At 47.2% G+C, this 135,804-nt stretch overlaps 39 protein-coding genes and 1 non-coding gene across 40 annotated transcripts; 16 read left to right on the forward strand and 24 right to left on the reverse strand.

Annotated features, from left to right (window-relative positions):
* Positions 1-1,635: 1,635 nt before the first annotated feature.
* RhiXN_09428 (endoribonuclease L-PSP protein) lies at positions 1,636-2,043 on the forward strand (the record flags this gene model as incomplete). Its single annotated transcript, XM_043329244.1, has 1 exon — positions 1,636-2,043. One exon carries the CDS (start codon positions 1,636-1,638, stop codon positions 2,041-2,043), a length of 408 nt encoding a protein of 135 aa, XP_043180690.1.
* Positions 2,044-2,340: 297 nt separating this feature from the next.
* On the reverse strand, positions 2,341-4,565 carry RhiXN_09429 (rhamnogalacturonate lyase; the record flags this gene model as incomplete). The annotated part of the gene is made up of 13 exons (XM_043329245.1): positions 2,341-2,468; positions 2,527-2,543; positions 2,595-2,795; positions 2,844-2,924; positions 2,979-2,997; positions 3,057-3,067; positions 3,129-3,579; positions 3,635-3,661; positions 3,709-3,775; positions 3,842-3,972; positions 4,050-4,173; positions 4,226-4,386; positions 4,439-4,565. 13 exons carry the CDS (start codon positions 4,563-4,565, stop codon positions 2,341-2,343), a joined length of 1,545 nt encoding a protein of 514 aa, XP_043180691.1.
* A 911-nt stretch (positions 4,566-5,476) lies between these two features.
* Positions 5,477-6,860, reverse strand: RhiXN_09430 (peptidyl-Lys metalloendopeptidase; the record flags this gene model as incomplete). Its single annotated transcript, XM_043329246.1, has 7 exons — positions 5,477-5,504; positions 5,565-5,726; positions 5,785-6,063; positions 6,114-6,313; positions 6,367-6,603; positions 6,654-6,730; positions 6,782-6,860. The coding sequence occupies 7 exons, from the start codon at positions 6,858-6,860 to the stop codon at positions 5,477-5,479; spliced, it is 1,062 nt and encodes a 353-aa protein (XP_043180692.1).
* A 926-nt stretch (positions 6,861-7,786) lies between these two features.
* On the forward strand, positions 7,787-9,893 carry RhiXN_09431 (RNA recognition motif protein; the record flags this gene model as incomplete). Its single annotated transcript, XM_043329247.1, has 4 exons — positions 7,787-7,831; positions 7,884-8,426; positions 8,477-9,334; positions 9,384-9,893. The coding sequence occupies 4 exons, from the start codon at positions 7,787-7,789 to the stop codon at positions 9,891-9,893; spliced, it is 1,956 nt and encodes a 651-aa protein (XP_043180693.1).
* An 85-nt stretch (positions 9,894-9,978) lies between these two features.
* On the forward strand, positions 9,979-11,133 carry RhiXN_09432 (Ser/Thr-rich protein T10 in DGCR region; the record flags this gene model as incomplete). Its single annotated transcript, XM_043329248.1, has 4 exons — positions 9,979-10,022; positions 10,071-10,241; positions 10,298-10,732; positions 10,782-11,133. The coding sequence occupies 4 exons, from the start codon at positions 9,979-9,981 to the stop codon at positions 11,131-11,133; spliced, it is 1,002 nt and encodes a 333-aa protein (XP_043180694.1).
* Positions 11,134-11,747: 614 nt separating this feature from the next.
* On the reverse strand, positions 11,748-18,954 carry RhiXN_09433 (glycoside hydrolase family 3 protein; the record flags this gene model as incomplete). Its single annotated transcript, XM_043329249.1, has 24 exons — positions 11,748-11,981; positions 12,040-12,158; positions 12,210-12,271; positions 12,327-12,377; positions 12,430-12,545; positions 12,591-12,711; positions 12,765-12,779; positions 12,832-13,130; positions 13,186-13,827; positions 13,881-14,255; positions 14,305-14,414; positions 14,465-14,548; positions 16,164-16,335; positions 16,381-16,491; positions 16,538-16,618; positions 16,670-16,870; positions 17,014-17,360; positions 17,408-17,528; positions 17,585-17,701; positions 17,749-17,996; positions 18,044-18,511; positions 18,567-18,589; positions 18,654-18,741; positions 18,843-18,954. The coding sequence occupies 24 exons, from the start codon at positions 18,952-18,954 to the stop codon at positions 11,748-11,750; spliced, it is 4,317 nt and encodes a 1,438-aa protein (XP_043180695.1).
* A 329-nt stretch (positions 18,955-19,283) lies between these two features.
* Positions 19,284-21,276, forward strand: RhiXN_09434 (Transposase family tnp2; the record flags this gene model as incomplete). The annotated part of the gene is made up of 5 exons (XM_043329250.1): positions 19,284-19,548; positions 19,602-19,850; positions 19,913-20,009; positions 20,065-20,167; positions 20,245-21,276. The coding sequence occupies 5 exons, from the start codon at positions 19,284-19,286 to the stop codon at positions 21,274-21,276; spliced, it is 1,746 nt and encodes a 581-aa protein (XP_043180696.1).
* Positions 21,277-21,757: 481 nt separating this feature from the next.
* RhiXN_09435 (uncharacterized protein) lies at positions 21,758-22,631 on the forward strand (the record flags this gene model as incomplete). The annotated part of the gene is made up of 3 exons (XM_043329251.1): positions 21,758-21,872; positions 21,918-22,186; positions 22,233-22,631. 3 exons carry the CDS (start codon positions 21,758-21,760, stop codon positions 22,629-22,631), a joined length of 783 nt encoding a protein of 260 aa, XP_043180697.1.
* A 2,949-nt stretch (positions 22,632-25,580) lies between these two features.
* Positions 25,581-26,381, reverse strand: RhiXN_09436 (copper transport protein CTR2; the record flags this gene model as incomplete). The annotated part of the gene is made up of 3 exons (XM_043329252.1): positions 25,581-25,704; positions 25,772-25,981; positions 26,071-26,381. 3 exons carry the CDS (start codon positions 26,379-26,381, stop codon positions 25,581-25,583), a joined length of 645 nt encoding a protein of 214 aa, XP_043180698.1.
* Positions 26,382-27,647: 1,266 nt separating this feature from the next.
* On the reverse strand, positions 27,648-29,974 carry RhiXN_09437 (histone deacetylase family protein; the record flags this gene model as incomplete). The annotated part of the gene is made up of 7 exons (XM_043329253.1): positions 27,648-28,256; positions 28,309-28,570; positions 28,624-28,862; positions 28,917-29,077; positions 29,129-29,185; positions 29,245-29,430; positions 29,479-29,974. 7 exons carry the CDS (start codon positions 29,972-29,974, stop codon positions 27,648-27,650), a joined length of 2,010 nt encoding a protein of 669 aa, XP_043180699.1.
* An 870-nt stretch (positions 29,975-30,844) lies between these two features.
* On the reverse strand, positions 30,845-31,761 carry RhiXN_09438 (NAD(P)-binding protein; the record flags this gene model as incomplete). The annotated part of the gene is made up of 6 exons (XM_043329254.1): positions 30,845-30,848; positions 30,902-31,021; positions 31,078-31,145; positions 31,218-31,281; positions 31,352-31,654; positions 31,709-31,761. The coding sequence occupies 6 exons, from the start codon at positions 31,759-31,761 to the stop codon at positions 30,845-30,847; spliced, it is 612 nt and encodes a 203-aa protein (XP_043180700.1).
* Positions 31,762-33,775: 2,014 nt separating this feature from the next.
* RhiXN_09439 (alpha-1,3-glucanase) lies at positions 33,776-35,611 on the reverse strand (the record flags this gene model as incomplete). The annotated part of the gene is made up of 10 exons (XM_043329255.1): positions 33,776-33,808; positions 33,859-33,936; positions 33,993-34,117; positions 34,176-34,376; positions 34,429-34,612; positions 34,668-34,761; positions 34,820-34,865; positions 34,916-35,119; positions 35,265-35,451; positions 35,516-35,611. 10 exons carry the CDS (start codon positions 35,609-35,611, stop codon positions 33,776-33,778), a joined length of 1,248 nt encoding a protein of 415 aa, XP_043180701.1.
* Positions 35,612-36,536: 925 nt separating this feature from the next.
* RhiXN_09440 (uncharacterized protein) lies at positions 36,537-38,447 on the reverse strand (the record flags this gene model as incomplete). Its single annotated transcript, XM_043329256.1, has 8 exons — positions 36,537-37,053; positions 37,127-37,219; positions 37,274-37,383; positions 37,413-37,487; positions 37,557-37,681; positions 37,816-38,183; positions 38,237-38,292; positions 38,352-38,447. The coding sequence occupies 8 exons, from the start codon at positions 38,445-38,447 to the stop codon at positions 36,537-36,539; spliced, it is 1,440 nt and encodes a 479-aa protein (XP_043180702.1).
* A 703-nt stretch (positions 38,448-39,150) lies between these two features.
* RhiXN_09441 (uncharacterized protein) lies at positions 39,151-41,224 on the forward strand (the record flags this gene model as incomplete). Its single annotated transcript, XM_043329257.1, has 13 exons — positions 39,151-39,318; positions 39,468-39,671; positions 39,738-39,779; positions 39,840-39,908; positions 39,946-40,023; positions 40,086-40,103; positions 40,165-40,203; positions 40,258-40,334; positions 40,390-40,492; positions 40,531-40,547; positions 40,604-40,777; positions 40,835-41,018; positions 41,072-41,224. The coding sequence occupies 13 exons, from the start codon at positions 39,151-39,153 to the stop codon at positions 41,222-41,224; spliced, it is 1,326 nt and encodes a 441-aa protein (XP_043180703.1).
* Positions 41,225-41,473: 249 nt separating this feature from the next.
* Positions 41,474-42,248, reverse strand: RhiXN_09442 (uncharacterized protein; the record flags this gene model as incomplete). Its single annotated transcript, XM_043329258.1, has 4 exons — positions 41,474-41,491; positions 41,543-41,887; positions 41,984-42,074; positions 42,112-42,248. 4 exons carry the CDS (start codon positions 42,246-42,248, stop codon positions 41,474-41,476), a joined length of 591 nt encoding a protein of 196 aa, XP_043180704.1.
* Positions 42,249-43,015: 767 nt separating this feature from the next.
* Positions 43,016-44,242, forward strand: RhiXN_09443 (uncharacterized protein; the record flags this gene model as incomplete). The annotated part of the gene is made up of 3 exons (XM_043329259.1): positions 43,016-43,069; positions 43,700-43,783; positions 43,820-44,242. The coding sequence occupies 3 exons, from the start codon at positions 43,016-43,018 to the stop codon at positions 44,240-44,242; spliced, it is 561 nt and encodes a 186-aa protein (XP_043180705.1).
* Positions 44,243-44,343: 101 nt separating this feature from the next.
* RhiXN_09444 (uncharacterized protein) lies at positions 44,344-45,397 on the forward strand (the record flags this gene model as incomplete). The annotated part of the gene is made up of 2 exons (XM_043329260.1): positions 44,344-44,999; positions 45,067-45,397. 2 exons carry the CDS (start codon positions 44,344-44,346, stop codon positions 45,395-45,397), a joined length of 987 nt encoding a protein of 328 aa, XP_043180706.1.
* A 5,057-nt stretch (positions 45,398-50,454) lies between these two features.
* Positions 50,455-51,856, forward strand: RhiXN_09445 (Retrovirus-related Pol polyprotein from transposon opus; the record flags this gene model as incomplete). The annotated part of the gene is made up of 2 exons (XM_043329261.1): positions 50,455-50,471; positions 50,524-51,856. 2 exons carry the CDS (start codon positions 50,455-50,457, stop codon positions 51,854-51,856), a joined length of 1,350 nt encoding a protein of 449 aa, XP_043180707.1.
* A 420-nt stretch (positions 51,857-52,276) lies between these two features.
* Positions 52,277-54,963, reverse strand: RhiXN_09446 (Retrotransposable element Tf2 protein; the record flags this gene model as incomplete). Its single annotated transcript, XM_043329262.1, has 3 exons — positions 52,277-52,986; positions 53,056-53,728; positions 53,806-54,963. 3 exons carry the CDS (start codon positions 54,961-54,963, stop codon positions 52,277-52,279), a joined length of 2,541 nt encoding a protein of 846 aa, XP_043180708.1.
* A 752-nt stretch (positions 54,964-55,715) lies between these two features.
* RhiXN_09447 (Retrotransposon gag protein) lies at positions 55,716-57,083 on the reverse strand (the record flags this gene model as incomplete). Its single annotated transcript, XM_043329263.1, has 1 exon — positions 55,716-57,083. The coding sequence occupies one exon, from the start codon at positions 57,081-57,083 to the stop codon at positions 55,716-55,718; it is 1,368 nt and encodes a 455-aa protein (XP_043180709.1).
* Positions 57,084-58,565: 1,482 nt separating this feature from the next.
* Positions 58,566-61,334, forward strand: RhiXN_09448 (Retrovirus-related Pol polyprotein from transposon opus; the record flags this gene model as incomplete). The annotated part of the gene is made up of 1 exon (XM_043329264.1): positions 58,566-61,334. The coding sequence occupies one exon, from the start codon at positions 58,566-58,568 to the stop codon at positions 61,332-61,334; it is 2,769 nt and encodes a 922-aa protein (XP_043180710.1).
* A 980-nt stretch (positions 61,335-62,314) lies between these two features.
* RhiXN_09449 (uncharacterized protein) lies at positions 62,315-64,305 on the reverse strand (the record flags this gene model as incomplete). The annotated part of the gene is made up of 7 exons (XM_043329265.1): positions 62,315-62,347; positions 62,405-63,201; positions 63,252-63,663; positions 63,717-63,812; positions 63,864-64,102; positions 64,155-64,190; positions 64,245-64,305. 7 exons carry the CDS (start codon positions 64,303-64,305, stop codon positions 62,315-62,317), a joined length of 1,674 nt encoding a protein of 557 aa, XP_043180711.1.
* A 477-nt stretch (positions 64,306-64,782) lies between these two features.
* Positions 64,783-65,624, reverse strand: RhiXN_09450 (Core histone H2A/H2B/H3/H4; the record flags this gene model as incomplete). Its single annotated transcript, XM_043329266.1, has 4 exons — positions 64,783-64,874; positions 64,933-65,006; positions 65,087-65,174; positions 65,360-65,624. The coding sequence occupies 4 exons, from the start codon at positions 65,622-65,624 to the stop codon at positions 64,783-64,785; spliced, it is 519 nt and encodes a 172-aa protein (XP_043180712.1).
* Positions 65,625-65,767: 143 nt separating this feature from the next.
* RhiXN_09451 (Transposase family Tnp2 protein) lies at positions 65,768-66,747 on the forward strand (the record flags this gene model as incomplete). The annotated part of the gene is made up of 5 exons (XM_043329267.1): positions 65,768-65,996; positions 66,046-66,165; positions 66,216-66,485; positions 66,538-66,641; positions 66,679-66,747. The coding sequence occupies 5 exons, from the start codon at positions 65,768-65,770 to the stop codon at positions 66,745-66,747; spliced, it is 792 nt and encodes a 263-aa protein (XP_043180713.1).
* Positions 66,748-67,302: 555 nt separating this feature from the next.
* On the reverse strand, positions 67,303-70,593 carry RhiXN_09452 (Retrotransposable element Tf2 protein; the record flags this gene model as incomplete). The annotated part of the gene is made up of 2 exons (XM_043329268.1): positions 67,303-69,543; positions 69,592-70,593. The coding sequence occupies 2 exons, from the start codon at positions 70,591-70,593 to the stop codon at positions 67,303-67,305; spliced, it is 3,243 nt and encodes a 1,080-aa protein (XP_043180714.1).
* A 122-nt stretch (positions 70,594-70,715) lies between these two features.
* RhiXN_09453 (Retrotransposon-derived protein PEG10) lies at positions 70,716-71,915 on the reverse strand (the record flags this gene model as incomplete). The annotated part of the gene is made up of 1 exon (XM_043329269.1): positions 70,716-71,915. The coding sequence occupies one exon, from the start codon at positions 71,913-71,915 to the stop codon at positions 70,716-70,718; it is 1,200 nt and encodes a 399-aa protein (XP_043180715.1).
* A 1,091-nt stretch (positions 71,916-73,006) lies between these two features.
* RhiXN_09454 (Retrotransposable element Tf2 protein) lies at positions 73,007-76,296 on the reverse strand (the record flags this gene model as incomplete). The annotated part of the gene is made up of 4 exons (XM_043329270.1): positions 73,007-75,058; positions 75,115-75,246; positions 75,295-76,119; positions 76,171-76,296. 4 exons carry the CDS (start codon positions 76,294-76,296, stop codon positions 73,007-73,009), a joined length of 3,135 nt encoding a protein of 1,044 aa, XP_043180716.1.
* Positions 76,297-76,418: 122 nt separating this feature from the next.
* RhiXN_09455 (Retrotransposon-derived protein PEG10) lies at positions 76,419-77,618 on the reverse strand (the record flags this gene model as incomplete). The annotated part of the gene is made up of 1 exon (XM_043329271.1): positions 76,419-77,618. The coding sequence occupies one exon, from the start codon at positions 77,616-77,618 to the stop codon at positions 76,419-76,421; it is 1,200 nt and encodes a 399-aa protein (XP_043180717.1).
* Positions 77,619-78,864: 1,246 nt separating this feature from the next.
* On the forward strand, positions 78,865-81,286 carry RhiXN_09456 (Transposase family Tnp2 protein; the record flags this gene model as incomplete). Its single annotated transcript, XM_043329272.1, has 6 exons — positions 78,865-79,943; positions 79,999-80,112; positions 80,169-80,494; positions 80,547-80,788; positions 80,853-80,965; positions 81,022-81,286. The coding sequence occupies 6 exons, from the start codon at positions 78,865-78,867 to the stop codon at positions 81,284-81,286; spliced, it is 2,139 nt and encodes a 712-aa protein (XP_043180718.1).
* Positions 81,287-82,499: 1,213 nt separating this feature from the next.
* On the reverse strand, positions 82,500-85,144 carry RhiXN_09457 (Fungal specific transcription factor domain; the record flags this gene model as incomplete). Its single annotated transcript, XM_043329273.1, has 5 exons — positions 82,500-83,718; positions 83,770-83,922; positions 83,974-84,213; positions 84,258-84,390; positions 84,445-85,144. The coding sequence occupies 5 exons, from the start codon at positions 85,142-85,144 to the stop codon at positions 82,500-82,502; spliced, it is 2,445 nt and encodes an 814-aa protein (XP_043180719.1).
* Positions 85,145-90,519: 5,375 nt separating this feature from the next.
* Positions 90,520-92,238, forward strand: RhiXN_09458 (G protein coupled glucose receptor regulating Gpa2 protein; the record flags this gene model as incomplete). The annotated part of the gene is made up of 9 exons (XM_043329274.1): positions 90,520-90,594; positions 90,644-90,711; positions 90,776-90,951; positions 91,000-91,069; positions 91,126-91,327; positions 91,375-91,417; positions 91,472-91,717; positions 91,768-91,859; positions 91,909-92,238. 9 exons carry the CDS (start codon positions 90,520-90,522, stop codon positions 92,236-92,238), a joined length of 1,302 nt encoding a protein of 433 aa, XP_043180720.1.
* A 2,358-nt stretch (positions 92,239-94,596) lies between these two features.
* RhiXN_09459 (Fungal Zn(2)-Cys(6) binuclear cluster domain) lies at positions 94,597-96,981 on the reverse strand (the record flags this gene model as incomplete). Its single annotated transcript, XM_043329275.1, has 11 exons — positions 94,597-94,794; positions 94,845-95,127; positions 95,179-95,211; positions 95,264-95,469; positions 95,526-95,536; positions 95,601-95,660; positions 95,718-95,744; positions 95,800-96,409; positions 96,467-96,739; positions 96,788-96,796; positions 96,853-96,981. 11 exons carry the CDS (start codon positions 96,979-96,981, stop codon positions 94,597-94,599), a joined length of 1,839 nt encoding a protein of 612 aa, XP_043180721.1.
* Positions 96,982-103,630: 6,649 nt separating this feature from the next.
* RhiXN_09460 (Fungal Zn(2)-Cys(6) binuclear cluster domain) lies at positions 103,631-105,940 on the reverse strand (the record flags this gene model as incomplete). The annotated part of the gene is made up of 11 exons (XM_043329276.1): positions 103,631-103,771; positions 103,825-104,074; positions 104,127-104,159; positions 104,215-104,417; positions 104,482-104,523; positions 104,582-104,611; positions 104,655-104,716; positions 104,766-105,381; positions 105,443-105,706; positions 105,755-105,763; positions 105,812-105,940. 11 exons carry the CDS (start codon positions 105,938-105,940, stop codon positions 103,631-103,633), a joined length of 1,779 nt encoding a protein of 592 aa, XP_043180722.1.
* A 5,803-nt stretch (positions 105,941-111,743) lies between these two features.
* On the reverse strand, positions 111,744-113,950 carry RhiXN_09461 (Fungal Zn(2)-Cys(6) binuclear cluster domain; the record flags this gene model as incomplete). Its single annotated transcript, XM_043329277.1, has 9 exons — positions 111,744-112,056; positions 112,111-112,143; positions 112,197-112,399; positions 112,461-112,471; positions 112,648-112,674; positions 112,724-113,336; positions 113,431-113,703; positions 113,757-113,765; positions 113,822-113,950. 9 exons carry the CDS (start codon positions 113,948-113,950, stop codon positions 111,744-111,746), a joined length of 1,611 nt encoding a protein of 536 aa, XP_043180723.1.
* A 3,247-nt stretch (positions 113,951-117,197) lies between these two features.
* On the reverse strand, positions 117,198-117,738 carry RhiXN_09462 (uncharacterized protein; the record flags this gene model as incomplete). Its single annotated transcript, XM_043329278.1, has 2 exons — positions 117,198-117,615; positions 117,671-117,738. The coding sequence occupies 2 exons, from the start codon at positions 117,736-117,738 to the stop codon at positions 117,198-117,200; spliced, it is 486 nt and encodes a 161-aa protein (XP_043180724.1).
* Positions 117,739-119,866: 2,128 nt separating this feature from the next.
* RhiXN_09463 (mitochondrial carrier protein) lies at positions 119,867-120,999 on the forward strand (the record flags this gene model as incomplete). The annotated part of the gene is made up of 6 exons (XM_043329279.1): positions 119,867-119,871; positions 119,926-119,998; positions 120,051-120,207; positions 120,263-120,525; positions 120,577-120,759; positions 120,817-120,999. The coding sequence occupies 6 exons, from the start codon at positions 119,867-119,869 to the stop codon at positions 120,997-120,999; spliced, it is 864 nt and encodes a 287-aa protein (XP_043180725.1).
* Positions 121,000-124,580: 3,581 nt separating this feature from the next.
* RhiXN_09464 (importin beta N-terminal domain) lies at positions 124,581-128,833 on the reverse strand (the record flags this gene model as incomplete). Its single annotated transcript, XM_043329280.1, has 23 exons — positions 124,581-124,714; positions 124,766-124,778; positions 124,841-124,918; positions 124,981-125,033; positions 125,093-125,173; positions 125,232-125,376; positions 125,424-125,573; positions 125,624-125,706; positions 125,850-125,999; positions 126,062-126,158; positions 126,209-126,328; positions 126,382-126,500; positions 126,557-126,707; positions 126,763-126,819; positions 126,871-127,033; positions 127,168-127,291; positions 127,356-127,501; positions 127,559-127,747; positions 127,799-127,995; positions 128,047-128,194; positions 128,248-128,583; positions 128,633-128,697; positions 128,744-128,833. 23 exons carry the CDS (start codon positions 128,831-128,833, stop codon positions 124,581-124,583), a joined length of 2,889 nt encoding a protein of 962 aa, XP_043180726.1.
* A 1,242-nt stretch (positions 128,834-130,075) lies between these two features.
* RhiXN_09465 (Fungal specific transcription factor domain) lies at positions 130,076-132,943 on the forward strand (the record flags this gene model as incomplete). The annotated part of the gene is made up of 7 exons (XM_043329281.1): positions 130,076-130,146; positions 130,202-130,689; positions 130,800-130,967; positions 131,018-131,150; positions 131,200-131,442; positions 131,495-131,650; positions 131,701-132,943. 7 exons carry the CDS (start codon positions 130,076-130,078, stop codon positions 132,941-132,943), a joined length of 2,502 nt encoding a protein of 833 aa, XP_043180727.1.
* Positions 132,944-133,622: 679 nt separating this feature from the next.
* On the reverse strand, positions 133,623-133,709 carry RhiXN_12380. The gene has a single exon. It is a non-coding gene; the product is annotated as a tRNA-Gln (tRNA).
* Positions 133,710-134,298: 589 nt separating this feature from the next.
* On the forward strand, positions 134,299-135,402 carry RhiXN_09466 (Fungal Zn(2)-Cys(6) binuclear cluster domain; the record flags this gene model as incomplete). The annotated part of the gene is made up of 4 exons (XM_043329282.1): positions 134,299-134,499; positions 134,551-134,878; positions 134,934-135,211; positions 135,262-135,402. 4 exons carry the CDS (start codon positions 134,299-134,301, stop codon positions 135,400-135,402), a joined length of 948 nt encoding a protein of 315 aa, XP_043180728.1.
* Positions 135,403-135,804: the final 402 nt, after the last annotated feature.

Raw genomic sequence — 135,804 nt, forward strand, 5'->3', positions numbered from 1 at the left:
CTGGTCGAACACTTCTCTCTCGGGGTCATGAGTCGTTGAAACTAGTGTAAGCGGCTTTGATATCTGTTCAGCCGCGGTGAGCACCTCGTACGCGGCGGTTAATCCAAGATCAATCACTCAGGGAAAGCACTTACCGATACAAATATAAAATATAAAATATACCGATTCTACAACAAAGTTCCAATCGAACATTCGTGTCTGAACAAAGCCGGAACTCCAAACGACAAACTATGATCTACCTCTATTCCCGGCCAAGTTGACCTCGTAGAAAATAACCTGCGTTATTGCCGGAGAGGTATCTTTAGTAACTGGAACTATTTAGGCTGCAACATATCTTATGAAACTGTACTAAAGAAACTCAAACTATCAAGGCGGCAATGTACAAGTTACAGTCTAGCCCGGTATCCCCATGAACCTGGACCTGAGCTTTTCTCGAAGTCCAGGAGGTAGCAACGGACCCTGGGATGTGGCACCTTGCTCGTCCGATCGCTCGTTGCCCAGTCCACCGAGCATGCTACTATTATTATTGAACCAGCTCTTACCCATGCTTCATCCTTGTAGAAAGCCAACTTATTGATCAATGCAATATTATGCGTCGCAGTTCGCAAATGATTAATGACAACTAATGAGGTTTGGGTTGTTCTTTAACACCGGCTCAAGAGCAACCGATATTTCTATAATCTCAGAACCATTCGTTTTCGCATTTTCGGTCGGCCGGTGTTATTCCTCGTCGCTTATTGTAGTGCAGTCCCACGAAAGATTGGATTATGTTATTCGCCGTTGGTTGTGCCTCGGCTTTGGCTATCGACTTCATTCGGCTCGGTGCCTGGACTTGGCTTGCATTGCCTCACCTTCCTTTCACCTATTACTCCCGTGTTTGTAGTGGGCCATTGCCAAAATTACATATGCATATATCGATTCAAGTATCGCAATCAATGTTGTCCATATCCGAATTTATACAGTACACACGCTTTTGGGCATTTTCGACTTGGAAATGGGCTGATTTGAGCACAGAGGGGATGCATACCTACCGATAGGGGATTATGAAAGACACTGATGATACACACGAATTCCTATATTCAAGGCTCGTGTATCTGAAATTTCTGAAATATCTCTTGCCCTGGCCAACACTCCGTAGATCGAGAATGCTACGTAATCATATGAACCCGGAAACACCTGATTCTTATACGGCTGAGCAAATGGATCGGTGTAAATAGATTGTCATTTTTCACGGACAAGCTTTGTTATACACCCTCCAAGAGATATTATCATACCAGCAGCGCCTCAAGCTTGGCGTTCGTAAGTCATCTACAATCGATGGGGCAGTGACTATGATCCAAAGCTCCAATAATATGAAGCATTAGTGATGCTTGCTAGCGGAGATTCATAGCCGCCCGCTGATTATTACAAAGCTAAGCATAGAGCCAAGCATATACCGGATATCTCGGGAAAGGTGGCCTTCCTTTCGTTGGAATAAAAGCCGATAACTGGAGAGTTGACCCCTCCATAACTCAAGGCCGAGAGGTATCGATTTTAGTAAGCCTTTTAATTGCATACACCACGTCGAACCTTATCATAATAATCGAGATATCTAGCCGAGGCTATCTATAAACCATACAGACTGTCCTTGGAGCTATGTCAAACCTTCAGTATTACAGCTACGAAGGCGCGGGCCGCACTCTTAGCGACATGAACCACTACTCCCAAAACGTCATCATAGGAGACATTGTCAAGATCTCCGGTCAAGGCGGTTGGGATACTAGCTCGAAGATTGATCCCAATGACCCGAAGGGACAGGTTGACCTCGCGTTTGATAATGTCGACAAGGCTTTGCGCGATGCAGGCTTGCGTGGATGGGAGGACGTGTATGCTATTCGTACATATCACTGTCCGATGCACGAGACAATGGATTATGCGGTGCAGAAGTTGAAGGAGCGTATTCCAAACCACAGACCTATTTTGACAGGCATTGGTGTTGCCGAGCTAGCCTTTCCGGAGATGAAGATCGAGATTGAAGTGGAAGCGTATCGAGGAGGTCTCTGAACTGTTATTTCATGGGGTTATCAGTTTACGCTGTGATCTGTGCTTTGTATACCTGCAGATCTGAGATATTCAAAAGATATTAGGATGCTTTTTCAGAGCTAAAGTTGATATACGTGAGCCAAGAAGCGCCCCAAATGGCGCATATATTCCAATTGTTTCCAGTATTTAGCATTCAATTTTAACGTCAAGGGGCCACAGAGTAACGGTTCATTCAATGAGAAGAACGAACTAACTTCTCGCGGGTACCCGACCAGGCAGCATTGATTTCCATGGTAAAATAAGTACAATTTCAATCGCCTAATAAAGCTCCACCGAGTCATAGACGACATTCGGGGAAAGGAATGCATCTCCACTGCTCCCGCTGATAACGGAGATCGTAATAGTATTTGAGCCAGCAACGAGAGTACCAGAGGGAATAGCGTATTCTGAGTTTAGGCATGCGTCAATTCGCTTAACTAGGCATTATGTTACAGAACTACGTACCGTAAAGTTGGTTGTATCTATCACAAAACGGTTAATTTAAGTAATCATAAAAAGCAGAATGCTCTTACCCTCTCCACGTGCCTCGTGTCACACCCCGGGAATCAATCTTAGTAGGCGCCGCGGGATTCGCAGAAGACCAGTTGTTAACCTTGATTGCGGGACGTCCACCGGCAAAGGACGAAGTTGTTCGAATTCGCAAGGTACGGGCGCCAATTTGAGACGAAGTGGCGGTCCATTTGATGGTCGTAGGATTATTAACTGCAACAAATCTACTCACAGAATTAGCTTGATCTAAGTAATTGGAGCGTTAGGCCTACTGTGCCATGGGGAATGAGGATGGGGAAGAGCTTCCGATGGTATACGTCACAGGACCCCAGCCGCTCATACGTGAATCGGTCCTGATATAACACGTGAGATTAGGAGATCCTGGACGTCATGCAGTTCCAACTTACGGGTGCATTGATTCAATCTCTGGATTATTCGTATACGTTAGCATAATGCTCACTGTTTGTTAAAAAATTTAGGCTTACTATCAGCATTCCTAAAAGTGATCAGTTAGTATGCGTAATACCTCATTGATTTTCGGACGGTAAAGTACTCACAAAAATCCAGAGGGGGTGCCGTCCGGCAGTCCAATCTGCCAGATATTCGATTTGATGCTCTCCGTCGAAGCTAGGTTTAGCGTTGCAGTTCCACCGGCGCTTACAGTCACCGATCCAGTTCCAACTTCCAACTCTTTCTTGTACAAAGTTGCCTTATAAGTTCCGGGCTTGACACCATTGATCGTGTAAGAGGTTCCTGAGACGGTTCCCCAGTATTGAGCGGCGGAATTATCTAGACCAACAACTGCGGTAAAACCAGATGGGACACCAGAGACAGTGCCCTTAACAGTGCCACGACCCGAGGCAGCAACGTATCCCTTGATACCAAGGTTCGCGAAGAAAGAGGTATCGAGAGAGGCAGAAGGTGCGTTGCCCGAGGTGAAGACCATAGCATATGGTCCAAAGAACCCAGTTCGGAAGCTCTGGGTGACCATGTGTCCAGAGTTCATATCTAAGTGTAGGTTTTGTTAGAATACTAGCATTCATAGAGAAGCTATAAAACCTACACCAGTAAAGTTCCTGCTGGGAAGATCCTGCTATTTGTCAGCGTTGTTATAGCTTCGAGAAGATCCCTAATTACCTTGGTTATTGATATCGCGGAAGAAAGGTCCTCCACCCGAAGTTTCATAAGCATTACCCGGCATGACCTTCATTGACAAGATTTAGAGACTGGGCCCACGATTACTAATTAACTGAAGTGAAAGAAAACATACCATGTAGACACCGACACCATTTCCGGTAACACCGTGAACTTGATCCTTGATAAATTGAACCGAGGAAAAGAATTTGGAGCGTGTTTGGCCATTGAGCGAGTATACATCGCTTCCTTCGATAGCCGTACCGCCTATAATCTCAAATCAGTGTCATAGATGGTGTATTTCACAGATTCATACTCGCCATTGATTTCAGACTGGGTATAACCTTTGGGAAGTGCGGACTTGGAGAGCCGGGCAATAAAGCGCAGCTCTCCTACACTTGGTTCAGCCGTCGTATAGGTACCAATGTAAATTGCGCTTTGTCCGCTTACAGCGACATAATATTGTGTCTTTCAAGGAGTTCAGTTTATTTGAACTACATGATCGCATTCATACACTTACCAAAGTGCTAGTCGCAATCGTGATGGTCGCATAATTTCCAGAAATCTTGTAAGAGACTGTGGCGGAACCCAGACCAGAGCCGATATGAGTGTATTTTGAAGAGTCTTGGCACTCGATATTATTGTATTTTAACGAGGTAATATCTCCACTCGATGTTGACACTGTCACGATCGCTCAGACCTCGATAATATCCGAGTCTATGTATTAACTCACCCCGAAAGACGAGTCCTCCTCCGGTGTCGACACTAAGGTATCCAGACCCGGTGGTCACGCCAAAGGCGGCCAAGACACCGGGAGTACAAGCCGCAAAGGCGAGCGCAATAGCCGATTTCCAGTTCATCTTTCGTTCGAGTTGGTTGCAGATAACATCCCGTTTACCAAGCCTTTATAAGTGCCAGCGGCCCGCGCTTTGGCCCACTGGCAGGTTCGGACCGGCGCAGTCCCCCAGTCAACGCGGGCGCATTCGACCAGTGATCACAAGGGGGTCGACCTCGACTCAAGTTTAATTTTCCGATGTTACGTCGCTCGAACCCGTGGAGAAGCGTAAAGGTAGCTACCGCTAAACCAAACTTAGCAGGCCACTCCGGGCTTCGTTGACAAAACCAAATCATTTGACCAAGTTCCTATGCTCCTTGGGCGTACTGAGCCCAGAAGTCCGGAGATGTTGTCTGTCAACGGTAACCAGAGCTCCAGCAAGGGAACGAAGACTATCGGAATACACATAGACCAGTATTTTTCGGGCGGACTAATTGGATGACAGATACTACGCGATCATAGTTTCCTTCTGCTGATCAATTCTCCCGTGATTTATTGATAAACTGATGCTCCAACCAGTAACGTAAGCCTACGGTTTATATGCAAACTAGCATGATGGATCTCGAGCGTTTACCACATAACTGTCTTGGAGCCGGGCCGTATGAAAAGAGAAGCGAAGTAGTAGGTACAACCAGATGGTGGTAGGGATGAGTACGTGAGAGACACGTGATGATCCATCTGATGGTCACCAAAAATGCCACACATAAACTCGCTGTAAAGAATGTATCATATTCCAATTGCGAAGGCTGTATGCGTGAGAACTGGGCACTCTTATACGATCAACTAGTTGCATTCACGCCGGATTACCGTTTTTCGCACTATACTGTCCACACCTCTTATGCTTCTCATAGTCGTTTTCGTCACTCCTGATCAGAAGGTATAAAACAAAACTTTCATTCAGACCATTGGCACGGATATACACATTAATCATAACATTTACGAAAGAGCAGGGGTATTCTCGGCGCTAAAAAAAGAGGGAAGAATAAGTAACGCGTCGGATAGCTATGAATAAACCAAGACATACAAGTACTCGTGGTTATCCGCATTATCGATCGCCTGAGCCGGGTTCGACTTGGCTAAAGATTTGGCGGAACTCTGGCCGTAAACATGGTCGTCGGTTCCGCCGTTGACAGTAAAGTGAGAGTTCTCGTGGACAATGGTTCCAGCGCGAGAATCAGTACCAGTGCTAGTCGAAAGTGTGGTCAGAATGGAGTTGAGATTTCAGGGAAAGGGATATAGCTCACTTGGGTGCGGACCAGAAAGCACCGCAGAGATAGATCTTGCCGGGCGAAGGCGGGTTGACATAGGCGAATGTGCTAGAGTAGTCGATGCCGGGCTCAGACTTGCAGGCAGTGCAGTCGTAGTTGGTACTTGTCGCATCAGTTCCGATGTTCTTGTAGTGGGATACGACAGTGTTGTAGCGAGAGGTAGAGAAGGTACCGAACCAGGTCGTGTAGCGCGTGGTTCCAGAGGAGATGCGAGCGAGGTAAGAGTTGGCGTTGGCCACATAGGTGTTGGACGAGCTAGGAAATTATTAAGTATGACGAACGAAAAGGTTTAGCAAGTTATTCACCTTGCAGCAGTAGCAATCTGGGATTGCTGAGTGGAAGTGCAGCCGGTGTAGGTCACAGCACGCTTGGAGATGCTGTTGGTATAACCGTGGGGGACTGCGAGCTTCCCAGCGAGCTTGAACTGGTGAGAGTTGGACGAAGCCTCGATGGCCTTGAGCTCCCCAGCTTCGTCAACGTAGTTGAAGACGTTGGTAGCGCCGAACTGTAGCCTGTCAATGAGTTGCATCATCACCATTAGTCGAAATGCAAACGTACGCTGTATGCACCCTCGCCAGATTGGGTGAAGTTGTAAACGCCAGCCAAGCTGTGTTCAACCTCGATGCTTTGGCCAGGAGCCAAAACCGTGAAGGCGGTCTCCGAGTTCAGGGCGGCGGCCTTGGACGGAACGTACTTGACTTTGAGGCCAGTGAATTTGGGGCTTCCAGATGCAGAGGAGATGCTGAAAGTATTGGTCCTGGCCTTGGAGAGAATGGTACGAGGATCATTCAGCAACTATAGCAGAGGTTAGCAAAATAGACAATTAAAAATAGGAATAAACTGACCTTAAGACTAACGTCGCCAGTGTTCTTCAGGGTCGCCTTGACGGTAAGACCATTAACATCAACAACCGAGGAAGGGCCTAAATAAAATGGATTAAACCCAGAAATGGCCCGATTTTGAGTTTACTAACCAGCAACGTCAAGGACGAGGCCAGGGGCGGCAGAGACTGCCATAGCAGAAAGAAGAACGGTGGAAACGGCAGACTTCATGGTGTGAATGGCGATGGGACAGAAAAGTGAACTGAAGTAAATTTGGATAATGACCCCTCGTACCAATCAAGTGCATTTATATGGGTCAAACAGCTTATCGACCACACGCACAATATTGAAGCATTGGAAATCCTCAATGTGTGCACATGTCGAGGAAGGTGAGTACAGACGCATTGTGCCGTGGAAACGATAGAGTGAAGCACACAGTCCGCGCTTGATTCCTAGCAGTCATAGTGACTTGTTAGAAAACGGTGTTTCGGCCGAAGCGCAACGGCTTGACCTACTTACTATGATGCAGGTGAGTGCGTGATGAGAGCCAAGACTTCTGGGATAAATATGGGACGAAGCGTGTGGAAATCATGTGCGCCCGCTTGGAAGATGTTGCACATGCTTCTTCGGAAGCGGCTGGTTAACGATAAGAAGCGTTATACCACTTTTATACCCCAATTTCGTCGACGGTTGGAAATATGGCGTTACATGGAATGTGAGAACGATAAGAGCGCGTAATTCCTGAGACCATTTAGAAGATGTCGAACTCGATGTAGGCCTACATCTCGAGTATTCCTCCGTAAACGGTCGCCATGATAAGATCAATTGCAGGGATTTGACAGCCGGTGAGTGGCAATTCGGTCTCAAGCGCCGGTCTCATACTGCACAGTACTGTGGACGCACATGGTGCACTCCGGAAGCGGAATTTGGTTCCTTGTCACGAGTTCAAGCACAAATGGCGCACACGAGTTGTCATAACAAATGCTCTGGATGCAATGCTTCACCGACTGCAGATACATTGCGAGGTACGATTCCCATGATCATCAGTGGTCGTTGAAAGAAGACACAAATGTTATATAAACTAATTTAGAAAACACTGGTGGCAGTGTCGTGGATCTTGTGCACGTGATATAATTTTAAACCATTTTCTGTCGACCATGGCTGGCTTTGATTCCGAGCTCGATGCACTCTTCAAGTCAAGTGTAAATTCAAGAATATTGAACCCAGAGTACATATGCTTACGATACGATACAGGCCGGAGCTTCTGTTCCCTTGAAGCCTATTCCTCAGCCTACTGTCATACCGGTCCCAACTCTTCCCCCAAGTCTTCGAGCCTCAACTAGTGCGCCGACGAAACGTAAACACGAGAAGAAAGTCGGATTCTCAGACCAGTCTGGTGCCAAAAGGCGGAAACCAAATTCATCGGAGCGTCAAGCGGAAAAGAAGAAATCAAAAGATAAAGACGATTCGACTGAAGAAGATGACGCTGTTGTCGAGGATGCATACCATCAAGGCAAAGCGACTGTGCCGAACCCAACAAAATCCAAGACTTCAAAGCTTACGTCTCCCAAAGCCAAGCCAAGTACTTTGAAAGAGCAAGCCGGAGCTGAGTCTCAGTCGGAATCCGACTCGGATTCAGATCCTGATGCTCCTCCCCCACTGCACGAATCCTTGACTCAAAAACCCGAAGCTGAGCGGCCTCGAAAGAAGAAATATGTTCCCGAGGGCGAGACACCAGACCAAAGAGACGCTCGTACAATTTTTATTGGAAATCTTCCGGCTAGCGTTGCGAAAAGTGTGAGTTGCTCGACAAGTGCTTGTTCACCGACCCTAATCCCATTGGACAGTCGGCCAAGAAATCCCTTCATAAACATATCCTTAACTGTCTGACCACCTCATACCCTGATCTTGCTCGACCTGCTATCGAATCGTCTCGCTTTAGGAGCGTGGCATTCAAAACACCCACCGCTAAACTTCCCTCCGACACCCTCTCGTCCAATTCCAAGTCGAAACCCAATACTTCCTCATCCGAGCATAACAGGAATCGCGCTGCCGAATGGAGAGCTACCCAAGACCCCGAGGACCCAACGCACAAAATATTCCAAACTCCGGCACAGAAAAAGAAAACGGCCTATATCACGGGGGCCCTGCATGATTCTGCCAAGTCTTCTTCGAGTGCATATGTAGTGTTTGCGCACCCCAATCCGGTGGAGGGGAGTGAACCTGCTTGGGATCCGACAGAGGTGGCCGCAAGAGCTGTGATAGCATGTAACGGGTCGAAGTTTATGGAGCGGGTATTGAGGGTCGACCGTGTAGGGAAAAGGGAGGAGGACAAACAGGACCCGAGAACGATGATTTTTGTCGGGAATTTGGATTTCGAGACGGACGAAGATGCATTGAGGGAGATGTTTGAAAATTTGGTGGAGAAAGAAAGGGGAAAGTCGGATGCGCAGGGAGATGATTCAGATTCAGAGAGCGAGGGGGGCCAGGAAGACGGGAGCGGAGATGAGAGCGAAAAGGAGAGTGGGAGTGAGGAAAGCGGAGACGAAGGGGAAGCGGGCGAGAAGGATGGGGACCAAGGTATCGTCAAGCCTACCGCTGCCACGGATCGCCCTGTGACTTCCAAGCGATGGGTCAAGAGTGTGCGAATCATCAGGGACAAGGATACCCAGTTGGGTAAAGGATTCGGTTACGTCCAATTTATCGTGAGCACATTCTCAAATTAATTTCGTTCAGCAACTCATAATTAGATAGGACCGTGCATCGGTGGACGAGATCCTTGCTCTGGAGCCTGGAACAATTAAATTGGCTAAACGCAAGCTGCGTGTTCAGCGATGCAAGACTATTCCCGGTGTTTCCCTCCCGAAAACCAAACCATCTTCTGCTGGCGACAAACCCAAGGAGCCCAAAATAGCATCCAAAGGGGAGTCGAATCAGAAATCAGATCGTCAAAAAGCACGGCCAACTCCATCCAAACCAATTCTTCCTCGCGCTGATCCTAACCTTGGCGAGCGCATCCGCTCTTTATCAAAAGAAGAACGTAAATCTGTCAAGGCCAGCGACGCAGACCGAGTTGCACGCCGCTTGGCGAAGAAAAAGGCCAAGATCGTGTCCGAAAGGGGGGCCCGAAAGGCATCCAGCAGCAAAGCGAATATACTTGGGGGTCGACCGGGGGCACCCAAATCCAAGAAGCCAAAAGTTGGAAAGTCAGGAAAGAGGGAACGCAGCGACAAGGCTCTCTTGAAGAAAAATGTCAAAAAATAGAATATTCTGAATAGCTATGTTTGGTTCTTATCACAGCCACCCCTTGCGCGTGATCTACAGATCGAGAGAACCCCTTTTGATTACGATGTGCCTTGCCTTTTGGACTCTTGCCCATCCGCGATACGCATTGTACGTCCTGACGTTTAGTAGCAACCGATAACCTAAAATAGCGGACAGAATTATTGCTGCCAATCGAGATGAATTTTTATCCAGACCCACTATACCGGCCAATTGGCACAATTTTGACGACTCCGACACTGGCCATGAGAAATATGTACTTTCGGGGCGGGATGCTATAGCGGGAGGGACTTGGCTGGGCATCAACAGAAAAGGGGACGTAGCCCTTCTGTAAGTTATCGATCCCAGCTATACATCAGTAGATTTACACACCCGTAATTGTGCAGCACGAACATCACCGAACCAGTTGGAAAATACAGTTCGTCTCGAGGGGAGCTCACCTCTAACTTCTTAACCCTGTCCCCGACCAACGAAACCGCGGACCGCATATCATCCTATGTCAAGACGCTCGTATCTCAACAACGATCATACGCAGGATTCAATTTACTCCTCGCCAGCCCCACGATCTCCACCGACCGAGTCGATTATCGTGGGGTCATGGTCACTAACTCGCAAGCGGGTGGAGAAATCACAAGTCGATCTCTCTCAAATAGGGAGTGTTTGTCCTGTGGATTGTCCAATTCCAACGATAGTGCATGTGAAACCTCCGATGAGAACGAGTGGCCAAAAGTATCGGAAGGAAGAAAACTGTTCGATGAGACTGTAAATCTGGAGGATCTGGATGATGATGGACTTATCGAAGCGTTATGTCAAATCATGAGGTGTGTTGTCTTGCAGATGTTCACACTTGTCACTTGATGATCCTTGGAGCGTGGAGAACCCAAAAAGGCCGACGACACGCTATGGTCTTCGAATGACCATCAGTGTCCCTCCTATCCCAGTAGAACCAGGCGCGTGGTCAAAGACGATTAATCCTTCGAGCAGCGAACTACCAGCATCGGCTGATGCTGCTCCAGCACTAAGCTCGGAGAATCGAAAAGATTACTACGGTACTCGTCTTACGAGTGTTATCCTTGTGAGAAGGGATGGGCGCGCGACGTTTGTTGAGAGGGATGTATGGGTACAGCAGAGCGATATTGGAGAGCTAGTGAAATGTTCCGGATCTGGATCGCAAAGGCGGTTTGACTTTGACCTCAAACCTGGAAGAGAAGGGGTGGAGTAAGGACCTCCTCGTTTGACAGGGTGTTATCATTAATGTAAAAGTAGCCATAACTATAACGAGTTTGAATTTAGACTGATTTACGCAGGAAGTCCTATCGTATGGAGCAGCGGCCCATACCTCAACTCTTGCAGGCTAGAAAATGCCAGAGAACCACCTTCTCCTTAATGTGGCCTTACGGCCTCACGTAATATCGGCTAACATGTAATCATAAGCCCATATCTCAGATTATTAATACGAGAGCTAGTTTAGTTTGAACAGGGTCGTGGATCCAATACGATTATTGATAGACGGGTGCTGAACCGGCGAGAACAGCCCTTAAGTCCATTCATCTACCTGCTGCAATGAAAGAAAGTGGTGTTCCCGGTGAGGATGTCGTTCAGCACTACAGGACGATTTGACAGTACGTATCATAGGGAGAGATGCCACGAAGTTCACAGCTGTATAAACTTACTAGAAAGAGTCAAGGGCGGTTGCCATGAGTAATCCGGATTTGCATGGGGATAAAAGATGATGATGGTTTAATCACACAAAAGTGATGGCGGTAAATAGGTTTATTTCATAATGCCCCTATTTGATGCGTTACATGCATGCATGACTGGGTTCGGATTGGGTCCTCAGCTGGTAAAGCTTGCTCGCAATGGTAAGGCTCGACTACTTGACCCCACATGTACAGTAAACTCTCCCTTCGGAATCGTCCAGGTTTGTCGAACCACATCCCATACTGCATGGTCCTTCTGTCGCAACTTGAACGTGGCAGTCTTCTCTTTCCCCCCGTCTATACACAACTTGTCGAAACCACGTAGGGAACGCACCGGCTGGCTAGTCTGAGTGGCAGGGTAAGAGAGATACTGTTGACAACTTGTCAAAATCTGTACAGGTGTGAGATTATAGCATTTCCAAACTCACTAGTTGGGCAACCTCGCACCCAGCTGGCGAACCAGTATTTTTCACAGTTGCCGTCACAGTGTATGCTACATCGTATAGGGTAGCATTGCCATCAAAAGGCTCGTTTGTAAGCTGGATGCCTACGATCAATAAATTAGTAACTCTTCCTACACCGAGTCAATTAGTTTTACCATCCGTTGGCTTTTCAGGTGTTAAATTGATCTTAATACCACTATATTCAAAGGTTGTATAGCTGTCCGAAACACATGAGTATATGGGCTAGCCAACCGTAGATAAATATCACTAACCTCAGCCCAAACCCAAACTCGAAGCGAGGAGTGATATTTTTTGCGTCAAACCTGTTATACTTTAGAATCCAAGACCACTGTTATCACCAGGTGAGTTAAATACCAACGATAGTCGATCAAATTGCGCTCCTCGAACACAACGTGAGGATCGTCGCTATTTCCACTGGCAATACCATTGGGAGAGTAGTCAGATAATGCTTTCCCGATGGTGAATGGAAGCTGAATACTGTTAGTAGAGGGACTATATGAGTGCGTTTGGCCTACCTTTCCGGATGGATTGACCTCGCCATACAGTACACTCGCAATTGCATTTCCAGTTTCCTGCCCAGGATAATACGCAAAAACTACTGCCGTAACGTTTGGGTTGCTGATCCAGTTCTCCATCCTTGAAACAAGGTCACCACAAGCACATGTGTATGTTGAACGGTGTGGACTCACAAGACTGCTTCTCCACTGAAGCCTCGCTTGAGTATGAAGCCCAAAAACGATAGGTGGGAGCACTTACGAGTGAATAACCACGATCGTATTGTTACACTGGGCTGCAACAATATTAATAAGTTCGTCTCCGTTGCTCCATAAGGTGAGATTGTCGCGGTCGAGGCCTTCCAGCTGGTAGGCATAGGTAAAAACAATTGATGTGTCGGCAATAGCCGCATTTAAGGCAGCTTTTTCCAGATCCAGGTCGTTGAACATCCAATTGACCTGTGTGGTATTTGCTTTTGCCCGTGCCTGTATACCTTCGAGTGGAGTTACAATATATGGCGCGTATGCGCTCCCCGATCCGCCACCAATGCTGTATGTGCCCTGTAATACGATATTAAAGCAATTACGTACGAAAAATTCAAAGAAAATCACGAACATTGAAGTGACCCGTTGGACATTGATTGAAGACACCACAGGACAAGAGCCCATCCGGGTTGGGACCGGCATCCTGTCCAAAAACTGATAGGAATTTGGGTGTCTTGAGCGGGAGGCCGCCTCCATTATTTTGTAAATTCTTCAAAAGGGTCGCGCTATCTTGGCCGATCTTCCGAATGACCTTATAATGGTCGGCCTGGACATCGATGTTAGTGTTCCCAGGGTTGAGGGTCAAATACTGGCCCGCATTAATGCCACTAGTATTGTACTGGACGGAAGGATAACCCTCATCTTGACCAAGTGCGTAGTATGGGGTCAGAATACGGTGCACCATATCATCGAGTCGAGCAGTGGGGACAGTCCCGTTGTTGATCAACGAGACAAGGGCAGAACCCCAAAAACCGGTACCAGGCATGGACATATCCATACCACCGAGAGCAGAATCGGCATTGTTCCACTGAGCAAACCAGTCAGACATCACATATCCTTGAAAGTTGAGTTTCCCCTTCAGAATCTTGTTAAGGGTATAATCATCTTCACAGGAATGAGACCCGTTGACGCGATTGTATGCGCACATGATAGATCCGGAGCCGGCACGAACCGCTTCAGCAAACGAAAGCAGGTAAGTCTCGTGGAACGTAGCCTGTATGACTCCTAGTGAGAATCAGGGAACGCAAAATCAAAGATAGAGCATACATCATCAACATCCGAAGAGATGGGAATAGGGTTTTTTGCTCCAGGGATTGGAACATTCAGGTTACGGTTCGTTTCCTGCTCATATACCGAATAATGTTTGCTTGTTGCAACAACCCCCTGATCTTGAGTACCCTTGACGGAAAGATAGGAACCAACACTAGATAGATATGGGTCTGCACTGAATCCTTCCCAATTACGACCACCTAAAGGAGATCGGCCAAGTGGTCCGCCAGTTACAGGACCCAACATAACGTGGACGCCTTTTCCTTTAAATTCGGCAGCGAGAGCTACTGCCCGATCATAGATTAGATCGCGGTCCCATGTAGCAGCAACGGTGACCTGAGCAGGAAATTGGGATGCAAAATCTGCGGGACGCTAACAAGGAGGTTAAAAATAATAAAAGAAATAAACCCAAAACACTCACCACCCCGGCAGGCCCGTCCTGCATGCAAAGTGCTGGGATACCGAGGCGTGGAACAGCGCCAGTATTTCCTGCGCACCGACTTAAATGCCCAATGCCCGTCACAATGTTAACTATACGAGCTTGTTAGGGGATGACTATATTTTCTGATAGCACGACGTACCCTTTTCTTCCAATGTCATCTGAGAAACTATATCTTTTGCTTTTGCGAATGCGCTTTCCCAAGCGCTACCGCCATTAGCAAGAGCTGCAATAGTATAACACTTCAATGGAGTCCCTGTGTTTGATTGAATTCTACTCACGACCCGACCATGTTCCATTTGTTGACTGCCTTCGTTCCAGTTGGTGTGCCAACGAACAGTTGAAATAGAGAGTCAGAGATGCCGCTAATATGGCCCCGCGCATTGTGGACGAGCTTTTATTTTAAGAAAAACTTGGCTAACTGTGGGAGAGAGTAATCTTCAGAGGCGTTGATACTTTGAGGGCAAGTTGCCTCGCCAATTTATACGCCTACTGCACCATACGTATTCTGCCCACGGTCCACATTTTACGACACAATGGCGGCCATATGGAATAAAGGCATGCGACTAGCATTCCAGACGCAGCATCTGATACATCACACGGCCTGGAACTCTTCGCCTAGGCGGAAGATTTAGAGTGTCCCCTTGCCTGAGAATGAGATTGGTTACCAATCGCTGAAATGCTGGGATATTGTGAGACCCCTCCGCATTCTAAACGGTACCTTAATTAGATCTAGCCAAATTCTAAAATTGCCGGCTGTCTCTACACTGGAGTTGGGAAGTATACCCGATTGTCCAAGCAGGCCTAATAGAGAAAACAAATTCTATTAAAAGAGAGCCGGAGTATTAATGAGTTTCAAGGTACAAGGATCACCTGGCTCGGTCTCATGTTGGAGTGATGCGATCTCTGGGTCAAGCTTATTGAATATAATGAAAATCAGGGATATGTGATCATGGATAATCAGATCAAGTTAATTGTAATAGTTGCACACACGCACACGAGGCGAGATCAAGGTTTCTAAGACTCATATGGTTCGATAAATTATTAGAGTTGATAGCCGGAACAAAAACTTATGACGCCAAGTTATCCGATGGTGCTCCTCTACAGAATCCGGCGGAACTCGCGAGACAATAGTTCTCGCGAAGTATAAACAAAGTCATCATGGGCATCTTGCTTACACTTCTCTAACATTTCGGGCTCATGAGATCCGATGGATTTGGCGGAGGAAATTCTCTTTCATTATTCTACCGTGTAACCATAGAAAATATACCCCCACTAGCCACTGTGAAAAGAAACCGGCTTAAAATACAAGGTGGTAACTGCTTTAAAATTTTACTAGATTAAGTACTTAAGTTTACGTATGGGGCGTACTTTATCGGAGTGTCACCCTTTTAGTACTCCACCTTCTTATAATTCCATATTGGATTACACCTCCTTACCACTTAAATGTCACACGATCGTGTGCACGTAGCTAGTAGCTTAGACGGGGTACTTAAAATTAATCACGTTAATTGGTTCAATGGTCATACATTCACGGGTCAGCCACACACGAAAAAAGTCGTACAATTGCATATAATATCATGAGTCCGTTGAGCTCATCGCCTTGTCGCCAGCACCGCGAAGTTGGCTTAGCGATAATCCACTCATTCGCGGGTGCGAAGTCCATCACGGCGAGTGCGTATCGTCATTTTCGTCACTTTGACGACTCGGCTCTCCTCCTGGTGGACGAATTAGCTAATTTACAAGATAAATAGAGGCGCCTACATCGGGTATATTCCTGGATCGCCCTCTCTTGGTCTGCTTGGGAGTGGGCGGTGAATCGGAAGCAGGCGTCGACTCACGTGGCTTGGGGGCCGAGGGCTTGGTGGATGAGGCACCGTCTCCACCATCGGGATGTTCCTTACCTCCCTCGGGCTGGGGCTGGGGCTGGGGCTGCTGGGGCGGATTCGGAGGCGGGGGTGGGGGGAGCTGGGACTTGGGTTCGGGTTCGGGGGTGGGATCGCGTTTCGGGCGCTTGAAACAATGTTAATACTCGAATAACTGAGACTATATGCTTACCATTCTTGGACGAATCTTTCGCTTCGATGGCCCCTGCTCCCCGGCCTTCTTGTCCACGGCCGGCTCCACGACGCGGCTTGGCTGCTGCCTCTTTGTGGCAGGTTCATCTCGCTACAAGGAAACGTAAGTGATTGTTTTGGTAGCATGATGAACTTACATCGTTTTCGGCCTTGCGCTTCAGTCGCCGCGTTTCTTTGGGGTCGGCAGCAGGCTTTGACGGCTCCTTTCGGCAGGGCTCCTTGGGATGGTGGCACGATCAGCTCGATTTCGACCAAGAACTAAGACATACCATGGGTTTGACCGGGGCTGGCGACCGAAGAACCACCTCAACGATTGAGCGAGGCGTCTTTGTTGGGGACCTTGCCGGGGGTGGGGGCGGAGACGGGGACGGGGGGCTATCCTGGGGCGGAGACGGGGATGGGCGGTCTCTGGGGGAGTCGAGGGACGGGGGGCTTGCCGGGGGCGGGGAATTTGCGTTTGCAGCGGGCTCCTTGAAGTGTAAATTATTAGTTACACTCGTATACGTTTACATTCAATTAACTTGCCTGCTCCGATTCACTGTCCGATGACTCTACAACTCGCTTTCTCTTGCGAAGGACCTAGATGTCAAGTTAGAATTTATTAAAAGTATACTCCAACACTTGCCTTTTGCTTATTTCCCTGCTGTGCTGCAGGCTTCGTTGTTGATGCGCTGGACTTGGACGCCGTAGCGCGAGCTTCTTCCTCCGAAACGACCTTGTCTGCCCGACGAGCGTGGCGATTCGAGGACGAAGTCGAGGGAGGCAGTTGGGTGGACAAGGATCGCCCGCAAGAGGGTGAATCAGAGCGCTTGAATTTCGCCAACCGCTTGGGCCCATTGCCGTAGCCCCCTTCTGGCACATTGATATAGTACGGGTCCTCGTCCTTGGGTGGGATTACGTCCTTATGCGCAAGTTTGGATGCATTCCGACGAAGATTGTCGTCCTGTTCCCTGGGTTTTGCTATAGCGTACGTCAGCAATGATTAGATAAGATGCACGGCCACTTACTTCGCTTTGGGTCGTATCCCTTGGCCTGAACTAAATATTGCTGGATGACCAATCGAGCCACCCAGCAGTCGTTGTTCGCCTCGCCCCGGAAATGGAAGAGCCATGGACAAGCTTTATAACACTAAAAAATATAATAGTCAGAGTGTCAAGAATGAAGCAAATAAATATATAATTTACTCCATCATAGAACTCCTTGCAATTGCTTGAACCAAAGTCACCCCAAGTTATTGTTTCTAGCTGCCTGCGCTCCACAATCCTACATGCAAATGCCTTTGCCACAGCCCGGATCTTTCCCTATAACAAGTGGGTCAGTCAATACATTTGACCAATGTGTGACTTACCCGCGTGCTGTTATACAAGTCATAGTCTCCACGGCAACCCATTGCATAGAGTAGCTGCCAGTCAACACCACACTCACCAGGGGGCTGATGTATGCGCGCAACTGCCTTTGGATCCTTGGGCACATATCCGTATGGATTAAAGTACATGTTGTATTTGTGTCCAAAAGGGTGACCATGCTTGACTATAAATTTGTGTGCCTCCTGGCGGGACATGCGCTTGAGGAAAGTGGCTTTGATGACCTTGGCACCTTTGACAAATTCATAGACGCGTCCACCACGTCTGCCGCCCTCTGACCCGCCTCCTTTCTGATAAGATGTTGGCATTTGATTGTAATAATCTGCTTTGCCCCAGCCCCTTGGCTTCTTGGTCTCAGTGGTAGGCTGGTTGCTGGAGTGATGATAAGGGCCCTCTCAAGAGCGGGAGCAGGCGGGGGCGCAATTGTGAGTATAAGACCGGACACAAGAGCAAGAGCAAGAATGGGTCCAAGAGCAAGAGCAAGAACGGGTCCAAGAGCAAGAGCAAGAACGGGAGCGGGAGTGGGGGCAGGCGCAACCACAATCACAACAGCAAGACCGGGCACAATCAAAAGCCGGAGACCAAGTACAATTACAAGTGGGAGAACAAGCCGGATAATGAGCTGGAGAACAAGCTGGAGAACAAGCATGATTGTGAGTGAGAGAGCAAGAGTTGGAGTGGTAAGAATGCCAAATGGAAGTATTGACGGAAGGGGAAGGATATGGATTTTGCGTGTTTTTGTGATCCCTGTTAAGTTAATTAATTGACAAGTTAGCATGCCAGAATATATGCTAGTACTTACTTGATAGAGCGCCGGGGAGGTGACTTTTGACTACCAGATTGTGTGATTAGCTGTCCAGCTCAATAGATACGGTATTTAGATACTTACCAAGGTGTCAAGCACTGATTACGTGTGGTTGGTTGGCCTTGTGTCTCTTCCGCATTGGGGATTGATGGGCCCGCGGGTGGGCCAGACTCTGGGGTTGGGGGTTAAAAATGCGTAATAAATCTAGATAAAATATATCCACCTTCTACAACGTTGAATAGCTGTTTTCAATGTACTAAACAATGTACTTACCAGGGACTGATGACTTTGCGGCGCCCTGTGCCTCAAGGAACGCCTGGAACTGTGGGAGGAGATCAGGGTTAGCTGCAAACTTTGATAACAATGCTAGGATGTCTTGAGACATTGTAGATACTAGAATAAAGAGATCATATTAGTAGAAATTACGAAATTGGTGAAATGTCACTTACCCAGTCTTTGCAACTGGACAATATGGGATGCGTTGGAAATGTAGGGGGGCTATTGGATGATAATGGAGAACAATTCAAGCCACTTTATCTATTGGTATAAGCCAATTTTGAGCAATTTTGGCTGGGGGAGTAGAACGGGGGGCGGCTAGTGGTGGCTAAGAGCAAGAGGGTGCAAGGAGGGTGGCGGTCGAATGAGCGCAAGGAATTGGCAATTTCCATCAGCATGTGACCACAACCAACAAATTTCACTAAGTCCAACCGCAACATGCCCAACCGTAGAGCAGTCACTGGAGAGCGTGTTTGGTGTTACTGTGGAATAAATAAGTATGGTACTACCCCCCATGAGTGCCACATACGCACCCGCTATCAACATCTAGCCAAAGCCCAGCGGCTAGACCAACTTTTGCGTGCAGGCAACATTGAAGACAATGAGGACAACGCTGAAAATAGTGAGAATGGAATGGATATTGACCATACGATGCATAATGCGCATCAGTACAAAGACCATGGAGGGGATTTAGGGCTCGGAGGTTAGTATTTTGCAAATGTATGCAGCTAAATTTGCATTATATTTTGAATTCAGACAACAGCTTTAATGATATTGATGCATACATGGGTGCACACCTTGACAGCAAGCTGTCTGAGTTGGAGGACTTGCATGCCAATTGGCACAATATCAACAACCCTGTTTGCATTCCCTTGCAAACGCCAACTCCCCCGCCCAACAACAAGGAACCCCCTGACAAGGATGGATTTGCACACATCACAGAGGAGGATTATTGCAAGTACAATTGTTGGTTTGACAAAGACACTCTTGAAATGGACAACATTAGTAAGTTTTCTTTTTCCTTTTTTTAGTTCTTGCACGCAATATCTTACAATTACAATTACCAGTTGCCAAAACTCTTACCAAGGAAGAAATGGATAGCATCAAGATGATGGCTATACAACTGTTTGGACACATCTTGCAGCGCAACTACAAACATATTTGGTATTCATTTTGGGAAAAAATCTATTTGCTCTCAGCCTATTGCTTACACCAAAAGCTTGCTATTCTTTCTGGGATATCCCCTCAACCAATTGACTGCTGCATCAATGTCTGTCACGCATTCACTGGACCCTACGCCAACAAGGATATATGCTCTACATGTAAGGAGCCGCGCTATGACTCAAAGGGAAGACCATGCCAGGTTTTTGAGTATCTCCCAACAACCCCTTGATTCCAGGGGTATTTCAACAACCTGGAGATGATTAAGAGAATGTATTATCAAGCCAACTATACACAGGAAGAAGGCCGGATGGATGATTACATTGACTTGCAACGCTATAAAGATCTGTGTGAAAGTAACATTATTGTCAAAGGTGAGGACTTGGGAGTCCGGTATTTTCATGGATCTTGTGACATTGCCTATGCGGTCATGACAGATGGCGTCAACCTATTCAAGCAGGCGCATTCTGAGAAAAGTACTTGTTGGCCAATTATGGCCATCAATTTAAATCTCCCTGCAAGCAAACGTGTTAAGCTTTGCAATTTGATTCCCCTGGGCGTTATCCCTGGACCAAACCAGCTGAAGGATTTTGACTCGTACCTGGAGCCGTTTGTGGGGGAGGCGATCAAACAGGCTTGTGGGGTTGAGACTTACAACGTCACTAGGCAGGAACAGTTCAAGTTACGGGCCCATGCTTTTCTCATTTTGGGCAACATGCAGGCAATCAAGCACGTGACCCAAATGAAAGGACCAAACGGCAAGGTTCCTTGTTGCGCGTGCGAGGCCATTGGTGTTTATCATACCTGCCGCAAGGGTTATTACATCCCTCTTGCTAACCCAGCCAACTACCCCAACGCAATCCCAGACGGCAGACCTGACCCACAGGATTTCCCGCCCAATACAATTCCTTTGTACAACCCACTCAATCTCCCTCTCCGCACCAAAGCTAGGATTGCTGACCAACTTGGAGAAATGGATGCTGCCAACACAAAGCGCCAACGTGATGCCTTGTCTAAGAACTACGGACTCATCAACCATTCAATCCTTGACCGCATTCCCTCAATTTGTTGGCCTGACTTGTACCCGCACAAATACCTTCACTTGTTTCTTCTCAATCATGGCCGTGAACTTATCTCACTTTGGACTGGATCTTGTCACGGCATTGATGATTCTGGCAACAAGGATTATTTGATATCTGCTGACGACTGGGCCGCTATTGGACTTGAGACCAAAGAGGCTTCAAAAACACTACCTGCCGCATTCATTTGACCCTTGCCTAACATTCAGACTAGCCAAGCAGTTTTTTGCGGCAAGACTTGGGCTTTCTGGCTAGTTTTTATTGGACCAGTAGTTCTACGTGGACGGCTTGCCAAGAAATACTACAAACATTACCTGGAGCTTGTGGAGATCATGAAGTGTCTTACCTCAGTTACTAACACTACAGCTTGAATAGAGCAACTCAGAGACGAGATTGCTCATTACGTCAAGGGTTTCGAAGAGTAAGTCTTGAATTTTGCTCACTTGCAAGACTAATGTTCTTAATAGATATTATTATCAATATAAATACGACAGGCTGTGTGTCTGTAAACTAACTCTACATGCGCTTCTTCATGTCGCCGACGATGTTCTCCGCTGCGGGCCTGTCTGGGTCGCATGGTCATTTTGTATGGAGCGATACTGCCGTGAAGTCACTTTTTGCGCCAAGTCCAAAGTAGTACCATATGTGACAATCAGCAAACATGTCCTTCATATGGGCCAAATCGCCGCAATAGCGAATCGATTCCCAAGCATTCGAAAGGCACTGCTCTTTGGCAAGAACGATGCGCCGGCTCCGATCAGTCGAATGGAATTTATGTACCCCGAATGTGAGTAAATTTATGGATTAATTTCGGGTACTCATACCTTGATAGATGAACAGCACGATATCATCCTTCGATTCCCCCGCCTCCGCGAGTTTCGTCTCAAAGGCACCATCCGCCAACATGTTGCCAGGTACTTTCGCACCAACAACTTTCGGCAGCTACCTCGTCTTACATACCACGGGTGGCTTGCGTACTTACCGGAGCGATGCGAACGCTGGGGAAAGCTCCGAATAGGTGACGGGGGTGATTGTATCCGTTCGGCCGTTGCATGCAATCCCTCGTCTATTTATGGCAAACGCGACTCGTCTTTTGTTCGTGTAAGTCACCCATGACCGTTATTATTTTGTATTAATTTTGTGTTAGTTTACATTTCAGAGAGATGAGAACGAGAACGACCCTGATGCAACCGTTAACATGATTGGTGTGACCGGTTACGGCCGCCTTGACTTTATTCTCGCGGTCACATTCCCCACCGACCAAGAAAACGAAATTGACGCCCCCACAACACACGTCCTTGCACATATCACCGAGGCAAAGGATGTAGAGGGAGATGCCGCCGAGGAAAGGATCTCCTTCACAAAATTTGGGCGATCGTTCGTTCTTGACATCACGTCTGTCAAGAACGTCGCTGGGCGCGTATTCACACGGGCAACACGGGAGGCAGGAGAATGGGTAATCATTGATCGTAGTGGAGGAATTTGCCGCACGGACTTCCGGGTGGACGAGCATGACTCGGACAATGAAGATGGATGGGCAAATTAACTGCTGTATGTACTTAAATTTATCATGTAATTTATCAACGAGTCCCGAGTAGAATACCCTCTTAAACCAAGCACCCCCTCCCCCTGGAGTTTTAAGTACCCCTTGGTACCAGCTCAGAATTTTAAGTGCTGATTTTAAGTAAGTAAATTGCAATCTGACGGGTTTTAAGGGGCACCCCCCCCCTATGTTTAAATAGGTTACTTTTCACAGTGAGCTGGGGAACGGCTTGCCGGTGCCAATCGCTTTCTGTGACATTTGATCCATTTGGGACTTATGAAGTTCTCAACAGCTATAGATTAACCGTGGTACATTGAAATGCTCTATGCAAAAACAGCTTGTACATATATATGGGTTACTATAGGGCTCATTTGAATGACACATCCGTGCCTAGTCAGAAGTTTCGCTACTTGGTCTTAGGCCGAGGAACGATAGGGTGTAAGATAGAGGTAGGACCCAGTGATAAGACGACTAGGACCGCAGGACGGTAGAATGGGGGACGGGAGATGGTACGCCGACCCGGGGTGCCACCAAGGCTGCCCACCCAGCAAGCCCTACGGCCAATCCTGGCCGTGCATGCGATACACGTCTGTCAGCGGGCATTGACATGTATATGACTATGATTCGATAATGAGCTATTTGCGTTGAAGCGTGACCGGGTGGAGCTCGCAGAAAGAAAGGGAAACAAGACAGTAACTAGAGAACCCCCGGCTTGTACATATACTACGTTGCATGGAGGAAGAAACGCAAGGCGCCAAGCACCATGCCGGCTTGCTATCAATAGTGCGGTATTATGCATATGATACGTAGGCCGTGACGTAGGCAAACAGCGCATAAATGCTCCGGCATTTCCGGTCAAGTGTAAGCTTCGCCCGCTCCGCGCGCCGCGCGCGCTTCGCAGCCAGGCTGTACTTTTGATAGCTCAGCTCTGCAAAATCATCAGGGGCTCACGAGCACTCGTAATGCATTTGATCCGAGCTAATCCTCCCCCCTGCTTCTCGAACATATCCCGACATGCATTTCACACGATAAAGATCTCCCAAGCACGCTGTGTACAAGACGCGCGCTCACAAGGTCCGTCTGTTGAGACATGTGGTCACAAAACACTGTGATTACGAGCGGCTCAAGAGCTACATACTTTGGCCCATCACTCACTGTGAGGGAAGGCGCATATAGTAATATCAAATAAGATACATCATAAGTAAAATCAATTTGGTGCCACACATAACCCAGTACATGCAAGGAGGGGAGGGATATCAGCGGGCATGTACTATATGGTACAATTTGCGTAATAAATATAGCTAATTGAATTATGGGACGCCATTATATATCATTTCCATCCTACTGGATTGGATGGGTGCTTGAGACTTTTCAAAGAGCATGGACTTACGAATAGCTGGGAAGCAATAAGAAACAGAAGCAAGTTGGGCCATTTGGAGAGCAAGCCGATTGATCGTTGGATATGGAACAACTTTCAACCTTGCGCATGCAACAATTTCCCAACAATATCGCTCAATAAAGAATCAAGCGACCCATACAGGGCCGCAGAGGAGAGCATCATCTGCAACCTGAAGGATTGCATGGATGGTCACTCGGTAAACGCTTAAGCGGTCATAATCGTACTGATAGTAGTATCTTGTGCGATTACTCAGTTTAGAGCTACAGATTAGTACTTGATTTTACTTACTCTTCGAATTTCTCTACATATTCAACAATTTCCTGTTTGAGCTCTTCGATTCGCTGTATGGGTTCTCAAGGTTGAGCAAGCATTTGAGAATACAAACGAGTTGCAATTAATGGCCGTATTGTTTCCGGGGGATCGATGCCAAGTGCATATGGTACAGGACGGGGTACTTTGTGAGTCCGTGCTAACTATTGATTATGATTACCAGGCTTATTCTAGTTTACTTATAGGCTCATTCCTGTGCTTCAAGCTCAGCCTCCTGGACTTCGTCAAGTTGAATGGTATAACCAGGAAAAAATAGCATTTCTCTCCGCCAGTGAATTATGCGTTTTCCATCTACATCAACCCCAGCTGGTGTTTCGGGGCCTGTTTGTGCTATGGGAGGATTTCATCCCATTAGCTCAGCGATATTTGACTTCTTTGGTAAGCAAGATTTTGAACTAAACTGTGAATATGACTGGTAGTTTCCCCTCAATATCTGGACCCAGAGGATTTATGAAGAAAACAGTGTTATTTCCAAACAGCTTTACATGTAGACCGGTTTTGGACCCTAAGTAGCCATCATTACAGACATAGTGGATGTTTACAAGTGTATATTGGCGCTCTTGTGCTGGCCTAACTTGGCAAAGTTAACTTGCCAGAGAAGTAATAAGAGTTTAGAATTTCTTAACAAATAACCAATGTATGATCAGCCTGGATGGCTGCGAAGGAAATCTGAAATTTGCACGATGATCAACTTCCATGACAAAATCAAATGTTTCTATGCGCATATAAGAATCCTTGAGCTTACCATACGCTGGTACTCTTATATTCTTTTGACTGGCTTTACACATACCTATTTTTGGGAAACTTTTGGGTTTGAAGTATAATTAGGGCCTCAGGGTTATATGGACTGGGGAAGGGGCATTGGTGGCCATGTACGTATACTTCCATGAAAGACACATTAGCCAGTACCCATCTATGAATCTATACCATTACAAGTAAGCGCATATCGCTTAGTGACGATCGAACACAGAGGTCCCAACCCAATTATTCTCGAGACTTTCAAACTTCATCCGAACCTGCCGCATCATCAATGTTCACCCAAATTGTTTGAATTATACTTGTACATATTATAGTTTAATCTCAAAAATCGGTTTCGGGACCCTAGATACTTGATCACTTTCACAGACAACAGGGGTTACAGATGTTAAAGCTACAAATTTGGCTGCATGGCACATGTCCTTTATTAACATGAATTACCCGTAAGCACATTTGACGGCCGATTGTCACCCGTGGGTGCGTGCGGCCACGCAGCCTGGGTGAGCACCGCTTCGAGCAAGTCGTGCAAAGACAACTTCACCAATACCCAAACCCAGGATAACACTGACCAAAAACGCAGCGTTGTATGTCCTACACGAGATTTAATAGGAATTTAATACAGCTCAAGTGAGATAAGCTGATTCAGCCAGATACTCACATTACAGAAAGCATCAGGAAAAAGCCGATCAGACTTTGAACAGCTTGCATTGCGCCACGCACCAGGTCTTGCATCGGCTCGAAGGGTGCAATGAGAGGGGCAGGGTTGGAGCCCATAAGGTAATCTCGGCCGCTCTCAACTGATTTCGAGTGAGAGTGAGTCGAAGCATTATCAGGTGTAACCAACGCCCGTGTCGCGCTAGAAGCTTGCCTAAACAACGACGTAGGTGTTGTGATCCAGGAAGGAGATAAATTACGGTCAATACATGAAAGGATTCGACAAAGGATTCGGCAACTTACTGTCGTCTCCACCAAGCCTCTATCAAGCCTTTGGCCCCGCCAAGGAATCTTTCGAATATGGCGAGGAAGAAAAGTCCAATGCATGCTCCAGCCAGGGCGCCAGGAGTACGAGGCACCCAGGACTTGAAATAAAGTGCATCGGCATTGGCCATCCAATGGAAGTAAGGTGTCATCATCATCATTTCTGAGTCCATATCCATCCCCGGAATAGTGGCACCTTCACTTTTCTTGGGTTCTTCTTCGCCTTCGTGCGCGAGAGTAGCAACGACCAATAGGAACAGCGTCAATGTGGTAAACCGGCGGTTGTTCATGATGGGCAAGCAAAGATCCAAAATCAACTGGGGTTGTGCGTATACAATGAGCGTGAGTATGCGTCAAAAAAAAAAGGCCACCAGGGCGGAAGAAGACGAAGATAGTGTTAGCGAAGGAGCTAGCAAGAAGCTGGGGTGTGTAGGACCAGCACACACGGCAGCAAGGCAAGTTGAGTCGGGACGAAGTTTAGTTTAAAATACTGCCAAGCTGTCTGAAACTGTCGCAACAGAAAAGGGTTTCCGACTACTCCCGCCGGATACAGGGCAAGTGTGTAGATATCAGTTGCGAGATGCCAGCTCCCACCGTGACCAGGGTCGTCGTTAGAGACAGCGATCGTCAACCACGTGACTCAGTCGAGTCGAGGCACAAGCGCCAATAGTGTTAACAAGTTGCGGATATGAGAAGGCGCATGGAACTTGGAGATATATACACATTTACGGTACGGGCTACGTAGACTGTGTGCCTGCTGCTGGCACACCAAGGAAAGCACGTTGTGATCGCTCCCTTGTTCCACTGCCAGCCACCTCTCAGTCAATTGCCTCAATGGGCAGAGCTGGGCAGGAGGCACTTCCCCCGATCCGAATACCCATGTTACCGGACGAAATTGACTTGTCATGTGCTGTGCAATCGATGTGGCTCCCTGTGGGTTCTTCTTCGTGATCGACAATCCAGAGCCGGTGAAATGAAAGGAACGGAAGCAGCTTTCATTCAAGATAACCTCGTGTCGAAATGGGTGTCAACACAAAAAAATAGAATAAAAGGGAAGCTAGTACTGAATACTGCTCGAACGAGTAGCTAATATGAAGTGCAAAGGCTTCTTCATGTTCCACCTAAGCCGTACATCCATTACAGTCAAGAACGAGACAAATATCACAGGACCACCAAATGCGGAATGAGACGACAAAGCAAAGTGCACAGGTACGTGCTACAAAGTGCCAGAGATTTGACGTCAACGGTCGCACCGTCGTAACCTCAGCGCATTTTCATTATTCACTACCACGCATCGTGTTGGCCGTACGCTCAAGGGATGATACAACTACAGCCACAAAATCTAGGCCCAAGCTTAGATATGGATGTTATCTTCCACACCCATGCTTTCGAACTAAAAAAAAAAAAAAGAAAAAGAGAGAGAGATTATTCAGGGCTTGAAGACCCAAAAAATGGACCCTCGATCATAGACAATCTAAAATAACTTCATTAATATTCATAAATGGTAGTGAGTCATCGCTTAATTATATACAAATAAAGCAGACTAAAAGAAAACCTTAAACATCCGTAGATGGGGGAGGGCGCTTTAATTTGATTACCAAAGAGGCCTTGGATGGGTCAGAAATTGATTCCGGACCTTGATTTACAGTTTCAGATGAGTTCAACGAAATGCCTTCGAAAGCCCTTACGGTGCCACCCATCTCGGTCCCAGTAGTGCTCGTCTCCCGGGCTACTGGGGGCACCGTGGCAGTGTTCGAATCAGGTGATAATTTCGTTGAATCAGAAAGAGGCCCTAGAACCGGAGGAACCGGTGGCACGAATTCATCTCCTGGTGATTCAGGCCTTGGAGCTATCCCCGTCGCCTCTGCCCGCAAACTCTTGGCAGAAGACACTGGGGCGTACTTAGCCTTGGTTGATGCAGGCTTCTCCTCCTTGAGCTCGGGCTGTGCTTTTGGTGCTCTGTCACGAAGGGTACGAGTGCTGGGTAGGGGGTCCACCTTTTTCTTGGTTCGGGGAGCGGATAAATGGCTGGCTCCAAAAGTGCCATCGAGCGTTGGTAGCAAATCAAGTACACGAGATATCCATGGTTCGTGAGACGGGGCGGGAGTTTTAGATGTGGATGAGCGTGGCTTCCGTGTTTTCTTGAGTCCCGTAGCAAGTTCGATCTATATGAAGGTCAGTCAGGAAAAATGATAGCACGCTTCCAATAGATCATACCTTCTCGAGATTAGGAATTTTCCATAAATCCCTAGCATTTTGAGTACGTAGACCTATCATCCCGTTGATCCAAGCCATGCCGCCACTGACGAGTGCACGGTCGCTATATCCGCCCTCCAAAACCCCAACCACGCGTCCTTTAGCATACACTTCCGCAAATTCCCTAGCATCACAAGCGAAGCGGTGGTAAAAGGTAGTAGGGACCCTTCGATTGTGCCTTGACATTGATTCGTATTCGTTTTCCCCCGCATCAAATCCACAGCTAAATTCAAGAGGAGTGAGATGCGGAACACCTAACCAATTTGTCGCTCATACCTGACAAATACCATCGTTTTCTCCGGAATTGCTCCGGTGCCTTTCAAGAAATCCTTTGCGCGACCAAATAATCTCGTTGCGTATCCTTCGCCCTCGCTTTCTGAAGAGTTTCCATAGAGCCGATTGAAAAAGTCATCTTCGTCTTTCCATTCTTGCAAATGGACATTCTCGATGTGCTGGCCGTGAGCGTTCCCGTGTAGGCTTACCGATGCGGCGGCTGTGAGCGTAGGGTCACCATCCTACCATAATTACTGAGCCACGATCCAAAAGTAGCAGCGGAAAATAATGCTTACTTCACAAGGATATGATAAAATGTCGTGTAGACTACCATAATAGATTTGTAGCCCTTCCGGCTGGGCTTCAGAAATTCCTGCTGCGAACCTCGCCTCCGCCTCGAGTCGCTTACGATGGGTCTCCGCATTGAGCTTCCAAGTGATCGATTGAGTGCCATTTCCTAATCAAGTCATTGAATTAACTGAGAATTGGAAACCCCAACGTTTCATACCATGGTGAAGGTCAATATCAAAGATCACCGCTCGTGTGATGCCATGGAGTCGGTATGCTGTTCATGCAACTGTTGATATAAGGGTGACTCCAAATCCCATTAAATGTTCAACGTACCATGTGCTATCCCAACGAGTATATTATTGACCCAGCAAAACCCGGCGGGCTCATCGGAGCCGCAATGGTGGCCAGGAGGGCGTATGGCAGCAAAAGATCGAGGAGAGGTTGAACCAATGACCGAATCAACTGCCTTGCATGTCGTCTCAAGTGCACCGGCAATAGCATGAAGCGTTCTTGGACATACTTATTTGGATTAAGGCAGGAAAAAATATAATTATTAGGATTACTCACGATATAAATCTCCTTGACTAAGACCCTCCCCTTTCGGAATCTCGCTGCCTTCAGTCTTGATGCGACTCTCACTTTCGAGAGCCCAGCGTGACAGCTGAGATAGGTACTCTTCCCCCGAGCTAGATTCTATGTCTTCTTCTAATGCGTGAACCATTCGAACAGCAGGGTTATTTAAAAATGACGCGTCCGCCGGACGGGCATAACGGATAATCTTTGCAACGGTTGTAGGCAAGGCGATATCTTCACTCGATTGAAGGGACATCTTTTCCATGGCTATAGCAAGTTCATCTTGGCTGGTAACGCTATTGCTAGATGTCGATACACCAGGTAGTATAGCAGTTTCATTAAGAGCAACGCCCGCAGCAATGCCAACAGCCAACGCTCTCAGTCGCTCGGGCTTCTCTACAATAGTCGATAGATCTTTGTCACGTATATACCGATGTTCGGAACAGGATGGCTGGATGTGAATCGAGAGCTTGGGCTCGGGAAGATCCATGATGTAGTGGCCAATTCAAGGTTCCAGAACCATTACACATCGGTGCTTAGCTACTCATGATCAAGCGCCGAACCCAAGGCTAATTGCCCACCCCGCCCAGGAATTGAGCATCCCCTACGACCACCAATTATTGGCAAAGCCAATTCTGTTGACCCATTGTCTAACTTAAAAATAACCTTCACAAATTCAAAGGGCCATCTAACAACTTTTAGAGTTACTACTCTAGATCTCTCAAGGAAACTTAAGCTTCTCCCACGACCACTAAATTCTATGAGCTAATTTATTCTATCTCTAAATTAGTCCTTTAATACATATTGACTATCGGGCAGATCAGAATTTGGTTTAAGTTTGCTTTGTATCGTCTCCAATGATGCATCAACATCCTCTTCTAGGGTATCTATAATTCCCTTCTCTTGTGGCACCCAACCCAGAGCCTTGAGCCGGGTGGACTGCACTCGACAATTTGTCCCAGTAGCCCAACTTAATTTTTGGTCACTTTCGATAGGGACATTCTTGGCGATTGGCGTGTCCAGCAAGCCTGAATAAAGTCAAACCTACTGATATACGTGACGAGACAATAAAAAGCTGACCTCTTTGGAACATCACGCGGCCCATTTCAGCAATGACGGAGCCCCACATATGCTCCCCCGATGATGTAAAGTAAAAGTTATCGAATCCATCCCTCTCATTGCCATGGCTTTCTTCCGATTTCTGTCTCCGTATCTGGAGCGCATGGTTGATAATGAAAAGTATTGCTCGGACTAAGTCACCAACGTGGATATTGCTCAAACATTGGTCCCCTTTCCAACATACCCTGCATATCTCCACTTAAGCGCGGCCCTACATAGTTATATGTGAAAGCGCTTTAGTTCAGCTACCGAATATCGGATGATAACAAGCCTATAGAGCCCAGATGTTGGCACGTACCTCATCGCATAAGGGATGAAAGTGGAAGTACGCCGAACCGGTCCAGTTCCAACGCCATAGACCGTAGGCGGACAGATCAAATGTACGTCCGCTATGTTTTCCTCATGAACTTTGATTGCTCTATGTGGCCGTAAGAAAATTTCTTTTCCGATTATGTGGCCCGACTTTTTTCTTACTCAAGGTCCACTATCCTATGAGGAGCATCGATGTCAACCATATCTCTAAGTCTTGGTTTTTCGGTGTCCTATGTACGTGGTAGTGAAGATGAGAAAAAATCTGTCAATTGCTCACAAAGAAATAACGCAATATGACGCACGTCCCATGGAACGTACTCTCTCTGCAGCTCGCCAGTTATTTTGTCGGCATATGTGAATGTCCCCCTGTAAACACACTGTCAGAGATATGTCTGTATGCTAGGATATATGTGGGATAATTGATGGTGGCTCCTACGTTGCATGAAAATAAAGGGGTCGATTCCCAGTCCTCTCTTTGTGTAGTTTGAGACCCGCTACAATGGATTGAATGAATAATAGGTCGTCCGGATTAGAGAGTTGGATAACGAGTTCCGCTTTTGAGACTTCTTCAATAATTAATTCCTTATCCACATGAGAGCCTAAAATAGCATGAACGCTATGCCCAACCCCAGATACCGCGCTCAAGTCTTCAGGATTTCTCACTAGTGCAGTGATTTTCGCAAGAGAATATGTGCGAACTAGGGAGACTAGCAGAGAGCCGCCAACATAGCCGGTGGCACTAGAAGCAGATGAACGATAGCTAAAACGGAGCAGATGCTAAATTTCTAATTACCCAGTAAGAAATATTGTGTTTGGGTATGGTAGCATGGTCAAAGGTTCTGGCATTTTATGGAGAGGCCAGGGGCACTTATAAATAGTGGGATATCCATAAGAAATCGACTGATTGGTTATGTGACTATCGCCATCTTGGTAAATCAGTTAACACATAGGAAGGCCCTCGTGAAATTTGCCAAGAGCATATGACCTTCACGAACCCAAAATAATCCAACTCGCAATGTCATACGGTTGTAGATATCAGTAGAATCCTCCAATCATATTAGACTAACTCATCGGAATATCACGGATTGTTCCATACTTGGAAGTTACTAGAAACTGGTGTCAAATAAAGATATGTGTGTAGTGGTTGGAATTCCGCAAGCAGTTGCAATGTTCAGCCCTTCGGGACGCGACGGATTCGGTCTGAGGATGGGAGGCTGTGCTGGCTCGGATCAGCACCGGACCGTTCTAAACTGGCTTTCCATAGGCCATGGTCATGTTGCTTTGTCTGCAAAACTGTAGGATGCTAATAAGCAATTACAAGCGCTTTGGAGCAAATTAGGAGGGATATACTCCCCTCTTAGAGAGCTGACATTGTCCTTATTAAATGCTTTGCCGCTGATGAGTCCTTATTATAAGACAATAGCCACTTATTAAATAGGTTATCAGCTGGCTAAAATGAGGCGGTCAGTACGCACATGACCGTGTCCATTTTAGGACTAGTCCGATCACAAAGAGCCCTGTGTTTGGCTCCCGCATCAGCTTCTGCCAACTCAGGGCCCACAGACCGCCGGTGCTACTCGGCACTTATTTAAGACCCATACCCGACTAACAGCCCGAAGAGCCTTCAAGTTCAGCTAAGTCAAACTACGTCGTACAATCAAAATACGCACATTTTACTCTAATGTATCCGCACTGCTGAAATTTAACTACTGCTGATACGTGTATGTAATCTAATCCTTTAGAACCAATGTAATAAGTGACATAAATTATAAGAAGATAGAATATATACAATATTATTAGTGAATACTACGTGAGTCTTTTCGGTACTGTTTCCTTTCGGGAAGGGCTGGGATAGGTGTTGTGGCTGTGTTGTACTGATTTAGCAACTGTGGTTGAACTCCTTGTGCTTCCGTCGATGGCGCTGAAGGCCCTGCACGACGCAGAAGTCCCCGTGTCCTTGTCGTTAGAAGCTCAGAATCTTCCGTATACCTCTCGTACTCTTCTCGATGTACCGATTCTTGCAAATCACGGTGGCGTATCCGATCGAGTGCAGCGTGTATCTCGGAGATTAACTTCAAAATCCTAGCCTCAGTGATCCCCTAGAGTTAGATTACGCTAGCCTCACTTTCCTGGGCTCTGATATGTTTACCATCTGTCCTGCCCCGCCCTCCTGGCGACCCCCATCTCTCCCCTAGCCTTAGTCACGCGCCTCGTATGTACCATAGCCACTTAGTAGTTATGTCGCACCGTGGGGCCTAGCCCCAGAACCTCGTGGAATCTAATGAATTAAAAAAAAAAATAAAAAACCTTGAAATATTTTCAATAGAATAGAATATGTCGTCCGTGCGATAAGTTGTTTGGAAAGCTCTTGTGAGCTTTTTGCGACGTCAATATACTGAATTTAAGTAAGTAGGCTCATCAGCTTTAGTGAGGTGCTCTGAAATTTATTATATGTACCTCATCAACCTCGTCCCCCAAAGACGACAACGCATCGTCGGAATCTCTCGCGTCCCCGTCATTGGAGTGGTGGAAGCCGCAGACAGTTATTCAGAATACCCCGGATCGTTACCAATTCATTTGGTATGCTCACAAGTCTCCTGATATGCTCCAGTATGCCGTGGGCACGAAACCATTTTATTTTGGTACTAATTGGCGAAGTTCCCATTTACTCAAGCCGTCTCGTGGGTTAGGTGCCCTATGTACAGTCCATTTAACTCAAGACTATTCAGCGCATATATGAAGTGGTAAATCTATAGCAAGTTCTATTATGATACACAGGTGATACATTTGTTCAGATTTTGTCGAGCAATTTCAGCCTTTAATTCTTCATTTCGCACCGACTAAACTACCAGCCTCACGATTATCCGCGAAGCAATCCAGTCCAAGCGTTCATCTTGATGCATGTCAGACCTCGACATGCAGAGTATACTGGTAGTCACTTACATTGCAAACAGATGGAGATGTGCTGTATGTAAAGTCTGTCGGCTTATAGTTGATGATCGTGACACCGTTACGAGTCACCTGCCAATAGTTGGACTATGAAATTTGTACCGAAGGATAACACATAAAAGGCTTACCGTGCACCCAACTCCACCTGCAGAGAGTGGTACAGTAAACTCATTAACACCTGTACTCAGACTCTTCGTTCCAGAGTTTTTTCCACCAGAATAGCAGTATGCTTGGGCAGGTGATTTCAAGAACACTATGAATTATAGATATCAGTACTTGCTTTCAAGTGGGGCAGTGGCTCAGGCACTCACGAGAGATGTAAAGAAGGTCGTCAGCCCAGTTTGCGTTTAATACAGCTCCAACCCCATCGCTGGAGCATACCGTCGCGTTCTTCGGGTGAGGTCGAGCCCACATATACACACGATCGGTACCAATTGTAGGAGCCGCACCCGACTTCCACCACGTAGCGTAGTACCAAGTGTAGTCCGCCCATGCTTGGTGGTCATTGTTTGCTGAAAACAGTATGTCAGAACAGAACCACTCATAGCCACTGTATATGCTTACGAGTAATGTATTTGACGTCAGACGGCCAGGCGCCAGACATGGGTCCAATGTAGTGCGACTCGCCATAGTCGTTCCATGTTGCGACTTCGACGAATGGCAGCGAGCCGCGGTTCGAGATCAGTTGCTGCCAGCGTTGACGATACTCGAAATTATCTCCACGCAGATAGCGGTTGTTGATTTCAGGCTAGATTCAAATAGGAGTCAGAGGGTTACACGGTCGGGCCAAGTTCCAAACTCACGTTTCCACCAGGACGGTGGATGAAGAACCAGGGCGATACGAGTGTCAAGTAACCTTTTCCTTTCACATTAGACATCCACCATGCGTCATCATCCCTAGTTGGGCCATCTTTCAGCTTCATATTTGAGACGAGTGGATCTCATATTAGCTTACCACTGGTTTCCATCCGTGGCGGACCTTGGCCAGGCATTCCAGAGCTCTGATTCGATAGTCAAACGTCAATTCACTATAGAGAAACACATAACTCACTGTATCCATCGATGAAGCTCCAGGTCGTAGATAGCTGGGTCGCATCATCAATCTGTACGTTGGGAATAAAGTACAACGGCGTCCCGGCATTATTGACTAGCCATTTCCATCCCGCAGACGCACTGCCTTGACCGAATGTGCACGATTGACCGGCGAACGTCGACAGGAACATCTTCCATTGTATGTATACCGGTTTGGGTGCGACTTGAACGGGGTGATAAAGTTATTGATAATATTTCGACCATCTGCCACTGTTGCGCAGGCAAGGGAGGTCATATCGAGTGACACAGACACTGGAAGGAGCTCGTTGAGTCGACTTGGCGCTAAATAGGGGCAAATCGGAACTCACGCTTAAAGTTAGGGGCTACCTGTTGCGTGGCATTGTACGCATCCTTTACTCGAGCGGGCTGCCAATCGTCGCGACCAACATTCATAGTGAATGCATCTATAGCCTTGGACGATGCCAGTAAGACGTCCGACTTCCATTTATCGATATTGTAGTTGTATGTGTTCCCAACAATAACATGTGCAAACACCTGTCCCAGAATGTCAATATACACTTCAGGGCCGACGAAGAGAGCACATCAGTGCTCAGCTTACAGCTTTGGGATCAGCACGCTTGGATAGCGACTCTGTGGGGAGGGCTACAACCGAGAGCGCACCGGCGAGCAAGAGAGCTGAAAGCTGAGGAATCATGGTGTGAGGTGAAGCGCTAGAAATGTGTCGCTGTTTGACGATAGAGGATAGCATAAAGAGGAGTGTCTTATATACGGTGGTGGTAGCGGGTACTCACGGGCATCGAGCATGGCGACCCAACATGACGAGAACGGTACCAAATTTTGGTACCGTCCAGGCGTTAGGTCCATAGACCATCTGCCGAGAACACTTCAGCTCGGCAATGCCAGAGACGGTCAGAGCCGTACAGCAAGAAGTATCAGTAGCATACAGTCAGGAACACTGTTGCACGAGGTTGTGCGGTCGGGAGTCAGAATGTGAGAGTGGGTCAGCGGTACGGATATTTCGGTCAGAGCGGCAAGTTATCTCCCGAACTGATTGGCGAATGAGATTATAGCACAAGATGCATAATTGCTCTATGTGGATGAATTTGGGAATTATCGGAAAGACACACGGGGATTATGGACATAGAAGGTCGGTTCAAGGAGCTCGATCAGACATCGCGATAGGTACCACGAAGTCTGCCGGGGTTATTTCTCAGCATGCAAAATGAATAGAACCAATTCGCCTATGAAAATGCATGTGCTTAAGCGATTGAAATGTCAACTGATCGATCTCCTCGATTAGAGCCGTGGCGGAAAGATAGAGTAACTTAAGTCACGTGCTGTTCACTTGCCACTGAGGCATGACTAATCAGGTGTGACCCAAATATGGTCTGTATAGCTTAAATTCACCACCCTGGAGGGCGACACATCCGTACGAGGACACTTTCAAAACTTCTCATTCAACCAAAAGGCAGTTAACCCAAATTACCATAAGTCCAAGACCCAAAAATCGAATCATACACGTTCAAAACAAACTATCCAAACACATACACACGCTATTTTACAAGTCCGAGCATCCCGTCTGTATATCTATCAAGTACCAATCATCTCATCTACCCCACCTACCACCTCCTTCCAAATTCCTCCACCACTGCCCGATCAAACCCGTTCTCGTCGTACCCGAAACACAACCAGAGTTTGCCGACAAAAGTGTAACTGAACAATAACATCGCACCAGCGCGCTGACGGCTCCCAGTCGTGAGAGTGTCCAGTTTGATCGGACCATAGGCCGCATGGGTGTACATTCCATCTAAATTTCCGAGTAGCGATAGGCCCATCAGCGCCGTTGACGGAGGAGTGGGGTTCGACCTGGATGCCCGAGGTTCGACGTTGGGTAGAGCGGGTGGTTGTTCTTTAATAGGAGTCGTTGCAGGCGTTAGTAAGCCCGTGCGCGTCCTTGCAGCTTCCTCGTCGTCTATCTTTGCCCATTTGATGGCTTGTTCTTTTCTCTTGCTGGCAGTAAGCTGGGTACGTGAGATGATAAACTGCGATTTGACCGCGGCAGCACTTTGCGCTTTTGCGAGCCGAGCGCGATGCCAAAATGTCCGATGTATGCTGGCCGACTCTGATGGGATGAAGCTGGGAGAATTCTACCCGGACTCGGAGCATGAGCTCGGGTCCGTCGGGGTCGGGATAACGAAACGACACTTACATGTTGAAATAACCTATGTTTAGTCTGAAGAAAGACTCGTTTGCCGATATTTGGTCCAGCCAAGGGCGAGTATTAAGTGCCGAATACATCAACCTGGTGGGCATTAGTGCCTCTTTCTTCCAGCGCTGGATAGTTTTGGGAACTCACGTTGGCAGTTTGGCCCCCATCTCTGCGGTCACGACTCCTCTAGCCAGCAGCTTTGCCCAAGCAATATTACACAGCGCAAATACCGCGCTCGATACGCTAACACCGTTAGCCTTGCAATGCGTGAGGATTTTTTTCGTACGCTCTTTATCGAACGAGACCGTCGGAACACCGTTTTTCGAGTTGCCCCTTTGACCTTGGGGAAAGACTGTCCTCCCTGATATCGACCATGACGATATGTCGCTAGGTTAGTACACAAAATTGACTTCAAATTCATTGATCTCACAATTTGCTTTGTGCTCAACAGCTGATCATCCACCATCCCGATAGCACGCCTCAATCCATTTGGGAGAGCGGGAAGCGCCGCTTCCATCGACCGCGGAAGACCATTTTGCTTATCCAACTCCAGACCTACGACCCGTTTCAATTCGTCGACATTCCCACCGGCTCCAAGCAACAGCATTATTTCGTTTGCGCAGGTATGAAGTGCCATACCGTCCCGATACAATGCATGGCGCAGAGCACCAAATGCCACTCGTCCTTACGCTCAGGGTCACGGGAGATAATCAGGAACGATGTGCGCCAAGCCGAGAGTAGCCTAGGCCCGTTCAAGTAATTCGACAATAGATCTATGAATTTAATTGTTGGAAAGTTATTTTTAGAATAACCCCTTTTTGTGGTTACCAGGCGTACCGTCTTCGAACTTGATGTCAAGGACGACTCCTCGGCGGCCAGTCGAAGCGCCTCGTCTACCGTAGCTGGAATATCGTATTCAAACCGGGCGCAGCTGGCGTCGGGGGCATTAACCCTAGAGGCGAGGAGTGGGTGTCTAAGCCGCTGAACAGCCCAGATCGCATGTACACGCTGAGGTGATATCAGTTCCGGAGGGGCTTGGAAACCCAGATGCAAGTACCTAGGTAACCAAACTATCAGCATGTACTTTCTTGCCGTAACTTTCCGACTTACATGTCATTGACACCGTCGGCACGCGAGGGAAGAAAGTAAGACAATTCGTTACATCCCTGTGAGCTGTTGTTAGCATTTCCTAAAAAAATTACGGAACTGGTATGAGTCTACGTACCAGGTCTCGGCTAAACCTCGGTCTATCCGACTGACAATCCAAAACCGAAGCATGAATTGGGGACGAACTTGGAGAGAGAGGTCGAGTGAAGGTCATCGTAAAGGTGGAGCTGGTGGAGGGGTTTGTGTGGCGTTGGGCTGACTCCAAGCCCAGCTATATGTGGGCAACAACCGAACAACATACGCCTAGACCCTAGACGGCGAGATCATTCGGCCATACCAACAACGAGGGCGGTATTGACAGCATGGATTAGGGGATTCTGCATGGAAAAGTGTTGGTAAGTAGAATGCAAGGCTATAAATGGAAAATAAAAGACGAAAGACGATTATATAAGACGTGGGCATTGTTCGAGTGCCCTACGAACCGAAGCAAAGAGCTAATTATACCCATAGTGCGGTACCTTTTGGGGAAAACCAAGAGCGACAGATGTCATGTTATATTTGTTACTGAATTGTTGTTACCTAGTTTCGGAGCCGGTGGTACCTAATATTATCGTTAATCAAACCTAGCATACGATGAAATGACAGAAGCAGACCAATATGATGATGCCATTCACGCGTTTCACTGTAGATAATCAACAGGAACCTTTGTTAACATCCTTTCAAGGAACCCCCAAATGATTGTCCTTCTGGGTCGCACCGAGGTGATTTAACAGCACAAGATAACAAGCTGAACAATTCGCCTCGCGTTGGAAAAAAGATCCAGTGGTGTCTGAAATACATGTAGGGTTCGATTATCCACGAAGACTCGCCGGCAGAGGTCGCAATCAGTCATGGGTAGATCACGTGGCCCAGGATCTATGCCCAACCACGTGGTCCTTCCCTTGCCAGGAACCCATAGGCCTTCACTTGGCATAACCGACTTCGAAACTCCTCCAGTCATGAAGCAGATGGACACGACTGGCGTAATGATAGGCCCACCAATATCGCAAATCTCCTTCTGGATAACGTATTTCCTCGTTCTAGTTGTATTCCCGCTTGCTTCTCGGTCACGCACGTTTCGAGAAATATCCGACGCTGGCCAGTCTATAAGAGCAGCCCATCCCCATTGACGAGTACTGCAGATTCGACAGGGGTCTGTTCTGCTCTTATCCATTTGGACACGTGCTTGCATTAGTATCCCCACGATGCTGCGTCGTTCTGTTTCCTTGCTTGCCGCGAGCTCTTTGTGCCTGGCCGCTCCCGCCAGCCTAAAGAACGGGCCGCCGCCTCTTCCGGGAGCTTCAATGTCTTGTCCATGAACGTCGCCGGTCTCCCCGCCATTCTCAATCCCAACGGCGAAGCCGGTGACAAGACCACAAACACGATGTACATCGGCCAGGTAAGGAACCAGTCATCCCCCCTATCTATTTCCCAAGTTTAACTCGCGTAACCCGCGCTCGCACAGAAAATGTCGCAAATCAACTATGGGATCATCAACGTCCAAGAGGTGAGCCAGTTTCCATCAACAGCCCTTGTTCGGATATTGACGTTTTCTTTCTTCGGTTAGGACTTCAACTATCATGCGACGTTGTACCAGTACGACACCCACCCGTTCCGGACCGCAACTTCGGGTGGCGTTCCGTTCGGTTCTGGGACTCAACACGCTGTCCAAGTACGATTGGGTCGACTTTGAGCGTATCAAATGGGACCAGTGCAGTAACGCATCCGAGAGCGACTGTCTGACACCCAAGGTAGGTATCATTTCATTTCATCTCTAATTTATGACAATTCATATGTATATGAAATTATCCAGGGATTTACCTTTATGCGGGTCCGCATCGATGAGGGCGTTTATATCGATATGATTAATTCATACCGATGCTGGGACTGAGCCTGGCGACGAAGTTGCAAGGCGCTCGAATATCCAGCAGGTACGAATATGAACATTTGTTGATAGGCCGATTTCTGAGCTTTATAATGTCCAGGTTGCCGACTTTATAAACACCCACTCGGCTGGTAATGCAGTAATCGTCTTTGGAGACACCAACTCGCGCTACACTCGGTAATCATTTATCTTGATCATGGGAGACACACCGTTCTAACCGATATCATCCCAGTTCGGATGACAACATCCGCCTGTTCACCACTCAGAACGGCCTCACAGACGCATGGGTACAAGCAATCGGAGGCAAAGCCCCCGCAGCTGGCGCAGATGCAATCGTCTGCCCGAGGGAATTCCGTCTAATATCAACTGCGAGGTCGTCGACAAGGTCTTGTACGTTCCTATTTCACTCGTGACAAATTCAGGAGATGCTCATGAAGACAACTCAGCTACCGTGGATCGCCGATAATTAACCTCAAGTCCTCCGGGTTCTTCTACGACACGTCGCGGTTCCTGTCCCCAGACGGACACACGCTAACCGACCACAACCCTATTCGAGTGGACTTTGGATACACGCTCTCGTCCGGGTTGCGCCAGAGTGACCTGTACGGAGGTCCTCACGGGTACGTTTCCAGCCATTCTAATCGTCGTGTTCTGAGTTGCCGCCCTCTTACCTCTAGCAACTGGTTCAACGACCTTTCCTCGCTTCCCTCGTCTCCCAAACTCGCCTCCATCACTCTGCGCGGCGCCAACCGGCTCGACGGATTTTCCCTCGCCCTCACCTCGGGCCGCACATTTACGCACGGCGGGTCGGGCGGGGACGCTTATTCGCTCGCACTGGGCTCGGGAGAGTACATCACGTCGGTCAAGTTGTGCTGGGCCAAAAGGATGGGCGTACTCGTAACTTTTATGCGCAGGCGACGACGAACAAGGGAAAGAGTGTTCAGGCTGGGAAAACTACGGGCGATTGTGCGACTGCGACTGCGCCGAGTGGGTACGGTGTGGTTGGAACGTATGGGCAGGACGGAGACGAGGTGGACCAGCTTGGGTTTATTTATGCCCAGCAGTAGTAGTTTCGTTTGTCTTGGATATTTTCGGCACAATTCAATCTGTTTTACTTACTCGTAATATCTCGCCGACACTACCAGCCACGAGCCACCCAATCAATACTCTGCGCAAGAATCTAAAGCAGGAGCACTTGCGGAAAATACCATCGGATGTTTGCACTTGAAGTCGGAGAACGGTGTCAGGAGATCACGACGGCATAGGTATGGAGCACTGTGGTTTCATTTCATTGTAGATGTAAACACCAAAACTGTCTATATCTCTATCAGCCTCTAGATTCTAAATGAGAATTCTGCCTCGATTCCGCATCATACATAACCCACCCACCCTCGGGCAAGGCCTCTACCACAGTCCAGGCCATCCGACTTCATCATTTCATGGTAATACCTCCAACTCGGTCGTCCCTTTGCCTTGGGAATCACCGGCTGACCGGGATTCATAATCCACTTTTCGCCCTTTTGCGACAGATGGAACCAACTGGGTGGGGGGACCCCCGAGTCGCACCAAAACTCGAGCGTATGACGGGCCTCGGCTTCCGCAAACAGGTGTTGCTCAAATGCGGATCCGACGTTGCCGGATCTGGCGTGGGCAGGAAGCGAATTCAGCCAGGATAAGAAATGAGCGAATAGGTCGCTGATGATGGTTCCAAACGCATTGGTGCGAGTGGCCTGTGGTGGGAAACGGTGTCAGCACGGGTGTATGCGAGCAAAAGACATGTATATATATGATATAGGGGTAGGCAAGTTGAAGAAAAGGCGACTCACTGCCCATTCTGGCCAGTCGGAATCCAGGTGTTGTGCGAGTTCCTTGACGCCCTTGCGGATATCTGAGAGTAGTCCAGAGCGCATGGATGTTCTCGTGGCGGGTGAGGAAGCTCTGGGTGTTTGGGAACTGCCATGGCTTGGGGATATCGGTAAAGGCAGGATGGTTAGGGACAGATGCAAACTCCTTGTACTCGATGAAGATGTGTGCTTGCGGAGTCGAGTGGAAGACTTGACTATGTTGAGAGGGAGCACGATTGAATGTCATATTGAGGTGAAGTGTGAGTGGGAGGTGCAAGCTGAGGATGGTGGTTGGCAGAGTCTGAGCCGAGTCCGTATATTTATACCAAGCCAAACTACGAGGAGTAAACAAAAACATGGATTATACAATAAATAAATAAATATGACCAGCTCCAAGGGCCTTGTGATAGCCCGAGAGCGTCTGGAACGGACGGAGGCAAGGAAGAGAGTGGGAGTAGCTCACGTGAGGTAAACAAGGCCAAGCTATTAGCACAGCCACCCAAACTTCAAAGGCCACCCACCACCGCACCACGATAGCCAGCTGTTTCAACCACTTTTCAATAACTCCAATGATTAGTTCAATAATTGACACAAATAAAGAGTCTGGGGCACCACCCTTATCTTTTTCGAGTAATCATCAGCTGGTGGGTTTTCGAATTGCCATGTGAATTCCCAATGCATTACCCTTGGCCGTCCCCTCTGACCTTTTACCGGATCATATTTCTTTATGTCTTATCTGCGTAGCTCGAAACCTGCAAAAATCCCTCGAATATATTGCCATCAGCTGATCAGGGTGAGCAAGAAGTACTGTATTCAAATGCGTCGAACCACGGGCTGATCCGCTTCAATACACTTGAACTGCCCCAAATCCACGCTGAGGTAGAGTCAGGATACATCTGTATTAATAACACGGGCGAGCTCTAGGTATCGCAAACACAAACTCACAACGCAATCGAATCCCATTTGACAGGACAGGAGGGGCTGCATGGTGGTCCCATGTAACGGCTTCACACCATGAACGCTCCAGCACTCGGTCGGTTTGTGGCCGTGACATGCGGGCTGGAAGTGGTGCGTAGTTCAGTTGTTATGTGTCACATCCTTCGCTTCCCGGGCCGTATGAGCCACACCAGTCTGAATGGACAAGTCATCAGGGGCACAATTGTATATTACGCCAAACTCAGTTATAATAACACAGCGACTAAAGAAATAGACGTTTGCCACGGGTAAGCCTTGATTTCGATACATACCGGGGAGAATAGGTCTTTTTTCGATCCAAAAGCTCGTGAGTAATTCGGTGGTGCTATTAAACCGCGATAAATCGGCTCATTGGACTAGGCCTACAGTTAGCTATTCAGTAGGCCCCAGTGCTCCGGAGTTGCAGGCTCAAATTTTATGTGGATAGATTTTGAAAGCAAGCGCCAAGATGAGTGTGGCTTGTTGACAATGACTATAGGCACGTATTGTAGCCACACAGTAAGCGTTGTAGTAGGGGAGGCGGGGGTATGCCCCTGACCGCGTGTACCACAGTATATAGCACATGCCCGCATACGCGGATATTCATCTCTTTCCACCACCTCGTACACCCGTCTCCACCGTGGTGACGAGGGAGGATTCACACCTCTACGCGCCTACCGCTTGCGCGCTACCTAACTATATCCACTACCTATCTACAAAATTCCGAGGACACGCGCTCAACAGGAGGCAGCCCGTCGGGCCGAGGACAGACCAAGAATCGACATCGACGAGGTCTCAGACACGGAATACAGCTCACCCGAGGAAGAAGTTACCCCGAGGAAGAAGAATCGTGTCGACCGCTAGACGACGACACCAGACGCCGCATACGAAGCCAACGAGCCCCAAGCCCCAACAGTTCCCCGTTCTCAACGATCAACCTTTCGGACATCGAGACATCTAGGCCCCCTAGCAGAGAGCGATCAGACTCCGAGGCAACTGCAGTACCACCACCACCCTCGACGAGCTGTGGCAAAGTCAAAACGGCCGAGCGCCAGCACCAATCACCGACCCATCTCCCGGCAAGCTACCCACCCACGAACTCGCAAAGCACCGGTCCTTCAGCTAACAGGGCTAGCACCGCCACGCCACACCTCTTCTGCACCACACCGGCCCCCGACACCACCCAAAATGGCGGAAGCAAACGACCAGAACCTACACTGGGCACGTGAACGCCTGCGTGATCTGGACCGATTCGATGGGAAAGAAGAACTCACGCGAAACAAGTAGAGAGCACGTGGAGGAAACGTTTCTGCAAAATGGTCAACCATATAAGGTTAGCGATAACCAACGACGCGCCCTGCACCACACCGGCCCCCGACACCACCAAAATGGCGGAAGCAAACGACCAGAACCTACACTGGGCACGTGAACGCCTGCGTGATCTGGACCGATTCGATGGGAAAGAACTCACCGCGAAACAAGTAGAGAGCACGTGGAGGAAACGTTTCTGCAAAATGGTCAACGCATATAAGGTTAGCGATAACCAACGACGCGCCTTGTGGCTGGAACACCTCGAGGAGCCCTTGTTGGCAGCCGAATGGGCGGAACGAATGGAGGACGAAGGGAAAATCGGGACATGGGATGCGCTGGTGAAGGAGTTGGGCGTGCGCTGGCCGGCGCCGGATGAAGCGGAGAAGCAGAAGGAAAGAACAGAGCGTTGGTACCAGCATGCAATCGAGGAGAAGAAATTAGGGACCAGGGTAGAGGGGATAGGTGGAGCGTCGGAGCCGTATTACGTTGTCTGGGCAAGGGAACACATGGCGTTAGCAGCGGAAATGAGTGCAGGGAAAGTAGGCAAGGAGAAGTTTATGGTAGAATGGACATGGCACCGGGCCCTCCCAAGTACCCTCAAGGGGTTGCTGCCAAAAGAATTCAGCAAATATAAAACAATCACCAAGCTTTGCAAGGACGTTATCAGCATTGAGTACAACCGAGTGCTGGTACTCACGCAAGCCAAGGCAGCGCAGAAAGCTACAAACACTTGGTTGATCAATTGAATAAGCGCATAGCCTCCCTAGAAATTCAGGCCCAAGTGATAAAACTCCCGGCAGGACCAAGTCAAGCTCCAGCATGCAGGCCAGACCCGCCAAAGGACAGGGGAGAACCTTTGGCAGGAGCCAGCCGGGCTATGAGCTCTACCGCGCCGCTATCAATAGCCTGCCAGCCAACTGGCCCTCAATGCAAGATTACCCACTCACACCGGGCACCTATAGCCAAGCCGCCAACACATGCACACGCTGCAGCAAAGGCAACCATGCGGCCAAGCCTGCTACGGAAAGCATTACCGGAAAACAAGATGGAATGGAGAAAGCGTACCAAGGAGGAGCTAGGGCAGGCAAGGCCGGGCCCGTCAAGAGCCAAGATTTTCCAGGTCTTGGTTGAGAGATATGGCAAGGAGGTGGCAGAGGCATGCATGCCGAGCGTGTTGGAGTTGGGAAATGGACTGGGTCAGTGAGCAATGCCGCGCACGCTACTGGCCCAACCCTCTGCGCGCACATACATGAGCCGCAAGGGGACAATTGTTATAGCCTCCTAACATATACCATTAGAATCGCCTGAATTTTCTATTATTTTTAGTATTTTTTACGGACTTGATATCTCATGTTTTTTGATCACGTGATCTCGGCGCTTATTTATGCCAAGATGCCGCGCCGAGATGCCGTGCCAAGGGCGCTTAGGAGAAATCCACACTTCTGCGCAGCCCGCAGCATGCTTCTCATTTGTCTTCTGTACTTCTTTCTCTCACGCGCACAGACCATGTAGATAGTGCACCTTGTCTATATATACAGCAGGGAAATTGCTTGGAAACACCAAGTCAATTTTACCTTGTCTCATACCATTGAGGAGGACCTTCAGCCAGCTAAGTAGCCGGCCCCCCAGTAGTACAGAAGTTACCCCTTATTGCGCTCACCACACCTCCAGGCCTAAGGCCCCATTGTTGCCAGTAGCTAGTAGAAGTCCACCTTACGTGGCAGTAGTATAGCCTAGTTAGATAGTTAGATAGCTTTGTCAGTAGTAGTACGGCCGTAAGCGCCTGCCCACTAGCAAGTACTGTCATAACCTATATCTGGAAAGGTTATTACCATATATATCCACTGTCAAAGATATATATAGTATATGTGATGCACAGTGATATATGAATAATATATATGCTGGGGGACGTTGCACTCCCCCGCCCCCCTAGCCGCGGGCCAATGTTAAGGGAGCCCGCGGGCGAGGTCTGAATAATATATTATTATAGAAGAGATTATGTCATCCCCCCCCACCTCAAATCCGTAGTAGTTTAGTATAGTATTTGATAAAGGACTGGAGGGGGGAGGTCATGTGACCCTGGTGGACTGTCAGTCTCTAAGTCATGAGCCCTCAGAGTAATGACAGTTCTGACTGCATATATGTGAGTATATGCGGCCTTCTAAAGACTGTGGAATATCCTATTAGTAGGTGGCTTGGTCAGGAGACATGCCAGCAAAGGCATGGGTCATGACATTGCCCCCCTTTTAAGCACAAGTCTAGGGGACCTAGATCTGTGCAAAATAAGAGGAAAGCTACCTCTAACAGGATACCAGCACTGAATGGACAGAAAAAAAAAATTTCCCATTTTTTTGACAGTAATTGGCCAACAGTCATTGGCCAACTACACATGGTTCATCTTGATAGTCCATCCTCCATAGCCTTTAGTTGAAAGTAGTGACATGGTTGTAACTCTCCTCTTGACCTTGGAGTAGTTACCACCCTGTAACCCTACTTTCTTCTCTCTACTCTATCCCCCTTTTAGTGCAAGTTTTAGGGGACCTGAAATTGCACTGATTGAAAATGACTTGACCAATTTTCAATGAAATGCTGTTTGTTCAATATTTGCAGTCATTCATCACTGCCTTCTTCCCTCCCAGGGTTCAAGTAAGGCTAGCTGGAATTGAACCAGACTTATAGAGCTAGACCAAGAGCCTTACTGATCCTGAAGCAGATAAAAGATCATGAAGTAGGAGAGGTAAAGCTAGCTGGGGATGATCCAGCCTTTTAGCAGACCACACACTCTACCATCCCCACCATGATCTAAGGAAGTACCAATATTTGCAGCCATTTAGAGACTGTCTTCTTCCCTCCCAGGGTCCAAGTAAGGCTAGCTGGAATTGAACCAGACTTATAGAGCTAGACCAAGAGCCTTACTGACCCAAAGCAGATGAAAGACCATGAAGTAGGAGAGGTAAAGCTAGCTGGGGATGATCCAGCCTTTTAGCAGACCACACACTCTACCCTCCCTACCATGGTCCAAGGAAGTACTGATCAAACTGATGGAAAGGGTGCTTAACCATATGTCTGTGTGCTAGAGGTGAAGATCAATCCTCTCAAGTAGTCTTGAAGCAAGAGTTGACTGATAGGTAAGAAAGACTTCTTCTGTTGTAAATTGGGGGAAAAGAGGTTGAGACTCTGGTGCTGAGCAGAGTCTGTGCTGGAAGATTTCCCAATTTCCAAGCTAAGTAAAGAAGTAGCTTCTTTAGGGTTCTCTGGGTCTAGTTATCTTGAATACAATCAACTACAGATATATCTTTTCTCAGTGTAAAGTGTCTTAGTAAGTATTTCTGTAAGAGCAAGAGTACTGGCTCAGGTTCCCTTTGGCAGAGATAGTTATGTAAGTTTCACTCCTAGTTGCAGGAACTAACTGGTTACTTAGTATATATCCTTCTTTAAGGATGATTGCCTTCTGTTCACTTAACCTAAGAACTCTGTATCAGGTCTACAACCTTTCCACACTATGGGTACTTGGGAGATCCACTTATACAAGTTTAAGTTATTTGAAATCTTGAGGCACAAAATATCACACAATTGAGGGGGGCAAGCCCAAACCCAAGAGTGACAGTCAACAGTAACAGTGAGTGGTAAGAGTGAAGGGTGGTGCCCTCCAAGGGTATGCAAGAGTCCCCTTTTATACCCTAGAGTGGCAAGGTTACTGAGTCATTCACCTAGTCAGAGTATGAGTATGACTTGCTTAGGACTGTGCTTCCTAAGACTTTGATTGGTGGGTGGGAAGGCACAGATATGACTAGGATGGAATGTGACTGCTCTTGGGTTGAACTGCAATTAGTTAAAAATAGAAACATCTAAATACATGACTCAGTCTATCAAGAAATGCTTGGCAGCCAATGAGCACTTAGAGTGAGTCATTAGTGTGAGTCATTCTGGTGGCAAGCAGAATGACTCATAAGCAGGATTTGCAGTGCCACTAGAAATTACTAGATAAGGAGAACCTTAGTAATCTCATGAGAGGTATGACTCAACTAAGCTAGGAATAAGGTTCATTTCCCAAGTTAGAGCTAGTCATGTGATGAGCTAGATGTAAAGATACAAATATAATGATTAGTAAGGTACTTGAGCCACATAGATAGAATCTTGTGAAGCTAATATCTCCATGAGATCTTATCGTATGAGCACGTGACAGGCAGCGTTAGAACGAGCGGAAGGAGCTCTATTGAACGATATGTAACACATACAGTCAATATGAGCGTTACATAGAGTAATGACAGGAATAATGGAAAATAGGAGTCAAATGGCCATTAAATCAGAAAGTCAGATATATACAGATTATTGTGGATGGTGAGCTGTGAATGCAAAAATGTGTGATACATAACATCTTCCTTATAATGGAAAAGTTGTTGATCATTGAGTATAAGTAGATATGTCAATAGGTAAGGTTAGCTGGAATTGAACCAAGCTCTCCCCTCTCCAAGAACCTTATTATTCCTATGACCTAGATAGAGGGGGGACCCTAAACCCCCTCAGAAAGAGTAAGAAGTAGTACTCAATGTTGTAAGACTCAGTCCCTTCTGAGTAAGTAGTATGATCTTGACCTATGCTGACTTGGGAAAGGTATGATTACTAGTTAGATGTATGGTTGATTAAGCAAGGATAAGGGAATGGAAGCTGGACCAAAAGCATTCCATTGCCTGAAGGAGACCTTAATGTTCTGACATCATGATAGAGAGAGTTCATGATATCAAATGTTTACTCATGTTTACACACAATGGTCATGTGATCACCAATAAATGGTCACAAGTTCACACATTAAGGGAGCATGCCTCCCTGGACCTATCTAAGTTTTTGGGTTCAAAGACAGGGGGGAAAAACAAGCTAGTTTTTAAGCAGCTGTCCCCACCCCTTTATATACCTGGGCTTCACTTGGGTCTATATACATATTTCAAATTGCAGCACAGCCTCAAGAAGCAGTATGAGTCAAAGAAGCATCAGGGTCTTCTTTGATTAGCCAATCAGAAAGCTGTAAAAGAACCAGTGAAAAGAAGTTCTGGTGGAGAAGATACTATATTTGGAAGAAGTTGGAAGAAAAGAAGCTCCAGAACCTTCTAGAAGGATGAGTCATCCACATGGTGTGCACAGCCACACTCCAATATGACTCATCCAAATTTCCTTTTATGGTAATCCTATTCCCCAATCCGGCCCAGGATAGCTGGTCACCCGCACAGCCACAATCACATGACAGTGGCATTACCATGACAAATGGGACATTATTTGAAATGGCATATATGGTCATGTGATGTGGCTGTGTCAAATCAAATTTATGACTAATCCATCTTTGTCAGCATCAATTACGTAATCATCAATTACGTAATCATCAATTACATAATCTGTGATGACTAAGCATGATTGGATTTGTCATGGCTGATTTGTAATCTTCCCAAAAGGGAAGGTGGACTTCCTTATTTGGTAACTCCTCAGTCAATACCTTCTTGACCTAGGTATTTCCTGTTTTGGCATGAGAGTTACCCTTTAAGGTAATCCAAGTACCAAGGGGTTGACCTTCATTCTTCATATATATGATGCATCATTGATGTAGGGGCATTAGTCATCCCCACATCCCCTATAGGCAATACATATACACATATATATGTATATATATACTGGGTATAGGTAAGCAGCTTGATTTCAATGTCATAACCTATATCTGGAAAGGTTATTACCATATATATCCACTGTCAAAGATATATATAGTATATGTGATGCACAGTGATATATGAATAATATATATTGCTGGGGGACGTTGCACTCCCCCCGCCCCCCTAGCTGCAGGCCAATGTTAAGGGAGCCCGCGGGCAAGGTCTGAATAATATATTATTATAGAAGAGATTATGTCATCCCCCCCCCCACCTCAAATCTGTAGTAGTTTAGTATAGTATTTGATAAAGGACTGGAGGGGGGGAGGTCATGTGACCCTGGTGGACTGTCAGTCTCTAAGTCATGAGCCCTTAGAGTAATGACAGTTCTGACTGCATATATGTGAGTATATGCGGCCTTCTAAAGACTGTGGAATATCCTATTAGTAGGTGGCTTGGTCAGGAGACATGCCAGCAAAGGCATGGGTCATGACAAGTACCCAACCTTACAGTTGGCATACGACAACAATGATGTATCTGTCTGTCAATCAATTCATGAGTTGGATATTCAAGTACCCCTTGGCAAGGAAACAAAAAGCAATAACAAACCAATTAACCACCTAGTATTACAGATATTACCAATAATACACACACGCCGCCCACACTCCCGTATCAACAATGGGCGTACCTAGCAACTGAGGAAAAGCAAGCAGTCAAGTCACGCAGCACCATTGATGCAGGATCCCAGGCCAACGTACTTGATGCAGCACTCTGGGCAGCAAACAAGAGCAGCCTAGGGCCTTTGAAGCCCTCTCAAACACTGCTGCAAGTGGCAGACGGCAAGGCATCACGATGCCTGGGACAATGGACAGGCCAAGTCAAACTAGCAGGGCAAGCACAGTGGTCAAGCTTTGAAGTTTTTGATTTGGGCGGTGCATTTGAAGTCCTGCTAGGCAAACCTTGGCTTACGCAGGCAAAAGCAACCCAGTCATTCATCAACAACACGCTACACTTACCTGGTCTAACACCCATCCCCAACGCATATCCACTGGTGGAAGGATGGACAAGGAAGGAACCAAATAAATTAAACAAGGAAGGAACAGAGGCAATAGAGGAATCAGGGGTAGCGGGAGCAAAACCGGAGGAACTGAAGCCGGAGCGGGAGGAAAAGGTCCAGCAACCGGAATGCAAAGCAGAGACAGGAGACGGATGCAGGCGGAGCAGGAGACTAGCAGCAAGAGGAAGTTGGTACTGGGTACCGGAAAACCAAGTAGCGTTGCTAGAAAGGGAAGCGGGAATGGAGAGAATGGGGATGGGGGAAAACCCAAGACCAAGGGAAAGGCTGGACAAAGCAATCACGCAAGCAAAAAGGGCCTTAGCCCGCCAAGAGAAAGCGGAAGCGGCAGCACCAAAGAAACAATTAGATGCAATGAATATTGGTAAAGAGCACAACACACACCTACCAGCCAACCAGTCCCAGCGTTGGACGGACCCATTTGCGGCAGACAGAGTAGCGAAAATCCAAAACCGGGTATCAGTGGGTGAGAATCTAACAACCAACCAAAAGGCACACATCCGGGGACTGGTTGCAAGCTACGCCAACGTCTTTGCACTTGACCTATTGGAAGTCACATCAGTCAAAACGCATTTGCACAAGCTCAACATACCACCCAGTGCAAAATTCCAAACCCAAGTAGGCCAGAAACCCCTCTTGCAAACCCAGAGAACCTGGCTGTATTCCACACTGGACAAAATGGAGGCGGCAAACATTATCAAGAGAGTGCCAAACACATTCCCAGCAGCCGTGTCACCCACCAACGTAGTCCCAAAACCCGGAGGAGCCAAAGAACCTTCACTCAAATACCTCCAAATGCTAGCTAACAGAGCCTGTGAGGAAGCGGGCATCCCAGTGCGCTTGTCACAACTCAGCTCGGACCTATGGTTCAAGGGGGCTTAAAGTCCGTGGCACTATCACCAATGGACTATGAGAAGGGTAGAGGGGCAACTAGGGCCCAGGGGTTATGATAGGAGGGTAGAGGGCAACAAAGGCCTGGATATGGGTTCTTAAGTAAGTGCACTAATGGCCAACTAGGGGCCTGGGCAAAGGGTAGGTAAGAGTGAGGATAGATTGACAAAGAGGTCAAGTCTTGCTGTTTTAGCGGCAACTTGACCCGGCTTATATACATGAGGAAAGCCACATCAAAAACAACAGTACTAAATAGTGAGTCATTTACAATTTCACATCATATATCAAATATGTCATGTGATCTTGATGATTCATAAATATATACCAAAAAAGGAAACTATCTTGGAAAAAAGGTAGAAAATAGTAGAAATTCATGTCATGCCAATGAAGGTCATGACATTACCCCCTCTTTTAAGCTCCAACTGCGTTGGGGTGTTCCTTGTGAAATTCCTCTAGGACTTCTTGAGCATTTCCCACATTGTCTATTGGCTCCCACAAGTTACTTCCTTCATCATAACCTTTCCATTTGACCAGATACCATAACTTCTTTGTCTTTCCTCGTCCTTTCCACTTGCTATCTAGGATCTTCTCTACTTTGTATTCCTCTTCACCTTCTTCTGTGATGATAGGTGCAGGTTGAGGAGGATTGCGTCCATGAGGGTCAGGATGGAATTTTGTCAGAAGATTAATGTGAAAGACTGGATGTATGCGCATGGTATGGGGTAGTTGTAATTTATACGCATGTGATCCAATTTTTTCAATTACCAAGTAGGGACCTAGCTTTTTGTGGCTAAGCTTGATGGATGGTCTATTGGTGGATATATTTTGATGATTTAGCCAAACTTTGTTCCCTACTTGAATTTCTTCTTCTTCCCTGTGACGTTGATCATAGAAGTGTTTCATCCTTTCTTGGGATATTGATAACGCTGCCTTGACTTCATCATAGCCCTTTTCTAGGAATTCCGCATGTTCTTCTGCGTTAGGGACTGATTCATCTGACTTTTGACCAACTGTAAATCTTGGATTATAGCCGTAACATATTTGGAAAGGGGATTTGCCTGTGGAAGTCTGTTTCAAATTGTTCAAGGCAAATTCGGCCAATGGCAATAGTGACACCCAGTCTGATTGACAATGATTCCCAAACATACGTATAAAGATCTTGGCCTCTCATTGTATCCGTTCCGTTTGACCATCTGTTTGAGGATGGTAGGCTGTAGAATATGTAGGCTTGATGTCTAGCCTTTTATATAGGTGACAAATAAACTTGGCATTAAATGTAGGGCCTCTATCTGAAACTGTACTCTTGGGAAGGCCATGTAATTTCCAGATGTATGTAATAAATAAGTTGGCAATGTCAATAGCCGATGCTGTGGATTGGGTAGGAATAAAGTGAACCATTTTTGAGAAACGGTCAATGACAGTAAGGATGGCGTCAAAGCCTTCTGAAATTGGTAGTCCCACAATCATGTCATAGGCTATATCTTCCCAGGGACGTTCAGGAATTTGCAATGGCTTTAGCAGTCCTACAGGTACTTGATTTGTTGGCTTGGACCTGATACAGGTTTTGCAGTGGCTGACATAAGAATTGACAAACTTTTTCAGCAATGGCCAGTAATAACTCCTGGAAATAAGTTCTAGTGTCCTGGTTTGTCCTGGGTGTCCTGCAGCTAATGCGTCATGTCTAGACTCCAAGATGAGGTTCCTAATAGTATCATCTCTGGGTACAAAGATTTTTCCTTGATACCATAGTAATCCTTCTTTTAACTCCCAGTTGACTACTTTATCCTTGTTCTGAAGTTTGTACAAGATTTCCTTAAGGCGTTCATCCTTGTAGATTGCTTCACCAATCAGGTCATTAATTTCCTGATCCGGAGTGATTGACGCAATGAAAAGTTCTGGTTTCAGGAGAACTTGGTTCTCTACCCCCCTTCAAGGGGTACTAAATCATATTGTCTTGAGAGAATATCCGCCTTCTTGTTTTGCGCTCCAGGTCTGTAGATAATTTGGAAGTTATAATCAACCAGGAAGTTGGCCCATTGAATTTGTTGTTTATTCAAGGATTGTGATGTGGAGAAGTGCTCCAGGTTCTTATGATCCGTGAGAACCTGGACTGGTAATTCCAACCCCTCTAATAGATGACGCCATTCCTTGAATGCCCTAATGACTGCTAACAGCTCTTTGTCAAAAATATTGTAGTTCTTTTCAGCCGGTGACAGGGATTTTGATAGATATGCTACAGGGGCCAGTTTTCCTTCAGGGTTGCGCTGGGATAATATGGCTCCTGTTGCGTAATCGGATGCATTGCATTCTACGTAGAATTGTTTTGTAGTGTTGGGCTGTAAAAGTAGAGGTGCTGATGTAAGACATTTCTTCAGGCCATCAAAGGATTGTTGTTCCGCCTGTTCCCATTTCCAAATACTATCTTTTTTGAGCAGGTTGTACAGAGGTTGTGCCATATTACCAAAGTTTGGAATAAATTGTCTATAGAAATTTACAAACCCTAAGAATTCCTGAATATTCTTGACATTCTTAGGCGTTGACCAATTCATTGCATCTGTGACCTTGGATTGATCTACTTCTATGCCAAATTCCAATATAATGAATCCTAGGTAGTTGATCCTTTTGACGTGGAAATGACATTTCTCTATATTACAAAAAAGGTTGTTATCCTGCAGCCTTTTAAGCACTTCTTGCACATGGGCTTCATGGTCTTTTTTGTTAAGAGAGAATACTAGAATATTGTCCAAATATATGATAACGTAGACATCCAGAAGGTCCCTGAATATCTCATTCATCATGTCTTGAAAGGCTGCCGGTGCATTTGTTAGTCCAAAGGGCATGACCAAATATTCAAATAGTCCGTATTTTGTTTTGAAAGCGGTTTTCCATTCATTGCCTTCTTTGATTTGGACTAGGTTGTATCCTGCCTTAAGATTGAATTTGCTAAAGATCTTGGCACCTTGTAATTTCTCAATGAGATTCTGTGGCAAGGGCAGGGGATAGACGTTTTTCTTGGTCATACTGTTCAGATGCCGGTAATCCACACACATGCGTAGTTTCCCATTTTTCTTTTTGACAAATAATATGGGAGAGGCCATAGGGGATCTAGACAGGCGGATTAGACCAGCTTTGAGCTGTTTCTCAATGGTTTCTTTAAGTTCCGCATCTTCCCTTGGACCTAAACTGTATATGGGGCCATGTCATGGTTGCGCATCCGGAAGTAACTCAATGGCAATGTTGTAAGGACGGTGGGGTGGTAATTTCAACAATTCCTCCTCTGAAAATACTCTAGCAAATTCTTGATAAGGGGCAGGAATTTCTTCCACTGCTTTGAGTTCTAAAACAACAGGTGTGGCTAAACAGTTGTTGGAACAATACAAGGAATTAAAAACAAGTGTATGTTTTTCCCACAAAATTTGGGGATTGTGTTTTTTTAACCATGACATTCCTGAAACTAATTGGTGATTGCCAATATTGGAAATATGGCATTTTAGTTCTTTGGTGTGGTTGCCAATGGTACATTTAAACCAAGTAAAATGAGTAATTTGGCCAGAATCAATTTCTTGGCCATCAATAACGCGTAGTTTCTTGGGAATTGGATGTATATAGGTTGGAAGTCGATAGGTTTCTACTAAAAGAGGGTGGATGAAGCAAGACGTTGCTCCAGAGTTGATCATGGCTTTTCCTTGAAAAGGTTTAGCCAAAAAACTTGATTTTTGGGATTTAGGAGTCTCACACGGATTTGCAGAGAATGATGCATATATTTGAGATGTATTACATAAGGAAAGTATTTCAAAATCATTGTTCTCATAATGCAAATCTGCGAGCATACAGCCAAGTGCCTTACTCCTTAGTTGGCCTTGGCTTTTCCTTTTCCCAACTCTTCCTCATCAGAAACTACTTCAATACGACTTTCTTCTTTAGGCCTTTCCCAAGACCATTCAACATTAGCCACATGTCCAGACATGGGCTTAGAAGGGCAATTTTGTGCAAAGTGGCCTTTACCGCCGCATATATGGCAGATAAGGTTTGCAAAACCCCTCCTGTCAAGATCCATGGGGCCTGGGCCTTTAGAACTTGAGGCCAAGACAGGAGTGGGAGCAATAATGGGCCTAACGGGTGCAGCAGCAGCAGGACGTTTGTCTTTTTTGAGAGATGGGAATGGGATCATTGTGTCCTTGGTTTCCCCATTCCACCTGACATTGGGCATATTGCCAGAAGTGGTGCGTACAATTGAGGTGATGGCGCCTTTCTTGGCGCGGCGAGTAGTGGGATCAATCATGTAGACATTGTCCCCAACGTTGAGACAAGTGCAAGCAGGAGTGGGGTTGGAAGTGGAAGTGGGGACAGCAGTAGAAGTGGCACGAACAGTGGAGACAGAGGGGTTGGATAGGCGCATAGATTCAATATGATTAGCAATTTCCTCTGCCTTGTCATAAACCTGTTGGGCTGTAGCACAACGCCATTGGAACATAGTTGACAGCATAATATCTTTGATTTCATTTTTAAGGCCGTCATAGTACTTATTGCGCAAGGTTTTGTCACTATAACCCAAGGACACAGAATATTGTTGGAATTCCCGAGTGTATTCCTGGACCAAAGCCTTCTGCCGCAAGTTATTCCATTTTTGGCAATACTTCTTGTTGCAATTAGTGTCCACATAATGTTTAGTAAATTCAGCCCAAAATGTATCAATGTTTTCCAATAAGGGGACCGCTTCTCCCCTGAACACCTTCCTTTCCTTGTATGGGCGTACCCAATCTTCTGCTGCTCCCTCAAAATACAATGTTACCCACAAAATTTTTTCTTCATGGGACCGGTTTGCTCCCTTTGCCCTTATGTAAGCCTGGCAGGCAATGATAAAATTGAGGGCGTCTTCTTTCTTGCCACTAAACTTGTTTGGCTTGGCAAATTTCAAATCGGAATTAGAAGACGTAGGTGGGGGATTGATAGTGGTGGCAGTGCCAGAAGGTGGGGGCGGTGGAGGTGGAGCTGTGGAGCAAGAGGAAGATTGATGAAGAAGCTGATCTTGCACAGCCTGGATGGATGCTGCTGCCCCTTGAATTTGGTTTGAATAAAAAATATGTTGATTACGTGATTGATCACGGTGTTCCTCAAGTTCTGCCCTTAGTAACGCTATTTGATCATGTTGCGCTTCATAAGCGCCTTGTAGTTGTGAGAACTCTTTTTTTAGAACAATCATATTTTGGGCAACCATGTTTAATAATTCTCAATCAGACATGTGGTCAAAGGACATAGGGGAATATACATGAGGCGGCACAGCCGCAGGAGCAGGAGTGTGTGTTTGAGAGGATGGAGCTGACCACCCTGATTGGATTTGAGAAGGAGTCAAATTAGTCTCTCCCATCTTGCCCAAACCAGGCATTGTCATGTGAGACTGCAAAAAACTCATAGTCTTTGTAATAATGAATGCGCCCTTTTCCGTCCTGGGTAATGTCTTGGATGGAACAATGGAAGTTGTCCAATTCCAACTCTTTCTTGACTAATAATCTATCTTTTTCCTCAATAAGCCTTTCTTGCTCTTCAATAGTGAGAGCTAAGTTGCAATTGTGGGCTTCAAGGTTGGAGATAAGATTTTTTTGTTCTTGAAGATCAGCCTTGTAGATGTTGTTGAGGCGCTTGGCAAAAGATTTGTGATGCTTGATGTGGGCAATGGTCTGGAGTAGCCTGGGTTCTTCAATGCGAGCAATATGTTCTTCAAGATTGTTGATACAACCCACTAATATATGGTCAATATTGTTGAGAGTTTTTTCAAGATAGAGATAACGGGTGACGACAGAATAGGGCCAAAAGATGGCAAAAAGGATAAGGTCTAGAAAATCAAACACTAGGATGCGTTCCCGATATAAATTGGTACTCGATCAGATAGAAACAACGGATTTATAGCTCTAAATACTAACTGTTTGCATTCCCACTAGCGTTAAACTATCCTTATATCAATATCAGCAGCTGTGTACAAGCGTGATTATCAATCAGGTTTTTAGTAAGCGGAGGTTTGGCTGACTAACAGCGTATGGCTAAAGGTGCGGACACCCTGGTATGCGGACGATTGCTGGCAAAGGGCTATCCCGCAACCTTACTGGCACTTGTATTCCTGTCTTTGATTATTACACAGGGGCTACAATGTGATGCCGTTTCAGGCTTTGGTGCTTATCTAAGCGCAGTTCTTGTTTGTCAACAAGAGTACGAGTAGCAAGACTTGACCTAGTGTCACGACTCAGCTTGGACCTATGGTTCAAGGGGGCTTAAAGTCTGTGGCACTATCACCAATGGACTATGAGAAGGGTAGAGGGGCAACTAGGGCCCAGGGGTTATGATAGGAGGGTAGAGGGCAACAAAGGCCTGGATATGGGTTCTTAAGTAAGTGCACTAATGGCCAACTAGGGGCCTGGGCAAAGGGTAGGTAAGAGTGAGGATAGATTGACAAAGAGGTCAAGTCTTGCTGTTTTAGTGGCAACTTGACCTGGCTTATATACATGAGGAAAGCCACATCAAAAACAACAGTACTAAATAGTGAGTCATTTACAATTTCACATCATATATCAAATATGTCACGTGATCTTGATGATTCATAAATATATACCAAAAAAGGAAACTATCTCGGAAAAAAGGTAGAAAATAGTAGAAATTCATGTCATGCCAATGAAGGTCATGACAGCGCTACCCAAACCCAACATCCATGCCAACGGCCCCAACTAAGAAGGAGGAAAAGTTCAGGCTAGTACACAACTTTGCCGAAGTCAACAAAGTCACCCAAATACCAGCATTCCCTATGGGCGACCTAGCGGCAAAACAGCAAAACGTAGCAGGATACAAACGAGTATGCACAATAGATTTTGCCTCTGGGTTCAACGCGCTGCCAATGGAGGAATCAAGCATCAAATATACCGGATTTTACGCAGAAGGAAGAGGCCACTACGTATACCTCCGTATGCCCTTTGGGCTAACTGGCGCACCAACCTCGTTCTGCAAAATGCTAGCAGACGCCCTGTACGACCTGCTTGGCAATGGTGCAGAAATATGGATGGACAACATTTGTCTAGCATTCAACAACTTTGACAAAGGAATGAACAAACTGGAAAGGCTGCTGGAAAGGTGTAGGGAGCAAGGACTGTCAATTGCGCCGGCAAAAACGCGCCTGTTCATGGAGGAAGCGGTGTTTGCGGGGGCTAAGGTTTTGGAGAGAGGAATCAAACCAGACCAAAGGAAAGTACAAGCGATACTAGAATGGCCAGAACCAACATTGGTCCTGGAGGTGATGGGATTTTTGGGCATCACCGGCGCGTTCAGAGCAAAGATCAAGGACTACGCGCGGATCGCACAACCACTGTTGGACCTGGTGAGGGCGGTGAAAATAAAGAAGAGAGCAGACGGGAAAACAATCAAGGGAGAATACAAACGAGCATTGGAGAACGCAAAAGTAGAACTATCAGAAGAAGCAAAGAAGGCATTCATTGAACTGAAACTCATCTTGACAACAAATCCAGTCCTGAGGGCACCAGAGTACGACGGAAGAAGATTTAAAATTACTACCGATGGATCGAAGTACGGATTTGGGGCAATGCTGTCGCAGGAATGGGAGGAGGAAGACACAAAGAGCGGAACAACAAAGAAAATACCATACCCAATCGCATTCGCATCAAAAAGAACATCACGAACCGAAGAAAAATACGCACCGTTTTTACTCGAATTCGCAGCACTCAAATTCGCGTTCGACTCCTTCGCTCAAATCATCGCTGGGCAGGAAATCGAAATCAAAACGGACTGCAAAGCACTGGCAGACCTACTGGGCAATAAGAAGATCAGTTCAACGCACGAGAGATGGAGGAATACAGTGGTGGCACACCGAATCGTAGCAGTAAGACATAGACCGGGGGTAGAGAACCCGGTCTGCGACGGACTCAGTTGGATGTGGCAATATCGAGAGGATACGGACGAGGGGAACGGACGAGAGGAAACGGTGGACCCAGACTGGGAAGCGCACAAGGGGCTTTTAGTAGAAGTACAATACATAATGGAGGATACGGAGGCAGGAGAGACGCTGAGGAGGTTCGAGGCGGACGAGTATTTCGGGGACATCGTACGATACCTAGTACTAGGAACAGCAGACGGGGACGATTTAACACCAGCGAACATCGAGAGGGCGCAGAAGCGAGCCGCGCATCGAGCAGTCGGATTTGAAGTTGTGGAAGGGAAACTATGGCGAGTGGCAGGAAAAGGATCGACCAGAGCACCACGCGTAGAATGCATACCTAAGAAAGAGGGAGCAGCGCTAGCATTGGCTACACACGAAGCAACTGGACACTTCGGACGAGACCTAACAATCCTGACCCTACAAGACAAATACTTCTGGCCAAACATGCGATCCGACGTCATCACAGCCGTTACAACTTGCCCACGATGTCGAAACTTCGGCCCAAAACTCATGAACGCGCTCCTAGCACCCATCACACGAGCCCGACCGTTTGACCTCATATGCGGCGATTATCTATCACTACCTACCGGCACCGAGGGGTTCAAAACGGTCTTACTCGTTATCGATGTATACAGCCGGTTCACTTTCGGGTTTGCTACACGCGATGCAGGAACAGGGGCCTTCACAGTCAAATGCCTAGACAAACTATGCGATACATTCATGACCCCAGGAAGCTTCATGTCGGATAATGGGTCACACTTCGATTGCCGCGAAGTTGACGAATGGGCAGAAAACCAGAGCGTATCAATCATCCACTCACCACCACATTCACCTTGGGTCAATGGCCTCATCGAAGACGCGAACCGAATACTGATCGGTCGCCTCCGAACCTCTTGTGCCGAAGATCTCGGGAAAAGCCCGGGAGACCCGAACCGCCCACCATCGCCCCCACCACGGTCATGGCCGAAATTCCTGCAAAAGGCCATCCGAGACATGAACGATCGCATACTCCCATCCCTCGGGTACTCGCCCCGCGAACTCTTAACCGGCGTTCTAACAGCCGATCGTAGCTATAAAGCCGGTGCCCAGATCCGACAACACTATGCACCACTCGGCAACGAACAGACACCTCCAGTCGACGTCAATATGGCCCTATCATATGCGTTACGCCAGGACGGGGCAGAGCGAGCTCTGACACACGCTCGAGCCCGCAAACGCACCTTCGACACAAAGATCAAGCCGTTACTAGTAGAACCGGGAGATTTAGTCCAAAAGTACGACCCACGCTGGGACAACACGCACAGTAACGAGCGAAAATTGGCGCAACGCTGGTCCAACCCACTCCGAGTACGAGAAAGACGCAACGCATCATATGTGTTAGAAGACCTTGAGGGGAACATCATGTCGCTCAACGCACACGCCCGGCATCTGAGACCGTATGCGACCGAACCCAAACACCCCCCACACAAGACGGACCCGGTAGCCCTCGAAGAATCTGAGCCACTGAGCCCGGGGTACAGCGAGGACTTCTAACTTGTCTCGAGCAAGCAGCCTGTTGGACTCTCCCCTCTTTTTTTTTCTTTCCTTCTTTTCCCCTACGTTTCCTTTTATTTTTCTTAAGTTCCGTCTTACTAGTAGAACATTTGCAAAGTGGACTTTTTATATATAGGGCATTGTAGATACATTGGCTTCGTCCGAGGACGGCCGTGAGTATGTGGGGGGGCACCTGTAGTAGGGGAGGCACGGGGGTATGCCCCTGACCGCGTGTACCACATGTATATAGCACATGCCCGCATACGCGGATATTCATCTCTTTCCACCACCTCGTACACCCGTCTCCAGCGTTTAGCTAAATACATCTAATGAGGTTTAGCCTCGTTGGCTTAAAATACATTTTATCAAGAAACCACTGTAGCAAATCAGGGTACTTTCCCTCGTACTAAAATATGGTTCCTGTTTGAGTACGGCAGGTACTTCACGCTAGTAGCGAGCAAATGACATGCGGACCCGAGGAAAGTACCGGTAAAACGAATGAAAAAACTCAGGGAGTACGAACCAATAGCACGGTTCGTACTACCTGTAGTACCAAATGTCCGCAAAAGTACGCGGTCGTACCGCGCCAGAGTACTGTAGTATGAGGCTGTGCCGTTAGCGTACTAGATGTAGTTACGCATAGTGCTTAGGCAAGCTTTCCTGAGGTACGTTAGTTCGCCCGCGTACTCGGGTCAGAGCCGGTTGGGTACTACCCGAACTCTCGCTGAGTGCGGTTTAACTCTTGTCCTAAGTTCTTCGTCTTATCTTATCTTCACTTTATGGTATTTTCCAATTATGGTTTATATCTAATCGTTATCTTATAATGTTCATGATCTTGGTTGTCTTAATGAGACTCGGATTATCAGAGAAGTCGTATAAACAGGATAGAAATTGTAAGAGACATCAAGCGCATATGCGCAGCGGAGAAAACGATATAGAAATGAAAATAACTTGGTCGGGACGCCGCATACATCCACCTTCTACTTGGATTTGGACCCCGCCTTCTTTTTAGCCTACAAGCAACCATTAGTACAGTTTGCACCGTTGCCAAAATCTAATATGTTACATACCGGCTGGTCAGTGGCTGGAGTACGCGTCTTACGCGCCGGCTTGGGCGGCGGCGTAGGCTCCACATCGGACAGCCCCATCGACTCAGCTTCCTTGGCCATCGCAGCCTTGGTCTTGCGCTTGGGCTTTGGGGTCGGCTGGGGTTGCACGGAGTTAGCCGAAGGAGCCGACGTCTTGCTGTTGGCTTGGGGCTTTTTGCGTGTCGCCCGTTTGCCCCTAGTGAGCGGTTCGGTAGGCTCGGGGCCAGATGCAGGCGGAAGGGACGGACGTTTTGAAGCAGGGAGCCAAGCAGAGTGCGCCGCGTTGCCTGGTTCAAGGGGCAGGCCAGTGGTGGACGACGCTTGAGCTTGAACGGTGGTGTTGGTTGTGGAGGCGTAGGAGATCGTGGTTGTTGCAGGGGCAGCGACGGCGGAGGTAGAAATAACATTCGAGGAAGGAGCGATGGAAACCGGACTTGATACGGCCCCGGCCTTGTTGTCACGGCGCGAACGATTGGAGCGAGCGGCGGCAGGATCGGTTGGCGCAACCGGATTCGATGCGGTAGGCGCAACCAACTGTGCGCGCTTCTTGGCTGGAGCTGGAGCACCGACAGCAGCGGGGGCGGAGACATTGGGAGACGACTTGCGGGACTTGGGTTTGTTGGCGGTGACTGGGGCGTGGCTACGGTCGAGAACAGGATTGGTGGAGGAAAGGGCCGAATTATATGCAGGAGGGTTAGACGAGGGCGTATTGTCTGCCATCTCTTCGTCCTCCTGTGGGTCGTGTCCGGCATCCATCTGCATGTCACGGAGCTCGTCAACTATGATAAAGCCTATTAATTATGGATCCAACGGTAGAGCATATACTCACAATCGTGCGCGGAGGCCATGGTCACGTTCCCATCCTTGCCTTCGTCTTTGTCATCGTCGTTGCTGCTATTGTTGCCGTCATCATTGTTGTCATCGTAACAATCCTTGAGGCCATTGTCACTGTGACCGTCGTTGTCGTCATTGCCGTTACCGACACCAATGGGTGCAACGTCGGGACCAGGAGGGGTATCGGGTGCGACGTTGGGATCAGGAGGGGTATCGTCATCATTGGCGCCATCCGGCGTAAATTCAGATGCTTGTGCTTGTGCGGCCTGTTCCTGTGCGGCCTGTTCCATTTGACGCCTGTGACTCTCGGTGAGGGACTTGAGGATGACGAGTAGACCTGCATCAACTGGCCAGTAGGGAGAGTTACAGTTTGCGTACACCGCAAGCCCCGGGAGTGCTTTCTTAATCTGATAACCGTGTCAGAGTATTCTGTAAGGCTGCGCTAGTGTAAAATACTCACCTTGGCTCGAGCGCGAGTAAGCCTTTCCGGATCCTGGGCCTTCATCATCTGGGTCCGGTTGAGATTAGCAGCGTAAACGGCATCCTTGACGGTACGCTACAGCCCATAGGTCAGTTTGTTCCTAGATCTATGAGGGCTTAAACTTACGAGGAAAAGCTCATAGTTATGCTGACTTAGACCCATCCACTCCTTCAATTTGAATTTGCCCCGACCAGGTGTGCCTTTCGGTCGGTTGTTAGCTTTAAACGTCATGTGGGCCCGTCGATACAAATCTGAAAGAGGGTTGTCGTCCACAACAGCCGTGTTCAAGGGGGGTTGATTCTGGATGGCGGATGCAAGCTGAGGGGACAACAAACTGAGAGCCGCGATAATTGCTGTGACATCCGCTGCCGTAGAAAATGGTGTTAGCCAATGTTAAGAACAAGCGCCAATACGTACTAGGGCCCGTGTTCGGCGTTTGCAACGCTGAGGGACCTGGGCGGGTGCGCTGTCAGTGATCTCTAAAGGGGCCAGAAACTATTAATATACCTTGTGCCGCGGCCATAAGCTGGCCCAAAATTGCCTGCAAGTTGATGCCTGGAACAGACATGTTGAACAAAGACAGCAGGAGAGGATAGCACAAGAGGGGGAGGATGGTGTTAGCAAGAAAAAACACGACAGTCTTAAGAGGTTTGAACGTTTTTGAATCCAAGCCACACTAATTAAGCATTTCAGGGTATGTTTGTTCTATTTGTCTCGACTCTAGACAGCGTAAGGGATCCTATTTGATCAAGGGCCGAGATGCTGTGTGGGTCTCAACGGTCCAAACGTAAACATTTAAGGCAAACCAAGTTGCTGCGCGACATGCAAGATTCAACAAACAGTGTATAATGATTGTGAGAGTATATTACATTAAGTGTATAGAGGACATCAAGAGTAATAGGGCACACTAGGAGTGCGCCGTGAACAACGTGGGGCAAGTAAGTCTAAAGGTGTAAGAGATTCCTGTCGTACAGGATATCAGAGACATATGTTAGCCAGGGTTGAATATTGTATAGCTAATGGGGTACTCACCTAAGGCAATGGATTAGATACGCTTGAAGATGTTGTTGACAAACAAGTTCAAGATGGCCATGGCCTTGTTAGAGATACCGGTATCAGGGTGAACCTGCTTGAGCACTGTCGCAAGTTTGGAGGGTGAGTATTAGAATAGCAGTTTAAGTTCTATGCGACTCACCCTTGTAGATGTAAGAAGAGTAAGTCTCCTTGCAAGACTTCTTGCGCTTCTTCTTGTCCGCGCTGACACCCGTACTAGGAAGGGTTGGGTTAAGTTGAGCGTTAAGGTGGTACAGTCAGCCAGCAAAACAAGCAACAAGTGGGAATGGTTATACTTACCATTTGGCCGTAGTATAGAGGATGAAGGGTTGAGGATAGAGAGTTCAGTGTCAAAGGTAGTTGGTTTGGTAGGGATTTGAGGGTCTACAATAGAAGTCGGTTAGTATTGACCAGGCTAAACCAAGACCAAAGGCCACAGTTTGGTATTAGTTGAGCATGCGCAAGCGCACTGGTGAACGTACCATAGCATTTGCACAGAGACAGGGGAAAAGGGGAGGATCTTGCTTGAGGACCAAACCGGGCGAGCTTCTTAAAACTATTGTACCCACCTGGTGAAGTCGTGGAGGCAGAGGTGATGGGGGCGTTGCCTTGTGGTACGTGCAGGCGTGTTGCGAATGAATGGGATGTTGAGGGCCAAGGGTAAAGCATGAGGTAAAAGGTCAGCGTGACAGACAGAACGAGGGAAAATGGCTCACCAAGGCGTGTTACTGTATGGCACAAATCAAACATAGACGCGATTGAGACATCTAGAGCAGCAAGGTAGGATCTACGAGCGTCAAGAACAATAGCAAGTGTCCAAGCCGGGTAGATCATTGTGGTCTAGAATACGTACCGGCCGTTTACATCCAAGCAGCAAGGGCGGTGATCGGCGCCAACTTGTGGTGGGCAAGACCACGTGTCATCTGCCTTATACGCCCTCCCACGTCCCCTTGCAATGCACAATCACCCCCGAAACTATGCCCCCCCGTCGACGGGCTGCTCCCCGTCCGCCCAAGCCAAAGCGCGTATGTCCTCACTGCAACCTCCCGCGTAGTGAGCGGCAGATCCGCCGACATCTGGAGCCATACCAAGAGGGTAGAGGATACATGTTGGACTCGGAGTCTGAGCCGGACTCGGGCAACACCAGCAGTTCTGACAATGCTGACAAGGAGCCTGACCACCCACATGTGCTGGGACAGGACAAAGGTGAGCTAACCCGTCCTTTTTATGCGTTTATTTATCAAACCAACGCTAGTGCCCCCCAACGTTCCCGGTGATATTGACCTTGGCCCTCCTGCTCACGCGGATTTAGATCCGCTAGCCAACAACGACCTTCACGACATGCCACCTCCGCTTGAGCATGTCCAAATTCTCGGTGAGTATTCAACCACTTACGATACGGTGTTTGCTAACACTCCAAATTAGACGACCTTCGGAGGATTCTTCGTAATCCCCACGCCATGCTTGACCAGTGGGGCAATTATGTCAAGCCCGACGCCTCTGAAGCTGACGACCGTTCCATCCGCAAAGGGTCTGTCAGCAGCAACAAAGACCCCGCGTTCAAGGAGCGAATGGATGAGCCCAAACTAGACCCCAACAACCCAAACGACGAGCCCTACATCGACATTGACGTGCTCCGGAACTTCCTCAACAAGCACCTGGCTGAATTAGACAATGACGAATGGGAAGAACTCCGTGAGTACAAACAGCGTACAATCATTGTATTGATAGCTGACTTTTTGCACAGAGGCTCACAAGCTTAACCCTGGGGATTGTAAGCTCCTTGAGCTTCTTGCTACCCGGCTTTGGACCCGCTTCTTGCGTTCAATGTGGAACGATCTTTGCCTTGGGGTCTGTGCCGATTATAACATCCCGTCCGAGTTCATAGCCTGGCGCCGCCTTCGCATCCTTGCTGGTCTTGATACCAAAACCTACCATTTGTCGTACACCACTGTAAGGTGGGTACTCGCTAGTGAAGGAGGGCGCTTAAGGCCGTACTACTACAAGCACACGTATGTATCTAACTTATCTAAGGCTATCCTAGTACCGCTTAAGGCGGCCTACTTATCTATACTACTGCGAGGGGGCCTTAGGCCTGGGAGGTGTGGTAGGTTAAGTAAGGGGCTTGGCTACTGATGACTAATGGGGGCCGGCTACTTAGCTGGCTGGAGGTCCTCCTCAATGAATATGAGACGAGGTAAAATCGACTTGGTGTCTCCAAGCGATTTCCCTGCTGTATATATAGACAAAGCACACTATCTACATGGTCTGTGCTTGTGAGAGAAAGAAGTATCTAAGACAAATGAGAAGCGTGCTGCGGGCTGCGCAGAAGCGTGGATTTCTCCTAAGCGCCCTTGGCACGGCATCTCGGCGCGGCATCTTGGCATTGTAAGCGCCGAGATCACGTGATCGAAAAACATAAGATATCAAGTCCGTAAAAAATACTAAAAATAAGAGAAAATTCAGGCGATTCTAATGGTATATGTTAGGAGGTTATGACATTGCCCCCCCCTTAAAGGCTCTTGGCGGAGTCACGAGCCTTTTTCAGTCGCAACTTGTTGAAACGTTGAATTTCTTCCTGGCTGTGCTCCAGGAGTTCTTCTGGTTCCCAGGAATTGTCTTCTGGACCGTAACCCTTCCATTTGATCAGATAGAACCATTTCCCTCGTTGCCTTTTGGAGTCGATGATCTGTTCCACTTTGTACTCTTCTTCCCCTTCAATTGTTTCTGGAGGGGGTTGTTCTGGAAACGGTTGACTAGGGGATTTGTGGACTTTGGATAATAGTCCTACGTAGAATACATTGTGGATCTTCAGAGTTTCCGGCAGCTTTAGACGGTAAGCGTGACTGGAAATTTTTTCTAAGACCTCAAAAGGGCCTAGTCTCCTTGGGTCCAGTTTATTGGAATTGGACCTGAGTTCCACGTTTTTTCCATCTAGCCAGACCATTTCGCCAATTGAGTATTTGGGAGTGGTTCCTTTGTCCCTGATCATTTTTTCCTTGCTCATTCTGAGGGCGGATTTGGCCTCCTTCCATTCGTTGGCCAGGGTGTCCGCTAGCTGGTCCGCTTCTGGTACGTTGGACGGTACGTTGGAGGGATTCATCACTGGGTTTTTTCCGTAGACCAATTCAAAGGGTGTCTTTCCTGTAGACGCGTGTTTGGCGTTGTTATACGCGTATTCCGCCAAAGGTAACCATGTGGCCCAGTCTGAGTGATCCGCGGCTACGTAGGAACAAAGGTAGAATTCAATGAACTGATTTACCCTCTCTGTTTGACCGTCTGATTCCGGGTGGTAAGCTGAGGAAAACAATGGCTTGATTCCCAACCTTTGGTAGAGAGCCCTAAGGAATTTTCCTGTAAAAGTGGTGCCTCTATCCAAGATGGTTTTGATTGGTAACCCGTGCAGCTTCCATACGTGACTGACAAATAGATCCGCCAGACCCTTGGCTGTGACCTTCTTTGAGGTTGGAATGAAGTGCCCAAACTTAGAAAAAGAATCAATGACCACTAGGATTGCATCGTGTCCGTTTGATCTGGGGAACCCCGTAATGAAATTGTAAGAGATGGTGTGGAAGGGAAATGGTGGGACTTCTAGGGGTTTTAGGGAGATGACCGGGTTGTGAGCGCGTTGATTGGCTTGGCAGGTGGGACAGCACTCTACCCATTCCTTGGCTGATGACTTCATGCCTGGCCACCAGTAGTTTTGACTGAGGAGTTCCAAGGTTCTCTGTTGCCCTGGATGGCCCGCTAGCGGGGAGTCATGGAATTCCTTAAGTAACCGATCCTTCAGAGGTTCAAAGTCCGGTACTACCAATTTTCCGCGATACCATAGGAGATCTTCCTCCCAGTCATAATCCCGATAGGCCTTTCGGATGGAGGGAGGCGCATTATCTGCATCTTCTGTCAGGAATTGGATGATCTGGTCCAGGGAAGGGTCTTCCCTTAACCTGGAACGTATTTCTGTGACAATATCAAGTTCCTCTTCCGACGTATTTGCAAACACTTCTGCTGGGAGCATGACCTCCGGTTTTCTTGGTTCATCCGTGTAGTCCGATCTTCTGGATAGGGCATCTGGCTTCCCTGACTGTTTTCCCGGGCGGTAATGGATCTCAAAATTGAAATTGCTCAGGAAGGTGCGCCACTGGGCGTGTCTACAATTGAAGGTTCGTGCCTGCATCCAGTACTCCAGGTTCCAATGGTCAGTGAACACCTGAATGGGTCTATCCGTTGCTTCTAAGAAGATTCGCCATTCCTCCAGTGCTTTAATGATTGCCAATAACTCCTTGTTGTGTGTGTCATAATTAGCTTCAGCGCCGGAGAAGGATTTGGACATGTATGCTACTGGATGAAGCCGATTGTCTAGACCTCGTTGACTGAGTATGGCTCCCATTGCTACTCCTGATGCGTCTGTTTCAAGGTAATAGGGTAGATCCGGGTTGGAATGGACAAGGACTGGTGATTGGGTGACAAGAAGCTTTAGTTCCTGGAATGCGGCCTCTTCTAGGTTACCCCATGACCAAGGGGTTTCTTTTTTGGTGAGATTATGCAGGGGGCGCGCGACAGAGCTAAAGTTGGGGATGAATCTGCGGAGGTAATTTACGAACCCTAGAAAAGCTTGAACTTGTTTAACTGTCTTGGGTTGTGGCCATGACGTGACTGCCTCAATCTTTTTCTGGTCCATGGAGAAGCCGGCAGGTGATATGACAATACCCAAGTAATCTACCGTATTGACGTGAAAATGGCACTTGGACAGCTTGCAGAATAGTTGGTTCTTCATTAGTCAAGACAGAACTTCTCTGACATGAGCTGGGTGGTCTTCTGGTTTTTCAGAGAAGATGAGGATGTTGTCTAGATAGATAACCACGGTTACGTCAATCAGGTCCCTGAATAGATTGTTCATAAAGTGCTGGAAGGCGGCTGGGGCGTTGGTGAGGCCAAAAGGCATGACTAGATACTCAAACAGCCCGTATTTAGTTCTAAACGCTGTTTTCCACTCATCTCCTTCCTTGACCCTGACATTATTGTAGCCCCAGCGTAAGTCGAGCTTTGTAAATATCTTGGCATGCCTTAACTTTGCCATGAGGTCATCCTGTCTTGGGAGCGGGTATACGTTTTTGTGGGTTGCATCATTGAGTTTTTGGTAATCCACAACCAGCCTAAGAGATCCATCTGCCTTCTTCACAAACATGACCGGGGCGCCTGTTGAGGAGGTACTAGGGCGGATCTTGCCTGTGGCTAATTCCTTGTCAATGTGTTGTTTGAGTGCTTTAGATTCCGCATCAGTCATGCCGTATATGGGACCAGGGGTTAGTTTGGCATCTGGAATAAGGTCTATGGAGATGTCGTACTCCCTATGTGGAGGGAGGACCTTAAATTCTTCCTCACCAAAGACTTTAGCAAACTCGTGGTACTGGGGAGGAAGGTCTACCAATGGGTCTGAGTCTGCTTCTTCCTCGGAGGCAATCTGAACTTGTTCAGGGAATGTGACTAGTCCCTGTTGCCAATCAATAAGAGGGGCTTCTGCCGTTAACCATGTCATGCCTAAGATTGCTGGGGTGTTGCCAATGGGGCAAACAAGAAATGGGATAGTGTGGGGGTGGCCATTGGCCGAGACCGCAAGTTGTACCTGGTGCCAAATGCAACCAGTCTGGGAGATAGTACCATCTAACATTCTCACAACTTGTGGATTTTCAAGTTGGGTTTTTGGGATTTTATATTTTTCCACGATCGAGGGAGAGATGAAGTTTGATGTGGCTCCTGAGTCAATGAGGGTTTTTAGAGGGTCTGCCGGGTAGTTGTTCATGTATAAATTGATGTGGAGAAGGGGTTTTTTATTTGAATCCAAGGCCACAGATACAAACTCAATACAAGATACATCATGAACATCTATTTTAGGGCTCAAGGGTTTGGCAGCTTTCCTTGGCCCTACTCTTTTCCCGATTCATCCTCTGCTACCTTAGCTACTTCCTTGATCGTGGCCTTCCATCTGTTGGGGCATTGTTTGATGCCATGCCCTTTCTGACCGCACTTAACGCAAAGGCCAGACGCACGGCGGCAATCTCTTTCCTCCGGGGTAACGTAGTTGGGGTCCTTGGATAAGCGGACCCTGGTAGTAGTGGTGGAGGTAGAGGTGGTCGTAGCAACCGGGGCCTTGGCAGGAGCTTTTTTAGGGCGGTTCTCCTTGTTTTCCCAACGGATATTGTCAATTTTAATTGAGGCGGCGAATATGGCCTCAAGATCATTGTCCAGAATGTTGTCCTTGGTGGACAGGAGTTCCTTCACCTTCCAGTGAAGACCGCGTGTGAACTGGGCAATAAACGCCTCAGTGTTCCAATCAAGCTCCGCCATTAGGTTACGGAACTTGGTTACATACTCAGCCGTGGTCGTGGACTGAGTTAGCGCGGTGATTTTCCTGGCAGCCGCTCTCTTGGCATTGGGGTCTGCAAATGCCTCCTTGAATTTGGCCGTTAAGGCCGGGATAGTGGTGGGAGGGTTTCCCTCGCCCTTGATGATGGTCCCAATAATGGGAAGAGCCCAGTCAGCAGCTTTATCTGTCATGTGGTATAGGATCCACACAACCATCTGTTCTTCTTCATCAAATTGGTCTTGATGAAGCGCAACCCACAGCAGCATTCGGTCTAGCCACTGGGTTGCCTTCCGTCCCCTGGAGTCTCCTTTGTATGGATCGGGGAGCTCCATTTTGGGTCGCTTCACGCTAGACCCTGAGTCAAATGGGGTAAGGGAGCTGAGGCTCCGCTTAGGCGTGTTGCGAGGCTCTCTTTTGGGGGCCCGCCTGGGTTCTTCCTCTTCTTCTGAGTCGAAGCCCGTTCCTCTTGATGGGCGGAAAGGGGCCTTGAGTCCAGGCCTAACCGTTCCTGGAGTGTGCGCTTCTCCCCCTGTGTGTGTAGGGGGAGTGACAGGCCCAGTCGATGGGCCAGGCTGGGTTTGGACTTGGGGTCCTCCTTGATCCTTGTCGCCAAGTAAGTCGGCGGTCTCCTTGCATATGGCTTTAAGCTCAATGAGCTGCTGGCCCTGAGATTGGATTTGGGCCTGCAGGGACCCAACGGTGGCTGTGAGGGCTGTGACAGCCTCGAGGAGAGCGGTAAGGGACGGTTCCGGTTCCATCCTTGGCAAGTCTTGCGGAGTGGGAGATGCGCTGCGAGAGGGTGGTTGGGAATGGGATGGAATGGAACAACGGGAGGATTGGCTGGAGGGACGGGAGTATGGGTGTGGGACTCCAGAGCGGGTAGAGGGAATGGTGAAAACGGCGTGGGGGGAGTAGTGCCTTTATCAGGACTTATGAGCGGTTTTTTTGTAGTATACTGGCGCTAAACCCTTGCGTCTAGTACCTAGCGTTGGACTGTCCCTACAACAAATCAACAGACCTGGCGGTCGTGATATGGGCGGGTTTTCAGCAAGCGGGTATTTCAGCGGTCTAGGGTCGCTGACTACTGAGTTCCGGCAAAACTCGGGGTATGCGGGGGATTAGAGCCCGTCTGCCTTATAGCAATTTGGTACTACCAGGGACCAACGTCTGTTTGATTATTGAAGACGAAAGGCAAGTCCGATCTGGTTATTTCCCTTGTGCTAGTACAGGGGGTCCTCTCCTTGTTGATCAAGCCTACTAGAAGTCAATTTTACAATGTTGTACACCACTGTAAGGTGGGTACTCGCTAGTGAAGGAGGGCGCTTAAGGCCGTACTACTACAAGCACACGTATGTATCTAACTTATCTAAGGCTATCCTAGTACCGCTTAAGGCGGCCTACTTATCTATACTACTGCGAGGGGGCCTTAGGCCTGGGAGGTGTGGTAGGTTAAGTAAGGGGCTTGGCTACTGATGACTAATGGGGGCCGGCTACTTAGCTGGCTGGAGGTCCTCCTCAATGAATATGAGACGAGGTAAAATCGACTTGGTGTCTCCAAGCGATTTCCCTGCTGTATATATAGACAAAGCACACTATCTACATGGTCTGTGCTTGTGAGAGAAAGAAGTATCTAAGACAAATGAGAAGCGTGCTGCGGGCTGCGCAGAAGCGTGGATTTCTCCTAAGCGCCCTTGGCACGGCATCTCGGCGCGGCATCTTGGCATTGTAAGCGCCGAGATCACGTGATCGAAAAACATAAGATATCAAGTCCGTAAAAAATACTAAAAATAAGAGAAAATTCAGGCGATTCTAATGGTATATGTTAGGAGGTTATGACATTGCCCCCCCCTTAAAGGCTCTTGGCGGAGTCACGAGCCTTTTTCAGTCGCAACTTGTTGAAACGTTGAATTTCTTCCTGGCTGTGCTCCAGGAGTTCTTCTGGTTCCCAGGAATTGTCTTCTGGACCGTAACCCTTCCATTTGATCAGATAGAACCATTTCCCTCGTTGCCTTTTGGAGTCGATGATCTGTTCCACTTTGTACTCTTCTTCCCCTTCAATTGTTTCTGGAGGGGGTTGTTCTGGAAACGGTTGACTAGGGGATTTGTGGACTTTGGATAATAGTCCTACGTAGAATACATTGTGGATCTTCAGAGTTTCCGGCAGCTTTAGACGGTAAGCGTGACTGGAAATTTTTTCTAAGACCTCAAAAGGGCCTAGTCTCCTTGGGTCCAGTTTATTGGAATTGGACCTGAGTTCCACGTTTTTTCCATCTAGCCAGACCATTTCGCCAATTGAGTATTTGGGAGTGGTTCCTTTGTCCCTGATCATTTTTTCCTTGCTCATTCTGAGGGCGGATTTGGCCTCCTTCCATTCGTTGGCCAGGGTGTCCGCTAGCTGGTCCGCTTCTGGTACGTTGGACGGTACGTTGGAGGGATTCATCACTGGGTTTTTTCCGTAGACCAATTCAAAGGGTGTCTTTCCTGTAGACGCGTGTTTGGCGTTGTTATACGCGTATTCCGCCAAAGGTAACCATGTGGCCCAGTCTGAGTGATCCGCGGCTACGTAGGAACAAAGGTAGAATTCAATGAACTGATTTACCCTCTCTGTTTGACCGTCTGATTCCGGGTGGTAAGCTGAGGAAAACAATGGCTTGATTCCCAACCTTTGGTAGAGAGCCCTAAGGAATTTTCCTGTAAAAGTGGTGCCTCTATCCAAGATGGTTTTGATTGGTAACCCGTGCAGCTTCCATACGTGACTGACAAATAGATCCGCCAGACCCTTGGCTGTGACCTTCTTTGAGGTTGGAATGAAGTGCCCAAACTTAGAAAAAGAATCAATGACCACTAGGATTGCATCGTGTCCGTTTGATCTGGGGAACCCCGTAATGAAATTGTAAGAGATGGTGTGGAAGGGAAATGGTGGGACTTCTAGGGGTTTTAGGGAGATGACCGGGTTGTGAGCGCGTTGATTGGCTTGGCAGGTGGGACAGCACTCTACCCATTCCTTGGCTGATGACTTCATGCCTGGCCACCAGTAGTTTTGACTGAGGAGTTCCAAGGTTCTCTGTTGCCCTGGATGGCCCGCTAGCGGGGAGTCATGGAATTCCTTAAGTAACCGATCCTTCAGAGGTTCAAAGTCCGGTACTACCAATTTTCCGCGATACCATAGGAGATCTTCCTCCCAGTCATAATCCCGATAGGCCTTTCGGATGGAGGGAGGCGCATTATCTGCATCTTCTGTCAGGAATTGGATGATCTGGTCCAGGGAAGGGTCTTCCCTTAACCTGGAACGTATTTCTGTGACAATATCAAGTTCCTCTTCCGACGTATTTGCAAACACTTCTGCTGGGAGCATGACCTCCGGTTTTCTTGGTTCATCCGTGTAGTCCGATCTTCTGGATAGGGCATCTGGCTTCCCTGACTGTTTTCCCGGGCGGTAATGGATCTCAAAATTGAAATTGCTCAGGAAGGTGCGCCACTGGGCGTGTCTACAATTGAAGGTTCGTGCCTGCATCCAGTACTCCAGGTTCCAATGGTCAGTGAACACCTGAATGGGTCTATCCGTTGCTTCTAAGAAGATTCGCCATTCCTCCAGTGCTTTAATGATTGCCAATAACTCCTTGTTGTGTGTGTCATAATTAGCTTCAGCGCCGGAGAAGGATTTGGACATGTATGCTACTGGATGAAGCCGATTGTCTAGACCTCGTTGACTGAGTATGGCTCCCATTGCTACTCCTGATGCGTCTGTTTCAAGGTAATAGGGTAGATCCGGGTTGGAATGGACAAGGACTGGTGATTGGGTGACAAGAAGCTTTAGTTCCTGGAATGCGGCCTCTTCTAGGTTACCCCATGACCAAGGGGTTTCTTTTTTGGTGAGATTATGCAGGGGCGCGCGACAGAGCTAAAGTTGGGGATGAATCTGCGGAGGTAATTTACGAACCCTAGAAAAGCTTGAACTTGTTTAACTGTCTTGGGTTGTGGCCATGACGTGACTGCCTCAATCTTTTTCTGGTCCATGGAGAAGCCGGCAGGTGATATGACAATACCCAAGTAATCTACCGTATTGACGTGAAAATGGCACTTGGACAGCTTGCAGAATAGTTGGTTCTTCATTAGTCAAGACAGAACTTCTCTGACATGAGCTGGGTGGTCTTCTGGTTTTTCAGAGAAGATGAGGATGTTGTCTAGATAGATAACCACGGTTACGTCAATCAGGTCCCTGAATAGATTGTTCATAAAGTGCTGGAAGGCGGCTGGGGCGTTGGTGAGGCCAAAAGGCATGACTAGATACTCAAACAGCCCGTATTTAGTTCTAAACGCTGTTTTCCACTCATCTCCTTCCTTGACCCTGACATTATTGTAGCCCCAGCGTAAGTCGAGCTTTGTAAATATCTTGGCATGCCTTAACTTTGCCATGAGGTCATCCTGTCTTGGGAGCGGGTATACGTTTTTGTGGGTTGCATCATTGAGTTTTTGGTAATCCACAACCAGCCTAAGAGATCCATCTGCCTTCTTCACAAACATGACCGGGGCGCCTGTTGAGGAGGTACTAGGGCGGATCTTGCCTGTGGCTAATTCCTTGTCAATGTGTTGTTTGAGTGCTTTAGATTCCGCATCAGTCATGCCGTATATGGGACCAGGGGTTAGTTTGGCATCTGGAATAAGGTCTATGGAGATGTCGTACTCCCTATGTGGAGGGAGGACCTTAAATTCTTCCTCACCAAAGACTTTAGCAAACTCGTGGTACTGGGGAGGAAGGTCTACCAATGGGTCTGAGTCTGCTTCTTCCTCGGAGGCAATCTGAACTTGTTCAGGGAATGTGACTAGTCCCTGTTGCCAATCAATAAGAGGGGCTTCTGCCGTTAACCATGTCATGCCTAAGATTGCTGGGGTGTTGCCAATGGGGCAAACAAGAAATGGGATAGTGTGGGGGTGGCCATTGGCCGAGACCGCAAGTTGTACCTGGTGCCAAATGCAACCAGTCTGGGAGATAGTACCATCTAACATTCTCACAACTTGTGGATTTTCAAGTTGGGTTTTTGGGATTTTATATTTTTCCACGATCGAGGGAGAGATGAAGTTTGATGTGGCTCCTGAGTCAATGAGGGTTTTTAGAGGGTCTGCCGGGTAGTTGTTCATGTATAAATTGATGTGGAGAAGGGGTTTTTTATTTGAATCCAAGGCCACAGATACAAACTCAATACAAGATACATCATGAACATCTATTTTAGGGCTCAAGGGTTTGGCAGCTTTCCTTGGCCCTACTCTTTTCCCGATTCATCCTCTGCTACCTTAGCTACTTCCTTGATCGTGGCCTTCCATCTGTTGGGGCATTGTTTGATGCCATGCCCTTTCTGACCGCACTTAACGCAAAGGCCAGACGCACGGCGGCAATCTCTTTCCTCCGGGGTAACGTAGTTGGGGTCCTTGGATAAGCGGACCCTGGTAGTAGTGGTGGAGGTAGAGGTGGTCGTAGCAACCGGGGCCTTGGCAGGAGCTTTTTTAGGGCGGTTCTCCTTGTTTTCCCAACGGATATTGTCAATTTTAATTGAGGCGGCGAATATGGCCTCAAGATCATTGTCCAGAATGTTGTCCTTGGTGGACAGGAGTTCCTTCACCTTCCAGTGAAGACCGCGTGTGAACTGGGCAATAAACGCCTCAGTGTTCCAATCAAGCTCCGCCATTAGGTTACGGAACTTGGTTACATACTCAGCCGTGGTCGTGGACTGAGTTAGCGCGGTGATTTTCCTGGCAGCCGCTCTCTTGGCATTGGGGTCTGCAAATGCCTCCTTGAATTTGGCCGTTAAGGCCGGGATAGTGGTGGGAGGGTTTCCCTCGCCCTTGATGATGGTCCCAATAATGGGAAGAGCCCAGTCAGCAGCTTTATCTGTCATGTGGTATAGGATCCACACAACCATCTGTTCTTCTTCATCAAATTGGTCTTGATGAAGCGCAACCCACAGCAGCATTCGGTCTAGCCACTGGGTTGCCTTCCGTCCCCTGGAGTCTCCTTTGTATGGATCGGGGAGCTCCATTTTGGGTCGCTTCACGCTAGACCCTGAGTCAAATGGGGTAAGGGAGCTGAGGCTCCGCTTAGGCGTGTTGCGAGGCTCTCTTTTGGGGGCCCGCCTGGGTTCTTCCTCTTCTTCTGAGTCGAAGCCCGTTCCTCTTGATGGGCGGAAAGGGGCCTTGAGTCCAGGCCTAACCGTTCCTGGAGTGTGCGCTTCTCCCCCTGTGTGTGTAGGGGGAGTGACAGGCCCAGTCGATGGGCCAGGCTGGGTTTGGACTTGGGGTCCTCCTTGATCCTTGTCGCCAAGTAAGTCGGCGGTCTCCTTGCATATGGCTTTAAGCTCAATGAGCTGCTGGCCCTGAGATTGGATTTGGGCCTGCAGGGACCCAACGGTGGCTGTGAGGGCTGTGACAGCCTCGAGGAGAGCGGTAAGGGACGGTTCCGGTTCCATCCTTGGCAAGTCTTGCGGAGTGGGAGATGCGCTGCGAGAGGGTGGTTGGGAATGGGATGGAATGGAACAACGGGAGGATTGGCTGGAGGGACGGGAGTATGGGTGTGGGACTCCAGAGCGGGTAGAGGGAATGGTGAAAACGGCGTGGGGGGAGTAGTGCCTTTATCAGGACTTATGAGCGGTTTTTTTGTAGTATACTGGCGCTAAACCCTTGCGTCTAGTACCTAGCGTTGGACTGTCCCTACAACAAATCAACAGACCTGGCGGTCGTGATATGGGCGGGTTTTCAGCAAGCGGGTATTTCAGCGGTCTAGGGTCGCTGACTACTGAGTTCCGGCAAAACTCGGGGTATGCGGGGGATTAGAGCCCGTCTGCCTTATAGCAATTTGGTACTACCAGGGACCAACGTCTGTTTGATTATTGAAGACGAAAGGCAAGTCCGATCTGGTTATTTCCCTTGTGCTAGTACAGGGGGTCCTCTCCTTGTTGATCAAGCCTACTAGAAGTCAATTTTACAATGTTGTACACCACTGTAAGGTGGGTACTCGCTAGTGAAGGAGGGCGCTTAAGGCCGTACTACTACAAGCACACGTATGTATCTAACTTATCTAAGGCTATCCTAGTACCGCTTAAGGCGGCCTACTTATCTATACTACTGCGAGGGGGCCTTAGGCCTGGGAGGTGTGGTAGGTTAAGTAAGGGGCTTGGCTACTGATGACTAATGGGGGCCGGCTACTTAGCTGGCTGGAGGTCCTCCTCAATGAATATGAGACGAGGTAAAATCGACTTGGTGTCTCCAAGCGATTTCCCTGCTGTATATATAGACAAAGCACACTATCTACATGGTCTGTGCTTGTGAGAGAAAGAAGTATCTAAGACAAATGAGAAGCGTGCTGCGGGCTGCGCAGAAGCGTGGATTTCTCCTAAGCGCCCTTGGCACGGCATCTCGGCGCGGCATCTTGGCATTGTAAGCGCCGAGATCACGTGATCGAAAAACATAAGATATCAAGTCCGTAAAAAATACTAAAAATAAGAGAAAATTCAGGCGATTCTAATGGTATATGTTAGGAGGTTATGACACCATTGCTGCATCAACTTGTGCGTATGTTATATCGGCAGGTTTGACGATCTTCAAGCGTGTCCGTTCTGCAGGGAGCGTCGACTCAATGCGAACCGCAAACCTAGGCAAGTCTTCCATTATACGCCCCTCATCCCTCAGCTACGGGCGCTGTATCAGGACGCCGCTATGGCAGCTAAACTACGTTACCAAGATGAAGCTGACCAGGGTCCCAAGCCAGGAGTAATTCACGATGTCTTTGACGGGCAGGATTATCGGAGGCTGCGTGCTACGCCCGTCAACCCACCTGGTGGGTATCATTTCTTTGATAACCCCAAGGATCTTGCGCTTGGTCTATCAACTGACGGCGTTACTTTGTTCAAGCGCTGTCGTCGTGGCCTCTCGACAGCCTGGCCCATTATCCTAATTAACTACAACCTCCACCCACGTTATCAAACAAAGCTTGACAATATCATATGTGTTGGTGTCATTCCTGGTCCCACCCAGTGCAAGGACATCAACTCGTTCTTGACCCCGCTCTTGAATGAACTGCTGGAGCTCGAGGCAGGTGTTGATTGCCATGGACTTAGCCCCGAGGGGGTGGCTTATGTATTTTTGCTCCACGCGTTTCTAATCATAGTATTTGGTGACATTCTTGCTGTCTCGAAGATGATCTGCATGAAAGGACACAATGGACGCACCCCCTGCCGAGCCTGTTACATGCAGGGTTATCCTTGCCCCCTTGCGCGGACCACCGTCTATTACATCCCTCTACGACGCCCCAACTACCCAATCCCCCACTCCCCTTTTGAACTCCCTATGCGATCACATGCGGAGTTCTTGGGTGACCTTGAAGTGATTGAAGCCGCACCAACGCGGGTAGCACGGGAGTTCCTCCAAAAGGATCTCGGTATAAACTCGCGGTCAATCTTCGCGAGCCTCAAGTCTATCGATTTATCCTCAAGTTTCCCTTACGACATCATGCATCTACTATTTGAAAACCTTGTGCCGAACATGATCAAACATTGGACGGGGGATTTCAAGTGGCTGGATCAAGGAAACGGGAGCTACGAGATTGACGAGGTAGTATGGAAAGCGGTGGGTAGGCAGACTGCAGCGGCTACTAAAACAATACCAGCCAAGTTCGTCGGCACAATCCCTAACATCGCCGAAGATGCCAAGCTCTTCAAGGCCGAGGCGTATGCGTTCTGGTTTCAATACATGGCGCCGATTCTACTTCAAGGAAGATTGAACGAGCCGTATTATAGGTATGTTTCTTGCTTCGTCGCTTTTGCAAGAGATTATTCATCTTACGGTTTATAGCCACTTTCTGAAAATGCGAGAAATAATGCTGCTTGTCCTTAAGTTCGGCATCTCAAATGATGAGATAGACGAGCTTGAGAGAATGACGGGCGAATGGGTGCTCGAGTATGAATCGTACGTTAATATCGCATTTGCTAACACTTCTCGAATTAACGCGCATACATTCTTAGCCTTTATTATCAGTATACCGTGGAACGACTTCCTGCATGTCCCCTCACAATTCACGCATTGCTACACATGGCTTATTACATTAGGCGAACTGGCCCGCTTTGGGCTTCATGGGCGTTTGTCATGGAAAGGTATTGTCAATTTATTGTTCTAGCGGTCAAAAATCGTGTTCGGCCGTACGAGATGATCGACAACTATGTCTCGCGGGATGCTCAGATGAAGATTGTGTCGAAAACCTTCAATTTACCGCTGATGGGAAGACCGCGTGTAAATACGAGGATGGTACACGGCGTAGAGATATCGAGCCGGGAGAGGATGCACGACGAGTGTAAGTGGGTATCTATTAAGTTTATCTCTGGATTCTAACCTACACCTAACAGTTCGAGAAGTCGTGCTCGGAACGCCCGTAAAGACACGGGGTGTACTAACGGATCAGCTGGAAAACCAGCTTCTCGGCTATTTCTCTCTCGTAGAACCCCGTACCCCCCGGCACGAACTCAGACGGCGGACCAATTTCGATTCGCTCATCAGCTATGGTCGATTTCGCCAGGTTCCAGATGGGGATCGCGTTCGTACAGCGAGGCTTATCAGCAATAATGCCGTCGCACGCGACAACTCATTTGTCAAGGCAAGTATCATCTTAGCTTGTTTTAAGGCTCGGGCTTATAATATGTGTTTTACATTAGTATGACCTCCTGCCTGATCGCAATGCTCGCTGGCGACGCCTCCCAGATGATCCATATCGGCGCTGCTACTACGGTCAGTGCGTAGGCGTATATTTTGTTCGATTTACTGAAAAGTAAGCTGGGTTTGTGATCTTCAAAGCGTATTTTTTTACTCACAGTTGGTTAAAAGCGACGGGAACGTTAAGGCATATCTGCTCGCGGCTGTGAGAGAATGTAATACGAACGGGTCAGACGCCGTGAATCCCGAGACACCCGTTGTCACGTACACCGAGTTGGGGCCCATCAACCTAGTGCATATAGACACGATTATATCAGTTGTGGGGCGGATTCAGTTGGGCCAGACATGGGCTATTGTCGACCGGAGCAGGGACAATGTACGTCCTCAATTTGACGATGACCACGACGAGGACGAGGACAAGGACGGTGACGAGTAGAATATGTCCATTTCATTTAGTAATACAAATATACAAATGTCATTTATTAACGTAGATTCGGGCCACACGGCACCGAGGCACCCTGGCCGTGCCCAGCGTACTACATTGACCCGAGCTAGAGTACCAACGGAACGGCATAGTACCGAGAAAAACGGCGGTACCCGAGGGAGTACGCGCCTCAAACCCTGGAGCTTCTCAACAGTACCAGGGCGTACGTCGTACTACTGTCGTACTTAGGTTAGGTACCGACGTTTCCCACAGTGAAACTTTTCAAGACTCGAACCTAATTCCTGACCAAGACCCTTGTTGAAAGACTTCATCCCAATACGTTGCATGTAAGGATATACGCGCATATATCTCGGTTTCAGCATAAACCAGAGGCCCCAGACCTCTGTTCAGCCGCGAACACTATTTGCCTCCAAGTTGACATCAACCCATCCTGGAATAGCGCTAAATAATATCTGGTGATATTGGTCTTAAACATCGGCTATTTTGGACGAATTGTGAGTGGGGATGAAATTTTCTATGCCTTATGAGCTTGTATCACGCGATTATCCTCAAACATATTCTATGTCGCTCTTCCTAGCTAACGATTCCAAGTTACACACTAAACCACAGGACCTACGCGGAGACTCTCGATCGGTCCCGCTTTCAGTTCGGTTACTGTTCATACTCGGGATCCCATGGAAGTATCTTCCGATGCACACTAAACTTACTGTATAGGTTTCGCTGCTATCATCTTTAGATTTTTGACTTAACCGAACCTGGATTCCAACTCAAAAACAGTAAAGTTTCCGCTATTGACTTTAATGGGTGCCATTGACTAGAACTTTGCGCACCTGAATTTACATACTTCCACGCATACGGATACCTGACTGATGAATAAAACCCGCCTTTCGATCTATTTCTTTTACCGGAAATTGTAGCCTCGATATTTTCCAACCTCTACTACTCTCCAATGGGTTTGAAATATCGGAGCCGGGGCTAATCAGAAGGGTAGAGACGGCATGGAAGTGGACCGGGAGGGTGTCGGGCTGTAAATATAGTAGCCATGCTTCCGATTTGCATCACAATACACATTCATTGTACCCGCCTCCATCTTGTAGTTGTCTAGATATTAAACAATAAAGTGCCAAAAGTATAACTAAACGGGCAAATTCAAACTGCACATGAACCCGAAGGAATACCAAGCAAGTTACTTTCACGCACCTTCCTACCAACCCGTCCTTATCAATCCACCAGCCTCTCCAATGCCTCCAACCAAAACACCGGGTACTCCTCCATTTCTCGAAAAATTCGACCCAGTGTCTTGTACCCAATCCATGGATACGTCCGCGTATGGATCCGCCAATGAATCAACAAAGATCGGATCGCGTGAATGTTCAACTGTATAATGGAAACATGCCCCCATATCTGGACACGCGCTTGAATCAGGGGGAAACGAATTATTTGGGTCTACGGGAGGGAGAATGCTATGCCAATGCGAGTAGGGAATGCGCATGTCGTGTCGAGGGTCTGCGTGCGAGAGAGCATATGCTACGTGCGGCGGCATCTTTGGTGGAGTTCGCCTATAAGGGTGATGGATGGGTGGCTGGCGGGCGTATTGAGGCAGGGTCTGATGGAAATAAGCATCAGGTCGTTTGACGGCATCGTGTGTATCATTTCTTGCTTTGGGAGCCTCCGATAAGGTTGGTTGGGATTGGGTATCCAAAATCGCGTTGAGGCTGGTTTGGTAACTTCGAAATACGTGGGAATCTCGATCAATCCCCAGATTAATGTCCTCAGAGAGCGCGACATGTTCATTCCTAAAGGAATATTCATCCTCCCACAACACATGCTCATTTCGACCAAGATGTGGAATATATGCGCCAGTAGTTGGCTCGACTGCATATGTTGGTACTCCAGGTAACCCAGACTCGAATAATTGAGGTGATGTTGGTTCATGGCCAGAGCCGCCACTAGTCGTGGGCCGGGTCGAGGCTACAGAAAGAGTCTCGCTCTCTGGCTCATAAGATTTTCCTACAGCCCCGCTCCCAACCAATCCCAACACCCGCCTCGAAGTTCCCAACTCGACTCCCCATCTCTCCGCGAGCGCTCTAATCCTTCTCGCTGCATCTTCTGCGCTATCTACCCAATATCCGGTTTCGTCCATTTCATCAAGGCACGCCAATCCGGTCCGCACACCGTCCATAGCGGCTGGGTCTTCGGGTGCCAGGAGCAACACCGTACATGCAGAATAGACGATATAGGGCACGGTCACGCACGGCGAGGAGAGGGGAATATGTCGGATCAGGGATGAGACTTGGAGTGCGGACGCACGAGCAATTCGGAATGCAAGCGTTCGGTATTGGCGAGTTAGAGGCACTTGGGCCGAGTGATGTGCAGAAAGAAAGGGGCGATTTATAAGTATACTTGTTAAGTGTATGAACAAGCTGGAAAAAAGGCTTCAATAATTTTCTGGAGTATAAAAAAAATGGTCCTACTGGAGATACACTAGGCCACTGTCTTTGCGCTTGATAGCTCCCGTTGAGCGTAACCATGTCGGAAGGCTATCGATAAATTTTTGAACGACTAAATGATTTCTAGTAACAAGCTCGAGTATCTCTTGTGCTGTGCGTCTCGGTGCCTCTGTATACCTGAATACCCAGTTATTAGATTCGTCAGACTTGGCATCAATATACACTTACACGCTATCCAATAGATCATCCATCATCTGAATTAATTGCCTGATCGAATCCCAAGCAGCTTGGAGAAGTACATCACCCATTCCAAGTGTTGAAGGACTCCACCACGTCATAGAAGCGTTGCTGGGAATGGATATTTTGGATTCGATAGGATCGGCTGTACGGGAGGAATACTTTGGGGTACTAATAATTCGTCGATCGATTAAAGGCCGCATGCCCATACATACTGCATAAAATCTGTCACTGTGAACGAATAAATATGCGGGCAAACATAAGAAGAATCACACCTTTCGGTGTTGAAAGTAGCCCAAAACACAAAATTCCGTGTCTCGTATAGTCGTTGGGAGATCGCTCCACTTTGGAGAAGTGGTGTTGCGTCGATGTTCAGACCGAGTCGAATACATAAGGATAGTGAAACGCCTATTTAAAATGCTTGAACTTCTTTCTTTTCTTGAGAGAAGGCCCAGTGCTCACCGATTAATGACCAAGCAGCTGGAGACCTTGCGTGACCAAGTTCCCAAGTTGACATGAGACATACGGCCTGAACGCTAGCTAATTTTGGGTTCTGAGCTTCAGTAAACAATAGCTCCTTCGTTTTTTTGTAGAAAATTGTACTCGTTTCTGGATCTCCGTGGAAGAGAGCTGCAATCGAGAACATAGAGTATAGCAATAACGGGCTGATATAATGCGCAAGATCGGACGTAAGTTGGACACTTGATGCTCTCGGGACATTCAGAGCCGTCGCAGCGAATGCGTCTGGAGGTGGAAGTGGTGGTGATGGTATTGCTTCTCCAGGGTGAACGGATTCAGAGTGGATTGCATACGCGGAGAGAAAGGGAACTGGTGCAACGTAAGGCAGATGCATTCGTTGCCAATCCCAAAACTGAGCCAATAGTTTATGCTCGTGCTCAAGACTGATGAGAGTCTCACATTGTTCCATACCAAGATCCAACTCTTCCGGGGACCCCAGTTGGATTACAGGTTTAAGATTGTAGTCTACGGTGCTGGTAGTATCATCTACCAATCCTCGGACAAGGCTGGCTTCTGGTAGAGGAGGTAAGGAGGATGGTGTTGTTCCTTCGGAGGACTGCATAGTGATTTCATTATTGTTGGATGGGGATACCCCCTCACTAGCACAAGACAAGTTGTCACTGATTTCAGCATGATTGAGCATTTGCTCAAGTAAGGCAATACGGGCTTCAAGAGCTGCTACATAATTCTTACGGGCTGGTCTAAGGATGCAAAATTTGGATTATTGGATCTGATTAAAAGTAGCAATTACTAGCCTTCGCTGCTCCAAATTTGTAGTATATGTGCAACCTATGTTGCCCCCCTCACAAGTCATGCATATTGGTCTCCGACCGTCACACTGCCTGAGTCAAAGTACGGAGTATCACTAAATGAGTCATACTTACTTTGCGCTTCCGCCTTCTGCAATTATCACATGCTAGAGCAGTTTTTTTGGCACGGGGTTCTGACATTTGGAGGCACTCTTAAAGTGTACTGGCTGATCGGCAAGTGCAAGGTTAACTGACGTGTTGATTGTTAGCTCTCAGCGCTTATGTTTTGAATTAATTCACATGACACCCCCAGAACAATGTTGGCTTCCAGAAGAATTGCTGGGTGCGGTGAGCTAACTGAACAGGCCCAGGCACAAAATAGAACAGCAAGCACCGCTAAAATCGCAATTAAGTACGAGTAGACACTACCAAATCTAAACAAATGCGGGCAGAAGGATGCGGGGCAAACGGACTCGGGGCCAAAGGGCACGAGACAAGGTTGAGTGCAAGCTCGGGCAGGCAAACTCTGATTTATGCATATATATGTTATGCTGAAGATGTCTATAATAGAAAAATAAATAAAAGTTAAGGGAAAGTTATATGCTTGGGTTGTATGAGATAAAAAGAAAGCCTCCACCTCAGCGGCGCATAGTGAGTACAAGTACAGCGCCCGAGGCTTGGATACGTGACACAAGGGACTAATTGTGCGAATATATAGCATAAGATTCCGGGAGAAGACTAGCGAGAAAAGGAAGCAGACAATGGAAAAGACTGGTTACAGAGAGAAAACTGTTGAGAGAATTGGGCACAATAAATTGATTGTAGCCCTGCGGTAGATGTTTGTACTATACTATAAATTTGCAACCGTCCCTCATCTGGATTTTACACTTGATCCGCAAGCTGGGATAAGAGATGATAATGAGTGGTTAAGGAGGACTCATGAGATAATTCGTATGAATTCATATCTTGTATACTGAACTCTTGATTTAAATGAATGGGGTGTTTCATGAGATCTGTCCTTCATGACCACAAAAGGTGGTTAACGTGCTAAATGCGACTTTTTAGCTTGCCTATGAAATCAAATGGGCCAGTCTATCTCTAAGCTTCTATAGGGCTCCTGCTTTAATCAAATCTAAAATATAAGCATGAAACGCTATATAAAGCTGAAAGGAAATCCATACAGCACACATCTTCTAACAGTAAAGCCGCCTTGATATACTCTATTCGCACTAAGAGAGATCTAATACAAGATGACGGATCAAAAACGCAACAGAATATTAGTGGTCGCGGTCAGGAACAGTGCTGGGTCTCACAGTAGGAAGGTGGTCCCGCAGCATTCGGGTGGAATTCAGTAACTCGCTGCCCCTCCAGTTCTCCTGAGCTTAGACTAGCCGAGCCGTTTTGGCCCCTACCCAATAAACCTATATTATTAGAAGGCACATTTGATTGAAATTATCGTCGACTTGATATCGGACATAACTAAGGGGGGTTAAAGCTTAATGAAACTTTAGGTGAATAAATATATATGCAGGCGAACGGAAAAGTTAAGGCGCCAGAAAATTTGGTCATAGGGAAACTAAACCAGGTTCACAGCAACACTTTTTTCAAGATACACCGCAAGCTACAGAGGTAAATTAGGATAAACTTATCCAATTAAACTTGAATGTACAGGCATAACTCAGGGGCTTTATGCGTATCGACTTTCGAAGATACGAAGACGTGCAACAAGAACAAGTTCGCACGTAGAGTCGATGGGGCCGAGATATCAGCAAATACCGTCAATTCGTATCTTAAGATAATGATGGTTTACAATTTAGGTGGATGGGTACCGAGCCTTTCTGTGGGTCATCAAGTTTGGCCTAGCACCACATTGAATTACGACATCGTGTGAGGCGTCGCCCTTTTCAAATACATCCTCGCTAAGTGAGTAATAGGGGCTGTATGTTAACAATTTAAGCCACTCTACAGAGCTGAACAAGTTGAAGTAATTGCCGGAGTATATATGTTCCTTTATACCATCAATCTAACAAAGACAAAGCTCGAGGGGAAGGTCCACAGTCAGAATAAGAAAATGAAAGTACCCCAGCGTCATACCTGGGTCCGGCTACAGATGGTTGAGCAACTTGTACATATGATTCCTGTAGGGCTCTATTCTCGCCTGATGAATCACTCAGGAATGCCGCCAAGCAGGCGTTGCGGAGCGTGGAAGAGACGGACACGGGTAAAGGAAGCAATCCCGCGACTGTGGACGGCGCAGCAGCTCGCCATGCGGGAATGTATGGTAGAAGTGTAGAAATATCATTTATATAGTAGTAAATACAAGACGAATCTGGAATGTACTGGAACATGCATGTAATCGAGTCAAGCGACAATACCTAGTCATATACTAGATGACTCGACTATAATGTAAAGGTATAAATACGGGTGCACTCGACCGTATAGTACCTCACTTCTCTTTTCTCTCGATTCACACTACTGTCTTTACTATCGTTTTGTATTCATACAATCCTATTTACAATATTATTCTTTCTACAAGAAGGGGTAGCTATCACACAATAAATCAATATTCTCAAAAAGCCTGAGACCCGAGTCACAATCAAATGAGATTAACTACATAGGATTCTAAGCGATTGAACTTGTGATGGGCCTTGTGGATCAGTTCATTCTAGAGACACTCCAAGCAACGCCGTTAACTAACGGTGTAGAGTTCGTAGCAGCGGTGCGTATGATGGACTCGGTCGATAGTTCTCAAACACGTGCAAATGAGCCAAGTTGATTATGTCAGTCTCAATACCGTGTGAACCCAACAGCGATAGTGCTTATGGTGGCTATTTCAATGCGATTGCCCTAGGTGTTTTATGTTGACACGTACGAGCGGAATGATATTCCGAGACGATACCTTGGGTTGGACGCTCCCACACTCACCAGGCACCATTTGAGCCCGGTTCCACCACCACCACCACCACCACCCCGCCACTCTGCGATGAGGTCAGTATACAGTTACCGATGCACTGTCCTTCCTCGCTGTGTTACCTTATTGTTATCCATACGAGCACATTGACCTGTCGCCGATAACTCTACCATTCTCAATCGGATACGCACTGCTTCTGACGCTTATGCGACCTTTGAGCCATCAGACTCATAATGATAATCCTAGGTCGAGCCTGTTGTTTGAACAATATGGTGAGCATTATATGTTATTGGTGTCTTATCAGGTGATTACCGCTCGTCGTATTGAACTACTGCATTTATCAGAATGTGAAAAGCCTTGCTCAGGCTATTGTTTCTCCTCAGGTCAACAAACCAAGAGTATCGTATCGTAGGCATAGACGTGAGTACGGCACCAGGTACCTACTTTTGCTCAATAGGTTGTCAAGAACGCTGAGACGCAGGCTTGTGGCCCTCCAGCCCACAGGACAGTCCTTCGTGGGGATCTCAAATAAAACCTACAGTTTTCCGGTTTACTAATCTGGTTGGGCTCCAACATGTGATCACCTCTCCCAACGGTCACCTTCGCATTGCTCATGATGCTTGACAATCGACCATGCCGGTCACGATCTTATCGAACGGACACCCTGATGTGCTCGGTTGATTCTCCGTTTTTGGGCACCAACAAAATAATGCTCTAGCTGCCAGGTTAGTGACCGATCTTTATGTCATTAGACCAACCGAGGTTTGGAAACATATGCATTGTCTTTTGGCTTTGATATCATACCGTGCTTGGCGTTTAATGGATCGTGCATACGGAACTATGAATCAACAACAATCTTCGCAGAATATCATTGATAAACGACGGGTACGTTTGTCGTATGCCTTGCACATACACCGGTGGATCTTTGGCTAGGGGACGGAATCATCACACACACTGTACGAACAAACGCTGGTTTCTCCCTCATGGCATGCTACATCCACTCCGAATAGAGACCTCAAACACCATTGCCACACTCCCAAAGCGCAGTCGCCCAGTTTGGAAGAGAGAACCCCAAGCAATGACAAAAACACTATATAAATGTAAGTGTTTACCACATCCAAAAACGCTGATGAGATTTCAAAGTACGTTTTTATTAACCTAAAGAGCGAGCTTAGTCACTACATTTCAAAAATGTGGTGGTGCCCAAGGTCTCTAGTGTCTGATTTATTTGGGCTCACAGGTTTGTTGATTGGTTGGACCCTCGTTCACATCGGCGGTAGATATTGGATTCAAACTGTCAGCTGGCTTGAGTATTTATCTTCAAAGTATTTGGGGCTTCGACACGGCGTTGGATTGGAAAATTCTCTAGAGCTTCTGTTCGCCACAGACTGGGACCGAGTCTGCATCGCTCTCGTTTTATGCGCCCAATACATTGCCTATATGTCATTGGATTCAGCCTCGTTGGATCTACCCAGTGTATTCAACAAAGCTGGTACCTCGGAGGAGCCATAGCGGCCTATTGCTTGCTTGCTTGCTTGTTTCGCGTTGGAATAAGCCTGATTCTCTCGTGCTGCTGGTGGGTATCCAAGCCACTCTCATCAATTGATATCTATACACCCAGCACGAGATCTTCACAACTGAATTGCAAAAGAGATTCAACATATCGTGAAAGCGTCAAGGACCGGTTTTGGGACTTAAATGGCATCGTGGCACGAAACGCAGGTTGCTGTCAAGTGTGCCTGTGTGTGGTTATAGGCGGCCTTTTAGTTTATCATCTCAAGCCGGATGCCGAGAGCGGTGAATACCAACTTTACGACAGTCACGTGAAGGGTTGCACAAGATGGTTTGGCTCGTGGATCCATCAATTCTCGTGCTTCCGTTAAGTTTGTTCCGCCTCACAGGGTACCAGTATTGATATTCTCGAAGCTACAACACTAGTCTTGTCGACAACCTTCAGTCTACGACCTCAGGTTCAACAACAACTCGAATTGCCTCATTAGACGCTAGCGCCCATTGGACGCATTCTGGACCCTATTTCATCGGGGTTCTGACAGGTTCTCTTTTCAGTCCATCACACCAAGACATTATGTGTCAACTCGATTTGCGCAGTTCCGAGATGGAATAGGTGTTCTTTGAAACTTCTTTGCTTCGCCTTGAGACGGAGAAGAGGATGCCCCCCTGCGGCCGAGGCTGCCGAGACACCAGAAAACCACTCGCTGGATCTACACACATATAAGACTTGCCTATCTACCGAGCCAAATAACCTTTTTCCGACTTCCCCCATACTACTAAGGCCCCGACCGTGACGTCGTTTGGGACGTTTATCAGACGTTCAATTATAACGGGGACTGATATATGATGGATGATTATGGAGATGTTAGCTTTGGTTATGAGGCGGATTATGGGTTGCCTGGCAACCGTGTTGGGCTAGCGGTATGTTGTTTGGCCACTTCTTCTACAAATTATTGAGGATTTTCTAAAGCTCATTGGTGCAATGGGTCTAATATCAGCATTATCCACCTTGGTTCTCATAGGCTATATTATGGTGGGGTACTTGGTGTGTGAGCTATGGTCGAAGCGCTGACATTACTTTCAAGTACTATACTTTTATTAGTAAAGATCATGACCAACCTATGGTACAAGGCATACGCTCCTTCACGCACAGCGCGCTAGGAGTTTTCCTATGCAGCCTTCTCATCAGCGATATGATCCAAGGCGCGGCTTTTGCAATCAACTTTAAATGGGCGGCTGATGGAAGCGTGCATTCGGGCCTGGCATGTACTGCTCAAGGTAAGGTCCTTGAAGTCGGCTTTTCCGAATGAAATTAACAATATACAGGCGCTGTGTCTCAGTTCGGAGATTTAGGATCTGCTTTATGGTCGCTGGCAATTTCGATGCACACTTTCAGGTAGGCGGCACACCCAACCCAAAGTTGTTCATCACGACTCATATCACACATATTAGTCTGTTATTTCTTGTCCAAAAGCCGCCTGTATGGTTGACGTGGATGATATTTATCGTTGGTTGGGTACTCATAGCCGTGTTACCGATTCTCGGCCCGTATGGGATTCAAAAGCTCGAGACCAAGGGAGAGTTTTATGGAGTATCGGGCGCTTGGTGCTGGATTGGGCATGGATACCAGTTAGAAAGATTCCTATACGTTTATGTATGTGGAACATTTGGTAGCTAAGAACAACAGCTAACCTCGTATAGATGTGGATCTTTCTGTCTCTTGTCACCTCGCTCATACTTTACGGTGCGGATAACCAATTTTTTCCAGTTAATTCTGACCTCATCGATTTGAACTTAGGCCTCGTATACCTTCGTTTTTCTGGTCGTCTCGTACTTAAAAAAGGAAGGTTTCACTGGAGCTCTAAGCCGACGGGTTGGTCATCTGGACTTTTTTCCTCCGGGGTACACGAACCTACTGCGACATCGCGCCCGTACAGTACTTTCCAGTCACACTCGCCATCGCAACGTATGACTGAATCGGAAAAGAATGGGATCGGGAAACACTTAAAGTCAATTTCGAAGCGGCTGATGCTGTATCCGCTCGGTGAGCTGCACGAAAAGCTAACTGGAGGTCTGACTGATAGACTCGAATAGTATATTCAGTCGTGACTTTGCCAGTTGCCGCGTGTCGTATAGGCGCTGTTTCTGGATGGAAGCCTCCTTTACCTATGTACATCTTTGCAGGGGTGAGTCAATTTAGCAGTCAGCCTTACTTTCAAATTAACTATTTTGTAGATATCATTTACTAGCTCTGGCTTAACTAATGTTATCCTCTTCATCGTCACTCGACACGCACTGCTGCGCAAAGTTGTATCCGTTCGACCGCAAATACATGTAACCACTCATCAAGTTACCGTTCTCGAAGACGCCCGGGGAGTGCAAACTATCCACCTGCCTCGATTGGGGAAGCCCTCTGAAGATCGCGAGTCCAACAGCGACAACAGTGTGTCAGAAGAACTTGACGAGTCCTTCGGGATGTCCAAAAAGTACGAGTCGGTTCCGGCTGGCTCTGCCCCACCCTCTCCAAACCCGGCGGGAAACGCGTCCACTACTCGATTATCATAGCCCGATTATTGTTATTGATTTGAATATTCCTTTGGTATGTTTAGATACTTCAGGACGCTTAGCCTTGGTAACCCTCGTTCGTTCGTTCGTTCGTTCTTCGTTTCTCTCTGTATTACCTCGGACACATTTGGACTGATGTGACATGTGCCTTCTTGTATACTGCTTCATGAAACATACATCCTACATTCCTTCTATAATCGCAACACTTTTACTATGTACACTTGGTCATACAATAGAGAGTTCGTGCGGGCATTCTAAGACCAAAACGAGCCAGAGTGCGGATATTCTGGAGCCACCAAGTTTTTTTATGATACTTCGCTAGTCAACATTGAGTGTTCTCAATAAATCATCACAGTATCAATGAGAATAGTGTCCAGGGCTTGGTTTGGAGGTAAACAACACGGCTGGTTATTTACATTGTACGAGGCCAATATACTGAAAACAAGTATGTATGTTTCAACAACAATTGAGCTGAAACAGAAGTCAATATGTACTTATTTGGGTATCAAATCTCTCCTAGTACAGTCCATGCTGAGGAAGACATACTGAATTTATTGCATTCAGGCCATATCATACTAAAAAGAAAATTTTCACCGACATACTAGATCTCGGTATCTTATTATATTATGCCACAGCGAATATAGCATTCAGCATTTGATAAGCCCCCAATAATGTGTTCATTGAATTTATAGCATGTCGTTTCGTCTGTTACCTCAGAAACGTTAAGGCTTCCATAGCTGTCTGTTGCGGATTTGCACTTTTCGATAGAATAGTGGCATTCGTGGTGTAGAGCGCAATCAACTTTCTAGTGTGTCAACTATTGCACATTATAAGAGGCCCATCTTATTTAATCTTTTTGTTATTATTATCTATTAACGCGAGGGAAGCCGTGGGAAAGCCGACTAGCCTCAGAGACATTTTTGACAGCGAACTAAGGTACACCCCGTCCGCGAACCAGAAAACACACCGCCGACCGCCCCCACCCGGAGGTACGACGGGTCGTAAAGCTCGTTCACATAACGGATAACTTCGCCTTGTAATTGCGCATATACATACATATGTCGATTTGGCACGTGATACACCCCCTTGAACGGACAAGATTTATGCACAGTTGTGTTATATGCACATACCTGTGCGCATAAGTCCCATCTCAACACCTAATAGTTATGTCGCAACATATTTAAAACAAAAAAAATTCTGTCGCAGGAAGCCATTGTAGCTGGAGTATTTCTGAATTCTGTATATTTGTTTCGGCCCTCACAAAATCAAAGTTAACCTGTACTCAAATCTGACCTCTGCACATGTACAATATGTATACATGTATGAACAGATGTTTATATTGACGTAAAATGTCGGTTATTAACACGATTCGAGTGGGAGCCCGGACCCTCCTTTGGCGTGCTAGAGGTATTGGTTGGGTCACCCAAGACTGCGACCGTTGGGGTAGGGGGTACACGGGGGATGCTCCCCAGTCGCATGTATATAGCACGTGCTTGCATACGCGAAGATTCATTCCTTCCACAGCTACACATCCCCGTCTCCACCGTCCAGGTTGAAGACTTAGGAGAGGCATAAAATGGTGACTTTGTTTCATAGATGGTGCTTACTGAAGTGCATGAGGTTAGAAATAACACCCCGCGTTTTATACTCCGGAATGATAGGGCAGAATGGCGTCTGGTTAACTCACCAACACATTGTTCACATGTAGCTCCCAGGTCGTTACTCGTGTAATAGAAATGTCAAATGTACTAAAAAAAGTAGCCCACGTGACTGTAAGGTTACACTCAGCAAGTTTGAGCTGGATTTTATCAGAAAATGTCCACGTGACTGTAATTTTTTTAATACACGTCCATATATAAACAATACGGAAGCTACATGCGAACTAGGCAAACCGCTCACAAAACCAAAGCCGAACCGTAAAAAGCTACAGGGAACCAGAAGGCACAGAACAGAAGCCACGTGACTGTAAGTCACCATCTGGGCCACGTCAAGTTCCCATTCACCGCGGTTCGCCGTCACTGTTGCTTTATATGTTATGTTGTACGACATAGTACGACATATCAGTCATACCTGAAGAACTGGTCCTAACTCGCACAACGTGTCCTTGATCCTGATTATATTTTCATGAATCTAAATATTGCTGTTGGTCGATGATTCTCTCAAGTTTGTGTCTGACTACCTTGCATCATGAAAAAGGCTCTTTCTCCCTGATTATTACACCTGTCCAGTAAGCTCTATAGCAGGCGATCGGTCCATCGTGTCCCGAGCAAGTCTCTTAAATAATGAAGTGCCTTGGCTCATTTCAACCCTTGAATTTAATAACAGGCTGTAGGTATTATACATGATTAATCTTTGTGTTCACGCAGCAAGATTCACCCCTGCGAGGGATTCCAGATCCTCGCTCATAGGAATCGCAATGTGCCAAACTTCGCCAATAATCTTCAACGCATAAATACATGAGTCAATCCCTTCTATTGCCGTCGCTCGCTTCTTCTTTGATGCACTAGATGCTGAGTCGCGCTCAATGACGAGGGCCGAACCGCATGCGTGTATAGCCTTATGTTATATTGTTGGCATCAGACCGAAATTTGGCTAAATCAACATACCTTGATCAAGTTACGAGGAAAAAATCGTAATCCGAATTGTTTATCGAATGTATTGAATAGTTGAACAAGTTTCTCGGTTGCACGCGCGCACATCTTTATGGAGAGCTCTCTGACAGGCTCGCTAGTTGAAATCGACAGTTGCTCAGCGAGAGGGAAATGCGAATGGAGGATGAACCACCAATATGTGATGTGAAGAGTGAGGATCGGGGGGAAGGTCAGTGTCGCCCGTTGACGAATCATCACTCCATCGGGGAGGTTGTTGAACCAGGTTTCTAGTTCAAGACTGAAATTTTCAGTAGGTCATAAGGCGAGAGTATGGATTGATATAGCTCACTGGATATCAAGAATGATTTGTTTATCGGTAACCCTACCGAAAGGAACATCAATTACATCCAAAACGATAGAGTGAAAACACTTACGCGCCATCAGTTATTCTAATGATGATATTAATAAGCCTAGACAATTGGATAAAGCATCGAGCAGAAAACTTGAAATAATCTTCGTGTGTGAGTAACTCTGTTAATGAGCTAGTCAAAGGAGATCGACTATCGGGTTCGACTGCTATCGGGCAGATAATGGGCGCTTTTGGAACTGGGTATTCGCTTGGCCTATTCATTTCCAAGGCCTGATGCTATAAGTCAGAATACCCAGAGTTTCAAAGACAAATTTTGCACGCCGCACCATAAGGGATTCTATTCGGTCAAACAACCAGCTGAGTCAGTCGTGGGTGTCCGGGTTACGATAGAGTCATCCCACCTTGAATAAAAACGGACCAGAGATGCCAATCTCGGATGAGTGGATCGAATAAAATAGGACCTACGGATCAGATAATCAGCAATAGAGTCTCTGGGCTCCAGCCTAAAATCAACCCACGGAGTCGAGCCGCCCGTATGGCCATTCCTAAACGATATGTTTAAGTGGGATTGTAGCACCAAAGATAAGCAGAAAGACGCACCCATATACATGTACCCAATTTTAGCTTGCCCTATGCCAGAGTGATGTTCGGATAGCAGAGCAAGCGAAACCATTAAACTTGAGCTTGGATTGTTGAACTCGTCATCAAGCCACTTCTTTGCATGCGTCGCGAGCTTTTCCCGTGTCTTTCTTTCTCGCATCTGAGGGTTGTCTGAGAATCCGGCCCCAAACGTGAGCAACGAGCAGTGTAAAAGTGGAGTATAATACCTGGATCCTTCGGCCATGCGTTCTGGCACGGCTTCAGGGCCCAGGCACTCGAGAAATTGGGCAAGGAATGTATCTGGAAGGAGACCAAAAGAGCAACATGCCCCATAGCTAAAGCATCGAGATAAAATGATGTCATGTTCGAGCTGGGACAGATAAATCGGGGAAAGATCGGGAAGATTGCGGTTCCATTGACAAACAAGGCTGGCGCGATGCGCAGGATACTGTTCGTCCAACGGAATGCTTGTATCGATGTTGAAAATGTATTGGTACCTGAGAGCAGGGGCTGTTGGGGGTAGATTGACTAAAGGAATCTCGATGGGAGAGATCTTAGTGGACTGAACAAGATGAGGAAGCTCGGTGGAAGCATGCAAGTGAAGCAGTGGCTGATATGTAGGCCCATAAATGTTAGCAACAAAACTCTCGTGGTGAAATTTATGTACCTTTGCCTGAGTCTGCGTCGCTGGTATTGGCTGCATCAAAGCAGTACTCAGCGGCGGACTATCAAAGCTCCAACGAACCTCGGCGGGCACGGGGCTATAATCTGAAAGCACACTTGGGGGGTGGGGGGACGTGGTATGGGAGGAAGGCGCTTGGGGCTGCTTTCTTAGTTGAGCGATCTCAGACTCGAGCTGTTGGATCTTCACTCGGAGACTCTCTACGAACTGCTTCGTCGCAGGGCGTCCGCTATCCTCCCCATCCTGCCCCCATGTGCACTGGACGCAGTCAGCAACTACCAGTGCAGAAAGGGGCTAACAACTCACCTCATGTCCCTAAGACCGAGGGCTGGAACACGATCAGCTAGTACTCAGATTCAGGGAAAGCTTACACTTGTTGAACACGGTCCACACATTGGCTGGACGCCATCACACTTGCATCTGCGGCGCCGACAGCTGTTGCATGCACGGGAGACGTATTGACGACGACGACGAGACGGTCCGGCTTCAGGCTGAGACATGGTGTTGAAGATTCAGGGATGCATGGTCAAAGGGCTACCAGGACTAGGAACTTTTAAAGGGGTGAAAGCGCTGGCTCGTGTCTACGGTGAGGGGATGTGGCTATAATGCGACTTCTTTTTTTGGGTGGATGTTCTTCACGGAGTAGTTAGGTGACTAGCTGGCCGTGCGGGAGTGTGGCGGACTGATGCCCCCCTGCCTGAGACGGAATCACCCCGGAAACGGTAACGTCAGTTTAAAAAAATTGTAATTTCCGGACTCTTACTCGAGCATAATTCACTGTCGGACAGAAGTAATAAGTCCAGCCACAGAAAAAAATCTTTGGTTTAGTCACGACACACAGCGTTTGGACAAATATACGGCCCTCAACTGTAAAAATAGTGCTTGTATGCTATGCTTACTAATGTAGCCATTAGCAGTCTGTTCAAAGAGCTTTCCGCGCACCCTCCTACTTTAATTCGATTCTTATTCGATCCACCCGGGGTGGGGCCGTCTCAGTTCCGTGCGATATCTGGTGCTGCAAGATCATCACAGCTCCGTCATCATTCCGTGTGATATCCGTATGACCGATGGCAGCCGGTGTTTATCTTGCATAATTGTCATGCGGTAACTTATGATTACAAGTATTGTTGGACAAAAATCACTCAAGTACTCACCCCCTCCCCCCCAAAGAACTCTCCAAAAGCCGATATCAGACGTCTATATAGGTTACCTCATCTTAAGAACGAATAGCTGTTAGTATCAAGCCAAGACACCCCGGCCCCAATAAGGGGTCGATTATCTGCTTATACTCTGTCTAATAGAAGGTCCATTCTATCGAAAAGTCATAGGTTGAAATAGGTCTAGTATCATCCAGCATTTCGAAAACTCAAGCCATATGCATATCGCCCTGTGCATGTTTTCCCGCTGCTAGCTTGGTAGTCTCATATACGTGTGACATGTACGTCACGAACGTCATGTCTGTGCCCTTCATTCAATTCTATGATCAGAATAGCCTTATTCAGCAACCCTCACCTAGGAGTAAAAAAAGTCTCATTAAAGGAATTTACAAGCTAATTCAGGATATGTATTGAACAGACACCCGATGACCATGGCATTGTGTCATTTACTCCCACACTCCTCGTAAATTCTGACGCCTTTCGAGATGGCCCAAGAAGGTGACACAGATATCTGGAGCCAGGGTACCCAGTACCCCTCCTGGCTGGTTTATTTGCCTTCTTTACATGCCGCCGGAACATCTCGCTGGTGGCGCTCCACATGCACAGCCACCGGGACTCTCGAGCTCCTCCTAAAACCGAGGGATGACTGAACTAACAGATAGCCAGCCGGTCATTTGTGGGAACCTTTCGGTGATTTGTGGTCATATAGTCGATGCTATTGGGTGAACACGTCTTCTTAAGCCAAAAACTTTCGCTAAATTTAGCTATATGCATAAGTTCTTGTCTATACATTTCTTCATCTTAAAGGAAGCCCGAAGACCCTACAGTCGGGACGCTTGACCTGCAGACTTTGTACAGAAAAGCCGCGTGTTGCGCCACTTTACTATTTATTTTTAAACTCAGCCAGTGTCTTCCCATACTGCAGGCCAAGAGTCCCGACTGTATTTCACAACAATGTGATAATCTTTTTGTCTGTAATACAGTAGGGACTCTTGTCCTGCAGCATGAGAAGACACTAGCCGAGCTTAAAAATAAACAATAAAGTGGAGTAATACGCAGATTTTCAATACAAAGTCTGCAGGTCAAGAATCTGCAGGTCAAGAGTCCCGACTGTATTTAGATCTTTTGCGTTTCAAAACAATCAGAAAAGATGCAAAAGCCTGTATGAATTTATTTATACTATTTTGAATCCGGAGCCTTTTGAGGCTAGTATAGCGAAAGAAACTTTGAATCACAACCTTGCAAATCGATATCCTCGATTGTAAGATTCTTTTATCACCCACGCCGCTTTTTTTATTTGCCCCTTGCAGTACCAACACTTTCCAAGTTCCTGTGCGTTCAGCTCTTACACGGAACAATGACGGAAGGGCGCAGTTAAGCCCGTTGATATACGAGCTCTTCTCCCGTAGGTTTCCCGTGCTTATTGTGGCCCGACCGTACAAGAACCGTATATCACAGGTGTGACTGACCGCGAGTTAAATCTGGAAGACCCGACCCTAAGAAGTCGCAGAAGCTATTTAGATCCCATCAAAGGGTGAAAACCCGAATCGGAGACCGGGGAGGAACGCGTACTCCAAAAAACTCGGATTTGGTTGATGCTGTTAGTTAGGTCGATATCTCAGGAGTGCAATTAAATTCGAATGACTGTAGAGCCACTGGAGTTGTATAAAATTACCATGGGCTAATGCACTGTGTCATAGTGTAAGGAGCGTATTTCACGTGTACAAGCGAGAGGGCGCAGCAAGTAGCGCTACAGGATATGATCAACTTAAATAAGCCATAGTCTCGTCAAGACATTTAAGCCGCCTGAACGCTTATTCTGTCCAACCGGTATATGAACAGATGCGCCGAATAGCTTGAAAAATTAACGGCGTCAATTTCTCCAGAACTGCATATAGGAGGTTTCTAGACCTCCTCCACGATAGTCTAACGGATGTTTACTCAAGGGTGCAAAATATTCTTTAGTTCCGTTCATTCTCCTATCTTAATGTATCATTAATATCGTAGGAAAGGAATCTTAACGGGGAATTGAAGTCACTTCGGGAGCCAATGGAGCCACGAAAGCCAGAGCTTTTATCTGGAAGCCGAAGTTAAAGTTCAGCGTGCGCTATTGCCTTTATGTCTACAAGGCCCGGAAACTTGATTCCAGTTATGATAATGGCCCAGGCATTCCCGGACTGCCAGTACGGCGAACGCCGAGAGTACACATTTCCGGACACTAGAATTCGTCGATTATATGAAGAGTACTGGCAAAACCCGACCGGTTCTTCCGTGGATTCGCCCCTGTCCGTGGTCGAGGTACGGATTTCCTATAATTTTGGGGTTCGCCGTGTAGAGAAGTTCAGTCTCTCCACAGTCATTGAATTATGCCCCTGATTTAGCGACACATAGTCTATCGATTCGAAATCCGTAACAAAGTGCTCTATGCAAATAACACGATCACTGAAGAATAATTTCATTCAAGACTAGATTTGAAATTCTCAAACAGCAGGCTAAGCGAGATGACAATATTGGCTCGAACCAGTTGGTCTCTCCCTTGCGTTAAGGTTCGAGGTTTGGATTCAATTGGACTCGGCTCAAGCGATTCCTCTGCCAGTCAATCAAATCGTCGTGTTGAGCAGATACAGTTCTGAGCGCTTAGCTGAGAAACCGCCAATATTTCAAATATGTAAATTGGTTTTAACATGTAGGCTACGCTAAGTCACGAATCCTCTGCACTCAAAAAGATGTGGTGATAAACGTCTTTTCTATTCAAGATGAATTGGATAAGTGCCCCCCAATGCGACTGCGCTTTGGACGATGAAACCTGCAATCATTGTCGATCCACTCGTTTCGACACGATCCTGGGGCTTGCTCAGCAACGCAGACGCTTCGATTTGCGTACTATCAAACAGCGAACTCACTTATCGACCGTGTCGAATGAAGCAATACTATAGAAGATAAAGTACAGCTAAAGTTGTTTCTGAATCGAAATAGTAAACAGTTATTACCGGAGCGGCCCTGGTACGAAGCACGGTATTGTCAAGGCATGATGCCAACAGCCGTGCATGCTAGGCCCCAGCTGTGGACCCTATTGGCTAAGAGCCCACGAGTCAACCACAAAGCCTGCGTTCCGTAGTGGGGTGGTTTATCGTAGCTCGAGACTGAGATGTCACTACGAACGTCAAGAACACAAAAAAGGTAAAAACTTCAATATATTACTGTATACACACGAGTTAGGATGTCACATCAAAATCCGGGATTCATTAGGGGAGCCGCATTTGGGGCAGACCGTCTCTTGCGGAAGGGAGAAGGAAACAGCTCGTGCCGAAGAACGTCTGATGGCCAAAACGAGGTAGGAAGTTGGCGAAGATAGCATGTGCTTTTCGGAGCTTGAAGTGATAGGATTTGTGCCGAATAGTATAGTATAGTTGGAACGGGTCGGTCGGCACGCGCGTGTTCGAGTATGGCATACTGTGAACTTTGAGGCCGAGATTTCCTTGCACGCGTGTACCGTCTGAAAACCGTGTGCCAAGCGCAAGTAGCCAAGTGGGCGCGTGTCCAAGCTTGCTCGATAACAAGGTACTTGCGCGTTACTGGGGTACAGGGTGCGCTGCCGAGCAGCGAATGGGGTTACGGAGGAACAACACTGGGTTGCGGGCGGAGACTGATCTCGAACGAATGAGGTACCGAGTAGCCCTCGTCTCCCATTGGCGCTTGCGGCATTTGTTCTTTAGACGAATCGGGATATAGAGATTAAGGCATGTTGTTACACTGCAGGTAGAGATGAAGAAGGGGCATGTGTGAACTCAAAAGGCCTAGAAGAAGTGACAGGGGGAGGAAGGGGTTGTGAGGCACGGGGCCCAGTTGGTTTAGCTGGCCACGTTTGTACCACTGCAGCTCAGAAACCCACAGCTCGAAAACCAATGGGGTTAGGTGGGTGTGGCTGTAGCGAGCCCAGCAATATGGCCTATTGTTTCGCTATCGGTCGAACATGCGGACCAGGGCAAAAGGAAACCACCATAGCGTGTGCTTCACGCCGTGAAAAGACGCCGCCGATGTTCAGGAAGTTCGAGGGCCGTCATCGTAAACTTTGTTAACTTATTGCTGCAGCGTTGTTTGGGGGTCTCGTTCGGAGGTGCGGTGCGTTCGGCAAATTCCCCCACTAGGAACAATCGGGACCTATCAGTACACACTACACGCTACACGCTACAGCGTATCTGCGATCAGAGTAATAGGTGGGGCCGATAGACAGTGGGGCAGAGAACCTTGGACGTGTGTTAACTAGATTTCCGCGTGTGGTAATCGCCTACGCATACTCACCAGACCCGAACATCGCCCACAGAAGCCTCGCTATTGGGCAGGCAAAAATCACTCGAAAGTTGTTCAGTGTCCCCATGATCTTGCGTATCCCGCGTGCACGCTCCAAGGCCTGCTCTACAATATGGTCTGGAGTCTCCGGAGAGCGATACGCATCGATGAGAAGAGTGCCATCGCTGACTTCAGAAAGATGAAGGGGGCAGAAAGAGCCGCCTGTTGTGCATGAGTTGTACAACCTTGCGCCGGTACTAGGCTTGCCCTTAAGTAGTACAAGACAACTGCAAGCTCTGCTGGTGGTTGTGGAGGGGTGATTGGGTCTTTGTAACGCAAATCTGCAACAACATTACTCGGGCGGAAACAACCCGGAACCCAGTGTCAGTAAGCGCTTCATACGTGTAAACACTATTCTACCTCACGATATCGCAACGGGGCTTTACAAAATTGAGGTATATTTCTGACTTAGTACACTGCTCAGTGTAGACATATATGGGCGCATGAAGATCTTTTATCACCTTGGTCAAACCTGTTTTATTTGGGTATATGCTCATTTTTTCTAGTCTACGTGCCATTGGAAACGATATATCGGGACTTCTAGGCTCATACATCCAGCGTTATCCCGTTCTCCGATCTTGTCATCCAAAGACCGTCATTCTAGCTGATTGTTGCGCGAAAGAAATGTTGGATGAAATGATAATGTGGCTGCTGTCTCGCCAAGGGCCAACTGGACAAACCGATAGGATAACTCTTCATCCTTCGCTAGTGAGTGAGCCACAACTTTGATATCTCTGGTATACAATACCATCTAGACGGCTACCAAACCAGTGCGTTTCGGTGTTACGCCTATAATGAGAATCGAATATCAAACGATAGGCCCTGGACTAGGGTGGTCGCCATGTGGTAGAGTGTTCGCCCGATAGCTGGCTGGGATGCATCTCACCGGTCTGGGAGGGTAATAAGTAACTAATAGGTGGAGGCCTGATTTTCCACTTTGAGAGACACAGTTTATTCAGTATCGGATATGATGCATATCTTATGAAGCCCTCCATGTCTGACATGATTCTTTGTGTAGGCTTGCAGAGAACCAAACACGTAAGCACCCTTACAGTAATTATACTAGTTAGTATCCAAATCTGTATCAGGGTGCAGTAATGATGATAAGTATGCTTCATGTACTCTCCATTGATCCTGATCGACTGATAAGGTACTTTTGCTGGACAATCAAATGTTCGTCCTGCCAACATTATGCCCCAGCCCAAGACCTTCGCCAACCGTATACAGCTGATTATGTCAGTGTAGCCGGCGGCCGGTCAACGTTCAAAACCATCGCCACGCCGCGGAGATAAGAACATAAAATCCGAACAACGTGCAACGCCACTCAACATTCCAAACATGAACTGAACTCGCTAGATTACCAATCTCCGGACGGATTACAAAACAGACCGATGCTCCAGGATACAAACTAACATAATTTACTAAGTTATAGTCTTGGGGATCATGGCCTGTCAAATCTACCCGTTATACTGCTTTTGAGGGTCATATAACCCGAATAAATGCCCCATTCCGGCGACTATAGCTGAGTCTTGCAAAATGGCTCGGACCGAGCGTGATAGCGTCATGTCTGACTAAAGCCGTTAACATCGTTCCTACATGTCAACCACTGTAAATCAGTGCAAGATAGTAATAATAGCGGTACCTACAATGAAGATCGTAATTGCACAAGATCCGCAACCATGGATTCTGCACAAGGCCAGACACGCAGGCCTTTCAAGCAAATTTCGATTCCGTCTTCTGGTAAACGTTCTAATATCGATGCACGGCCGCACATGTACATCGCCTATGCCCAAAATTCACCTTGATGACTCAACAACAGACCCTTGTAAAACAAACCTTGAGCAAGTTGCGAGGAAAGTACTGCAATCCAAATTGAGCGTCAAAGGCTTCAAAAAGCTCAACCAATTTCACGAGCGCAAGGTTCATGGACAGGTTGGGCTCAGTGGCCGAATCTGGAAGATATAACCGCAAAATGGACCACCAGTAGTGGATGTGCAAGGCCAAGATTGGTGGAGGAGTGAACGCGTCAGATTGGTGAAAGTGCAAATTGGCCGGAAGCGCGTTGAACCAAGTTTCAAGCTGTGTTCTGAGCTTACAAGTGAGTGTAAATTCAAGACGGAAGTTACGGGATGGCGCACTGAATCTCGTTGGGAGTTAAACCATTACGGGATCTACATTCGATCGTACTGCTTCAGTCCAACTCAAGAGGTAGGGATATCTACATACGCAGTTGGGATAGTATTGGTAATCAGCATCAGACTCGTGCACTTGATGAAACATTCGATAGCGATGCGAGGGTAATCAACGTGATCGAACAGGTGCGTGGCAGACATTTCAGATAGAGGCTGGGCCGAAAGTTCGTAGGCGATGGGTAATGTGACCAGTCCATTGGGTGTGGGCATTTCGCTCGGCCTGCGCATCTCTTGCGCCTAATCGGGATCGAAAATGATTGAATAGGGTTCGACGACCTTCTATTGGCGAATGAGCTCTTACCACAAAACTCTCTAGCGACAAGCGGACGTATGTTTCGGTCAGCTTGGAGCATCAAACATAAACACATCAATATATCTACCCTGGACAAAAGCGGACCAACAATACCAGTTACGAAGCTGGGAGGCGGTTCCTACAATTGAGATGATTAGACTGTGGGCCTAACTCGGCCGAACAAATTCCAGGCGCCAATTTTCCAGAAATCGCTCACCTGCCCGGGCGGCACGCATACTCATTCCTAGAAACGCAAATTAGCTCCAGAGGCAGATAGAGAGTTCCAAGCCTACCAGTGTACATATATCCTGTATTCCTTTCGCCTATGCCAAAGTGATATTCGGACAATAAGATCAGGGAAAGAATCAAACTCGGATTCGGTCGGTTAAACTCTTGATCTAGCCACTGTTTGGCGTGTGTCGCGAACTTTTCGCGGGTGCTTGGTTGCCGAATGTGGGGATTTTCTGACATTGAAGATGCAAATGCTAGGACAGAGCAATGCAAGATCGGGCTATAATGTGGTAGTTGATCCGGTGTACAAGCGGAAGAAGGGCTCAGGTACTCCAACATATCGTGCAAAAATGAGTCAGGAAGCATGCCAAAAAGCCACGCAGCACCATAGCTGAAATAACGATGTAGGAGAGTGTCATGTTCGCGCCTTGAGAACTGGATAGTATCCAAGTTGGGCAGATAGCGGTTCCATTCGCATTTCAGCGAAGCCTGATGCTCGGGCGACTGTTCATTGTGAGATAGCGAGGTGTCGAGGTGGAAGATGTACTGGTATTTGAGAGCTGAAGTAGCCATGGAACACTCTGAGGTCGGGTTTCCGGGGCTACCAATCAGTTCTATATGTAGAATGGGGTGGGGCTCGTCGGGGCTGGACTGTGATGATAAAGTGGTAGGGTTGGTCTGAGGGCGAACCCTGCTGAATCAACATGCGGGACATATGGAGCAACGGGAGTGATCTGACCTGGTCTGGAGACAGGCTCTCGACTGGAACATGGCTTGTATGAACATGTGATAGACTTTCAGATGGAGCAACAGGTTGCGGATAAACAAGCGGAAATTCTGCATCCGGGCCTGCGCCAGAACTAGAACTGGAAGGAACTATCCGGGTGTCTGCTTGTTTTAGTTGACTGATCTCGGCCTCTAGCTGATGAGCCTTGGCTCGCAAAGCTTTCACAAGTTGCTTTGTTACCGGACGCTCCCCCTCGGCCTCGGGCGTCCACGTGCACTAGAGCAGATCAGCGAGGAGTGCAAGACGGTAGGATGATTCATTTACCTCGTATCCCTAGTACAACTTTAGAAGAGTGAACATATTCGCCACATCGAAACTCACAGCTACTGCACACGGCTGACAGATCGGGTAATCACCGTCACACTTGCACTTACGCCGTCTACAGGTGTTGCAAGCACGCGCTGCATACTTGCTACGACGACGGGAAGGTCCTGCTTCCGACCTGGACATAATGCAGGCGGGGATGTTGGCAAAACCCAACGCACCACTTTTCGTCAGCTTTATAGACTCATAAGCGTGTCCACACTTGGGTCACATTGGAATACACATCGAGGCTTTCCCCGTAGTAATCGCGAACGCAAGGTAGCAAAAGGCAAGGATTGAGCCGAAGCGTCACTTCTACTGTTATTGGGAGTCGAGAAAGAGCAGTGATGGCTGGTCCGTGCCCTGAGGCGAGCCACATGGCGACAAATACAGTACTGGGCAATTGCATAAGGTTGACGACAGCAATTGCCCACCACCTAACCCGCGGATGTGCGCTTTTACTTGGCGCCGAGGCAAAAATTCACAATGAATGCCTATTTTCTCGCCAACTAGAGCGAATTCAAACAAAAGACGTGGTAAAGTTACGCGAAATTTGTGTAGCAGCATACGTATCTAGTTTATATCCCGTTGGTGCCATTTTTTATCGCTCTGCATCCAAAATATGACCGTGCTCGACGGTCTACACGTGATGAGGAACGACTGTCGCTATTCGCGACCACTCGCAATTGTGTCAAGATGGATTCCTTAGCTCATCTGCAGGCTTCGGGGTCCGTGTTGTCAATATATAAACGCTCAAATTAGTTCTAAGTGAAGGATTTAACCAGTATATGCATTATCTTGCGTATGTACATGTCCTAGGGCGATCTGCTTGTATGGAATGTGACCTGGCGTCTGGCGATGGCTTCGGAACGCTTTGGTTGCCCATTCTATTGCCATTTCGCCGTTGTTACCATTAAACATACCACTCTCCGAGCAATCCCAATCTGCCTCTTTTTTCGAAGTTTTGTCTTGCTGGGAGGCATTGTTTTGATTACCAGATGGGGTGCAAAAGGACCACAGAGTCCATTGCTGAACTAAAGAATCCACTATGACCGAATTACAAGTGCTTGCGAGCAAGGACCGTTGGTTTCTTGTCACGTGTAGACCACCAAACCCAGTTGTATTTTCGATGCACGGTTCTGTACGATACATATGATGCAATTTAACTCGTATCTTTACTCTTTAATTAAGTTTTTGAACAACTTTACCACGTTTTTTGTTCAAATTCGCTTTAGTTGGCGAGAAAATAGGCATTCATTGTGAATTTTTGCCTCGGCGCCAAGTAAAAGCGCACATCCGCGGGTTAGGTGGTGGGCGATTGCTGTCGTCCACCTTACCAGCCATCTAACCGCTTTGTACCCCACTCAGACTAGGCGCTTCCAGGGCGCAACAATATAGACTCGTCACTTTTACGTTTATTCTTATTGTTCACTGCGTACTCCCAGTTCTAAATTATACTATAGGCAGGATTCCAATTACTCCATTGCTTCACTGTATGCGAGGCCAGACTCAAAGGTCTAGACAGAAGGCTTATGAGTCCAGCAGTACTCTTCCACATCACTCGCTAATCCAAGCCTCATATGCTACTCTACACTTTATCTGCCCATCATCAACCTAAAAGTGAAATCGCAGAGAGATCCGCCGTTTGAAGCGCAACATCGCGTGGCGGATTGCACTTAATGTTTTAAGGACTTACAACGCAATTTGTCTTATTCCATTGACCAGAGCCCGATCCCGTTGGGATGAATGTATCATACATATAGATTATCTTGATCCGCTATCTAACGAAAGCATGCAGCCGAGCTCAGTCCATATCCTATTGGCCTATTTGAATCTACCATTAATCGTCTTCCCCGTGGCATGGACGTGCACAACATCCTATTATCACCGGTCAATCCCGAGCGAGAAAAAAGGGCTAAATACCTACGGATCGATAAAATTCGGTAACATAGACACCCTACTCACCCACGTACCTAGACTAACGTAATCGAGGTACCATCTCGAACGCTATCGGCGCACCACACGTCCGTAGACCATAAGTTCGACTTGACCACCGGCACAACCGCGATTTACTCTTTTGATGCATGGCCGAGGAACTTTAGACTTTTCTTCGCGATTACGGAGATCGACAGAGGCCCCAGCTGAATCTGAGCACCCCCGCTCCCCTTTCACGCGCCTTATTAGCATAATCCAGGTCTCCAGAAGCAGCCAGAAACACAGGGGAGGAAGATCTGACAAGAAAAATTCCAAGTTGGTTCAGCACCAATGATTTAACACTCACTCATGCAAGCAAGACACCCTTGACCGCACTTTCGTAACTTGACATATTTATCCGTAAGTGGAGCCGGACCCTTGTGTGACCATGGCAATGAAGTGAGGCGCCACGAGGGTGGAGCCATAAATATCCGGAACATCGGCCGGCTGTATTGGTGGCGACGGCTTCGGCACTCCGGGACCGAGTCATGATTAGTAAGCAGTAAGCCGACCCGGTAGAATTAGTAAGCGCATGTAGCCTGGTGTCAAGCAGCAAGATAGAACCATTAGTTGTCTGAACACCATCCAACAGCGAGTGCGCTTGGATAAGCGAGGCATTTCCATACGGGGCTAGGAGTGGATCACCGTAATATTCACTCGCATTCGCCAGAGTTTGGGGTAGTTTGATGGGGTTCGCAGTTCACACCAGGAATGTATGGTGAGGAGACACAATGTAGGGGGAGTCCCTCGGGATACTCCATGTGTAGGTAGATCAATTTAGGACTAGTCTCCGAGAATTCAGGTGTCCATGAAGCCCAGAGATTAGGTTTTGCGGTCAATCTGAAGGTGGATCATGTCGCTCTGTGTGGGTCTCCGGCCATGGATAATCCGTTCCGAGTTGTTGTGGGTATCCCTAGTCTCGATTAAGGCCAATCTTCAATAGAACAAGTAATCTAAAATTGAAATCTTTTTGCAGAGGGGCTTCGGGATCATTCACAGCCCGAAGGCAGGGCCAAAAAAGCCATGTCACAACCGTCAATTGGGTCACGGTACCTTCTCATAGCCAAAAATGGTTGCTGCTTACATTTATTTAAATGGATGAAACGCACTCACAGTTTTACTACGAGCGATTGCAGAATCATCGCGGAGGTTCCTTGAAGATGTACGTATATTCTCGCAATTTGCAGTCCGATCACGCAAAAATATTGGTTCGCTTCGGTCCTGCTGCCGCTGAGTACCACCTGTAGAAATCGATTAATAATACCCCAAAGAAGCGTGTCCAGGGAGTATAAAGGAGAGAGAGTATTCAGTGGGGCCTAAATTATAAGACAAGAGAGCCGTCGCATCGGGGCTAGCTATAGAAACCCCTACAATCGGACCGATCCATGTGAGTTTATTAAAGACAGGGGGCATCTGACAATTTGTTCTGGGGGTCAAGGGGAGTGGTTCAAGGGCTATCATTCTGCTTCCTAAAAGAGGAGAACTGAAGTGACATACCTCCAACCGGCTTTTGTGGCACCTGAGGTTAATCGTTCAGGATAGTTTCTCCTGAGAAAAGACGCGCGTTCTTTTAGGAATAAGGGCACGTAGTAAACCTCCGAATCAAACCAACTCACAATGCGACTGAGAGTAGTGAGAGGTTTTGAACTTGGCGGGTTATCAGATTGAGCTGGAGTCCTCTCTGGTCGAGTTGATTCTTATGCATGAAATGATCTTTAGAATTGGGTAACAAGCCGCGAAAACGTGGCCAGTCGCGGAGGACCGACCGGATTTTACAACATACTATCAGCTAAGATCATACAGGGCAAAAATTAAGGCGAGACTGACCTCATGGTTGTACAGTACTACAAAAAAAGATTTGTCGAACTTGCCCAATCATGTGTAGACCTCAGTGCCGTTCGTTCAAGTTCCACACTGACTGCGATCGCAATCACAGTCTTGCTGAAAGATCCAACTCCCGATCGTGCGAGAATTCGAACTTTCGAATTGAGAAAGGCTGAAGGGCTAAAAGACACCAACATAGTGGACCCACAGGCTTCCACACGTATATGTATAAGATGTCTGTCACATTGAGGACGTATGCCCATTCGAGCAGAGGTTAAGAGTACATATGAGTGAACGAACACAAATGTCGCCCAAGGAAAATGCCAGGGAAAACGGTAGCGTAGAGAAGAAGGAAAAAGAAAAAGAGCACAGTCCTCTGGTTGATTTTAGCTTGGTGCGTAGACTGTACTGCTTCGGAAACAAACCTCATTGAGAGTCAGGTGGTGTGGATAATCGGGTGCTGTAGTCATGGCCACTGAAGTGACGCGAACAGCACGAGTTCAGACCGAAGAGAGGAGACCATCTAAGCGATAAGTCCTGTTGAACATGTATTAGCTCGACCCTCTTGACTGACACCAGCCGTGGCTTACTAGACGGCAGTATTTGACATGTCCTACACATTGTGCTTCACAGAGGTACCGAACTCTTTCCTAAAGATATGAAGCTCAGAGTAAGCAGGGGTAAGAGCTGGGTCAGGTGGTGCTGTTGTATGTTCGGGGGAGGAGGAGTAGCCGTGGCTAAGAGCAACACTGAAGCAATATACGCATATTGGTCACCGACATTTTTGCGAGCCCAAGGAGGTCATAGAGAAGGGGAGTAGTCAACTGGAGGCACGAACATAGTCGTGTTTGAAGTGTGTCCTGCCTTGGGGGAGACGTCAAAGGGTGAAAATTGAACCAAACCTAGTCGGAATCACCTCGGAATCGTAGGAAAGTGATGTGTTACCCCATAATTGGCGTCAGGTCGGGTCTCTGATAACTATTGGAACAACACAACACATGAACTCGGGGTGATCATCTGCTTTTTGGCTTCAACGAACATAGCGATTCAGAATCTCACAGCTAGGTCACGCACCATAGCCAGTGAGTATATGCTTCTGTGGTCCTAGAGCACCCTCCTTGCGCCATCACCGGCTGTAAATTGAGCTTTGAGAACATTACCATATCCCAAGGAATCTTGTGGGTCATGAACAATGAGAGCAGATGGGGGCAGCCAAAGTCACATGACACTGGTACGATTCCTACGAAAGCCGGCTTCATAAATCGACGCTCTTGACAACAGATTTTAGAAGCAAACATCGGCCGAGAGACTCTCTGGATGAAGCATTTGGAGTATTAGGGCTCAAACTACTTTATGCTCACAACGAGCCTGAGAGATACTGGCGTATTTGTCACCCTCTTAAGCATAAACTTACACGTTGATCAAGGCATTCAAATCACTGAGACTCCTTTCTCGTCATTCCATTGCTCCCGCTAGCAGCACATGCTATGATAAATGCTAATTAACTCCCAGTTCTCGGTTTTACCGGCACCTATAACACTCATTGATAAATTTCGTGTTGCGTCAATGCATGTTTGAGGTTTTTATTACGTAAGAAAACATATGCCTAGGTACGTTTAGAAATTGGGGGTCAAAGCACGAAGATCTGTTATGCCATCCGATCACTAAGTTGGATGTCCCTTGCGTATAACGGCAAATGTATTGCCCAGGTAATCACGTCCACAAAATTTCTGTGGAAACTCTTTAGTCTGTCAGATTGGATTCAATAAATACCGCCTATCACAATCAATCACATTTTTCTACTCGACAACAAGCAATTGGCCGAAGCAGGCCAAAGCGTGCACCAGAAATCCAACGTCAAGCTCCGACCAGTTGTCCATCATTTCCCTCGTCAGAGATCACCGGCTCCCTAATCACAAAGCAAATGGTATTTCGTGAACAATCAAAAAATCGGAAAGCACTCACTGTGTCGTCAACGAGTTCTCTAGATCCATTACTAAATGTTTGGCCGCAGCCCATATTTCACCGACCGCACGCAGCCCTCTCAAACAAATATCAATACCCTCTTGGGCAATCGTTTGTTTCTTAGTCCCCTGATTTAAATGAGAACGTTCGAGTAGTAAAGCACGCGCACACGTGTGCATAGCCTGGTTCATTCAGTCCCTAGCCTCGAACGTTCCAGGAAATCTTTACCGACCTGGAGTAAATTATGAGGATAGTAGCGGAACCCAAATTGGGTCTCATACGATCCAAAGAGTCGTACAAGCTTCTCAGCCGCTCGAGTGCACATTTTCAGAGATTGGCTCGTCCCATGATCCGATATATCGATATGCGGTAGATGGAGATCGAGAATCGACCACCAGTATCGGATGTGCAGGGCTAGGATCGGTGGCTGGGTTAATGTCGACCGCTGTCGGACTAGGAGGTTATTGGGAACTGAATTGAACCAGGTATCGAGTTGAAGGCTTCGAGCAACGTGTTGGTATCATCGACGTGGTAGAAACCAAACATGGCCTTACTGTACATCAATAGGCGAGCGGCCGCTCTGCAGCCTGTTAATGGCGTATAAAATTAGCAGGGTTCGAGGCTAGATCGGCATACGTACGCATTCGGAATGTTACTGGAGATCAAAATGAGTTTAGCATTCTGTATGTAGCAGTGGATTGCAATCCCCATGTAGTCAGAGTCCGAAAACATGTCTTCTATAGTATCTCCAGTTGTAGACCTCCCACTGAGTTCGATACATACCGGAGGTACTATAGGTACCACTGGTATTGGCATCTCGCTAGGTCGTTGCATCTCGTGTGCCTACAGAAGTATTTATAAGCCGTTCAGCCACTGTCATGCTTGAACCATGCCAAGATCTCACCATGAGCTTTTCTACTCACAAGCACCAGCGAAATTAGCTGACAAGAAGCTATCTACAATATGACTTGCCTTGGACAAATGTAGACCACTGGCACCAATTATAAATCGGCGTGATAGAGTCGAACCCTGTCGATCAAGTCAGCGGTCATTAATTGACGATTTTCCCTTAGCCCTGTCGCGAAACTCACGGGCTCGAGAAGCGCGCATAGCCATTCCTTCAGTATACAAATTTAGCAAATTCACAGCTTGAAGAAATAGGCTTACCCATATACATGTATCCTGTGTTATTTTCTCCGATCCCGATGTGATGTTCGGAAAGTAGAATCAACGAGAACATCAAGCTGGGATTAAAGTAGCTGAATTCCTCATCCAGCCATTGTTTAGTGTGTCTCGCTAACCGCCCTCGGATGTCCTTGGATCGAATGTTGGCGTCGTCAGAAAAAGAAGAGGCAAATGTCAAAATGGAGCAATGCAAGAGTGGGCTGTAATGCTGCAGCTGACCAGGCACGCAAAAAGAGTTGGGGCTCAGACATATGAGCATATCGCGTAAGAATAAGCTAGGGAGCAGACCAAAAAGCCATGCAGCGCCATAATTGAAACAGCGATACAGAAGCGTATCGTGTTCATGTCTCGTCAGATTGACACTATCAGATCCTGGGAGGTAGCGATTCCATTGGCATTGGAGCGACTGTCGTTGCTCCGGCAATTGTTCGTCCGGGCCAACAGAAGAGTCAATGTTGAAGATATACTGGTACACGCTTGGAGGTAATGGGTCATTGAGGTCAGATGTAAGTAAATCGGGAGACGCCGGTAGGTTTTGGTGTGGAGGTTGAATCAAAAGGCCCAAAGCTGACCATCTTGTACTGTTTTTGCTAGGCTGCAAGCCGATAATATGGGATAAGGGAAGATGAGATTGGGAAGAAGTTTAGGCTCAGTTAGCAGGAATACGTGCACAAGTGATCGAGGCTTACCGGGTCAAGAGATTGAGCTGGGTAGTGCTCATCACGCATGTTGAGAGTGCCAAGCTGTGGAGTACTTCCGGATGAGCTGGTGGGCAAACCTATCACACCCAGGGACAAAGTCCCATCGTGTGTAGGAGAGGTCATAGAGTTCGGACCTGTGCTGTCTGCTTGTCTAAAGTGAGCTAACTGGGCCTCCAGATTTTCTATCTTGGTGCGCAGAACTTCTATATATTGTTTGGTGGCAGGACGGTTGCTCTCTTCGCCATCGGCTTTCCATGTGCACTTGGAAGTATTAGCAGGGGGGGGGGGTTATCATGGCAATGGGATATACGCACCTCGTGTCCCTAACAAAATCTAAATAAAGGCAAAAGAAAAATAGGGGTCGTTGATCGAAACTCACAGATGTTATACATGGTTGACAGACAGGTTGAATACCATCGCACTTGCATTTTCGACGTCGACAAGCATTGCATGCTCGAGCCGCATACTTGCGACGATGGCGAGAAGGGCCAGCCTCTGATTGGGACATGGCGTACGTGGGGTGTATGTTAGCTGTCTTCAGCACAGGGGCTTGTCAACATAGCTTCGAGAAGTTTTAACCTGCCGTTCGATATTAAGCGGCGCTGGTATTGGGGTTTGAAACACGAGGCCATAGATGGTAACCCATCGATGTGTGCTCCGTGAGCATGGACGGTAGACTGAACATGAGGCAGCAAAGTAGCCATTGTTGTGGCAGGTCTTCGCCCTCCATCGTGACACCAATCACAAGGGCGGGAGTAACCCGGAATTACGCACGAGGCGCCGAAAGTTATGACCGCGTATGGTGTAAATACCAGTCGATTATGTCAGGCCCAACTCGATCCCAATGATTCAAAATGAGTAGATAACTAGATAAAAATAGGTAGATAGTATTAGGCATAGAATAAGAAACCAGCCGGGCTATATGCTTGGCAGTACAAGCCATGAATTCGGGCCCATAATTCCACTCCCACTCAGGTTTAAGATTATTGTCTCTAGCTTGCTACAATGTACATACGATAGATTCTTATCCGACTTTGTGGCCCCAACGCCCCAGAATACGAGGGAAAATCGCGTAACTTGATTGTAAGCAAACGGTCACGTGGCTGTATGTACTGTTGAAGGTGGGCATCACCAAATTGGTGTTGAAATTGCAAACAACAGAGGCCCAATTTCAAACTTGACCCCACTTCACCCCAAGGACTCCTAACCTATCAAACTTGCCAAGATTCTAAAAAAACATTACATTATTAAATAATCATACCATAGATTATACTATATGTTATTTAGGTAGATACATACAAATCAGACCCTTATTTTCATTCACTGAGTCGTGTCGCACTGTGTCCGCTGTCTGTTTTTTAGGGTTCGCTTCACTATATGGCTCCCGGGGCTTAGACAAACAATAAAATTGGACCCTAAAAAGAACTAGTGCATTTTCTTCCCTGGGAACATTAGGATATATGCACCTCATTCCCAAAAAAGCTCGACCTCTATGAAAGGTTATGAGGCAAACCGTACATCCTGCCGTGATAGGTGCGGAATCCTCAAAAGTACTAGTGCTCGCAAACATGACGACGAATTATGAATTAAAGGGCTTCGAGGTACTTCAAATCCGTGACCTTCTCCGGAGCGCTCGGGCCCTAATGCCTGGAGCCCGAAAGTGCTCGTCCACATTTGGGATCGGGAGTCGGCGGGTGATCCTGACGTTGTTGGGACTGCACGACAATTTTTTGTCTAATACCAGAAGCGCGTGGATTGTTTAGAAGGTCGTAGATATGTCGAGTGTTTGTATACATTTCTAGTTAGGTTAGAAACGGCGGCATACAGAAGTGGGAAGTCTCATGACCGAATGTCTAGAGTGTGTTAGTATCGCGATCTCAAATATTAGGATAGCTAGGTAGATTATTGAATTATTCACTCCTCTCCTCCCCGACCGACGTATTTCCTTGAAATGCTTTGCCCCCTAGCTACGAGACATCGTCGCCACATATATTTCACCGTGGGTATACTAATAAATATCTATTAATTGGGAATGCATAAAATTTACAGTGCTATATTACACTGGACGGCTACATTGCTGCCCTGGCCTGGAGCCGCACCGCTAAATTCGTTGCATGGGGCCAAGTTTCGCCAGCGACTCGGAGCGTACAAATGCATAACTCAATACCCTCCTGAGCATTGGCCCGTACTTTGGGAGCCTCTTTCGAAGCTCGGTTTCTCTCCAAAATTAGCGCATCACCGCATATTACTATAGCCTAAAGCGTGCGTGTGAGCTAGTGTTCTCCAGGTATAAACTTTCGGAGCCTAGATACCTGGAGTAGGGTTCTTGGTAAGTATTTCGAGCTATAGCGTTTATCGAACTCGGAAAAGAGTTGAAGAAGTTCTTCTGTTGCCCGGTTACATAGTTTGACAAACTGATTTTCGGTGTCTGGCTTGCTATCTTGACCGTCCGACCGAGCCTGCCGATATATAGGAAAATATAATCGGAGGGTAATCGACCAATATAATATATGTAGGCAAAGGACGTGAGAATGCGCGGAGTCGATATCCTGTCTGGTGAAGAGGCTGTCAGGGAGTGAATTGCGCCACGAATCAAGCTCCAATCTAGGACAACTGATCAGCGGTAATGTCAAGTAGGTTACTGAGAGCTCACTGAAGGTTAGCCACAAGGGAAGTATCGATTAACCTGTACGAGGCACTTAGAGTTATCGTCCACACCCTGGTACATGAACCGAATACTGACCTATGGCTATTGGTTTTATCAGCAATTACAGAAAGTTTACAACTGTGCACGAATGATTCAGCGATGGCAGATGAATGTTCACCCAAATGTGCTGTTACACATTCGATTGGAATGTCCGGTGTGCTCATTTCACAGGATCTACCACTTTCGAGGGCCTGTGTAACATTGCACCAAATGCCGTTAGTTTGAGACGCCTACTGGTATTGGATATTGAGGTCCTACAGAAAGAACTTCTATTATTTTAAGGCGTGATATAGTCAATCATAAATCTTCGCCAAGATATTGATGACAAACCTTGAGAGTAAACTGACCAGCTATACCAAGCGAAGGCTGAAAGATTAGCCGGAGTAGGTACTATAACAAGTGAATAATTCCCGTGCTCACCGACACAAGAGGAAATCATACCAGCTTTTGTTGCTCGAACAGCCATTCCTATATGTTGTCAAAACTCGACACTAGCCATCAAAAGAAAGGTTTCCTACCAAGATACATGTGACTTGTGTTATGTTCGCCAAGTAGATTGTGATGTTCGGCTAGAAGTGTCAACGCAGGTAGTAAAGTTGGATGAAAATCATTGAATTGATCGAATAGCCATTTCTTGGCATGAGTAGTAAATCTAATTCGTGTGTGATGGGCTCGAATCGAAGGGTTCTCCGAGAAGATGCAAGAGACTGCCAATAGTGAACAGTGTAACAAGGGCGTATAGTGAGATGAATGAGTTGTCGGGGGAGCAGATTGATGACCCAAACAGGAAACCAAGTCTGAAAAAAAGTAAGAGGGCACCAGTCCGGATAACCAGCTTGTTCCACCGTTGAAGTATTGTGAAATAATCTGATCATGGTCTATACGGTAAAACTCAACTTGACCAAGATCAGGTAAATATTGGTTCCATGGACAAGAGAGGACAGCCTGGATTTCGGGCCTTTGGTGCTCAAAAGGAATTGACAGGTCAATGTTGAAAATGTATTGATATTGAAATAAAGATCGGATCGATAGCGCCTGAAAAGAAGGGTTAAATGATGTTATACGAGGTACTGATTCCTGCTGAAGTGTAACTATTCGCTTGAGTGATCAAGGACGACCGATTACTACACAGACTACGCACATCTGGGGTGGAATCAGATAGCGGCCTTGGTATGTTGTGGAATGAGTTACTGGGAAGTAGTGATAGATTCGGGGGCCTGTCGAGAGTCTCTTGATGAAATGGTATCAGTGACGGAGAAGGTGCTCTTGAAGGGAGTGCGGTGGGCGGTGCCAAGGAGTCGGTTCGAAGCTGAGCCATCTGAGACTCGAGTAGCTGAATTTTAACTCTCAAGCTCTCAATATACTGCTTTGTGAATGGACGAGATGCTTCAGTATCTGGGTTCCATGAGCACTGGAAGCTGTCAGCTTTCTGGATGAACGGCCATAGGATACAGTACCTCATGACCCTAGAGGATGTCAATGTCAGCCAGACACGAGTAGAATTGAGGGGCATAAACTAACGGAAGATGTGCAGGTACCACATATTGGTTGCTCTCCGTCACACTTGCATCTCCGACGTCTACATTCATTACATGCTCGGGTCACATATGGACGACGACGAGGAGTACCAGTATTTGGTACGGACATATCCTTCAGTTGTCAAGAGAGGAATCGTTATTGTGAAGGAGAGTAGTTTATGTGGAAAAGGGTATGCGTATGTGCACTCCTGTCAGCTCGAAAACGCTATCAAAATTAAGCAGTAGCCTGGAGTCAAATTCGGTCTCGAAAATCGCATTCCCAGACTATCAGGGTTGTATTGTTTTGGAGGAAATCCTGGATAATCTTTCGAACAAGGTTGTTACATATGCCTCGGCCCTACGGGAAATGTACGGGATGGATCAGCAGTAGTACCAGCGAACAAATTCCGGCCCCGTGGTTCACCTCGGCTGTCCACGGAATTATGCTTCAGCTAATGCACACCAAACGTGCCTGATAGGTTGATAAATGCCGGATCACCTCATCGTGCCAGATGGCCGGATATATCGTGTTTTCTAGGCACGTAATTTTTGTTTTGTAGAGAAATGACGACTATGACTTCATGCTACCGATAGTTGATGGTATGTATCTAAATCCAGCCTATATTTTGTTGTTAGATGTATCTATGTGTCCTAAAAGGTACTAAATAACCATCTGTCACATTCTCGCATCATTATAAGCAGTCCGGTGTATAGTATGAGAGGAAATCGCACTTCTAGTTTTACCTTATGTGGGTGTGGGTGCATAATTATGTAAGGCGCGCTGAACCTATGGGTGAGAAACTGGGAAACAATAGGGAAACCCGTGCTACCTTTATCCAGAGCGTACGATAATCTGATTGAAAATCCAAGTCAGAGTCATAAAGGGTGAAAAGACAGTAGAAAAAGTAAACACCTAGCGCTGGTGATACACGCCTGAAGTTAAGGCTCGCCCGGGTTTCATTAGGTGCCACGTGAGCACAGGGAGCTCCCAGGTATTCTAGCCCCTATGAGATTTTGGGCCACTTAGGTTGTTTGTTCGTAATTCAGTACTGTAGTGGTATACTCCGTTGGATTCTCATCGCCTCCTTCATCTTAAGAAAGAGGCTACACTTTTCGGCCCGCCTTTTAGTTAACTGTGCAGCTGGTACGAATGATGGGTGCTTACCACGAGGATATAATTTTATTGGCTGTATATGCATTAAAAAACCTGGTTTCGGAGGCCGTCGGATCTACTTCGAATCTTCGCGCTGGGGTCCTTATAGAAACATGAATAACAGACGCACATTATCACTTATCAGGAGAGGCACTGGACCACCGTGGCTTCTATCCCTATAGGGAGCTCTCACGCAACTCTCCTAGCTTGCAGACAAAATGGGGGCTTGGGAGCACTCTTGATATTCAAACCTCAACTGTGGCCTCAATTATTGACAGGGGCGCAAAGAATAAGCCTGGGTCCAGGGGGAACAAATTCTTCTTGGGGACATGATTTTCTTATCCATTATATTTCGTTGAAACCTTACTAAGGATTTTCCATTAAAGATCTCCTATAGGACCCTAGCTCGCATATTGCGTCTTTGTATAGCTACGCATTCTCCAATCAGCAATCCAAAGTTAGATATATCTCTTTATGACCACATATATGTCCATCCATATTCTCCCGCTGCATGATCCGCCCAATGCTCACTCAAGACTCGAGAAGCTTAGGAGCGCCCATGAGCACAATCTGGCACTCCCCGTATGCATATTCATGAAGTCTTGCGAGACATACATGACCAGCAGCGACCGATCGGCTATATTGATTATTTCTATTAGCTCTCGTCCATAAGCCCAGGAAGTGAAAAGAGGCAGTTGGTTGTTACAACTGCGTGTCAATTTTCAGAGGATCTTGGAATACATGTGTGCTATATTTCATTCCTGAGCGTTCCTTAGTTTTTGTTTTTTGTTTTTTTTTGGTCGAGGATACGAGTTACCGTTCGTGTATATAATGATACTTAATGCTAGCCCCGAGTTAGGTATGAGTTATAAGACCATTCTAGAAGATCCACCGGAGCTCGTGAGCCCGAAATGCGTAAGAAGCATAAATGAGGTCATTATGATTACCTCGTTTAAGCTTCTCGAGAATTCCGGGATCACGAGCTCCAGTGAATTTTGTAGAGCAAACGCATTCAGGAAACGCTACTTGATTATACTGTAATTCGCCATGGTGTTACACTAACATCTCCACGGGTAGGTACCGATTGGTCTGATGCACGTGACTAGGAGCTCACCCTTCACTTCCAATCGGATGGCTACCCAGCCCACGGTTCATCCCACATTCACTCAGGCCTTGGTGGTGAGATGCGAAGAGGGACCTGAGCTCCATCACCTCCTAATTGAATTGTCAGGCTGGTGGCCTAGCAGGAACATCCGTAGATCTTTTATTCTTCCCAATCGATACAATCAAGACTCGATTACAATCGTCGCAAGGATTCATCAAAGCTGGTGGACTTGGAGGGATCTATAGAGGAGTTGGAAGTGTAGTTATTGGAAGTGCTCCAGGAGGTATATTAAGATCCATCCATACTCCAATATACTCGCTAACCGGGTGAATAATCAGCGGCGATATTTTTTACAACGTACTCGACACTAAAACAGAACTTACCAATTGACACAACCCATCCGCTGAACCATGTTGTTGCCGCGTCTATTTCAGAAGTAGCAGCATGTTTAGTCCGAGTACCCACTGAGGTTGTCAAATCTCGCACACAAACTTCAGCCTATGGTGCTGGAGTATCTTCGTTTGGAGCCTTTCTGAAAGTGGCCCAATCTGAGTCTCTCGGGGGGCTTTACAGAGGATTCGGCTCTACTGTAATGAGAGAGGTGAGCTGTAATGCTTCTGCCTTCGTATATGACTTCGAATCATAGCTGTAGATTCCATTTACCTCGTTACAATTCCCAACGTACGAGTTTCTCAAGATAAAGCTTGGTAAAACACTTGATCGTCCGATCGACCCCCATGAGGCTGCACTGTGTGGAAGTCTGGCAGGGGCCATTGCTGCATCAGCTACAACCCCACTCGACGTCCTTAAGACCAGAATCATGTTGGATGTGAAAGTACGCCTGATGGTTGCTCTGTTGTTTGACACTCGGTAAACTAACGAGGCCCTTTAGGATGCTCCAGAAAGGAGATTATCCCTTACGTCAAGATTGATCCAAATATATCAGGCCGAAGGTTTGAGAGCACTGTTTGCCGGAGTGGTGCCTCGTACGCTCTGGATTTCAGCGGGCGGCGCCGTATTTTTGGGAGTATGGGAGTGGGGGGTGAAGGTTCAACAAAGTAGTGTAGGAATATGAACTTGTCGGTGGCACGAAATTAGAGGCTTCATGCGCATAGGCTCATAGCAATCAACATAAAATCAAAAATAGCGAACAATGCTGGCTCGTAACACACGTGTCAACATGGTTTTACTACGAGGGATAAAACTTGCTTACGTGAGGTTCACGAAGGTTAGATCCTCTGGCGGAAAGTAGCTAGTAAAGCACTGGAAACCCCGACTTCCGGAATTCCGTTAAACGCCACGGTTCCGCTCTGTACAGATCGGCCCAAGAGTTACGCATAGCTCTGGTCCACGGATTTTATGCTCAGCTGGTGCCTCTTCAGCCCCAGTCTCCATGAGGCAAACGGCCCAATCACAATCATACCACGAAGGATCCATCTGGCATTCATAGATCCACCCTAAAATCCGTTTCTGCCGATGTGGGCATTACCATCAATCTCCAATCCCCCCTTGCCCTACAACTACTACTACTGGCATTCAGCACATCGGCAACGACAAGCGCCTACTTGCATGTAACCTAGGACTAGACTCTTCCTGCCTACTGAATAGCCAGGCCATCGACGATGCTATGAACTTGGCCACCACATTGTGGTTCCCCAGAACAGGGTTTTCACATGAGTCACTTTTTCTTATACCTTTGCTCAGATAACAAAAAAGCATCCATTTCCCTCGAAGTTCCTTTAACTGCAATGTCTCTCGGCTTCACTGCAGACCTGTCTTCGGTGTTTGAAGTAGAACTTTATGCATCATTGCTAGTGACTTCAAACAATGTGAAGTCTTGTTGCTGCTATTATTTCTGGTGGTCATATACTCTCTTAACGCGCCCTTCAGACTGAGTGGACTGCAACTAGCGCTGTTTACTGCCCTTTTCCCGCTGCTCTCAACCTCGACTCCCGACTTCAAATATCTTATATAATCAACACAACTGTTCCGATTGAATTCCGACACAGGAACGCCACACCTTCCACAATCTAAAGAACTCGATGGCCATGGGCCACACCTAAGCTAAATTGCTGTCCCCAAGATCTTCACCTACATCACTTTCGCCTACGTATCTTATACTTTGAGCTGTCTCACTATCATCGTGGCTCTAGTACCGCTTGTCCTTGGCATGTGTGACAATCAACTCGTCTTTGATCGGTGGTTCTAAGTATGCAGGCACAATACTATCTTGCGTGATATTATGTGGTGAAGAATGAGGCAGCATGCTCCAAATCTTACTCGCGTAAGTTGTTTTGGTGACTCGGGCTCATGTTATACCTCGACGAAAGGCCTCGCATAGCAACCATCTTAAGACGAGCTTGGTTCGAGCTTGGTGTGGGGAATCAGTCAACGGCCATCGCATGGGGCCGACACGACAGGTACCCGATAGTTCTGGCCCCGAGCGAGCGGCTCAAGGTAAATAGCTAGGGTTAGACACATTGTAAATTTAAGCTTGGGATATTCAAATGTCTCGTCCGCTGTCGAGACGTCCCGTCCAGCCCAGTTCTCATGACATGTACATCTGTAGGTGTCAGTAGGGTAGCGCGAAGTTGTACCGTTGAGTTATATTGACCGGGAAGAAAAAGGTGACCGTGATGAGAATATTGTCTATACGGTGTCCAGTTTTCCGATAGTAAAACTAACCAATGCGTGTTTTTGAGATAAATAACAGGAAGAGACGCCTCTAGATTTTAGCTATCGAGAGGGCTGTTTACCCAAATATCTAAAGGTAAGCTTTGAATCTCGGAAACTTTGAAGGTCTCATATCTATTTTAACTCAAACTTTGCTAAGAAGAACAGGGCTTTGAGTGAATTAAGCATAAACTCCTTAGGTCTCGCACCCCCAGTCACATATGTTTCGATTTATGTGCGTGCGAATCACTGACAGAAAAATCGATACTCATGCAATGACAGGCGCCGAGAGTTGACATTTGGCACACTAAATAGGACTATGGGGCTCAGAGCTGCAAACGGGGATGAGCAGAACTGAGAAGGCACCGCCTCAATCTTAGTAGGAACACAGCCCGAAGGCTCCATTATGCGTTATATTTCGAGTTCATGCGATTATTTTCGCGATAGTGAGTTGGTGGCATATACACGATCGATTTCTTTCCAAAATTTTCGAGATAGATGAGCCATTAACCGAGGTGAATTGAGCCAATAGTTCAATGAAGTAACAACTTCCTTCCACGAAATAATGAGGTTATGCGCTTCCCGTACAAACTCAATAGCAGAGATATTAAAGAATCACGCATGTCGCTAACTATGAGACAGATGATGTAGCTACTTCGTACATCGGGGGATGCAATGTCAAAGTACGTAAAGTATACCAATAGTCAACAAGCTAACGAACCTTGAATCTGCGTTTTTGTACTTGCCGTCAATGATTTTTTATATTGTGTCTTGTCTCGGCGCTGGAGTTGAGGTGTGGTAATCCTATCACTGATAGAGAGTGCGATTTCCAGACTAATAGCCAGCATATATACGTCGGGTGCCTTTGTACTCAAAGAGTTTCATATGAACAGCTATTTCGCGCGAGAATAGCCCAATACACAAACCATAGATTTCAGCAAACTCATCGCCATAAAACAAATGGCCGAAAAAGGTACCATTTATAGGAATCTGCTGTGCTAATGCACTTTGGGGGATAAATATAAGTTCAAATAGTGTCATATTCCATGAGATGGAATATATATGCGCCACTCTAAGCCTATGCGCCGTTAGTTTTCCCTCTTCCGCCGACACAAACACCTCCGGTTAGCAACAGCGAAGTCCCAGGTCAAACTTGAGTTGCCACCCACCACGAGTCGACTGCCATGTAATGTCGTTGATGAACAGGTCGAGCGTAGAATCAAAGGGGTCCTTGAATGTCCAGTAAGTTCTAATCGCATTTTTCCAGCGCATACATAGGGTGTGGTGCTTTGAACATATACATGCACAGCTTTATCCATAGAGAATATCGGGATACTCAAAGGACCTGCCTCCTTGTGGGTTGCAGGTAAGTATATGCACCGTCAACCAATCATATCGACTTTGGGATCAGATAATTTCGACTTTAAGTTGAGCAAACCTCGGGTTGTGACACAACTGCCTTCTGTGAGTGGAGTAAAAAGTTACAGAATTGACCTATTCATACAGTACACTCATGCATTAGGCGTCCGATACTTGCACGAGGATATCTCAGTAGGAACGCAGAACACAAGTGACGGGAGACAAGCCTACAGTAGCATAGAACCCCTTATGGATGGTGGCAGAGGACCCGTTAATAGACCGCACGACCATGTGACGATACTGTCGTGCAATGCACTTAACACTCGCCACCATCCGGTCTCATATTGTAATCTCGTCATAGAGGTGGGAAGAGTCTTATACTATGAGGTAGCCGTAGACATTGATGTACAGGACCTCTTCTAGATCCCTCCAAGTATGCCTCTAACACGTTTCGGGATTCCTAACAGCCCGCCAGCACCATGCCCCCCAAACCTTATTTAGACCTGTCTATTTGGTTGAAAGCCATGCAAACCATTTATATATTCTAAAACGGAAGATACCCAACACTCGGCCTCCTTGACAAGAAAAATAATCCACAAATTATGCACAAAGTCTCGTTCGCGATCATGGCGCAGGTTGTGCCTGTTCTCGTTCAGCAGCTTCTGCACGAGCCATATGCTCCATCAACGCAGTAGCCTGTTCCGGCGTCAGAGACGTCGTCGCGGCCTGATAGACCGGTGCATTAGCCGTTTGCAGGGCTAATTTGGTCGTCAATTGATGTAGTGTACAAAACAACGAGTGAAGCGTACCTGTCAGTGCGTACTTGAAAGCTATATAAGGGTCGACATCGTTGAGGGGCTCTCAAACCCGAGTTCCTCCTCGACGTCATCATCGTCATCATCAGATTCTTCGTCCTCGTCACTATCTTCGTCCTTGGCCAACTTGGCTCGAAGTCTTTCGCTCTGGAGCAGAAAATTAGAAAAGAAAATCCCCCGAGTGGCTTCAGATGCTCATTGGTCATTACCTCTTCAGTCAGCCTCTCCAAGTATGCATTCTCCTCGTCCTGTACGTCTTCATCTAGAAAAAAAAAAAGAAAAGTTCAATTATCATTCTGGCCAAAGATAGACTTAAAGTACCATCATCAGCCATATTGAGATGCGTCTCATCGTCAAGTTCATATTCCTCATCGTTGAAATCTTCCTCGAGCTTCTGTCGATCTTGAACCAAAATCAACAAAATTCGGCCAAAAGGCACAACCTCCCCCAAGTTACTCACTCTCAACGGCCTTGGGGTACTCTTCCAAAAGCTGCAAGATCCACCAACGATCCCACCCATCCGTCCTGCAAATCCGCCGGAACACGCTCCCCTTCCAGCTTGAGAGCTCACAGAATGCGAGAAGACTCAGTTTCTTGTCGTGTACCTTGCGAGGGAGCCGTTTCGGAGTGCAACGAACCATCGGTCAAATACCGGTCGTGCCGACGTGCCGAGGGCGTGAAGAGCGAGGGCGGGGCTGCAGAGGAGGGCACTGACGAATACGTTGAGGAGGTGAAGTTTGAGTATTTTAGTCTTGGCTGATACACCCTTGTTGAGTGCATGGGTGATGACTTGGGCAATGATCTAGTGGTGGGCAAATGAGAGGTAATCATTGATTCTTGATATGTACGTACTCCATCCAGTTGCCCCGGAAGACTGAGCATCAAACCCTCAATCAACTTGCACCCAATAATCGTCTTGTTCGCCAAGATGATCGCTGGTCAAGGATGTAACGTAGATATCGAGGACCATCTCCCTGTAATCGAGTCGCTGGCAAAAACTTCCTTTCCGAAACAGATAAAATTATCCAGCGAAGGTAGCATTTCTACGATTAGAAGCGGATTAGCAAATTGAATTAACTATCAAGATTAGACTTGCCTTCAAGATAGTCCACCGAGGGGCCCTTGAACGACTTGTACATTGCTTCGAATACCGTCCAAAGCGTAGGTGGAATCTGACGCAAACTAAAAGTGAGGGTATCCATAATATCAAACACAGATTCGAAAAAGTCTACCGCACTCTGGATTAGACACTGTAGCGCATTTAGCATTAATAGACATAAAAAAACGTACCAAGAGCCTGATGCTCGAGAGTCGCCAAAACCATGGGCGCCAGGATGGCCTGAAGTTCAATGAGGATTTCTTTAGATCCTTCCATGGCTGTCACAATCTAGCAAATACTGAATTGTTGAGCCGGTTCGATTGGGGACCAGAACATACTGTCTGAATCGTTCTCGCATTTCCCATCGCCGCAAATTTTTTATCCGCATTCTCATCCCAATCTTCAGCCGTCTCTTCCTTGCTCAATGTTTCAGTCAAAAGGCGCATATATGAGTCAATCTAAAAGCGCGAGCTAAGCATCCGTGGCAATAAATGTCGGATAAATAACACACCAGCCTCGTGGTCAACTGGACCGCAATCGGGACCAAGTCTTCCGAAAACTGCTCGACAAAAGTTTGCATAGCGGTAGTGAGAACGTCCAAATCAGTTTCGTCGGCAATCTTCAATAAGCCTGATATGCAGGTGGTCAGTCTTGCCAACTCGAAACTCAGAAATGAGATTGCACACCCTGCATGACTTTTCCGATCATTGGTTTCAGTGCTTGTTGAACCGGCGGTCGTTGAATGAGTTCTGTGAGTGCAAGTGCCGCGTGGAGACGAACTGGGAGCTCGGGATCATCAAACGCATGAACCACCTGGGTCGACAGTTGTTCCAAGTTCTGCGTCTCATCCCGTCAACTCCAACTCCCCCATTTTCACAACAGACCAACTCACTGTTTCCTCAGTAAACTCGAACCGATGCCTCATAAGCGCCGTAACGAGCTCACAGGCCTGGTCGCTCGTCAGTTTACTATTCAAACGGAGGAGATGAAAAGTACGCACAACTGCTCGTAAATACGCGTGGTCGCTTCTAAACTCGGGTAAAACGTGAGACACAACGTAGCTCTCCATCACGCCCTTTGCGTCGGGATGTTCCAATATCACTCCGGCGAGACAGGCAGTCATACGGTGTGCACCGAACCGACTTTGGGGAGTCGAAGCTGGGCTGGATTTGTAGAAATCAGGTCAATAATCGATTGGAAGGACAAGAGGCAAGGGGGATAACACCCGAGATTTGTAGGAGTCATGAGGATGAAGTGAAAGGTATTGTAGGAGATAGAAAAGGTCGCAAGCACGTACTTTCCAAGAATGCTCTGAATAAAGTTCAACATTGGACCAAAAGACGCTTTCGTCCGTGTTGTAGCGAGGCTTTGAATAAAGACCGTGGACATGCCAAATGGTGTGCCATAGTCTTCAAACTCGGCTAAAGTCCAGTATTTAATCGCCCAGTTAGGGAGAGGTCTCGGGAATGAAGCGCAAGGACTAACCAATATCGAACCTCACATACTCGACCGGGTCCGCGGCCCAAGCTTCGGCCTTGTCATCGGTGAACACCAGCAAAGGAAAGACGAAACTGGACACCAGTCCCTGAATATGGGGCTTGAGCACCTGCCATGTTGTTTTCGCCTTGGCACTTTTAGCCAACTATATTTAGCATGCTTGCCATGGAATAAATAATAATAAGACTTACGATTGCTGAAGGAATTGAATGATGAGGTACGTAACGCGCTTACTTAACCAAGTCCCGCCCGACACGTTCAACTCGACTTGATGGAGATAGGTGTTGAGAATCTCAGGGGCGAAGGAGGTGGCAAAATGTTGTGCGAATTTCGAGTATTGCTTTTGGAGTGCTTTGACAAGATCAGAGGGACTTCCGTATCTGTTGACATGAATTAGTCTTGAGGGGCGAGTAGGAGCACGGGCGACGTACCTCATGAATAATCGATTAAGTGTGGCGTATGCCCACTTTTTCGCTTTCCACCACGGACACTTTTCCCTCTCGTCCAGGCTTTCTGGGATTTGATCCGCGGGCGGTTGAACATTAATGACGGCAAAGAATAGTCTTCCCCACGGGACAAGGGACGAGGATGCTTGCTGGTGTTCTGATAATCGCTGTTGGATCGAGTTCTAAACTACCGGTGAGTACAAGATGAGTAGGAATGATATGAACGGACGAACCCGGTACGTCTTGAGTATCAAATGTAAGAAATCAGCCGACTCGGGTGCACCCGGATTGGCGGCTGCTTTGGACCCAAGAGAGACAAGGAGAGGAAAGGTCTTTTCCACGATTTGAGGGAGAATTTTGGTAGATTCATCCGGTCGGTACCTTATCCGATTATTAGGATCCCCATTCGCGATCGAATATTCAAATCAACGCACCGATACGTCTTGAATATCTCCAAGAGGGCTGTCATACCGCCAAATACACTCTCTGACCTGTCGCTCTGCAAAAGCTGAACAACATTTTCCATGAATCCTGGCCATCTTTCGGGAAAGTCGTGGGATACGAGAGTCTTGAGGATAGCGGCCAATTGAATTCGTATGGCGCGGTTAGGGGAGGCGACAATAAGGGGCAGAATGTGTTGTTTGATGACTTGTTTGTCTGCATCGGGGACAGGAGGGGCGGGGAGCTGCTGTTGGACCGGTACATTCGATGATTTATATCCTCGCGCCACGGCGTTCTTGAGAAAGACGACAGCAGCTTGGCGCACGGACCTTTCGAGGGGGTGAGCAGCGCAGCCAACATACAAATAGGGGCACTTACAAATCAACACCGTTTGTTCCCACGATCTGCACGACCGCACTCAGCATGCCTGCTTGCCCCACAGCCTGCTATACCATGAGCGCGCGAAGGACCACAAGACAAGCGCCGCACCTTGCGTAACTCCAACTCGGCTGCGATTCGCACATTCGGATCCGCATTAAACGTCGTCGCAAACAGTGTAGACACGTGCTGGGGATCCATCCTATATCATCCTCATGTTAGTGGATTTAATATCCCTCGAATTAATACTCACTCGGGTTCACGGTGATGGACGCGTCTCAAACAAAAATTTGACGGATATGAGGTCACGTGGCTTGGGCTAATTTGCTTCTTTAGGTGTTTGTTTCTTCCGTTACGGAAATAACCCCAACCACGGGTCTCATTTGTGTTTGATCGACGGTATTATGAAATATATGCTCCCCATATAAATACTGGCCAACAGTTCAATCCTCATTCGAAACTCGTTTAGAATAGGGAGTATTTTTTCTGACTTTCTTCGTCCGGGGCATTTACTACGTTGTCCTGTTGTAACGCAGTCAGTTCAATGTTGACCCTCAGGTATATTGTACTCTATTCCTCCGGTGATTCTATAACTTGGGCGAGGCCAAACTCCCGGCTATCAACAACCTAGTCAGCTTGAGGCAACTTGCAAAATTCAAGTCGTGAGATTATAGATTGACATCAGCTTCGTCCTATCCGGACTGAGCGCGGCGTAATATTAATATACTACGAACAGAAAGCCATAAGATCTGTAATTGCAATGTATCAATGCTCAATCTACGAGATTTATCACAAAGGCTGAAAGATCCACGTGACCTTGCCTAGATTCGCTACCCCAGCAATTAACCCCCGTTGTCTTCCACCACACCCTTAAACTTGCCTGTTGATCCTCGCTCATTTCAGGCATTAGGACTGATTATTGTTATCAAGGCCACTTCCGCGTTCACTCCGGTTCATTAACCATGGTTATTTGCGAAACGATATTTAATGAAATTCGAGTTCGAGGCGACCAATCGCAACATACATTTTTCGACCTATAGCCGCTAACTGAGATAAAGACCCAGCACCGAGCAAATAACAAGACAGTCAAAGAGGCTCAAAGTTTTCAGTGGAGAAATAATCAAGTGATATATGCCTTGACCTCTCGGGCTCTTCTAAATGATGATTTCCCTGACTTGAATGGAGCGTGGGTCGGTGCTCGGCGCTTAGCCGACCGTGTAGCCGACTACCGTTTCAGGATCTAACGTGATTAGCAACCAACGTTAACACGCAATTCATTCCTGTTCTTTAGCCAATATACTATCTCCGACCACTGTTAACATGCTTGGAACGCGTACAAAGAGAACTGCTGGGCCTTGTGACCATTGCAAGCGACGGAAACGCAAAGTAAGCCATCTTGCCTGCTTTCGTTATGTAAATTAACCCGGATAGTGCGATGCCCGAATGCCAACGTGTGCAGCGTGTGAGCGTTCAAACATCGAGTGTTTGTATACCGCGAATTCGGAACAGCGTCGGTAAGTCTCGCCTCTTGCATTGGAACTATCATTCATGCCTTTTTTTTTTTGCCAGCCCGGTGCACAGACAATATGTGGCATCGTTAGAAGCTCGGATCTCTTTATTAGAAAAAATCCTGAAAGACGCAGAAGCAAGTGATACTACCGACTCTTCCGATGCAGGTGTATCACTACCCGACGAGAATGACTTCCAATCTCAGTCTCTCACAGCAACTTCGGGCTCCTCTTTGCCCCCATCACCATCCACAAAGATTGCCCCCGAGTCCCAATTGACATTAATTGACGACCCTGGCGATATCTTGAAATCCACACTCGATCCGACTACACCGTTAAACTCTGAAGAACCGGACCTAGGAATGTCCGGGTACGAGATTATCCTCAGCCTGGAACACGAGCACAAGCTCCTAGCTCAATTCTGGGACTGGCAACGAATGCATCATCCTTATGTTGTACCTGTCCCATTCCTCTCCGCCTACGCTGTCCACTCCGAACTCGCCCCCCGGGGGAGCCAATACCTCCGCCACCTCCACCTCTACCCAACTCGTCCGCAGGCGCAACTCTCAACGTTCCGAGAGCCTCGACCGTCAAACGTACATCCGATCTCCCACATTTTATCAGTCCCCTACTGCTCTATTCCATGTTCGCAATCGCAGCCCTTTTTTCGGGGGATCCGGGAACAGGCACATTATTCTACCAACATGCGAGAGAGACACTTTTACGAGAAGCTGCCAATCCAAAGGTGGCTACTATTCAGGCGGTGTGTCTTATGACGACTTGGGAGCTTGGACATGCGAGGTCTCCAGCTGCGTGGGCTCTGTTTGGTAAGCGTGGATTTTCCTGATGGTGGCTGTACTTGACTGGCGGCGAGCAGGTGTTGCATTATCACTATGCATTAGACTTGGGCTTAACGTTGACGCCACGCCACTCCTCCAGAGCGGCGAGATCTCCCAACGGTTGTATGAAACCCGGAACTTTGTGTTCTGGGGCACGTTTTACACCGATAGGTTGGATCGTTTTCATTTGTCTGTTTAGTTTGCTCACCTAATCGTGAAGGTTTCTCTCCATATGCATGGGAATGCGACCACTCATAGACTACCAAATAATAAGCACTCCAACTCACTCTTCGCCTACTGGCGAGTCTAAGCTATCTACAACTCAGCCGAGAGAACTAATAGAAGAAATCTATGGGCCGTGGTGGTCCCCTTGTACATCCGGAATGGGAAATGTTCTCGTCCAAGCTATTTGGGATACGTGTGGGGAACTAACCAAGTTGATGGACAGCTTATTTGATAGCGTGTGAGTAGAGATTTAATTGAATTCAAGGCAAACTAATTATTAGAGAGAATAGGTATAATATAGGCGCATCGACCCGTACGCCTCGGGAGATCCTGCAACTCGTTGATCGAAACCACTTGGCCGTTCAAAAGTTTATTGAAGATCTCCCCACATGGCTACGTACAACAGGGGTTATCAAACGCAAAAATAGCGGACTGGTATATCTCCAGTAAGATCATCCTCCCTCGCTTCGGAAAATTAACCAAGTGTCATTCTCAGTTTATTTATCCACTTGACAAACATACTTGTTAACCGCCCCTTTCTTTCGACACACCATTCGATCCAAACACCCTTAACGCGCCAATACCGAACACTTGCGTTTCGAACTGCCCGTGCGTCAGCACTCCAAGTCTCGTCTCTGATCCGACACATCCCCCTCTCCTCGCCATGCGTGACCATACCCTATATCGTCTATTCTGCATGTACAATTCTGCTCCTTACTCCCGAAGACTCAGTTGCAATGGATGGCGTTCGAACAAGCTTGGCATGTCTGGATGGGATGGATGAGACAGGGTACTGGGTAGAAAGTGCTAGGGATGCAGCACGGAGAATTAGAGCACTCGCGGAGAAGTGGGGGGTCGGGCTGGAAACTTCAAGACGGGTTTTAGGCCTATTTGGGGGTAGGAAAGGGGAGAAAGTACACGGGGCTCCACCAAGCGATAGCGCGCCGTCAACCTGTTCAAATACCACGGCTGTACATGCGCTTGTGGGCACTTTGCCTCAAATTCCGGCACCTGGGCCACTCGAGATACCAAGAGATAGCGTATCCCCGAATGGGAACGCATATATTCCAACTCTTGGTCATAGTGACTTGGGCTTGACAGGATATGAGGACCCATCCGTGCATTTGCTTGAGACTAGGCTTGCTAATACCCTGGACGCAGGGGTCAATCAAGTGTTGAGCGAAGCTCACGATTCCCAAGATTACAGAAACGAAACTGTAGATTTTCTGAACCTACCCACCTATTTGCCTATCGAAAAAATGGCAGATAGTGTGCAGGGTTTGGTATTACCTATCAGTCAGCCACTTGACTCGCATTCGTCCATCCACCATCAAACATTACTTGCTGGTACTGCCGAATCAACCTATCATCGTCATGTACGAATGTTACGACCAACGCTTCCGCACGTAGCATATGCGAATTCTCACGCGGATCCACAACACGACATGCATCTTCCACATTCGCACTGGCACACTATTATCCCAGCTGTCGATTTGAATATTGTGTCACCTCCAGACCCGGGCATGTGCACAGATTTGGGGACGTGTTTCAACTATACTGTCGAGCATACACAGGATCCAGCGTTTATTGACTTGCTGGCAGATCCGTTTATGAATGTCTCAATGGATTGGGTGAGGGATAGTTCATTGACTTCTTCAGGCCACACAGGTGCAGCAGATCAGTTAGTCGGGATGCTCGATGGATACGAATTTGTAGGACAAACCGGATTGGATGTATAATTCTTCTCCAACTTTTTATGAATTAATTTGTGAGTGCTATATCTGTTAGATCAATAGACGTAACTTCGTGTTGTTGGGTTACTATGCTGGAGTGTCTCAGCTGGTGAATATAGCTCTATCTCAGACAACCAGTCAGCTTATAATGGCTGTCCCCTGGCATTTTTTGCGCATATTGAAACCTGATTTGTGTTCTTTCCAATCGACTACATATATGCACCTTCCAACCTTGGACGAAAACACGCCAAAGTTCAGCGAGAAGCAAAAACACAACAAAGCGGCCATACTTTAATGTTTCCACTGGTTTCAACCACTCGAGATTGAACGTATCAACTGATGTCAATAGAAATAAGTGTGTGCCACGTCTTGAAACGATGAAACCAATTTAACAAAACCAGGTCCCAAAAATTATCTCAATACTGGTGGGTATGCAGAATCACTAAAGTACCTAGTCAGTATTAATTGGAGTACCGGCTGGAAATTGCCAGTTTGCGATTCTACAAGAGTGAATTCTTTATGAATAGTTATTTCATTCTAATACCCTGTTGAATAAGTATGCTGCATTATCTGGGCGCAGCTTAGTTTATGCTAAAAACTTGAACGTAATGCTAGTAGTAGTCGGGGCCATAATGGTATCATGGGAAATTCGCGCGGAGGCAAGAGTGCAAGTGTAAAAAGAAATAGGCCCTAGCCGGATTCGAACCGGCGTTACCGGAATGGTGAGCAGTTGAGTCAGAATCCGAGGTGATAACCACTACACTATAGAGCCATTAAGCACCGCTGGCCAAACCACTACGATAGACGGTACAGTGTATATCGCATACGCACTATTTCACCTGATCCTGAATAACAATTAACAATCTCGGCAACCGATTCTGGACTGAACATCCACCTGGTTTGTTCACTTAACAAGCTTCGTTTGATCCATTTCACGCGGTAAATCTCCTACCCATTATTGTGGCGCTACTATAGTACCTAAGAGATCTCTCCAACTCATACATTGTACAAGCTCGAGTCAGCGGCCTAAATATCCTTGATTACGTCCGGGCTTAACAGCCCTACCAAGCCACTCCATTCTTCGACGACATAAGTACCGCTGCGCATTCTTTCATTGTTCGATTACCCGAACTTCAACCACAGCCAATATAAAGGGCACACCATTTAGAAAATTACTATTTATATTTCCGGAGGCTCCTTCATCGAAAGTACGGGTACTTGATGCCTCCACCAAGGCTCCTCCCTGGCCCAATTGGAACAAGCTGTTTGACCTGTAAGCGTAGGTACGTCCCCGCACAAAGCACTGAGATGCACCGATATATACATAGATCCTGTGAAGGCACAAGAAATGTGACCGACGCATGCCCATCTGCGAACGATGTTCCCAAGGGGGATACGAATGCTTTGGATACGACCACAATAATCCCAGCGGAAGTTCTTGGAGGAAGCCCTTGTATTCTGACCCTGATGGAGCCAAACCTTTTGATTCAATTTCTGACGTGTCGCTTTCAAATTCTGGGAGGGAGGTCGAGAATGGTTTGGTGGAAGCCCAATCTTCGGTTGTGAGTGCAACTTCTACGCAAACGAAAAAACTCATAATTCAGATGCTCCAGTTAACCAAATTATCGACGAATAAGGACAGCTTTGAGCACTCGGATAATTACAGTCCTATCAATCTTCAGCCCATGGGCTCTACCCGCACGCCTATCTCCCTTGCACATCTAGGAGGTGACGCATCGATCTACGATACATTTCCCCCAACAAGACCCAAAACTCATACATCTGGATTGGATTTCGACTCACCTCTCAGCATATTGGATACTGGCGTTCTTCATCATATCTTTTATACAAACCAATTGTCTGTCCCCCTGGCTCATATACCACGGAGTTTACCCTCTCCATCGGATATCCAAGAGGCCATAAAATATGTTAGATTACACAGTGAGCTTCAGATAAGTTTTCAGCTTATTGTAATCGGTACTAATCATCTTTCCAGTCGAGCGAATGCTTGGAATCACTTATTTCAAGCCTCCCCAAGCGCATATTGATACATTCCTGAGGAAGATATTGTCCCGCATTTGGACATGTAACTTCGCTCGCAAAGCCAGGTTATTGGATGCCAAAGTTACCCTTTCTATTTTCCAAGGGAGCGACAATTTATACTACCATAACTTGGCTAATTCGATTAACCAATTCGAGCAGGAAGTCCAAGCAAGGCTTAACGAATCCCTAACTTCTTATGAGATACAGGAACGACTTACAGACCTTTTAGAGGTACGCCAATGCAGTCAGGTTCTTGGTCTTACGCGCTCATATCCGTGTAGATGCTCTTTTTGAAGGGGGCCATCCATGACGCGCCGACCACATACCGGATATTTTGTCATATGGCCCCCAGCTTCTTCAAGATGGTCTATTCCGACCGAACGCTACAAGCCGCCCAGAATAGCTCTTTTTGGTCTCCGTAGCTCATGTACTTTCATCCTCGCGACATGGGACGGCGCACTTTATGCTTATGGATATTATGGGTTCCATGATATATGGACTTCCTCAGCTGGCTGCATATGACACAAATACCGAGCTTTTTCATGCCGAGCCTCATCCTGTAGAATGGATAAATTGCTTTCCTGGCGAGTTTCAGATACTACTTGCTAAAATCAATGCCTGCCGCGATCAGGAAGAAGCTGGCGAAGGCTGGCAAAGTGTTGAACAACGACTTCTCGCGTGGACGCCTCGACCCCAATTCCAACCCCAAGGACTAGAGTCGTGGAAATCCGTGACCTGGTTGGCAGTTCAAGAGACTTGGAGGCAAACTCTGCTCATGTACTTGTATTTGGTCAGTGAGTCTAACGAGCAGCTTCCGCTTACCT

This window comes from Rhizoctonia solani, chromosome 5 (genome assembly GCF_016906535.1).
Source record: "Rhizoctonia solani chromosome 5, complete sequence".
Classification (NCBI taxonomy): Eukaryota; Fungi; Basidiomycota; class Agaricomycetes; order Cantharellales; family Ceratobasidiaceae; genus Rhizoctonia; species Rhizoctonia solani.